The sequence below is a fragment of the Mytilus galloprovincialis genome, chromosome 3 (genome assembly GCF_965363235.1).
Source record: "Mytilus galloprovincialis chromosome 3, xbMytGall1.hap1.1, whole genome shotgun sequence".
Lineage (NCBI taxonomy): Eukaryota > Metazoa > Mollusca > Bivalvia > Mytilida > Mytilidae > Mytilus > Mytilus galloprovincialis.
Genome location: NC_134840.1, coordinates 5,778,106 through 5,895,816, shown reverse-complemented (window position 1 = coordinate 5,895,816; position 117,711 = coordinate 5,778,106). Strand labels below are relative to the sequence as shown.

At 31.4% G+C, this 117,711-nt stretch overlaps 2 protein-coding genes across 3 annotated transcripts; both read right to left on the bottom strand.

Annotated features, from left to right (window-relative positions):
- Positions 1-8,548: 8,548 nt before the first annotated feature.
- Positions 8,549-66,498, bottom strand: LOC143067035 (tyrosine-protein kinase RYK-like). 2 transcript variants are annotated; one of them, XM_076239972.1, is made up of 14 exons: positions 66,299-66,498; positions 25,220-25,353; positions 23,394-23,493; positions 22,322-22,456; positions 20,550-20,666; positions 19,710-19,866; positions 18,873-18,967; positions 18,001-18,123; positions 17,355-17,447; positions 16,807-17,009; positions 15,938-16,047; positions 15,332-15,491; positions 11,830-11,966; positions 8,549-8,845 (listed from the first exon to the last, which is right to left on the bottom strand). In XM_076239972.1, the coding sequence occupies exons 1-14, from the start codon at positions 66,408-66,410 to the stop codon at positions 8,734-8,736; spliced, it is 1,788 nt and encodes a 595-aa protein (XP_076096087.1). In that variant the 5' UTR covers positions 66,411-66,498; the 3' UTR covers positions 8,549-8,733. The 2 variants fall into 2 exon arrangements, with proteins under 2 accessions (XP_076096087.1, XP_076096086.1); XM_076239971.1 differs by having other exon boundaries at positions 19,704-19,866; positions 66,299-66,497.
- Positions 66,499-74,739: 8,241 nt separating this feature from the next.
- LOC143067034 (uncharacterized) lies at positions 74,740-115,551 on the bottom strand. Its single transcript, XM_076239970.1, has 6 exons — positions 115,383-115,551; positions 88,851-89,986; positions 87,491-87,568; positions 78,992-79,054; positions 77,893-78,005; positions 74,740-75,130 (listed from the first exon to the last, which is right to left on the bottom strand). The coding sequence occupies exons 2-6, from the start codon at positions 89,971-89,973 to the stop codon at positions 74,933-74,935; spliced, it is 1,575 nt and encodes a 524-aa protein (XP_076096085.1). The 5' UTR covers positions 89,974-89,986; positions 115,383-115,551; the 3' UTR covers positions 74,740-74,932.
- Between the last annotated feature and the right edge of the window lie 2,160 nt (positions 115,552-117,711).

The following is a 117,711-nucleotide window of genomic DNA, read 5'->3' as shown; positions in this document are numbered from 1 at the left end:
TGGTCTCATTAAAATGCTCAATCATAGTTTATAGTTGTCACATTGTAATGCTCAATCATAGTCTATAGTGGTCACATTGTAATGTTCAATCATAGTCTATTGTGGTCTCATTAAGATGCTCAATCATAGTTTATAGTTGTCACATTATAATGCTCAATCATAGTCTAAAGTGGTCACATTGAAATGTTCAATCATAGTCTATTGTGGTCTCATTAAAATGGTCAATCATAGTTTATAGTTGTCACATTGTAATGCTCAATCTTAGTTTATAGGGGTCGCATTAAAATGGTCAATCATAGTCTATAATGGCCACATTGTAATGCTCAATCGTAGTTTATAGTGGTCACATTGACATGCTCAATCAGTCTTCAATGGCTACATTGAAATGCTCAATCATAGTTTATAGTTGTCATATTGAAATGCTCAATCATAGTCTATAGTGGCCACATTAAAATGCTCAATCATAGTCTATAGTGTCACATTCAGATGCTCAATCATAGTCTATATTGTGTCACATTCAGATGGTCAATCATAGTCTAGTGTCACATTCAGATGCTCAATCATAGTCTATAGTGGCCACATTCAGATGCTCATTCATAGTCTATAGTATAAAATTGAGAAAGGAAATGGGGAATGTGTCAAAGAGACAACAACCCAACCATAGAAAAACAACAGCAGAAGGTCACCAACAGGTCTTCAATGTAGCGAGAAATTCCGGCACCCGGAGACGTCCTTCAGCTGGCCCCTAAACAAATATATACTAGTTCAGTGATAATGAACGCCATATTGATTTCCACAATTTCTTTGCTGCTCACAAGGAAGCTATTAAACAAAGAGTTCCAAATGGTGAAGTTGAAATCATCCCTTCGTAAATTTTACGGACGCCATCACGAGTTGGTTGACCGTTATGGAATAACCGTTTCACAAATGATATCGGATATGTTCCTTACGTCGTAACTACAATCCCCTTCCCTTTCATGAATTTGACCTACCGAGAAATCAGTTTAATGTAAACAATAATATCTTGAGATATTGATGGAAAGGATATGTGCAGACATGGCTTTTATCAATGAATATACTTATCTCTTGAAATAAGTTTCTGTCACACATGTAGTACAATACATTTGAACTTGCATACATTTGTTTTTTCAGCGATAACAAACCTTTAAGGTCAATATGAATATTGAATTAGCAGTATTTCATGTCATTCAGCAGCAAACAGACAACTACCACATTGGCATGCATAAGTACAACACCTGTTATCTAATCTACAAAAATAAACTGTCTCTTTCTGATAAATTTATTTATTTAATACTGCAAGTACAATGATATTATAAAACAAAACATAGTTAGTATACGAAGCTTCATGACACTTTTATAAAACTATAAATCAACACACTGCTCCAAAGCCTTGTGAAACAAAATGTCATTCAGCACAGATATCAATGAAAACACTTTCAAAATGTCATACATCTATTTAAATAAAAATTAAATCCACAGGACAGAAATCATGATTATCACATATTTGTTAAAACTTTCTGCAGTTTAAACTGTTTTGCATACGTCAGACCAACAAAAATGGCCACGTCATATTTTGATAGACGTTGGACCACATGATTGATTACATGTAATTTTGCCCTATTAAAAAGAAGAACACTATTTAGTTATGACCCCACTTCTGTTATCTGTATATGATGTTATGTCTCTGATCTATGTGTTTCTGCATCATGGCGGAACAGGAAGAAAGTACAAAATGGGTGTTTACAGATTCAGATCATTATGCCAAATTATTTATTAGGAAATAGTGTAACTATTTACATTTACAGAAACTCTGTTATAATTTTATTAAAAGATTTTAGAACTTTCTCGTTTTTTTCATTGTGTTTAAAATCAATTTCTCAAACAAATGTCATCCTAGATACACACAAATAAATGATAAATAAATAAAACTCCTGACTTATCTACCCTGTTATTATCACTTGATTGCTATTTACCCTCGGGCTAAAGTCCTCTGGCATAAACCAAGATCTAGGGATAATAAAACAGCAGATATTTAAAAAGTCAGGTATCAATCTTTTATTATCTCTGCTGATATAACATTAAATGAAAAGGATAGAAATAAGTGACCAACCACAGTCAATATTCAAAGTACAAAACTAAACATAATATAAAAATGTATTTCACAAACCAGATTAGCACATACTGTGGATTCAGTATTATTTGTTGGATACCAATTTTCGTGGGTTTTGTTGATACAGGTTAACCACGAATTCAAATGGTTAACGAATAGCATATTCTCAATAGGCTTTGTGTGTAGAGATTGAGGGCAAAACCATGAAATCATATATCCAAGAAAATGCAGGTTTTAAAGCAATCCACGAAAATTGATACCCACGAAAAATAACTGAATCCACATTACACTGGAATCAAATTAATATTTAATACCCTCTTACATCAATCTTAGATTTTACAGTGCCAATGAAACATTTCTAATAACTAATACAGGCAACAGCAAATACAAGTACGTATATCCCAAAGAGATGTCCAAACAATATCACACTGATTGTTTAATGTTCAAATGTTCAATAATTTATCCTAAGACTGATAAAATAAATGAAGATAAAAATTTACATATCTGCTGGTCCATATAGTTGACAACTTTCACGTTCTCATCTTTTCACAACTCAAAACAATCATGATTTCTTTTATTTGAAGTAAGTATATAAAGAATTGAATACTTCTTAGAATCATATACAATTTTATTGATAAAATTGAGTCCTACATATCAGGACCCTTGTCTAAGTATAAAAATTCATTATAATCGAATTTTCTAGCACTCATTGTTTCTTAGTAGCAGTCATATCAACTTTAGTAGGATATCACAAATGTTTGACTTTATATATAGGTCTCCTTATACAATAATATTGTGGTGAAAGTAGAAAATTATGTAAGACAAATATTTTAAGTCTAGTCTTAATTTCAAGAGATAATTTGTTTTACAGTTCTAGTCTTAGACACCTTTCTGGTGATAAAATTACAAATAGTATACTAATTGGTTTTCACATTTATTTTTGTACGTACGAACTGTCAAATTTTAATAATTTCACACCTTTGTATGTATGTATGTATGTACTGGTAGATTCCTACGATATTTGGAGCACCCTTCAAGAGCACCTTCTTATTAGTGAACCAATAAAATTAAACCAAACAATTGAAGTTTATTTTTAAACAATATTAAACAGTTTACAAGAAGAATATTTTCTGATAGACTTAGACCCTTTCATCTTAGATGATACACATAAACAATTTATATTTCATATTTAGTACAAACTAGAGGCTCTAATCTAAAGAGCCTGTGTCGCTCACCTTGGTCTATGTGAATATTAAAGGAAGCAGATGGATTCATGACAAAATTGTGTTTTGGTGATGGTGATGTGTTTGTACATCTAACTTTACTGAACATTCTTGCTATCTCTATCTATAATGAACTTGGCCCATTAGTTTCAGTGGAAAATGTTAGTAAAAAATTTACAAATTTTATGAAAATTGTTAAAAATTGACTATAAAGAACAATTACTCCTAAGGGGGTCAGGTCAATTGACCATTTCGATCATGTTGACTTATTTGTAAATCTTACTTTGCTGAACATTATTGTTGTTTACAGTTTATCTCTATCAATAATAATATTCAAGATAATGACCAAAAACAGCAAAATTTCCTTAAAACTAACAATTCAGGGTCAGCAACCCAACAACGGGTTGTCCGATTCATCTAAAAATTTCAGAGCAGATAAATGTTGACCTGATAAACAATTTTACCCCATGTCAGATTTGCTCTAAATGCTTTGGGTTTTGAGTTATAAGCCAAAAACTGCATTTTACCCCATGTTCTATTTTTAGCCATGGCAGCCATCTTGGTTTGACAGCCGGGTCACCGGACACATTTTCAAACTACTAACCCAAAAGATGATTGTGGCCAAGTTTGGATTAATTTAACCCAGTAGTTTCAGAGGAGAAGATTTTTGTAAAATATTATTAAGATTTACGAAAAATGGTTAAAAATTGACTATAAAGGGCAATAACTCCTTAAGGGGTCAACTGACCATTTTGGTCATGTTGACTTTTTTGTAGATCTTACTTTGCTGAATATTATTGCTATTTACAGTTTACATTGTATCTCTATCTATAATTATATTCAAGATAATAACCAAAAACGGTGAAATTTCCTTAAAATGACCAATTTTGGGGCAGCAACCCAACAACGGGTTGTCTGATTCATCTGAAAATTTCAGGGCAGATAGATCTTGACCTGATAAACAATTTTACCCCATGTCAGATTTGCTCTAAATGCTTTGGTTACAGAGATATGAGCCAAAATCTACATTTTACCCCTATGTTCTATTTTTAGCCTTGTCGGCCATCTTGGTTAGTTGGCCGGGTCACGCCACACATTTTTAAAACTAGATATCCCAATGATGATTTTGGTCAAGTTTGGTTAAATTTGGCCCAGTAGTTTCATAGAAGAAGATTTTTGTAAAAGTTAACGACGACGGACGACGACGAAGCCGGACGCAAAGTGATGGGAAAAGCTCACTTGGCCCTTCGGGCCAGGTGAGCTAAAAAGTAGACAAAAATCAAACTGAAATTTATATCATGTAACACTAAAATATGTTTATACTTTGTCACTGTTTAGTTTAACACTAAGAATTTGAACTGTTAATGCAAACAATTTGGTGAATGTATTTAATTACATGTATTATGTAAGATAAAACTATCAATTTTAACTAAGAGTGAATGGTAGACATCTAATATCACTATTGTTGTTGTTGAACACAGGACAGGAATGTGAGATGAAATTTTAAGTTATTGCAATTATAACCCTGTTGCATTTTTTGGCATAATAAAAACATCTCAATAATTTCTGATCTTACATTACTTATACAATATTATTTTAAACAATCTTATTGTTTATAATATTGTTTTAAAATTTCCATGATCTTGTACGTCTTTTTTTCATAATTAATCTTCATCTCATACAAAAAGTATAAACAGTTATCTTTCCTAATCTATGAATTTCCAACTTACAAACTAGAGGCTCTAAAGAGCCTGTGTCGCTCACCTTGGTCTATGTGAATATTAAACAATGGACACAGATGGATTCATGACAAAATTGTGTTTTGGTGATGGTGATGTGTTTGTAGATCTTACTTTACTAAACATTCTTGCTGCTTACAATTATCTCTATCTATAACAGTACTTTCTGTGGAAAATGTTATTGAAAATCTTCAAATTTTAAGAAAATCGTTAAAAATTGACTATGAAGGGCAATAACTCCTTAGGGGGTCAATTGACTATTTTGGTCATAGTGACTTATTTTCAGTTCTTACTTTGCTGTACATTATTCCTGTTTACAGTTTATCTCTATCTATAATAATATTCAAGATAACAAAAAAACAGCAAAATTTCCTCAAAATTACCAATTCAGGGGCAGAAACCTAACAACCGATTATCTGATTCATCTGAAAATTCCAGGGCAGATAGATCGTGACCTGATCAACAATTTTACTTCCTGTCAGATTTGCTCTTAATGCTTTGGTTTTTGAGTTATAAGCCAAAAAATGCATTTTACCCCCATGTTCTATTTTTAGCCATGGCGGCCATCTTGGTTTGTTGGCCGAGTTACCGGACACATTTTTTTAACTAGATACCCCACTGATGATTATGGCTAAGTTTGGTTAAATTTGGCCCAGTAGTTTCAGAGGAGAAGATTTTTCTAAAAGATTACTAAGATTTACGAAAAATGGTTAAAAATTGACTATAAAGGGCAATAACTCCTAAAGTGGTCAACTGACCATTTTGGTCATGATGACTTATTTGTAAATCTTACTTTGCTGAACATTATTGCTGTTTACAGTTTATCTCTATCTATAATAATATTCAAGATAATAACCAAAAACAGCAAAATTTCCTTAAAATTACCATTTCAGGGGCAGTAACCCAACAACGGAATGTCTGATTCATCTGAAAATTTCAGGGCAGATAGATCTTGACCTGATGAACAATTTTACCCCATGTCAGATTTGCTCTAAATGCTTTGGTTTTTGAGTTATAAGCCAAAAACTGCATTTTACCCCTATGTTCTATTTTTAGCCATGGCGGCCATCTTGGTTGGTTGGCCAGGTCACCGGACACATTTTTTAAACTAGATACCCCAATGATGATTGTGGCCAAGTTTGGTTTAATTTGGCCCAGTAGTTTCAGAGGAGAAGATTTTTCTAAAAGATAATTAAGATTTACGAAAAATGGTTAAAAATTGACTATAAAGGGCAATAACTCCTAAAGGGGTCAACTGACCATTTGGGTCAGGTTGACTTATTTGTAAATCTTACTTTGCTGAACATTATTGCTGTTTACAGTTTATCTCTATCTATAATAATATTCAAGATAATAACCAAAAACAGTAAAATTTCCTTAAAATTACCAATTCAGGGGCAGCAACCCAACAACGGGTTGTCCGATTCATCTGAAAATTTCAGGGCAGATAGATCTTGACCTGATGAACAATTTTACCCCATGTCAGATTTGCTCTAAATGCTTTGGTTTTTGAGTTATAAGCCAAAAACTGCATTTTACCCCTATGTTCTATTTTTAGCCATGGCGGCCATCTTGGTTGGTTGACCGGGTCACCAGACACATTTTTTAAACTAGATACCCCAATGATGATTGTGGCCAAGTTTGGTTAAATTTGGCCCAGTAGTTTCAGAGGAGAAGATTTTTGTAAAAGTTAACGACGCCAGACGACGGACGACAGACGACGGACGACGGACGCCGGACGCCAAGTGCTGAGAAAAGCTCACTTGGCCCTTTGGGCCAGGTGAGCTAATAAAAGAGGATAAACAACACAATCTTTACTCCATTAAAGCGTGTCTTTCAATAAACAAATAATTGGTTACTATCACATGAAATGAACATTTCAATTCAATATATGGCACAAATGATATGAAAAAAAATGTAAATAATATATATAAACAAACTTTTATGTAATTATGATTAATAAAAAATATACACATGAACTTTTTCTACAATGATATCTAATTTGGCACAAACAACAAATTATACAAACACATTTTAATTTCCATGGCAAACAACTTTCTCCAATCTGAATCAGTTAAAGCTTAATAATCTGCAGGAATTTTTAAATTGAGTACAAAGTAAGTAGACATTTTACCACCATGTAACAAATATACCCGCCCTTAATTTTAATGTTTTACACTATTATGTCACCCCTAATCATTGTATAACTGAGATTTAAATAAAAATAAATAATTATTTTGTTGTTCATACTATTTCATGCTAAACATTCAAAAGCTAAAAGGCTGTAAAATTATCTCAGAGAAAGTGATGAATTATAAAATTTAAGAAATACTTAGAATTGAAAACAAGTTACTGAAATGCTATAAATTGTGATTTGAAATAAAAACTGCCCTCTGATTGCCAATACATTTATCTATGGAACAGCCGTCATATTCTCAATACATGTATCTATGGAACAGCCGTCATATTCTCAATACATTTATCTATGGAACAGCCGTCATATTCTCAATACATTTATCTATGGAACAGCCGTCATATTCTCAATACATTTATCTATGGAACAGCCGTCATATTCTCAATACATGTATCTATGGAACAGCCGTCATATTCTGTAATTCATACTCCTGATGATACATTACAAAAAGTATATAAAAAACAAAAATCTTTAAATTAAGTAGTTGAAATCTCTTAAATCCACATATCTTTTTCAATTTAAAATATAAAAATCTATATACAGCAGCTATGTAATAACAATATTGCATTAGCCCATTGCCATTCTGGAACCTATCTGACAAATATTTTGAAACTTATAAAATTAAGTTATTACATTAAAGTTATTCATGAATGTTGTTGAAAAATATAAAATAAACCATGATTTTTAGGACTTATTTAAAGAATAATACAAAGTTGACAGATGTACGATATTGAACTCTTTGTAAGCAATTTTGTTTTTGCAAGACATTCAAGACACAAGGAACATTTATTAGTCATTTTCCTTATATCACTATTTTTCTATACAACTGCTCTTTGTATCTCTGGTCTGGTTTATGGTTATTGCCTTCATGTTGACCTGCCCCCTTATTACCTTTATTGTAATTACACATTTGTTTATATAAAAATGTATTGTACTGATATCAAGTATGTGTATCCTTCTTAGGAAGTAGTATATATGATCCATAATATACAATACAATTATCCATTGTAATATAGACTGGGTAACGTAACATCTAGCTAAACTACCTGTCTTACACATTTCCTGAGCATAAAACAAACCAACTTCTCTTGTAAAACACATTTTTACAAGTTATCAAAGACATGATGAACATATATTAGAGATTATGAGACAGGGTATTGTCTGATCGTTGTTGATTATTATTATAATTCTATTTCATAGTCTTTGGCATTGTGAGTAAAATACTCTTGTCAAATACCCTCAATCATTACTGATGTGTGGGATATAGTTAGTATAAATACAGGATTTCACAAATTGATAATATTTGTCACTCTTACTTTCCTCCTTCACATATACTTTTTCTTTCAATACGATTTTGCTGATCTGGAAGTCTGTTTGAACATTTCAGAATATTGTTTAGTGTCTCCGATCAGAATGATGTTACACAGCAACACACAGTTGTTTACATCAGACATATCTCCCGAGTGCAGTATAGAAGTCTTGTAAACAAATAAGTAACTGTGAAAACTTTGGTCTGTCATCAGGGTTAGTATTCCAACAATAAGATAGCACAGTGAATCTAAAACAAAAGATGTAAATTTCATTATCACTATTTCTCAAGAAATTTTACAATTGATCTTACTGACTGTAAATTTCCTTTCTCAGGACAGTAGAGTGATATGAAAAATAATCGAAAGAAACTAAGGTGCATGTGATGTTGTCATAGCAATAGACAGATTATCATTGGTCATTTCAATTCGATTGCTTATCTCACTTTCGCTGTACCGGCTCAAGCGAAAAAAATCAATCTTGTTCAGATGACCAACAATAATCTATAATTATCTTCCTTATTTGAAAATTTCTATTTCCTTGTTGCACTTATTCCAGTGTGGATAAGAATATATAAATTAATTCCAATATGAAAATACAAATGTATCAAAACCAATTTCAGTTTGTTGCAAAAGTGAATTACAAAACATGAATATGAAAATTTTATCTAAAAACCTAATTTATTTATTTTCATGGAGTTTAAATCTTATTTAATTTTAGGGCGAAATCTGTGTTGGTGAAGATTCATATTATCTTGTCCCTGATGGTGATCATCTTCAAAAATGAAATTAAGTTTAAGCAAATTTTTGTGATTTTCTCTTAATTGTAAAACTATCATTATAACTTTAAAACAACAAGATAGTTGATTGATACATTTTAGTTTTTATAACATACAGTGGCAAATATTACTAGCATATTCCGGACCGAAAAAAATTAGCATACCGGTAAATCAATAATATAGGGTTATTGCATGAATATTGGGGAATATTGTCCCAAGTAGAATTTTATATTGCACGAGCTTGCGAGTGCGATATATGTTCTACGAGGGACAATATTCCCCAATATTCATGCAATAACCCTTTTATTGTATAGCAATATAATATTTGAAAGTAAAAATCGGTTTAAACTAAGATTTTATCATTGATGATGTCATGAATTTTGAAGATTTATTGCACTTGTGCAATATTAGAATTTATTGCATGCTAACTTTTGGTTACTTTCTGTTTGAAATATTATATTGCTTTACAATAATATAAGTTCTGCAAAATGAATTCAATAGAAAGAAAGGATTAAATTTTGGAATTCTACTGAAAAAGTAGTATGTTGTTCAGGGAAAGAAACTTTCTAGCATCACATCATCTAAAAAAAAAGTAAAGATTCCACAGAACCCAGTGTCTCGCCTACTTTTGCTGTTAATGGCAGGCTCAACAAAAATGAGGAGAAAAAATCAATAAAAATATTCCTCTCAATACTATCTTTTGATTGTAAGAAGCTTCTGTCCAAGTTTGGTAAAAATCCAGGATAGTTTATAAATCTAATAAATGTTTTAAAATCTTTCACTGCAGATTGTATGTAACATTAACTTTATAGGTAAAATATGATAAACAGGTACAAAAATTTAACAAAATTTCCTTCTAGCTAGATACTAGCTTTGATCATAAACAAGCTTCAGTCCAAGTTTGGTACAAATCCAGGTAAGTGTAAAAAACTTTTTAAAAATTTTAAAAACTTTTAACCAGAGAGTGAATGTATTGTATCCTATAAGTAAAATACAGAAAAAAATGGATTTCCTTTTTTCAAAATTTACTTCTGGATACCATCTTATGATCATAAACAAGCTTCTGTCCAAGTTTGGTAAAAATACAGGATAGTTTAAGAAAGTTATCAAAATTTTAAAAACTTTAACCACAGAGTGATTGTAATGTTTCTGGGCAGAAAAACTAAGTCCATTCATAAATAATTACATTAGATGTATGTTTCATTATAATATGTTATTCTGATTGGCGAACTGCACATCACGTGATATTCCATAAGCAATTGCATTACACAATAAAACTTATCATTCATGATAACACAAGGTCCCACAATAAAATGCACAGGTGAATTAAATGAAAATTGATAAAAATCGTGTTTTCATGAGCCTAGCTAAAAAATTTAATTATAAGTATTGAATTTGCCCTTAAAGTTGGTCATCAGGTGCAAAAAGCGACAATTTTGACGATTTTTCGTCCTTTCTCTTGACCCCGAAGACCCAGGGATGCTGGTAAAGGTATCCAGCTGTAGCTTGCATGTAGAGTGGACACTAATAAACAAATTGACCCCAACAGTTGTTAGGTGGTAGTGAATCTGATTGTCGTTCAGCAGTCTACAGAAGGTCATTTGGACCAAAAATACGGAATTTCACGGATTTTTGACTTCAAATGGACCTGAAACCATACAGTTGTTTCTTATGTGTATTTCAATAATAATAACGATCAGTAGTTATATGGCCATGGGTTTGCAATATTTTTGCAAGTTTTATGCCTCTGAACTTCCTGTGTAAGACACAGATGTGAAGCCCACCCCTCCAGAAAACCGAGTTTCAGCCGATTTCAATTTTCCAAGTCCGTATTTGTGCTCAAAATGCTACTTATACATGAGAAACATGAATATGGATAGCCTTAGGTTAACGGAACATACATAACTTTTAAAATAAGTATCATGAAGTCGACTTCAAAAAGTATGAAATGCCATTGGAGCCAAATAACGGTGGTCTGGGTACACCCGTCATATGACGGTCACAGCATGGTAAGGGTTAAATAAAATACGGAAAAAATGGATTTTTTTTTTTAAACAAATTTACTTCTGGATACTATCTTATGATCATAACAAGCTTCTGTCTAAGTTTGGTACAAATCCAGGATAGTTTAAGAAAGTTATTAAAATTTCAAAAACTTTCACCACAGAGTGAATATTTGTGGAATGTAGGATCGCTATGTCTCGCTTTTTTAACTTAAGTCAAAGGCTCGACAAAAACCTTAGTAATTTAATTATATTTTTAACATTTTTCCCTAAGCATGGGTCTTACTATGGATTGAGAGACGTCAAGCTTTTAACATTTTTTTATACCAGCCAATTTTTGGATTCAGAGCAAGATGAGAGCATATTTCATGACTTGGTCACATTCTTTAAAATTCAGGCAATATTCAGGAGCATAAGGAAGCAAATTTGCTTATTTGTAAAACAAAAACTTACAGTTCATCAGGACAGTTCATAGGTTGGGCTATTCTGTATCCTTCCCGTAAATAACCAGCCATTTCAAATGGATCTATTTCTGCATAAGGTATCTGACCTAAAGTTAGCATTTCCCATACTGTAACAGCAAATGACCACTAGAAACATAAAATAAATGTATTATATATACAATACGGCTAGAACTAAGACCACTAAAAACATAAAATAAATACAATGTATCATAAAATAATAAACCAAAAGACAACAAAAAACATTACAGAAAATTATAAACCTAAAACTAGAAATATTTCAATTAAAATATTAAAAACCAATTGTTCAGAGAACCATTGATGGTCTTTCCACCACATACAACATATTTTGATGTGAAAATATTAAAAATTCAGTTGATATGTCAGTTCCTTTGACTTTATGATGTCTAAATATGAATTTGGAGCAAAGGTCAAAATCTAGAACGTCCAATTAACCTATGACCTTGACCTCAATTTCAAGGTCATAGACTAAGGATCTCAAACCTAAAGACACTAGTTCCTTAATATGTATGGTTCATGAGTAATATCACTTTACGCATAATTCTAAACATAAGAGGGGCGAAAACTCCCATTTATTGTCTATGCACCATTTCAACCAAAATTTATAAGTTACGACATGTCGCAACTAACAATTTAGTAAAAATAATTTGTCGATAAGTTATGTGGCTTTTGAAAATAAGTGAAAATAAGCCAAAATCAAAATTTATAATATGACCTTGACCTTTGACCTTGACCTTATTTTCATTTTTTTGGACCAAGGATCTCAAATCAAAAGACCCTAGGTCTCTATCACTTATGGTTTACCAGTTAGAAATGCATATTCTTATATCAAACATAAAAGGGGGATAACTCTCATATGGAATATATATACGGCTTCGGTCAAAATAAAACAGAACATCCTGAGGATATAACGAGCAATTTGGAAAAATAAGTTTGTCGGTTTCTTATACGGTTGCGAAGCCTTAGAGATAACAAGGAAAACAGTGTTCGGGGAGATAACTCTTATTTGGGAAAGTATTCGGTTAAGCAGAGTTGGTTTCAAAAGCGTATAAACTGTTCGATATCATATTCCAAAAATCTAAGCGACATCTTGCGAAACAAAAAAACAGCGAAGGAAAAAAGTTAGGCGGAAGAAAAAAAAAAAAAAAAAATAATAATAATAATTAAAAACCAATTGTTCAGAGAACAATTGAAGGTCTTTCCACCAGTAAATATCTATTTTGATATTAGAATATTAAAAATCAGTCTAAAATGTCAGTTCCTATGGCTTTATGATGTAAAGATATGAATTTTAAGCAAAGGTCATAATCTAGAACGTCAAATTTACCTATGACCTTGACCTCAATTTCAAGGTCACAAACTGAGGATCTCAAATCAAAAGACCCTAGGTCTCTAATATGTATGGTTAATAAGTTATATCACTTTACGCATAATTTTAGATATGATCGGGGCTAAAACACTCAGTCATTGTCTACGCACCCTTTCAACCAAAATTATTAAGTTACGACATGTCGCAACTAACAATTTAGTAAAAATAATTTGTCGATATCTTATAAGGTTAATGAAAATGAGTGAAAATAAGCCAAAATCAAAATTTAGAATATGACCTTGACCTTTGACCTTGAACTAATTTTCATTTTTTTGGACCAAGGATCTCAAATCAAAAGACCCTAGGTCTCTAATATGTATGGTTAATAAGTTATATCACTTTACGCATAATTTTAGATATGATAGGGGCTAAAACTCCCATTTATTGACTACGCACCCTTTCAACCAAAATTATTAAGTTACGACATGTCGCAACTAACAATTTAGTAAAAATAATTTGTCGATATCTTATAAGGTTAATGAAAATGAGTGAAAATAAGCCAAAATCAAAATTTAGAATATGACCTTGACCTTTGACCTTGACCTAATTTTCATTTTTTTGGACCAAGGATCTCAAATCAAAAGACCCTAGGTCTCTATCACTTATGGTTTTCCAGTTTAAAATACATTTCAAAATTTCAAATACAAAAGGGGAAATAACTCTCATATGGAATCTCGATACGGCTTCGGTCAAAATAAAACAGAACATCCTTAGGATATAACGAGCAATTTGGAAAAATAAATTTGTCGGTTTCTTATACGGTTGCGAAGCCTTAGCGATAACAAGAAAAACAGTGTTCAGGGAGATAACTCTTATATGGGAAAGTATTCGGTTAAGCAGAGTTGGTTTCAAAAGCGTATAAACTCTTCGATATCATATTCCAAATATCAAATCGACATCTTGCGAAACAAAAAAACAGCGAAGAAAAAAATTAGGCGGAAGAAAAAAAAAAAAAAAAATAATAATCAGAAGAAAACCAATAGGTCTTTCCACGGAAAAGTGGAAAGACCTAATAATCAGAAGAAATCCAATAGGTCTTTCCACGGAAAAGTGGAAAGACCTAATAACATGCCACAACAAAGAAATATGTATCTCAAAACTTAAATTCGACCAATGAAACAAGAAAATGAGGTGACCAATGAAACAAGAAAATGAGGTGACCAATGAAACATGAAAATGAGGTGACCAATGAAACATGAAAATGAGATGACCAATGAAACAAGAAAATGAGGTGACCAATGAAACAAGAAAATGAGGTGACCAATGAAACATGAAAATGAGGTGACCAATGAAACATGAAAATGAGGTGACCAATGAAACAAGAAAATGAGATGACCAATGAAACAAGAAAATGAGGTGACCAATGAAACAAGAAAATGAGGTGACCAATGAAACAAGAAAATGAGGTGACCAATGAAACAAGAAAATGAGGTGACCAATGAAACATGAAAATGAGGTGACCAATGAAACAAGAAAATAAATGAGGTGACCAATGAAACATGAAAATGAGGTGACCAATGAAAAAGAAAATGAGGTGACCAATGAAACAAGAAAATGAGGTGACCAATGAAACAAGAAAATGAGGTGACCAATGAAACAAGAAAATGAGGTGACCAATGTTACATGAAAATGAGGTTATGGTCAGTAGAGCTTGATTTGAAGGAGGCTAAACTATCAATGATTCTTGTACCAAATTAAATTAATATATAAAATGTTTAGCAAGTCTTGCTTGTTAAATTTTAAAATTCAACTGTCTTGATGAAGAAATGATGTATCACACTTGATGCAGAGGTTAAATCTATATTTGTTTTATTTTCATGTACAGTGAAACTTGTCAGATAAAAAAGTGTTCAGGTTACAGAAGTTAAATCACAAACATATATTTATTTAATATTATTGAATTTGATTTTTTAAGCCTAGATAGAACAAGACTTGTATTCTTTCTCATCACCACAAATACATATGAATGGATCATACCACATCACTAGGAAATGAAAAAATATACATTGTATTTCTCTAATATAATAGAATTTGTTTTTTTGAAGCCTATAACAATCATTGTATATCGTTCTCACCACTACCAATATATTTAAATAGAACATACCACATCACTGGGAAATGAGAATCTCCTTTCAACAATAGCTTCTACTGCTAACCACTTAACAGGTCTGTTTTCATTGTCTCCCAGACAGTTATATTCTGAGGGGAACAAATCTCTTGCTAAAGCATTGTCTGTTATCTTTATAACACAATCACCATCAATCCTATAAATATACAATATTTGTTAATAATGGAGAATATTTGAAGATAGTATGTTGAATAAAAGATCAAAAGATGGAGTAAGAGTACAACAGGGGAGATAAATCTACATTAATTGGAATCAAATATTTCTTAATATTATATTTACATATCCCCTGTACATTGATTTACCTCTCAGTCAAATTTTAACATTTTACATTTCTCAAACTGCTATGAAAGTACCATGATATTTCTTTTTTTTTTGTGTTTATTTTTAGATATACCTCAAATATGGATATCAAGAGAATTCCAACATATTTATAATTCCAGTGAACAGATAAACAATGTCATTAATCTTCCATAACTCAAAATAGATGTTTTTATGGGCAAAAGTGTCAACTAATTATATTGTATTTCAAAAGTCAGAAAAACTGAAGATATAACTATTTGTAATTTTGATTACGTAACTTACACACAATTTCTAGCTGCTATATCTTTATGAATGATTCTTTTTCTGTGAAGGAACTGAATGCCTTTAATTATCTGTAATGCCATGAACACTATTTGCTGCGTTGACATAGGCTACAATATAAGATAAATAACAGTTTCATTACAAACTTATTCAACATAACATTTGAGTCTTAGTTTTTTCTGCCTAAAGGGACATTATAATCTACACTGTTTGGCCTTTGAAATTGCAAAACTACTAAAATACTTCACAAAGCATGTCTATTTTATGATAAACCTGTATCACTTAAAAAGGAATGATTTCAATTGTGATGTTTGTGTGTCATTAAATATTTTTATACCATAAATTTTCACTAAAATTAGCAAAAGCATTATCCAACAAGATATTCGACTGACATCAACATCTTTGAGGGAGATAAGTGGCTAAACCTCTTTTTTTTTGCAAGATTTTGTTCAACATTTTAATAGAATGTCTTGTATAAAATTTTCCTTTCCAGCAAGATGTTTAAATGCCTAGAGCAATTATTGAAGATAATAATAGAGCAATATCTTAACAAATGTACTGATACTTGCTGGACTTTTGTCCTCTGATTTCACAAGCTAAATTTATAACAGATTTAGATTTTCAAATGTAAGAGGAAAAACAGCAATTCTTAAAACTAAATGAAATATTTTGGTTATAGTAATAAATTTTGAATGGGAAGCATTTATTTACATCAATACTCTCAGAAACATAATGTTAACATAACAAACAAGGGAGCATACTGTCAGTTGAGGTCACTGGTATATCATACATTTAAATGCAGTTAATAAAATATTCACGAGGACAGCAGCAAAATGTTGACTTAAAAAAACTTAATTATTTTTACTTACACAATGTGAACCAGTATCTGAGACTCTGCACTGAAGTAAGAACTTTTTGAGGTTGCCCACCGTGGTATTTGGATAAATGATGTAAGGTAGAAGTCCATCTCCAATACATGAACCTATTACTGGGTAAATATTGGTGTTTACTTGGCTCTTCATCATACAGCTCTCAGATAAAAATAATTGTACTTGGTCTTCCCGAGCTTGATCTGAAATTGATAAATATTCTAACTTTCTATGATCACAATAAATGGGGAAAAGTGCTTGAAAAATACTAAAACAAAATTTTTAATGTGATAACATGTTAAATTCTTTTTACCATTCCATGTCATGGTTACACTATTTGGTGTCTAAGATACAGAATTTCAACATTAAATTCAATCTGATAACGATCACTTTAAAACAAGTCTCTTACTGTCTAATAAATAAACTTTAAACTTTTAAAAAGAATGGTGTATTTTAAACTTCTTCTAATGAATATTTTTCATCCAAACAAAGATTACTTTTAGCCATTTTTATTTCTGGTTTGGATTGTTTTATATTAATGTTCCTACCAGTGACAGTTTTTACAATAATTTCTTGATCTACAGGGAACTGGTTCTGGTCATCACTTAATAATATTCCTTCGTATATCCTTCCAAATGTTCCTGAAATTAAATCAATATTTATAAATCTATTAAGCTCATTTTCAACATTTTATTGGCAGTTATTTTTCAATTTTTATTTTCAGCAGGTGAGATTCATTTCTTTCTTTCTTTAAAAGTGTTAAATATATCTTTCCATTAACTTTTTTTAACTAAATATGCATTAATTATTTTTGCAAAACAAAGACCAGTTTATATGTCCCAATAAGTGGCAATCAGGATTTTGCTTTAAGGCATGAGCTCTTCCTTTCATCTCTGAAGATCTTTCTGTCAAAATGAAGAACAATAATAAAAGCATTGTTACTTTAAATATGTTACTTTATTTTGTGACATTGTCTCATCAACCCAATATCCATTCTTTTTCATTCTACAGTTCCTACATATTATTAAACTTTATCTACTAAATAAAAAGATATAGTAATTTCCATTAGCTTGATGTGTTTGAGTTTTTTGATTTTGCCATTTGGTAAGGGAATTTCCATTTTTAATTTTCCTTTGGCATCTTTGTTATTTTACTTTTTCCATTGACATTATTTGTCTTTCCTAAAAGTTTTACCTTCCAATAAAACTTCTTTTAATGAGATTCTTTCTCTGCCAATAGCAATTTCATTTAAAACTTCAGCCGGCTCAGGGGGACATAACTCTGGTATTGGTGAGGGTCCACAGGAAAAATTTCTTACTGAAATACATATAAATTCATAATTGTAAAATATATTGAATTCATGGTTTAATAATAAAAAAATATTCTACAATTGAATCATGCATGATCTTATGATTTCTTGAAAGAAATGTGTCTTAGGAAACACAATCTATTACAAAATTGAACTTCTAAGTTTTATCCCTGTTTTTCAATTACGAATTTGGTAACTTTTTTGGTTAGGGTTTATGGTAAAAATGAAAATTGAAAAAAAAAATTATTTTCACAGAATGTTTGGTTTCCATTAATGTTGAGTCAAAAGTTTGGTTCATTTCAATAACTATTGAAAAAGTTTTATGTATAGACATTAAAGGAGTTTCTGTTTGTTTGTTTTGCTTGTTGTTTAGTATAGAAAATGGTATTTGATAATGTTGAAAATAGATGTAGACTTACTCCAAGGCTAACCTAAGTAATCAGATGTAAACAATTTTTACAGTTCAGAGACAAAATTCAAGGGACATAACTATGAGATGGTAACTGTTGCAACAGTCAAAATTAGACCTTGGCCTGCATTTATCAGTATTTAGAAGTTTAAAGTTTTACAAAGTTTTAAAGTATTTTTAAAAACCTAACCCAATTTTTCTGTTTGTGCTTCTCTTGCCCTTTTTTGAAAGTTGGGTGACAGTCTTTAAATCAAAACTAGGTTTTTATTATACCATTGAGCATTGTGTTCAATTTAATAAAGGTTTGCAGATGGACAATGTAGTGACAATCACTTGTTAATGACTCACTTGAACCTTTAATGCTATTGTCCATAGGAGTTTCTGGTCTGATAAATGACTGGCTCTGTTGCTTGGTTAATGCTTGAGAACTGCTGTTGGTATCACTAAAAAATATTATTTAACAATTAAGGTGACAATAATATATATTATAATGAGTTTAACAATAAGAGCAGTTACTTCATTACTACTATGGAATAGAATTGACTTAAATAAGAATGGAAAGTAGAAAATATATAACCATTCAATTTTTAACTTGAAAAATCCTTGCCCTGTAAAGAATGAATATGAAGAAACAGTCTGATTGTATTGTTTAACAAGCATTTTGAGAGTTTAGTTATTACACCATCAGCTAATGGCCACAGTATATCAAATATAAACATTTATTACTATATTTTGTAAGTGTGAGGGACATTAAAGGATAAAACACTCTCTTCTTTTAAAAAGTTTAGTCATGTGTAAACAGAGTCAATAAACACACAAACTTATAAGAAAATCAAAAGGGTTGTTAGTCTTAAGCTTGTAGGTAAACAGTACAGTTTACACTGCAAAAACATATGTAATCCTTATGATTCTTAACCCAAAAGACAGATATTGTTTTTCTTTCAATTATTACTTTCTTAGAACCCTAGGACTCCATTCATGGTACATGTATAGCTTATTTTAAAAAAGAAAATTTCATAAGAAAGTAATGCACCCCCTTTTTTGAAAGGACTAAAGGAATACCTTATACAAGGTTTTAAAGGTACAAAGACTTGAGCAGACAAACTAATACTTTATGCACCTCTCCTTTTTGAAAGGTTTTACAAAGTATTAACGTTACAAAGGCTTGATAAGACATACTAATACTTTATTCTTTCGTTATATCCCCTGGATGAGTTCTTCTGTGTATTGAGGTAATAAACTGCTACAGCTAATGCAATGAGGAGGATTACACCACAAGCACATCCAACAGCTATATAGAACACATGGGTTGACATGGCGGTTTCTTTGGACGGTGGCTGATCTGTAAAAACATATAAATCCCATTTATTATACACAACATTTTATGTACTGTTGATTCATAAGTGGGTACTAATTTTCATGGAAAGAGAAAAACTGACACTTTTGTGGATATCTAATTACGTGCTTTTGCCATAGTCTGCATTGAAGCCAATGGAAAATTTACAATTTCGTTGAACATTTAATTTCCTAGTTCACCTGTACCCACGAATTATAATGAATCCACAGTACCAGCTGAATTAAAAGAACAGATGTCAATTTTCTAAAACCTTTTTTATATAACGTACCTATATATTCATAAATAATAATAAGATAATACAAGTTTGTTTTTAACATAATGTTTTTCAGTATCAATACTATCAATCCAGAATTTTCCTTGCTAACAATTTGAATTCATGTGAGATACATTTAATAAGGCCCTGCTACAATAAGAAGAAATACATAAACATAAGAAACTACATATATCATAAAAATTACATATGTTTCAGTTTATACGTCTTGCTTACTGGACTTTTTAGTTTCGTAATATTTCATACTGACAGTACTTGTAATGTTTGTTTCAGTAAGAACTGTTTCTTAGCCTGAACATTATATTTTACCTCAAGAATTAGAATATATTGTAAACATTATGTAAAAGTTTGATTGGGTAGGTACATATTTCTCTCTAGTCTGTATATTTTACTTTACCTAGAGTATTAGACATGCCCTTGTGGACTGCATGTGAAATGTTTGGTGGGGTAGGGAAAACTTTTGGAGTATCAACTTGTACACTGCCTTCATCTAGGAACGACTGTTGAACTTTGTCTGAAAATAATTTTTAGAATATTATTATGATTATTAAAATTATCATATATTTTAACCAGGTGCTCCGCAGGCCGCAGCTTTATACGACCACAGAGGTTGAACCCTGAACAGTTCGGGCAAGTATGGACACAACATTCAACCTTGATACAGCTCGGAATTTGGGTTTTGATCAAATTTTTGACATAATATTAGTTTTTGACACAAAACAAATGTCAAGATCTTACAAATCTATTGTGCAATATTGTGCAATTAAAGATTTCTTCTTCAAACTTTTAAAAGATTTGGAATTTGAGAAATTTTGAAAAATAATTGAAAACTACTTCCACCCCCCTTTTTTTTGCAATTAGTCCAAAACCTGACATTTTTTTATACATAATTTACAAGTAGTGTTATCTGAAGATGCCCAACGTTGTATGTAAATGATTTTGAATTACCTCCCTTACACTGCTTTTAAATTGTTTAAATTCTCCATTGACCAGAAAAACCTAGTTTTTCTCCTTTTTTGGCCCTTTTGCCCCTTATTCCAAAATATTTTGAGCAATAACCCCCCAAAGTCAATACTAACCATCCCTTCATGGTATGGAAACTTGTGGTATAATTTCAGAGAGATTCATACACTTTAACACAAGTTATTGTTTGAAAACTACAAAAATGCTTATTTTGGGCCCCATTTTTTGGCCCCTTATTCCTAACATTTTGGGACCATAGCCCCCATAATCAATCCCAACTTTTCTTTAGTGGTATTGAATCTTCTGGTAAAAATTTATAGAGATCCATTCACTAAAACAAAAGTTATTGTCTGGAATTATTGACAACATGATACCATTATATGACGCAAAGAATTTTTTAATTAATTAATTCTTGCCATACAAAAAAGGTCAGGAAAACTATTTAAGCTACCTTATTCTGGATTTCAAATCATTACTTTAAAAAAAACTAATAAACAGATAAATCCTCTTAAAATGTGTATAAATTATTATGATTCATTTCCTCTGCACTGCCTGCACACTTCAGTATTTATTATTTCTACATCATTAATTAAATCGTGTAAACCAAAGTTGACCAAAACAACTTAAAAGCTGTCAATAATAGAATACACCTAATGCTTTTCCCACAGATTTATAATTAAGATAACCTGTAAAAAAAAAAGAAGATAGTTAACGATTTCACCACTGCCATTTAATTAAGATACCCGTCTTATCCCATACCGATGTAATCAGTGATGTCAACATTAGACGCTCGGTTTCCAAACTTAAATCTGACATCAGGCTTTGACAGCTGATGGACAAAACATGTCGTTAATTTATCTAACATTCAAGTTAAGAATACATGCAGTTTAAAAGATGCATGTAAAAATAAATAAAATGCAACTTTTATATCATAGTTGTTGAAGATTTCTATCTTTTTGATAGGCATAATATAGTATTGTTTCTCAAATTATTTTGCTTTTTCAGTTTTGTCATATTGATTGGAGTAAATCAATAAAATATAAACCTTTTTTTGTATAAAATTCCTAACAACAATAATTGATGAATTGGTTCTAAAATTCTATTCAGGTCCTGATGAATAATATAGAGCAGAATTGAGTCTATAATGCTACATGATTTCTTTTTATTTGTACAGTATTGAGTATTCATTTTTAAATAATATTTTACCTTTTAAACACATTTTTCTTCTGACTAAATTTAAGACAGTAAGATTTGATGCTGAGAAGATGCTGATATTCAGCTGCATGTTGACTATAACCTCTCCACTAATCTTTCCTGTACATGGAAATTCTACCTTGAAAACTGGAAATAACAGAAGAAATAATTTATAGTAAGTTTTGCACTCAATCGGTAGTATTGCATAGAATATAAAATTCCAAATAAGCAACAGGGATTTATAAAATAGTATCAAAGAGTATAAAAAGCTATGTTAGAAAAAAAGAAAAAAAAAGTGACCATAGGACAACATGCCCCTCTCACTCAATATCATTTCTATATTCAGTGAACTATGAAATCTGGGTGAAAATCATAATATTGCATATATATTACAGTTCACTCATGAAAGAAATTGTTCTTCTTTGACGTAGGCATAAACAAGGAAACACAAACATACTTTATTCTAATTTATGTTTAGTTATGTTTTTATTTTTTTCCCCTGAATTTTCATAGATATCTAACAGTTATAAACAATAAACTGGTTAATTAGTGCAGTTTTAACCTACATATATGACATAAGAACTGTCTCTAAGTTTGAAGTGTATAATAACGTATAATTGCCACAATCATAGACATGCTTCAACAGCAATTAATACCAAGTATTTACACAAATGAGGAAAGTTTGTTTATTACATTCCTCAGCTTTGTCAACATTTTTGTACAAGCCAAATCTTGTCAAGGTTAAGAATCCTGTAAAAAAATTATATTTTTTAAGCTTTCCACTATGTTTTAATAAACAAAATCTCCATAACTGAAAGAAAAGAAAGTATTCAAATAAAAACAAACAATGGGTAGTAGTCTATAAATGTAACTGACACAGCAGAACAAATTCAAAACATATCTAGACAATTATAATATAATTTGTCATACAATGCATATAAATTAGATATTTGGGATATAGTTTTCAACAAGAAAACGACCCAACAACACCAATAACTAAGTCATCAAGAGGTCAACACACAGTAACACCCCTACTAGACATAAATTTGTTTTAGCTATCAAACTGCTTCCATACATGACTTACCAGATAATGTGTTAGGTACATAGCCATCACTTGTGATGTTAGCTCTTGGCTGGGACATGGCTCTTGAATTAGACACATTAAATCTCAAGCTAAACAGCATCTAAAAAACATACAACAAATATATATAATAAATATAATTTAGATTATTAAGGCATTCTCCAATTGGAAAATGCTTAATTAGTTATCAAAGGTACCAGGATTATAATTTAGTTGACGTGCGTTTCGTCTACATAAGACTCATCAGTGACGCTCATATCAAAATATTTATAAAACCAAACAAGTACAAAGTTGAAGAGCATTGAGGATTAAAATTCCAAAAAGTTGTGCCAAAAACTGCTAAGGTAATCTTAGGCCTGGGATAAGAAAATCCTTAGTTTTTCGAAAAATTCAAAGTTTTGTAAACAGAAAATTTATAAAAATGAACACATTATTGATATTCATGTCAACACTGAAGTGTTGACTACTGAGCTGGTGATACCCTCAGGGACAAAACTTCAACCAGCAGTAGCATCGACCCAGTGATGTAAATAGTTATCAAAGGTACCAGGATTATAATTTACTTGACGCGCGTTTCGTCTACATAACACTCATCAGTGATGCTCATATCAAAATATTTATAAAGCCAAACAAGTACAAGGTTGAAGAGCATTGAGAATCCAAAATTCAAAAAAGTAGTGCCAAATATGGCTAAGGTAATCTATGCCTGGGATAAGAAAATCTTTAGTTTTTTGAAAAAATTCAAAGTTTTGTAAAACAGAAAATTTATAAAAATGACCACATTATTGATATTCATGTCAACACCTAAGTGTTGACTACTGGGCTGGTGATACCCTTGGGGACGATACGTCCACCAGCAGTGACATAGACCAAACTTGTCTATTAATTTAAGGTATTTGCAATCATGAGATCGCCATAAATGCAAAACCCCTTTTAAGAACATATAAACAGTAAGACAGGGATTTTCCAACTCCAGCCTTTTTTATGATATGGTGAAAAGAGCTAAGAATCTAAAACTACTTATTTCTATTACTTACAAAGATTCAGCTATATAACTTATATCATAAGATAGGCATAGCATGAAGCTAAAACCATAATAAAAATTTTGCAATTGTCTAATTAACAAAACTTGGTATACACAAACTTGGTCAAACTTGCTAAAAGGTTAAATTTCAAAATAATCAAACTGTTTGTTACAAAATTATATGCACATAGCACCTCATTATATCAAAGTTAAGCTGGCTGACATAAGAGAAATATACTTTCATGAGATTTCTATTGCAAATGGGCATTATTAGGTCAAGTGAATGTCAACCTCATCAAAACTCTCTGTGATCTGAAAACATTCATTATAGAATCCAATGTGCCATGTAATTTGGATTTTTTTTGGTAGCATTTGCTCAAACTACTTCTTCAATAAAGGAAACAGTAGTATACCACTGTTCAAAATTCATTATTCAATAGAGAAAAAACAAATCCAGGTTACAAACTAAAATTGATAAAAACGTATCAAATATAAGAGAACTACGACACAACAGAGACACAACACCGAAATGTAACACACACAGAAACGTACTATAATGTAACAATGGCCATTTTTCTGACTTGGTACAGGGTATTTTATGAAAAAATGGTGGGTTGAACATGTTTTTACATCTAAATATATAAATCAAACGTTTCTATATTTAGATGTAAAAACATCCTCATAACACTAACAAAAGCAATTAAATTTTGTGCCAAATTTTTAAAATCATTTACGATTATTCTGAGCAAATCCTTAACCAAGTTCAATAAAAGATGCATTTATTTGCAAACTTTAAAATACTCACGGCTGGAGTCTGACGTAAGCTCTGCCATGTGAAGTAAATTTCTTTAACATCGTAGTTGATTGGCATTTCAAATGACAGCGCATAATTATTGATAATTCCATTTCTCACGTAATAAAGTTCCGAGGATTTAATACCTGAAATAAAAAAACAAAACATATTTAGAAATATGGAATTTAGCAATCAATATATAGATAAAACCAGATGCTCCGCAGGGCGCAGCTTTATACGACCGCAGAGGTTGAACCCTGAACGGTTGGGGCAAGTATGGACACAACATTCAAGCTGGATTCAGCTCTAAATTTGGATTGTGATTAAATAGTTGACACAGCATAGGTTTCTGACACATAATGAATGTGGTCTAATGAACTTAAAATTTTTTTTGCCTTTGAGCAATTCACTATGCTGTTGAATATTAATCCTCTCAAAAAAATGTTTGAAGAAATTTTCTTTTTATTTATGAAATCTGAAATGAAAAAAATTTTTTTTTTCACATCCCCCTTTCCCTTATTCCAAAACTGATCTCAATTCAAATTTCTAATGGAGTTTGCAACAATAACTACTCATTTAAATACATAGACAATAGACAATAGACAACATTTTATTCGCACAAACACATTTACATTAAATGGTTATGGCATACAAAATTAAGACAATAAACTGACAATAGTTAAATTGATTATAATTATATTAGAGTGACAGTGGTATTCACAGCGAAGAAGAAAAATTAAAATGTAAAAAAAGTGCTTGTTATCACTGAATGGTAAAGATTGTTTTAATTTATCAGTTGGTAGTAAAAGTGAATATACATTGTATATTGTATAAAGCAATGATTTAAGTTGATTCAACTACTATTCTGGACAAAGAAAGATAACTCCAATTGAAAATATGAAAATTTCTTTCCATTGCACAATATTGTGCAATTAGATATTTCTTGCTATTGCGCAATACTGTGCAATTGAAAATATTTGCTATTGCACAATACTGTGCAATTGAAGATTTCTTGCTATTGTGCAATACTGTGCAATTGAAAATTTCTTGCTATTGCACAATACTGTGCAATTGAAGATTTCTTGCTATTGCTGAATACTGTCCAATTGAAAATTTCTTGCTATTGCACAATACTTAATATAATAATTTTGGATCCTGATTTGGACCAACTTGAAAACTAGGCCCATAATCAAAAATCTAAGTACATAAAATTGAGAATGGAAATGGGGAATGTGCCAAAGAGACAACAACCCGACCATAGAAAAAAACAACAGCAGAAGGTCACCAACAGATCTTCAATGTAGCGAGAAATTCCCGCACCCGGAGGCGTCCTTCAGCTGGCCCCTAAACAAATATATACTAGTTCATTGATAATGAACGCCATACTAATTTCCAAATTGTACACAAGAAACTAAAATTAAAATAATACAAGACTAACAAAGGCCAGAGGCTCCTGACTTGGCACAGGCGCAAAAATGCGGCGGGGTTAAACATGTTTGTGAGATCTCAACCCTCCCCCTATACCTCTAGCCAATGTAGAAAAGTAAACACATAACAATACGCACATTAAAATTCAGTCCAAGAGAAGTCCGAGTCTGATGTCAGAAGATGTAACCAAAGAAAATAAACAAAATGACAATAATACATAAATAACAACAGACTACTAGCAGTTAACTGACATGCCAACTCCAGACTTCAATTAAACTGACTGAAAGATTATGATTTCATCATATGAACATCAGGCACAATCCTTCCCGTTAGGGGTTTAGTATCATACCATCATAACATATATGAGAAGAACATAACCCATGTCATGCCAACAACTGGTTTTTGAATAAATGTGTTTAGTTCCGATGCAAAGACCCTATAAGTGAATCAATATTAACGCCAAAATATGCAATCTTTAATGACCTGACAACAGTATCGTAACTATATCCCTTCTTAATAAGTCTATTCAAAGGTTTTGTTAGTTTTTGAGGTGAATACTGACACCTTTGTGCTTTATAAAGAATATTTCCATAAAAAATTGGATGTGAAATACCTGAACGTATAAGAAGTCTGCATGTTGAGCTATATTTACGAATGATGTCCTTATACCGATGATAAAATTTAGTAAATGTTTTGACTAGTTTGTGATATCGAAAACCCTGGTGTAATAATTTTTCAGTAATACATAAATTTCTCTCGTTAAAATCTAAAACATTGTTACATACACGAGCGAATCGTACAAGTTGAGATATATAAACACCGTAAGATGGTGACAAGGGAATGTCACCATCTAAAAATGGATAATTAACGATAGGAAATGAAAAATCATCTCTTTTATCATAAATTTTAGTATTCAGCTTTCTGTTAGTGATATAGATATCAAGATCGAGGAAAGGACAGTGGTCATTGTTAGTATTAGCTTTATTTAAAGTAAGTTCAGCAGGATAAATTTCTTTAATATACATACTGAAGTCGTCATTATTGAGAGCCAAAATATCATCCAAATATTTAAAAGTATTATTAAATTTGTTTATCAGATGTTGTTTTGATGGGTCTTTGCTTATTTTTGTCATAAATTGTAACTCAAGTTTAGATTCAGCATATCAAAGAAGCCCAAGGATTCATTTTTTGTTAAAATCAAACTAAGTTTAATTTTGGACCCTTTGGACCTTAATGTAGACCAATTTTAAAACGGGACCAAAAACTAAGAATCTACATACACAGTTAGATTGGGCATGTCAAGGAACCCCAATTATTCAATTTTTGATGAAATCAAACAAAGTTTAATTTTGGACCCTTTGGGCCCCTTATTCCTAAACTGTTGGGACCAAAACTTCCAAAATCAATCCCAACCTTCCTTTTATGGTCATAAACCTTGTGTTTAAATTTCATAGATTTCTATTTACTTATACTAAAGTTATGGTGCGAAAACCAAGAAAAATGCTTATTTGGGCCCCTTTTTGGCCCCTGATTCCTAAACTGTTCGGACCTCAACTCCCAAAATCAATCCCAACCTTCCTTTTGTGGTCATAAACCTTGTGTTTAAATTTCATTGATTTCTATTTACTTATACTAAAGTTATTGTGCGAAAACCAAGAATAATGCTTATTTGGGCCCTTTTTTGGTCCCTAATTCCTAAACTGTTGAAACCAAAACTCCCAAAATCAATCCCAACCTTCCTTTTGTGGTCATAAACCTTGTGTCAAAATTTCATAGATTTCTATTTACTTTAACTAAAGTTATAGTGCGAAAACCAAGAAAATGCTTATTTGGGCCCTTTTTGGCCCCTAATTCCTAAAATGTTGGGACCAAAACTTCCAAAATCAATCCCAACCTTCCTTTTGTGGTAATAAACCTTGTCTTAAAATTTCATAGATTTCTATTCACATTTACTAAAGTTAGAGGGCAAAAACTAAAAGTATTCAGACGACGACGACGACGCAGACGACGCCAACATCATACCAATATATGACCAATTTTTGCGGTCGTATAAAAAAATACATACCAAGAGAAAACTTCTATCAAGATAATCAATGTTTTGACTCCCGAAATCACATCAAGGCTTTAGTTTAACACAAGAGATGAAAGACAGAAAAATATAATAAAATAAAAAATAAATGGGAGAATGTGATCATAGGACATATATGATGTCCCCACTTGCACATAACCTTATAAAGGAACACAACTGAAGAACGGTAAAAGTGACACTACCCAAACTTGTTTTTGATCAGAGTTTTGTGGTAATAAGCATTGTGTTTAAGTTTCATAACATTTTGTTGAGGCAAACTTAAGTTAGAGAATGGAAACAAAAAATTCAACAATTATTTCCTTTTGTAAAGGGCATATCTCTAAAGCGGCTAAAGGTAAGACAAGGGAAACAAAAACTATATCTCTAAAGCGGCTAAAGGTAAGACAAGGGAAACAAAAACTATCCTTTAAATCCAACAACTGAGGGTGTACAGAGGGGATAAAGAAGATTTTTTGTTCCAATTAAGGACCCTTGATGGACCAGCATGATTTGTATACACACAAATCAATACACTATGATATGTCACACAAAAAAACACATTATTTTACATCGAAATAAATTATTAAATTTAATTTGATTGGTGAGCTAGATAGGGTATGTGAACATACTCTGTGATCAAAATTTAAGATCACATTGGTTATTCATGTTGAAATCAGGAATTACAAAAAGGAGAAATCATTTCTTAAATAGCACAGTCAAAATGTTTCTTGAGTCCAGTATTCATTAGACAATATAGTTCTTCCAAATAACATATCAGAGTTATCCCCATTTGTTCATTTTCCTTATGTACCTTTAAACTTCTGTCTTTAATTATTTAACAATAGATGGAGAGACTGAAGTACTTATATAAGCCACTCCATAACACATTATTTAGGGCAATTATTATGTTGACATGTTATAACAGTTACATAATACTAAACCTTTTGACCCTATTTATACTAAATCTAATTAGCTATGACATTTTTATAAACAGTCATATAATTACAAAACAGGTTTTTTGCTATCATCTGGGACAAATAATTATTTGCTTCTATGATGCACAGTACACACACTGTTGAAACAATATGGATACAGTTAGTGTCAATTGTCAATTATCCAGAATTGTTTGTATCTTCATCAAAACTCATCAAAATGTGCAATAAACACAAGTATGAATACATATTAGTATACACAATTACACACTGTACTAGCATACGCCATAACACTATAATGACACATTAATATTCATAGATTATGACACAATGATTATGCATAAATTATGACACAATTATATGTATTAATCATGACACACTGATATGCATATACTATGTACATACTGGTAGTGTGTCATTGTGAAAGTACATCAGTGTTTCATCAAAGCATGATAGTTAATGCATATCAATGTGTCATAGTTAGTGCATATTAGTGACAGGGTGTCTTAGTGAATGCATATTAGTGACTGTGTGTCTTAGTGAATGCATATCAGTGTGTCATAGTGTATGCATATCAGTGTGTCATAGTGTATGTGTTTCAGTGCATCATAGTCTTTGCATAACAATATGTCATATGCATACACTATAATATATTGACCAAAACTTATTTGAGGCAGATTTTGATTTAACTTTTACTGTTTAATTCATTATTGTGTCCACTTTTTATGTTCATTATGAACTATTTCTATATGTCATTACTGAGAATATAACAATCTGAATGTAAATATTGTCATTGCTCCCTATACCTGCTATTTTTACCCATTATTTTGTTTTTATTCAACAATACATATTTATATTAAATTTTCATTTATTAAAAAGAATATAAATTAAACAAATATTGAAAGAAACTGCAGATATAGATTTTAAAATATTTTTATTTTAATTGGACAAAATATAATTTAAACAGAATTTAGAAAATAGTGTTTGTATGAAATGTATAGCAGAATTTTCAAGTGGCAATTTCAAATTATTTTTCAAAAGATGCAAAGAGATAATAGTATTCTGCCATTGAATATGTAAGGGACATATAATTTGAAGACTTAGCATTACCATGATTTCTTCTATAAATTTTTGACATTTATATCATTCCTGGCAATTCAAAGGTAACCACAAATTTGATTTAGTATAGAATTTTTTTTATGACTTTCATAGAAGTAAGATACCTCAAAGAATCAAAAGTATTTTCTGCATAGAAGTGACATATATATGAATGTTACCCAGTGTAACAGATCGATACAGGTGTACAAACATACAGATATATCTACATAAAAAGAAATATTTTCAGCATATGAAAATTAAAATTTGACATGATTGAACCCTGGGGTACGGCCACCATGTTTTGAATTATAATTATCTAAAGGCAGCATACTTCAGTGCACTTAGCCTAATATACATTAAAGAAATATAAAACAGCAAAGAAAACATTTTCAAAAAGAAACATAATTATCTTAATTGCTACGCAATAGGTCTGAGTAATGATCTATTATCTGAAAAGCTGACATAATGAAATACTTGGTTCTATGTAGGAAGCTTACAATACAGTTTTTGTCAACAAGAAAAGATTCCATATTTAATATTGTTATTTTATATATTGTTTAAGATAAAAGAGAAAGCATGCCAATAAATCATTTATATATCAGAAATAAAAACGATCATAATTAATGCCAGGCAATTCACCGATTGAAGCTTTAATAAAACCTTAGTGCTATCAAATATATTCGGCATATTTGTCAGGTTTGCCTCCTCTGAAAAGTATTTTTGGTGTCGATTTCATTTATTCCCTCAATTTTATAACCAACAAAAATTCATCCTTTAGTTCTATGCATACCTATACTGCAGGTAATTATAATCATGTTAAGAAATCGGGAATTAATTTGGATTTTCTGTCATTTGCTTTGCTATAGCAAAATAGTAGAATATAAACTAAAATCATTACAAGAGTGCACACACTGAAATGTCTCACCTTCTTTACTAATCATTGATAGTATGTTGATAGTCCAAAATATAAAGCTTTATTACAACTTCCACATAAACTTAACATAAACCAAGAAAACTAAACATTGACCTTTGAACCATGAAAATGAGGTCAAGGTCAGATGAACCATGCTAGTCAGGTATGTACAGCTAACAATTCTCCCATACAACAAATATAGTTGACCTATTGCTTATAGTTTAAGAAAAACAGACCAAAACACAAAAACTTAACACTGAGCAATGAACCATGAAAGTGAGGTCAAGGTCAAATAAAACCTGCGCAACTGACACATAGATCATAAAATATTTCCATACACCAAATAAAGTTGACCTATTGCATATAGTGTTAGAAAAAAACACCAAAACTCAAAAAATTAACTTTGACCACTGAACCATGAAAATGAGGTCAAGGTCAGATTACACCTGCCAGCTAGACATTTACACCTTACAATCATTCCATACACCAAATATAGTAGACCTATTGCATACAGTATAAGAAAAAACAGACCAAAACACAAAAACTTAATTATAACCACTGAACCACAAAAATGAGGTCAAGGTCAGATGAAACCTGCCAGTTGGACATGTACATCTTACAGTGCTTCCATATACCGAATATACTAGACTTATTGCTTATAGTATCTCAGATATGGACTTGACCACCAACACTTAACCTTGTTCACTGATCCATGAAATGAGGTCGAGGTCAAGTGAAAACTGTCTGACAGATATGAGGACCTTGCAAGGTACACACATACCAAATATAGTTATCCTATTACTAAGATATAATAAGAGAGAATTTAACATTACAAAAAATCTTAACTTTTTTTTCAAGTAGTCACTGAACCATGAAAATGAGGTCAAGGACATTGGACATGTGACTGACGGAAACTTCGTAACATGAGGCATCCATATACAAAGTATGAAGCATCCAGGTCTTCCACCTTCTCAAATATAAAGCTTTTAAAAAGTTAGCTAACGCTTCAGCCGCCGCCGGATCACTATCCCTAAATCGAGCTTTCTGCGACAAAAGTCGCAGGCTTGACAAAAACTGGGACAGACATTTCATTTTAAACCAAAACCTTCAAATAAGGCATCATTCAAACAAAAACACTCCAAAGCTGCTTTATTCCATTTTTGACACAGCAAAATGGTAGAGAAAGACGAATAGGCTTTGCTTAACATATTGTGTCCAATAATTATCTAAACTTTAAAATAGTTTTGAATTAGATCTTAGGTTTGTGTAATCTGATAATCATGTGTACTATAAATCATATTGGATTAATTATATTTAAACCGAAAAGTATTTTGACAAACAGATTAAATATTAAATATACAAATACTTTTAAGCTCCTAAGAAACTGATCAAACTCTGGACTTCAAACACATTGAGGTTCTCATGAAAGTCACAAAAATTATTGTTTTTTTGAAAGAAAATTCAGTGTACTTAAAAATTCTAGTTATATAGTTTCAGTTTTGGAGTCTACCAGTTGTGTCAGAAGAAGAAATATAATTTTAATTTTCAATCACAAGCTCACTAACTAAGGCTAAGATATTCAACATGAAGCCGTTTACATCAATAATCCAACGGATTGAACTATTATACAACAGAGAATTAAACAAGACAAAAAGACATTATTAGTTCTGAAGCTGATTTTAAATAGAGCCACTGACAAGATATTTTCATTAACTAAAATTTCACCTTAATTTGTATAAAATTTATATAAAAAATTTAATCAAGACACATATGGACTTTTAATGCAAATTGAAATACATGGTTGAAAACTTTCAAATGTCAGTCATTAGTACAGCACTATCTGGTAGAACAATTTGGACTAGTCTCTGTTCCACAATCTAAAATCAGACAGATTTAAAAGTATAAGCAATCTAACTTGTCTTGAGATCCACAAATGATAGCAAATTAAAATATATTTAGGCATTTTTTACCTTTCTCTAGACCATCATCTCAAAACAAATTTAAAATAATAAATTGACATAAAACTACTGTCTAATTGTAGCTTTAAATGTCTAAGTATTGTATCCTTGTTTGATAGCGGATCTAAAAGACAACAGTAAGTATTTTGGATTTGTTCCGAGACCAAACTTTAATCAGGGATTTAAGTGCAAAATCATTTTGGGCATGGTTTTGAACTCCAGCTGATAATAAAACAGACATAGTTCCTTAATGTCTTAACATTTTACATATTTTTAAGGCTAAGTGCATTGTGTGACCCTTATCAAACCCCAAATAGAACACATGCTTAAAATAATTTCATTAGATATTAGAAAAAGCAGAAGACGTTAAAGCTACCACTGTTTTAAGATTACAGATGTTCATTCCTCAGATAAAAAAGTTAGCAATAATGAATGCTCCTACTTAGAACCAGCAATCAAGCTACATGAAAATATGTATTGTGTCTACCAGTCAAATCACCTACTCCAGGAGCACCCTAACATGAGATCATTCCATCAAAAACAAACGATTAGTCTATCATCTAACTTAATCTTATGTAATCTTGTATTTGTATAATCGAGAAAAAAAAGATCATATGATTATATCCATCTTAATTATAAAGTAAAAAAGGTCTTCTTATTACATTTTGATAAAAATCCAAAGTGAATTGGTATAGAATTGAAACATTTGAACTATTGAAAAACTTTTTTGGCATATGTTGAGCTTTACTGGGTACTGAAGTTAAACCCAATACAAATTAAGTACAAGCATAAATAATATGTAAGGGAGGTAATTCCTATGCACATAATTGTCTCCCTTGGTGTGTTATGAAATTAAGGAGAAATTCCAACAAATAAAATTTCTTTAAAATATGAAAAACATCTCCCCCTTAAGTCTGGGTATTCACGACAATTTTGAAATACAATTAAAAAAAATCTTATCATTCAATTACAAAAATTAACAAATGCAACATTTCTTTGAAAACAATTAAAATCAATTTAAAGAGATACGCTGATAATAAAAACAATTCCTAAACCTACACCCTAAACATTTCGTATTGCAAGGTATCTAAACACATTGTCTTCTATGTGTGTTCAAACATAAAAAAATGTGTAATTGAATAAGTTTCTTTAAAAATCATACAAATAACTCTATACCCTAGACCCGACTAACTACCATTTACCGAAATAAAATATTGATGGAAAACAATGGACATTGATATATAAGTGTACCTCCCAAGTTCAAGAGGGTGTTGTGTTACCACAAATTATGATTCCGTCCAGGATGGGTTGTTAGTCTGTTGATCTACAATGATCATGTGACATACGATATTGTTGAAAATTAATTATAGGGGTGAAAACTATGGAAAAAGATACTATCAACAAATTACAATTTTCTTAAGTTGTGGTTTCCATTTAAGAAGTACATATTTCATGTTGGAAATTGTTTTGAACAATGTGACTTTACTACAAAATGTTGGTCAATTTCAGCATGAATGCCTAAACTAACTCTAAAATTTGTATTTTTCAAATAAGCTTTTCAATTTTAAAGGCTTATAAAAGTAAACTAAACTGTCTTCTTTTTATATGTAGAGGTAAGAATAGTATTCAAAAAGAGAAGGGAAGACACCAAAAACCATAAAAAGTATATAAAAAAAAAAAAAACATTATAAGGAAAAGTTGAATTATTTTCAGCATTGTCATTTATATTTTTAGTTAATTTTAATGTACTTCGAAATTTTTCAGAATTTTGTGTGCAAGACAGTTTTGGAAATGTGAACGTACATATATTTTAATTGAAAAGACTTAAGTGAAGACTGCTGATCATTATAGTTCCAATGCCACAGAAAAATAAATACATGCAGATGACATACATTTTGTATTTGAAACTAGGTAAATATGGACCACATATCAACTGATGAAATGAAAACCTGAATGACAAAACAAATGAAAAATGCACATGGTAAAATATATTGAGTTATCTGATTTATATGTACTTTCACTTTCCTTTATATTTGTCAGTCAGCATGGCCATAAACAAATGCAAAAATTTCTATTAGTGAATGTTGGTACCCATTAGTGCCTCAACTTACGTCACCAGATCGGGGAATATAAAAAAATACTTGAGACAAGGAAATGAAAGCTCTTGATCATGTGGTAATTTAATTAACAGACTATCATATTCATCCTATTTATATTATAAGAAAACTGGTGGGCTAATTAACCATAGTATTCTTAATTAACTTGTTAACAGACAAACTAGAAAACAATACAAAAATTGACATTCTTGCATTCATCAACAAGTATTTTAACAACAGAACCAGTATTATACATATGTGATACATGAAAGGTGTTGAAGTCTAGTCTAGTCATACTGACTGTTTACCACACAAAATGAGCAAAGCATATGATGTAGTGAAAGATTTCCTCCTATTATAAACTTTCTAAGTTACATTGTTATTTTGGCAATGCAGTTAATTAAATGCTTTGAACTTGTGTTTTTGGTTTAAACCAATACATTTTTTCTAGTTGGTTGATTTTTCTTTTCAAAGAAGTAAAAGATACCTTATACTCATATGACTGACTGTTTAAAACAAACTACTAAGCTAACTGCTTAGATCATAGACGATGAATTTCACTTTGAACAAGAGCTCTAACAACCTGACATGTTCTGCTTTACACACTTATTATAGTCAATAAACCTCAGACCTCAAGATATCAGAACATTGCATGTTGTCAGAGCTCTAGCAGGTTGTCAGAGCTCTGGATATCAGAACATTGAAGGTTGTCAGAGCTCTGGATATCAGAACATTTCAGGTTGTTAGAGCTCTGGATATCAGAACATTTCAGGTTGTAAGAGCTATGGGTATCAGAACATTTCAGGCTGTTAGAGCTCTGGATATCAGAACATTTCAGGTTGTTAGAGCTCTGGATATCAGAACATTGCAGGTTGTCAGAGCTCTTGATATCAGAACATTGCAGGTTGTCAGAGCTCTGAATATCAGAACATTGCAGGTTGTCAGAGCTCTTGATATATGAACATTGCAGGTTGTCAGAGCTCTTGATATCAGAACATTTCAGTCTGTCAGAGCTCTTGATATCAGACCATTTCAGGTTGTCAGAGCTCTGGATATCAGAACATTTCAGGTTGTCAGAGCTCTGGATATCAGAACATTGCAGGTTGTCAGAGCTCTTGATATATGAACATTGCAGGTTGTCAGAGCTCTGGATATCAGAACATTGCAGGTTGTCAGATCTCTGGATATATGAACATTGTAGGTTGTCAGAGCTCTGGGTATCAGAATATTGCAGGTTGTCAGAGCTCTGGATATCAGAACATTGTAAATTGTCAGAGCTCTAACTATCAGAACATTGCAGGTTGTCAGAGGTCTGGACATCAGAACATTGAAGGCTGTAAGAGCTCTGGATATATGAAAATTACAGGTTGTCAGAGCTACTGATATCCGAACATTGCAGGTTGTTAGAGCTCTAGATATCAGAACATTGCAGGTTGTCAGAGCTCTGGATATCAGAATATTACAGACTGTCAGAGCTCTTAATACCAGAACACTGCTGGTTGTCAGAGCTCTGGACATCAGAATATTACAGGTTGTCAGAGCTCTGGATATAAGAACATTGCAGGTTTTCAGAGCTCTGGATATCAGAACATTGCAGGTTGTCAGAACTCTTGATATCAGAACGGTTTTCAGAGGTCTAGGTATCAGATCATTGCAGGTTGTTAGAGCTCTGATTATCAGAACATTTCAGGTTATCAGAGCTAAAAAGATTGAAGTTTATTGACTACGATGAACATATGGTTACCAGTTTGTGAACATTCACTGATACAGGTACCCCTGGGATCAAAGTAAAACAATCTTATTCATGTTATCATTCTCTTAATTCACCACACAAAGTATTCTTTTATAAACTTCAACATATTATTTACCCAATATTTAAATAAAATTTGTCATTTTATGATTATAAACTCCCTTTAATTACAAAAGTCAGGCAATGGTTGAAATCAAGTACTTAATGGAGGTTACAAGCCCTTTCTATCAATCATTAACTTGTATTGAAATTCAGTAATTATAGAGGGAATTGTAGAATGACCTTATTTGGGTCAAAAACATTAAGAAGTAATTTGTAATGCTAAGATAGATTCAAACTTTACTTAAGATATGACATTAGGCCTATACAGTTTCAAACTTGTATTTAGTTTTCAGTAATTAAATGAAAGCCTAGTTCTTCCATTTATCTCTTGTATCCTAATTGCTTTTGAACAACTAATGCAAAAACTTGAACATTAAACTTTTTATATCATTAAGTGTTATCTTCTTGTAAAGTATAATTTGCAAAACATAACATTTATTAAAGTGTGACTAAGGAAAAGTACAAAACATGCAATCAGATGTGTGGATCATATTTGCCTCTCTTTAGGCAGATGCACCTCATTCAGAAGTGAACTATTTTGGACATATTGTGCTATTATTGTATTCTTACAGAGTATAAACATGTTTATATAAAACATTGGTGTTTGTTTTCATACATTTTTAGTCATAAACATAATTTTTTTATTGTATACAATATAGTTATACATATTTTTTTTATTGTATACAGTATAGTTATAAATTTTTTATTGTATCCAGTATAGTTATACGGTCATATTTTTTTTAATTGTATACAGTAATAGTTATACATAATTTTTTTATTGTATCCAGTATAGTTATACATAATTTTTTTTATTGTATACAGTATAGTTATACATAATTTTTTTATTGTATCCAGTATAGTTATACGGTCATATTTTTTTTAATTGTATACAGTAATAGTTATACATAATTTTTTTATTGTATCCAGTATAGTTATACATAATTTTTTTTATTGTATACAGTATAGTTATACATAATTTTTTTATTGTATCCAGTATAGTTATACGGTCATATTTTTTTTAATTGTATACAGTAATAGTTATACATAATTTTTTTATTGTATCCAGTATAGTTATACATAAATTTTTTTATTGTATACAGTATAGTTATACATAATTTTTTTTATTGTATCCAGTATAGTTATACATAATTTTTTTATTGTATCCAGTATAGTTATACGGTCATATTTTTTTTAATTGTATACAGTAATAGTTATACATAATTTTTTTATTGTATCCAGTATAGTTATACATTAATTTTTTTATTGTATACAGTATAGTTATACATAAATTTTTTAAATTGTATCCAGTATATTTATACATAATTTTTTTATTGTATCCAGTATAGTTATACGGTCATATTTTTTCAATTGTATCCAGTCATAGTTATACATAATTTTTTTATTGTATACAGTATAGTTATACATAATTTTTTTATTGTATACAGTATATTATACATAATTTTTTTATTGCATCCAGTATAGTTATACGGTCATATGTTTTTTAATTGTTTACAGTAATAGTTATACATAATTTTTTAATTGTATCCAGTATAGTTATACATAAATATTTTATTGTATACAGTATATTATACATAATTTTTTTTATTGTATCCAGTATAGTTATACGGTCATATTTTTTAAATTGTATCCAGTATAGTTATACATAATTTTTTTATTGTATCCAGTATAGTTATACATAAATATTTTATTGTATACAGTATAGTTATACATAATTTTTTTATTGTAAACAGTATAGTTATACATAATTTTTTTTATTAATTTTTTTTATTGTATCCAGTATAGTTATACATAAATTTTTTATTGTATCCAGTATAGTTATACATAATTTTTTTATTGTATCCAGTATAGTTATACGGTCATATTTTTTTAATTGTATCTAGTATAGTTATACATAAATATTTTATTGTATACAGTATAGTTATACATAATTTTTTTATTGTATACAGTATAGTTATACATAATTTTTTTATTGTATCCAGTATAGTTATACATAATTTTTTTATTGTATCCAGTATAGTTATACGGTCATATTTTTTTAATTGTATCCAGTATAGTTATACATAAATATTTTATTGTATACAGTATAGTTATACATAATTTTTTTATTGTATACAGTATAGTTATACATAATTTTTTTTATTGTATCCAGTATAGTTATACATAAAATTTTTATTGTATCCAGTATAGTTATACATAATTTTTTTATTGTATCCAGTATAGTTTTACATATTTTTTTTTATTGCATATAGTATAGTTTTTCATATGATCAAGCAACTTTGTAAGAAATTTGCTAACTTTTATCTAGATGTTTTATACTAACCAAGTATAGCATACTAATGTGTTGTGTAAACCTTCAGAATGTTTTATACTAACCAAGTATAGCATACTAATGTGTTGTGTAAACCTTCAGACCAAGTATAGCATACTAATGTGTTGTGTAAACCTTCAGACCAAGTATAGCATACTAATGTGTTGTGTAAACCTTCAGAATGTTTTATACTAACCAAGTATAGCATACTTATGTGTTGTGTAAACCTTCAGACCAAGTATAGCATACTAATGTGTTGTGTAAACCTTCAGACCAAGTATAGCATACTAATGTGTTGTTTAAACCTTCAGACCAAGTATAGCATACTAATGTGTTGTGTAAACCATCAGACCAAGTATAGCATACTTATGTGTTGTGTGAACCTTCAGACCAAGTATAGCATACTAATGTATTGTGTAAACCATCAGACCAAGTATAGCATACTAATGTGTTGTGTAAACCTTCAGAAGGTTATCTAGTACTGTGGGTTCATTCAGTTTTTTGCCTAGAACCATCTTTCTTGGATTGATAAAAGTTTTGTTTTTTCTTGGAAAAATTTCAGGTTTTGATAAAGTCTGCATACATGGTATACAAGCCTACAGAAAATTTGTATTTGTTGAAAATTCCAATTCGTGGATTACCTATACCTAAATGTCCCACATAAATGTCCCACATAAATGTCCCACATAAATATTGGTATCCAAAGAATAATAATCCACAGTAATGTTTTAATCAATGTATGTAAACTTTTTAATTAATTGGTCTTCCATCTCCAATAGATTAATGCCTGTAGATCCATCCCTATACTGATATAACATGAAACAACTGGAGATTCTGGATTAAGAATAGTATAGATCATTAGGTGTTGCCCTTCACAAAGGCAGATGATGACAGATGCTATCGTCAAGGAAATCGGAATAATGTATAATGCCAATGGTGTTATCTCCCTCTAGTGAAATAAACATGATACATATTGTAAAGGTCAGATTTCAATATGAACTGTGACACTATTAATCTGTATGGAGGTTACCATCAATGACTATAGATCTTAATATATTGTTAAATTAACATAAATTATACTGTAACAGCAAAGATTGATCATGCTATAAATAAAAAAATCTTTGCTATTATTAGTCTTATTAGTTGGACAACTAATGCCAGTATTTGTAGACAGACGGTCAGTTGTTTTACCCGACTAATTATTTTGGAAGAGTTTTGGAAACTTTTTTTTAATCTTTCCTAATAAGCACATTCTTTTATATTTTTTGTACTTATATTCTGTGAGGAAAATAAAATTACTGGAAACCACACCAAGTTTACGTTTCACAGCTATGGAGTTGTAAAATCACAATTCATTCAGTACAAGCTTCTGTGAGACCAGAGATCAGAGAAGTGTTTATTCTATTTCTTTTACTATCCATCCATTTAACCAAAATGAAAACATTTAAGAGAAATAAGAAAATATGTTATCAGAACACAAACAGGAGATGGCATTTCTTACAATGATAAAACCTTCTGCATTGTAAACAGCCAAACACCTGACTAATGAATCCTGATTTATAGCTAGATATACTGACATATGGTTTTTGTATCTAACTATAAAATAATAGAAATTTAACATCAATTCATATGAAACGATCAGCAGGTTTCTTTTTAAAAATGTGGATGAAAAAATAATCTTAAATGAAATCAAAGGATACACAGAAGTCAGCCTATACTTCAGCATTTCAAAATTATTTTTATCAACTTGGTTTAAGTTTAGAGATTATGCAAAACTTACTTTAATGAATTTCTGATTTAAATTACTTCCATTTTGTGAAATAATAAAAATTTTCAAAATACCTAAAAAATCAATAGCTTATGGTCCTGAGTATATATTTGTTAGGACATTTTGAGGAGGTAATATCATACAAACAATCAAAAGGGGATGTGAACAGTGCTGTTATTCTATTTTTTTTTCATTTTGCATATATTAGTATTGTTGATATAGCCTCAACCTCTCTGGATGTAAATGTAAAATTGAGAAAGGAAATGGGGAATGTGTCAAAGCGACAACAACCCGACTATAGAGCAGACAACAGCCGTAGGCCACCAATGGGACTTCAATGTAGCGAGAAACTCCCGTACCCGTAGACGTCCTTAAGCTGGCCCCTTAAACAATATGTATACTAGTACAGTGATAATGGACGTCATACTAAACTATTTATTTAATAAATTAGATAAAGCAAGCCAAATGCAAATCTATTATTCCTAAATGTTTTGTACTCTTAAAAGTTACTAAAGTATTTGTTTACAGTAAAAATCTTTTGTTGTACAAAATGCATTTCCAAAAAGTATCATTTTATGTAAAGCGTATGGACAGCACTTTTAGAAAAACCAAAGAAGAAATCATCAAAAACTCCAACAAAGTCATTCATAACAAAACCTGGTGCAAAGTCAACTTGAAAAAACATTTCAATATTTACTATATTACATCCCTGAAAAGCTTAAACTATTCATCATAAGCAATGAAAACTTCACTTAAACATTCTTTCCAAAAGTCATAAATGCCAAAGCAATTAATGCAGGAATCAACTATTGCTAGTACTTATAGTGACAGAGGAAACCTTCAAGTTGTACATGAATTTTAACTTAACAGCATTGAAAATTACATCTGCATCTAAAAACTCTTTATTATACAGAAAATTGGACTGACATATTTGAATGACAGGATTTTGCTGCAACTAAATAAATATGAACTATAAAGAAGAGTAACAAACAATCCAATGAATATTGAACCAGAAGCTATGACTAGGAACAAAGTACTGTCTTAATTACGGTACTTAGAGGTAACTAACATCTCAACTGCATCTGTTTGGGTGATGGTTATTAAAAACCAATATTCTTCACCAATCTTATCGAAACCTATTATTTTGAATTATGCAAACATAAGTCAAGAGTTGCTAAGAATGTTTCTATAGCAAACTGTATACTGCAATATTGTACATCGTAAATGACCTAAAAAAATTATCTAAGAAATAACACAGATGATAATACAAATGTATACGAAAAGGGGAACTGAAATAGATATGCCAAAGAGACAACAACCAAACAAGAGAAAAACACAAAATAAAATTTTGTATAAAGGAAGGTATCATATACAATGGAAAAGTAAGAAAATATCATTGATAGACAAACACAAGGAAACTAGACGATACTTTGTAGGTCAAACCAGGTCAATGACAAAAAAAACTTATTACTTCTTTGTTACCAGTAGTAGTAATATTTCATAGAGAAACGTTAACTAAAATGCATCAAATAAAATTAACAACAGAGATTTTTTTTTTTTTTTTTGAGCATATGGTAGAATTAGTTATTTAAGGATGTATTCTTCTGACTTTTCAGTCTCGTTCAGTCTCGTTGAAATCTCGTTCTTGAATTATTTCCAAATCATGTGATACAAGTGAAAAATATCAATAAATTTTAAACTTTTTATAATCAAACATAACTCTTTGAAAAAATTGTGTATTTACAACAAACGGTTTTTGAGTAATACAGTTTTCAAATTTTACGACCAATCAAGTCAGTATTTTTAGCCAAAATTTTGAGAAAATGGGTGAGGGATACAAAAAATGATTTTACAAGAATCATGTACATCCCATATCATTTTGGTCTTTTCAAATTTCTTAGATATGTATTTTTTCAATTATTTATAACAAAAAAGTTGAAATAATATGTGTTATTTTCTTTAAACTGCAAAAAATCACAAAAATAGAAAATTGACAGCATGGTAAATTTTACACAAAAAAGTGTCAAAATATGATAAAACTTTCTTATATTAACACCTACCTATAGTTTTTTTAAGTAAAATTTATTCAGATTGGTCCACTTCATCTTTATAGAAAGTATGAAAAAAAGTTTAATTGTGGAACTGTGATTTTTTTCACGATTATAGCCCAAAAATAGGTAAAAATCGATGAAAAATGGGAAAATCATCAAAATTGGGCATTTTCAAAGGGCCGTAGCGAAAAAAGAAGTGCACCACCATATGATTTTTTCTTCACCAATTATTTTGTTACAGTCGTATAAACCCAAAAATCAGGTTAAGAAAAAAAGTTTAATTCTAGAAATTTTTGGCTCCTCAGAGGTGTACATCCTTAAATTGTAAAGTTTATATTTTCATAAGCCTTACACTATAGTGAAAACTGTGATGACTAACTATTGATTAAATCACTGTCAGAAAATATTGTCCCCTATGGAATGAAAGTTTCATTAAAAAACCATATTTAAACAAGAAGATCCTGTGCAGGATTATTTAGAGATCTCCTACAAGATGGCTTTATGATCATCTGACAATGTAAAGAATTTTCACATAGTTTTGTCAATAAACCCTCTCTTCAACTAATGCCCAACAAAATAAACATACTTCTGATATCGCTCAATTTGAAAGGACAAAACGTGTCAGTTTTAAGTCTCATTTATAAATGTGTCAATATTTCAACATTTATCTAACAATTTTTAATTTAAAATCACTGTCACAGTACTGAGATAATAGTCATTCACCATATTATTAATAGCTAGAAAAACGATTTTTATTTTTAAAATGAAAGTATTTAAGTTAGAGATTGAGGAATTAGAACCTAAGAACCGTTTGACATTTTTACCAAGTGCTTTTAAGATTTTATATAAAGTTGCTCTTAATATTTTAAAGTGGTATATGCAGAAAGCTGGAGAATAAATATCCTATATTTCTACATTGTGTACATAATTTAGACTCTGATTGCGAGTTGTCTCATTGAATTATACACACCACATCTTAATAATGGAAAGCTGACATAGACTTATGTATGTCTTATTATCATTTCAAATACATTGTCCTGGGAACACAGTTATCCGCCTTTAATTTTCGTTATCTACAAATATAGTCCTTAGTGTAGACATTGTAACAAAAAAAAATTCATACACCAAAAAAGACTTTCCAAATTTATTATTGATTTATATTTTATGCAAAGTATGATAGATTAGGAAGGAAGGTGATTTTTTAATTTGCATTTAGTGTCTTAAGATATGCACTACGAATTAAATATCTTTTCAAGCAACATAATGTTAATCCATTTGCAATTATGACTCAAACACATCTTCTCAAAGTCCATTACCCTTTCAATACATTATTAAATTTCTACACTTTTCTGTATATTACAAAAAATTGAAGAAAAAAAAATATTTTTCTAATTTTCAATCCTTTACAACTCACTAATGTAATGAAATCAGAATTTGGTTCCAGTTAACATGATATTAAGAGTCCTTTATTACATTTTGCATGTTAGTCATAATGCGGCTGCTTGTTTTGTTATAAGCTTGTACAAAACAATTTAAGAATCGAAAATAAAATGGATTAAACACCAGAAAAATGACTGTAGCAATTGATGCAGGTTCACTTTCCACTGTGAATGCCACTCATTCTGAACTAAACTAATATTTTATTCATAATTAAATCAACCAAAACTGAACATTATAAGGTCCTGTTGAGGCAACTCTGCTTGATTCATCTTCATCATTCAGATGTTTGCATTGGGTGTATTAAATTTGGTTATCAATCAAGAGTGACAATGCTTCAACTCCACAGTTACCATAGCAATGTAAAACATTGGTAAATTTAATTTCCTTGCTAGTTTTCTGATAAAGGAGACTGATTAAGTCGCTTCTTTCCAAATCTGGACATTAATATAAATTCATGAGATCAATTCAGGGGGTAAAAATCAATCATAATTATTATATCATCAAATTATTTCTAGAATTATCAAGTATGGAAGGGGATAATTCTATTTCTGGAAAGTAAATCAGAAGATCCTTGACCTTTGATTCAATGGTGAGGAAAAAACTTCTGTCAAGATCAATTGTATGAGTGCTTCATTAGGTTGAAAAAAAAAGATAGTTTTTCTGAAAAAAATCTTCAAAAATGCATTGAGAATCTGTTCCAAAAGCTCATAAAATAAAAAAAACAAGAGTGTCGCCTTCTTTACTAATCATTGATAATATATTGATAGTCCTAAATGTAAAGCTTTATTACACTGTCATGTAAATTTAACATTAATCAAGAAAACTAAACATTGACCAATGAACCATAAAAATGAGGTAGGGCAGATGAACCATGCCAGGCAGACATGTACAGCTAACAATTCTTCAATACAACAAATATAGTTGACCTTTTGCTTATAGTTTAAGAAAAACAGACCAAACAAGAATGTGTCCTCAGTACACGAATGCCCCACTCGCACTATGATTTTCTATGTTCAGTGGACCGTGAAATTGGGGTAAAATCTCTAATTTGGCATTAAAATTAGAAAGATCATATCATAGGGAACATGTGTACCAAGTTTGAAGTCGATTGGACTTCAACTTCATCAAAAACTACCTCGACCAAAAACTTTAACCTGAAGCGGGACAGACGGACGGACGAACGAACGAACGAACGAATGGACGAACGAACGAACGGACGCACAGACCAGAAAACATAATGCCCCTCTACTATCGTAGGTGGGGCATAAAAACAAAAACTTAACACTGTTCAATGAACCATGAAAATGAGGTCAAGGTCAAATAAAACCTGAGCGACTGACATAAAGATCATAAAATATTTCCATACACCAAATATAGTTGACCTATGGCATATAGTATTAAAAAAAAAGACCAAAACTCAAAAACTTAACTTTGACCACTGAACCATGAAAATGAGGTTAAGGTCAGATGACACCTGCCAACTAGACATGTACACCTTAAAATCATTCCATATACCAAATATAGTAGACGTATTGCATACAGGATCAGAAAAACAGACCAAAACGCAAAATTTAACACGGATCAATGAACCGTGAAAATGAGGTCAAGGTCAAATAAAACCTGCACGACTGATATATAGATCATGAAATATTTCCATACACCAAATACAGTTGAACTATTGCATATAGTATTAGAAAAAAAGACCAAAACTCAAAACTTAACTATAACCACTGAACCATGAAAATGGGGTCAAGGTCAGATGACACCTGCCAGTTGGACATGTACACCTTACAGTCCTTCCATACATCGAATATACTAGACCTATTGCTTATAGTATCCAAGATATGGACTCCGGGTGCGGGAATTTCTCGCTACATTGAAGACCTGTTGGTGACCCTCTGCTGTTGTTTTTTATTTGGGCGGGTTGTTGTCTCTTTGACACATTCCCCATTTCCATTCTCAATTTTACTTGACCACCAAAACTTAACCTTGTTCACTGATCCATGAAATGAGGTCGAGGTCTAGTGAAAACTGTCTGACGGGCATGAGGACCTTGCAAGGTACGCACATACCAAATATAGTAATACTATTACTTATACTAAGAGAGAATTTAACATTACAAAAAATCTTAACTTTTTTTTCAAGTAGTCACTGAACCATGAAAAGAGGTCAAGGACATTGGACATGTGACTGACGCAAACTTCGTAACATGAGGCATCTATATACAAAGTATGAAGCATCCAGGTCTTCCACATTCTAAAATATAAAGCTTTTAAGAAGTTAGCTAACGGCGCTGCCGCCGTAGCCGCTACCGCCGGATCACTATCCCTATGTCAAGCTTTCTGTGACAAAAGTCGCAGGTTTGACAAAAATGAAAAAATCTCCATCTAGGTCCAGAAAATCAAATATAACAATTTCTCCCTTTTTCACCATAAGCAATTATAATGGAGAGTAGCCAAGTTATATTACTGAATTTGTTGTTTTATCAGATTAATATATGGATTCATTTGAATGCAGTCATTTTATTACATATAAAAAGTTTACATTTTCAAACTAAAATCAATGTATTGTTCTACAGACACACATGTATTATTGTGGAGGTAGAAAAACATTTATAACTGATAAAATCATGGTAATATTATATAATATTATTTACTGATCATATCACAGTCATCAGAACGAGCAGTACAAAACGTGGGTAAAAGATGGTTAATATTTACTCCTCAAAACAGTTAATGTGTCATTCTTTGTGTTATACTATGTTAGGCTTTGTCCATTAATAAAATAAATGTAAATTAATAAAGATTAAAAAGGGGAGATAACTTTTTATAAACAGACTAAAAAAGTTTATTTCAATTTTGCGGTAAACTAGTTTTATTTAATATATGCTATAGAATAATGTACAAAAATCTCCTTTACTTTCATCTTATCATTTAATAAGAGTATCAATTATGACTTATGTTTTATGTATTTAAATTTTTTTGAAGAGCACCTCAATCTTTTAACTCATTTAAATCACCTAACTACTTAAACAGACACACAAAAACATACCAACAGTTTTATTCAATGGGAAAAGTGTAGAAAATGTTGACATGTGAGATGGCGTGGAAGTGTCAGTAGGATAAAAAAGATGTTCCATGATGAAGAATACCTCCTCGTCATTACAAACGCACCATGTGTTTAACGAATAAGTTAAGTGAAGCGAAGAGTGCTCCGATTAACCCAGACCTGATATTCCATGTTTACCTAAACTACTATGTATAAGTGTTGTAAGACATGAAATTCTCCCCTTCATCAATGAACTCAATATTTTATTTATATAAAAGCAGTTTTCCTCACACATTTATTCAACAATAATTTCATCACTTTGATAAAGTATTCAAGTTAAAAATTCATTGTCAATTTTATGTTTATAAATAGATAATAATTTGACCAGAAATGTTAATTTTTCAGAAAGTAAATCTAAAATACATGCCAACAAAATTACTTGTAAATTCTTTGAGGTAAGAAAAATAATGAGATGAGGTCAATACACCATAAACAAAGCCCCCCTCCTTAACAAAAATGAAACAAAATAAAAATAAAAAAAATAAAAAAAATATCAATGATATAGTCTTTTACAATAATCAAAATGTCTATTTTGATGTTGCTCAGTTTAAAAAGTTGAGAATAAACTTCATAGAGACTAGAAGATAAAGAAAATCTAAGATCTGCCACAGAATTGTTGAAGTTGTTTAACATTTATAAAATCTAATAATGTGTCATCCATGTGCACAAATGCCAATGCATACACGTACGAAATGATTTATTTGAAAAGCTTCATAACTTAATCAACTGATTTAAGAGCTATATTTAATGTTTACAATAATAATTCATTCAAAATAATACAATCTATCCAGGTGCAACCAAAAAAAACTAAATTTTCTAAACTCATCAGGGATATAAAAAAAGAAATATAATGGACATGTTTTGATTCTATGAAATCTTAAAATCTCATAATAATACCACAATATTAAACATTTTTGTATCTCTAAGACCTTTTTTGTAGGAGATTTGTGTAATTAAAACTTTTATCAACCCTCTGAATTCAAAAACATCTATTTTCACTTAAAATGATAACTAATTTATAACTTAACTGACAGGAATTATGAAAAGATGTTTGCACAACTGATTGAGATTTCTGATTTTGAGAGTCTAATTTTAAATCATTTTTAGAAGATAGCATGCATAAATATTTGATTGAAATCAGGGATTTACAATTGAAACTACTCAAGTTTTTACATAAATATTGCAAAATAGTTGTGTAAACAGGCTTTAACCAGACATTATAACAGACATGCTGAGTGTCCTTAACAGTTTTATCTTACTTCTTTTTCTATTCCTTCTTCCCCTTATTTTAAATTTGGTATTTTAAAATTCAGTTCTTTTTATTAAATTCTGTGATAGCAAAGTTAAGTATGAGTTGCCAGTTCTACTTTTATATAAGTAAATATATATAAGAATAAATTGTTATTTGGATGAAGAGTTGTCTCATTGCCACTCACACCACATCTTCCTATATCTAAATATACTAAAAATTGTATTTTTACATAATTTGACAAAAATAAAAAGTATCTAGTCTTATAGAGTAACAGGGATAAAGGGGGGTTCCAACTACATGCCCCATTCAAATGCAGTGATCGTCCAAAAAAGGGGGGGTTCCAACCCCAGGAACCCACCCACCTGGATCGGCGCCTGATGCTGATACAGTAGCTACATCAATACTGATACAGTAGCTAAGACTAGCAGGGATACAGTAGCTAGCCTAACAGGGATAAAGTAGCTGGGTTAACAGGAATGACTTATGAAGAAAAGAATTCAGTAATGGTCATAACCCCAAATTTGGCAATCTGATTGGTCCCAATGCAACAATGTAATGTCAGTTTACCATTCTTCATCTTCTATTTCATCATTTATGTTTAGCTTTCCTAGATAAATTCTTTCTAAGACTCCCCTTTAATTGGCCCCTTCGTTATGATCCCCATTGTCTACCCAGTATAACTGCACATTGTATGCCTGGCTTAAGAAATTATGGGTTATGGGAAATCATTACTGTATTGGAAAGCATTTAATCTTCATTTCACAAGATGTCAAATAAAATATTAATAGATTGTGTATCAATTTTTTCAATATAGCCAGACTTAAATGATTTAGATTTTACAGAAAACACCACTTATTTTCCCAATTACAGGTGATATTTAATGGAATCCCTGGTGTATAAATCCATGTGATACATATTCTGAGTTTACAACTTAAAATTTGCAGGTGTAATTCCTCCAGAGTTAAACAATAGCCGTCAATGAAAAAATCATTGGATTGCAAACGATACGCAGATTAAACTTTTGAAAGCATGGCGGGTGATCCCCATGAAGGCAATAGAATTCTACGGAGTTAACTGGGTACATTTAACAACATGTCATTGTATTGATAACACAGAACATGTTTAACTAATAACAGTTGTAGGGTATAATACATAGCAATTACTGCTTACACGTACTCGCCCAAATCGTTGACATATCGTCAATAGGTCATAAGCTTTAGTCATTAAAACAAGTTTACATGGACAAATACTCATCTGAGTTGGTGTACCCACATGCTAAATATGCCAAATATGAATTAAACTTATTGACTAGGACAAGACTTGACCATTGTTGACAAGAGAAGAAAAAGACCATGAAGAGCATCCTGTAGAAAATATTAAAGCATTTGTCCCTATGGGTATATACTTGTTTCTAATGGATTTAAGGGTTTAAGTCGTTTCCAACTGATTAAAGGGTATAGAATGTTTGTTCCAACAAGAACATCCATTATGTAGAATGTTTTTAAAAATTTCAAGATGAAGAACAAATGTATGTTGGCAAGACAACTGTCCTACAGAGTTCAATCGACATGGAGTTAAGCCGAGTTATAAGTCACTGAACATCCTACAACATACAGAATAAGAATAAGAATAAGAATAAGAATATTTTATTATTCAAATCAAGGGCCCTTGATGGGCAGCATAACATGTACACATAGAACAATACATCATGATTTGTAACAGAAAAACATTTTTATATAATAAAAGGAAACATTAAGAAAGTTCAGATAGGTGTTATTATCTTCATTCTATAAAAATCAAATACATTTAGTTCCAGGCAGGATGAGAACCATAAAATCACAAGAGTGCACACGCTGAAATGTCTCGCCTTCTTTACTAATCATTGATATTATGTTGATAGACCTAAATATAAAGCTTTATTACAACTGTCACATAAACTCAACATTAACCAAGAAAACGAAACATGGATCAATGAACCATGAAAATGAGGTCAAGGTCAGATGAACCATGCCAGGCAGACATGTACAGCTAACAATTCTTCAATACAACAAATATAGTTGACTTATTGCTTATAAATTAAGAAAAACAGACCAAAACACAAACACTTAACACTTAGCAATGGACCGTGAAAATGAGGTCAAGGTCAAATAAAACCTGCGTAACAGACATATAGATCATAAAATATTTCCATACACCAAATATAGTTGACCTAATGCATAACGTATTAGAAAAATAGACCAAAACTCAAAAACTTAACTTTGACCACTGAACCATGAAAATGAGGTCAAGGTCAGATGACACCTGTCAGCTAGACATGTACACCTTACAATCATTCCATACACCAAATATAGTAGACCTATTGCATATAGTATAAGAAAAACAGACCAAAACATAAAAACTTAACTATAACCACTGAACCATGAAAATGAGGTCAAGGTCAGATGACACCTGCCAGTTGGACATGTACACCTTACAGTCCTTCCATACACCGAATATACTAGACCTATTGCTTATAGTATCTGAGATATGGACTTGACCACCAAAACTTAACCTTGTTCACGGATCCATGAAATGAGGTCGAGGTCAAGTGAAAATTGTCTGACGGGCATGAGGACCTTGCAAGGTACGCACATACCAAATATAGTTATCCAATTACTTATAATAAGAGAGAATTTAACATTACAAAAAATATTAACTTTTTTTTCAAGTAGTCACTGAACCATGAAAATGAGGTCAAGGACATAAGATATGTGACTGACGGAAAGTTCGTAACATGAGGCATCTATATACACAGTATGAAGCATCCAGGTCTTCTACCTTCTAAAATATAAAGCTTTTAAGAAGTTAGCTAACGCCGCCGCCGTAGCCGCCGTAGCCCTCGGATCACTATCCCTATGTCGAGCTTTCTGCAACAAAAGTTGCAGGCTCGACAATTACAATTATCATTGTTATTACATACATTAATTAACATTTCGTCTAACTTCTAGACATGTAATAATATAGCTCCCTAAATATTTAAGTATAGACAAATTTTCATTAGTAAATAACCAAACAAATTTTGCCTCATTTGAAAGATGTATAAAATTAGGACAAATACAGTTTATCTCCTCGAAAAATATCTCCCTATCATTTTTGTATGCTGGACACGTAGCCAGGGGGGTTTTGGGGGTTTATACAAATTCCCCCTTGAAAACAAATAAGCACTGTTAAAGTCAATGTTCTGTTTAAATTGTGACTTTTAAAGTTGAGTTCTCGAGTCCAAATAACACCCCCTTGGAAAGCAAAACCCATACTGCATATAGTCAATTATAAAAGGCTGAACAAAATGTTAAACAATTTTGCTAAAAAATAACAGCTTTATTTGTGATTGTTAAACTATGGATGCTTTTGATGGTCTATACAATTATTTAAAAATCTACATAAAAATATACTTTCTTCATCCTATAAATAATATAGACAAAACTTGACTTGAAACTAAAGTACTAAACTTTATCATACTTCAGTACAATACTGACTTTCTCCTAATGCTGTATCTGTTAAGGTTCCAAGATGTCTTCAGCATAGACAAGATAATAGCTGTTAACTTTATACCACTAATGTAAAATATATCTTATTGGAGGAAAAGAGCCTAAATTAGTGGCTAATTATCATATTAGTTTCCAAATGTCCTATAATTCATGTCAAAGGTTTCTGTAATTTTATAATTTTTCTCTCTCAAGGAAACTGTGAAAGATCATCTACCAAAATAAGTAGCCCATAATTAGACTTTTATTGCAGAATAATGACAACAATTTTTATAAATCTTCAATACATTCTATTCAACCTAATTATCTGTACCTTTTGCTTGAGATAACTTATTTTATGATCATATTTCCATTTTTTTCTTTTTATACAAAAATGTCCTAGTATGTAGTAAAACATATATATGTTTTCTTATCCCACTTTAGAGATTGTCAATTTTCCAAGTATTCAATAGCTTGTAAACCTGTCCTTGTTTCACAACAGGTCATCTGACATGACATCAGATTTGTTAAATAAACTATTAATTTCAGTCAGTCACTTTCTTCTTTAAAAATCACTAAATTTTTCATTCTCATGTTGAACAAATTTATCACTTAAATTGTCAATTAAATAAATGATATATACAAGAAAATATGATAATATCGCTGGTAATCAGGTAATGTTTTCTAAAAAGTTATATAAAACCAATTTAGTATTTGCAAAATGACATATGTATCTCAATACTATAGAAAAAGTCAAAATAGAAAAAAATATAGAAAAGTTATATAATCATTAGTAAGACACAAAAATGCCATGCTTAAGAGGGGTAATTATTTATTTAATCACACTACCACCCTAAAATGTACCAGATTAAAGTTATATCACCAAACACCTGTGTATTACCTGCCATAAGGATAGGGAAAAAACTGTAAAATATCTTGTCAAAAGATACTTGTTCAAGATCATGCATCTTATATAAAAGATTGCATCTACTCTATAAAACTTATTTCATTTCAAGATCTGTATCTTGTCAAGTTTCTTATGCTTTAAAATGATATAGAATAGCTACCATTTAATATGCAAATGTAAGCTTCTTTTATCTCTGTAATGCAATTCAGAATATAAATTGAGTATCAAATTTTAAAAGTTTGTAAAAAAAAAAACGGTCAAAAATAATTTGGTATTAAATTAACTCCCTTTGTTAGAATCCTTTTCATTGGTTTTTCTATGTCAAGACTTTGTTCAAGTTACTGTCTATAAAAAATATTTATTGCATATGAAAATTATTTCACGTTAGATCTTCACCTAATAAATAATTATGAAATAATTTTACATGCATAAAAACTTGTCCCTGAAGTGCAGTAAAACATGATACTGACTTGAGAGTTAACACCTGTCTTTTCATAATTAAAAATTTAGGGAATCTGTCATACAAGTTTAGTGAAGTTTATAAAATAATTACATAATATAAATCCATGTTTTAGCATGTGCAACAAGGATCCATTCTTACTTTGTCCTTTTATAAGGTTACAAAAAATTGTGAAATAAACCTGGTTTTATAGCTAGCTAAACATTGTACTATACTCATATAGAATTCCATCATGAAATTAGCACTGTAAAATTTTATGGAAATTTGAGCAATATCAGCTTGTGAATTTGTCAAAGAAATTGCTTTGTTTTTAAAAGTTGATTTGATTTTTTTTAATTTTTGGTGTTTTAACACCACTTTTAGGCACTGCATTTTGGCTATTTCATGGCTGCCAGTTTTTTATTAATGGAGGAAGCGGGAGTGCCAAGAGAAAACCACAACCTTCGATAGGAAAACTGACAATCCCTGACAATCCTAGTCAATTAAGATTGGAGTCGAGTGTACCCCCATGAGCAGGGTTCGAACTCACCTCAGTGTTAACTGGCTAGTGATTACAGTAGTAGCAACTTTGAACACTCTGCCCAGTAACCCTATCTTACTATGTAATAAAGAATCTAAAATTCTACATCAGTAAAATAGCTCACTAGAGACGACATCATTTGATTTTATTCTTACAAAATTAAATAATGCTAAAGAGTCTGCAAATTTTATTTTTGTTTTTGTTCCAGGGTTAGAATTTTTGCTGATCAGATTGATGTTAAACACTGAAATGGACCTGATGGCTAATAGATTTAGATCCATTTTCTGATAATTGCCCAAAAGATATATCAGGTTTAAAATTCAACACTTATTTTACATTATATAAAGATTTACAAAAAGATATCACATGATATATAGTTAGGTGTTTTCATATCCAATGATACATTTCTTTACATGTTATTCAAGGCCTACAGTGTGTCTGAAGAATTTATTGTTTAAATGAGAAAAATCTGTACTCTTAGAGCATGAATGGACATTGTCCTATTCTGTCTTCTAAATGAGGACCACTTCAAGAGCCTCAATTGTAACCAAAAAACTGTCTTCTCCAATGATAAAACGGACGATCAATTTTCAAAACTTTTGTTGTATATTTTTCCATTTCAGAATCAAATCACTAACATGCATGATGCTATATTTGCTAGAATGGTAAAGCTAAATACTATGATTTCAGCTGTAGCTATATTTTTCCAATTCATTTAGTTTGAGATAAGCTGATTTTTTTTACTTGTAAATATACTAGCTATCAATTTTAAATCAAGTCAATCAAAATTATAATTTCCTCTTATTGATCTCTCAATGTGTCTTTTCTATTAACTGTTTTCTGAGGTTATCAGGTTTAAAATTTGTAAAGTAAATATTTATTGGAAGGTTTAATTACATAAACAAGCTCTAAGACAGACTTTGTATGTTTGGGCTTATAAACTAACAATACATGTCAGAAATTTGGTTTATCTTTTCAAACAAAATGGTATATTGATGTAAAGGATTACAAAGCTATCCAAACTTTGAGATGATTGAAATGAACACTTTACATATTGTATGATTGTAAACTCTGGTACTGACAGGTTAATTATAGTGCTGATAATCAAAGTCCAATACATTTTTCATGTAGCACTCAACTTAACATGTTAAAATAATACTTATTAAGGAGGGGTGTGATATGGACTTTATGTTCTCATGAGTTATACTACTAAGGGGTGTGATATGGACATTATGTTCTCACATGAGGGAGTGTGATATCAACACATTATGTATTCGCACATGAGTTATACTACTAAGGGGATGTGATATGGACATTATGTTCTCACATGAGTTATACTACTAAGAGAGTGTGATATAAACATCATGTTCCCACATAGTTATACTACTAAGGGGGTGTGATATGGACATCATGTTCTCACATGAGTTATACTACTAAGGGGTGTGCTATGGACATTATGTTCTCACATGAGTTATACTACTAAGGGGTGTGCTATAGACATCATGTTCTCACATGAGTTATACTACTAAGGGGACGTGATATGGACATCATGTTCTCACATGAGTTATACTACTAAGGGGTGTGCTATGGACATAATGTTCTCACATGAGTTATACTACTAAGGGGTGTGCTATGGACATAATGTTCCCATGAGTTATACTACTAAGAGGGTGTGATATGGACATCATGTTCTCACATGAGTTATACTACTTAGAGGGTGTGGTAGGGACATCATGTTCTCACATGAGTTATACTAAGAGGGTGTGATATGCACCTCATGTTCTCACATGAGTTATACTACTAAGAGGGTGTGATATGCACCTCATGTTCTCACATGAGTTATACTTCTAAGAGGGTGTGATATGGACATCATGTTCTCAAATGAGTTATATTACTAAGGAGGTGTGATATGGACATCATGTTTTCACATGAGTTATACTACTAAAGGGTGTGCTATGGACATTATGTTCTCACATGAGTTATACTAAGGGGGTTATATGGACATGATGTTCTCACATGAGTTATACTACTAAAGGTGGTGTGATATGGACATTATGTTCTCATGAGTTATATTACTCAGGGGTGTGATATTGACATTATATTCTTACATAATATGTTACACTACTACGGGGGTTTGGTAAGAGGTTATGTTCGCACATGAGTTATAATACTAAGGGGTGTGATACATTGTATCGACATCATGTTCTCACATGAGTTATACTACTAAATGGGTGTGATATGGATGTTATGTTATCATATAATATGTTACACTACTAAGGGGGGTTTGGTAAGAGGTTATGTTCGCACATGAACTAAAGGGTGTGATACATTGTATTGACATCATGTTCTCACATGAGTTTTACTACTATTACTACTAAGGGGGTGCTGGAACAACCTTGACTAGCTGTCAGGACTTCCAACAGTTGGTCGTAAGTTTAGCAGATGCATGATTAAACTAATCACCAGGTAACCCTGTCTAATGTGTTATGTGTTGAGGAGTCACCCAGCCTCTGTTGTGGAAGATGACTGCTTTCAGAGACAATGAATATCAAACAAAACATAACTTGCCAACAAGTGACATACAAATAATCCTTTATAAAAATATTCCCCCAAAAAAACATACATCTAGATTAATTTATTCATTTTTAGTCAGTAACAATGTGTTTGACTAATAATTTTTATAATTGTACTTGTAGCTGCATGCCCTCATAAATCCTCAAATATATACATTAAGTTAGATCTATATCTTCAGTGTATACACATGTTCTAGAAGTGGACTAGAAACTGAAGAAATTTACACAGAATACTGCTAAAAATTGATTAAGTTTCAAATTTTTCCTGTGAAGAAAAAGAGGTTAAGGGTTTATGTCAGTAAGGCAACAAACCAACATCTGAGAGAATCAACAGATGGATATCTAAAGGCCAACTTACAGTCTAAGTAATATACATTTAAAAAGTGGCAGTTATTGATATTTCAATTGGTAAATAGCATTCATTATTAGCAATCCACCTAAAAAAAGTAAAAAAAGGAGAATTTCTATCAAATGAATATATGATAGCCTTTATTGAAAATGCAAATCCATCTTATAACCAGTGCTAACCACAGCCTTATCAAAAATCCTTGGGATACCACGCTTACAACAGCAATATACAAAAATCCTGGGGAGAACACAGGTCTTTAAAAACAGACAACCTATCTTACAGGTCGGTGCCCCCGAATGCTGAGTAACATTATCTACTTTACCTCAATGAAACACACAAATATCAGGAAAGAAAGTCAAACCTTACAAATTTTGGCAGATTTGTTCTACTATCGCTGACTATGTACAGTAATATAACAAAAACAAGTTGCTTTCTTTAAAAAAAGAAAAGCAATACATGAACCTAAGACCGCTGACTGCCGGGTTACCAAAAGATTGTTGGTGAATTTGTGTTTGCTTTTGAATTGAAATAATTGACTGTGCAAAGAAGAAGCCAGTTGAAAGTATATATTTACAGCTTCTATCTGAATAGCTATTTTAAAGCTCGACTATTATATTTATCACTTGGGAATGCACATATTTTTTTTTTTCGATTATAACCCTTTGGCAATCCGACTAACCAGATGACTTATGCAAATTGCACAAACCTATCGCAATATTTTATGCACTCAGTTTGCTTTATAATCTGGAATTCAGGATGCATTTATTTTATCTATCATATCCAACTCGTATTTGAAGCTGTCTTTACTCATGTTAGATGTTGTATGCGGTGAAACCTGTGGCATGCAATTGATTGGGACCTCTTATGAAGAGACTTATTTTGGTCTCATAAAACATCTCAAACTTTAAGGATTTCCTGATTTTACTTAAATCAATTCAAACATTCTACAGGGAAACTTAGTTTTGCCGAAGAATTTCTTAATTCTGAAGTTTATAAACCTGTGCACACTTTAAAAAAAATATATAAAAAGGTATGTAGATATAAAAAGATACCAGAATTAAAATGATGTACGCCAGACACGAGTTAAGTCTACAAAAAAAGCATCAGTGACGCTCGAATGAAAAAAGTTAAAAGGCTAAATACATTACAAAGTTAAGGAATCTATTCCCTGGGTAGACAATCCTTAGCTTTTCGAAAAGGTCAAAGTTTATAATAGGACAGTGACTCAAAAAAGAAACAAAAGAGAAACAATTCGAGGTTAGAATACCGTTAGTAATGATCGTGCTTGAAAGTCATATGTAAAGCTCTTTCTGCCGTGTCCTGAATTTAGATAACAAAAACGAAAATAAGCTTTCACGAGTGAATTTAATAGTATTGCATGCAAGTAGTATTTTAGCGCACAAAATAGTAAATAGAAAGCTCAGGAAAAGAATACACATTTGCGTCATCACATATCTTAATCTAATAGTTGAATTCGAATGTCAAACGGCCTACACTAAATGTTTTGACTCAGGATTCATTGACATTTTATCCGGAATTTGTGAGAACGCAAACCGATAGTGTGCTTTTGAAATGTGATCTATAATGTGAATGAATCAAGACGTGTAGGATAGTTGGTCAACACAATGAATACAATTCAAAACCGTACCATAGTACAAATATGTAGATGCTATAAGGTTAAACTATTAAAACAAACAAACAAAAATTGAATTAAAATTTTATAATAAAATAACGATCCAGTCAGTAATTTTTTTTTTTCAAATTCTTTTGAATATATATAATATCAATAAACACGAACGTCAAGTATTTACGGATGGACATTTTATTTATCGAATGAATCTTCTTTTAAATTCTAACATTCCACTATGTGAATATATTACTATACAAAATATAAGCAAAGACTTCTAAATCCATACTAAAACAGTATAAAATAATCAACATTATGGTTGTAATTAAATTTTATTGTGATTATTGTAAATTATTTTTGCGGTTGTTGTGAGCTGCAAGGATTTAAAATCATGCTTTATGAATTGAAAACACACAAGTATTTTTGTTCACGACCGTTTAAAATTTAAATATTTAATAAATTTATTTTACTTTCCGTTTTATGGATATATTATAATACAAAAAAATAAATAATAATTACTCATAAAACCCGGCTAAATACTAAAATGGAATGAAATAATTAACGTAGAAATATAATGATTATTGTTTATAAACATTTTTTGTAGGATGCAAGAATTTATTTGGATTTAATTTTTATGTTTTCTTTACAAATGAATATTTAAAAATACCAAAGCAGAGTATCTTGTCATATAAAATACTTATTTCTTAATTGAAACTCTGAAAATATTCTGATTTCAATCATTGTTAGTTTCTTTAGAAACATAAATAAAGTATTATATATTTTTTATATATTTCTTTGATTCCGATTGAATTAAATTCTTTTGATAAGAATATTATCTTTCTGTTTTCCGATCTAAAATTAACATTTTAAACAGAATGTTCTATCCCGTAAGTCTATGATGAAATACACAGTATCCCGTGGTTAAATCTTCAAACATAATTTGTTTACATGTTATTGAGACATCAGACAATACAACGTTATAATTGACCCAGATACACACAGTGTACAGTGGTCGTTTTAAAACAAATATAATTGCGTCATCAAGGGACCATATCAAAGACGTAGATAACAACCTGTGAAGACCTATATAGATGACCGAAAACTTTCGAGACATTCCGAGAATTTTATTCTGACTTCCGGCCGAGAGATATCGAGTGGCCCATAGACACATCCAAAACTCGCCAATATATAAGCATGAACCCCCAGAAATAAAAGTTGACTATATAGCATGATACAGTTTTACCATTAAATCACATATATATATATTATATATATATATATATATATATATCTTTAAGTAAATGGATAATTGCAGAAAACAGAGCAAGGACAATGCAATCTAAAACATGTTTGTAATACAAATACCATATGTTTCCAAAAATAAAAACAAAATTGTCTACATATGATAGCTTCTCCAATGATCCCAAATATATCAATTATGATGTACATCTTTATTGAATGAAGTTAAATTCCCAAGCAAGTGCAAATTGTAATGGTTGGCATGCAAAGAATAAATTTACAGCATGTAGGAAAACAGCTTAAATTTGTGTTATACAGCAAACTTTTATGAGCTGAAACATGCTGCCAATAAATTTTATCTCTTATTACATAAAATTTTACAAATAACAGCAGAAAAATGAGAATATAAGGTTCATTTTCTTTCAGTGAATCAATTCCATTGCAATTTACATCATTCCAGTATGAATATTTAGTAATAACCATGGCATGCCTTGTAATAAACTATTCATGTCATTCTCATAAATCCACCTGGCCCTCTACACTACAAATTCAGGACAAAAACTGAGTTAAAGAACAAACTAAAGGGACCTCCATGTAAAAAGGTGGAAGCTCATTTCTCAACAAAAAAAATCATATGGTAGGTTCTCAGTGAAATACAGTTAAAGTTCAGCAGCTGAAGAGGGGAAAGCAAATTATTATTGGCAAAGACATGACTATAAAATAAGTCAAGTTTCTAAAGTACTAAAAGTATTTAACAGCCTTCTTAACTTTACTCAAAAGAGTTATTTATACATTAAGTCTTTTTTAACAATCACTAGAATTGTTTTACTTACAATGTATATATACATATATATGTCTGTATTTTTTGTTGTCTTACATAAATGTATCTATACAGAATTTAGTGGTTTTTTTATGTAAGAATCATTGTATGTTTTTTCAAGTCTCCTTAATCCATCAGGAAATACAATTCAAAGTAAAAACACAATCAAAGAGCAGATTGCTCTGAGGGATATGATTGCCATTGTTTTCATTGACACATGTATACATGTAGCTGGATAATATTATTTTCAAAACTAATTCAACTGCACATGTAAAATGTAATTTACGTAATCTGAATAGTTACATAATACTAATAGCCAATCCCGGATACAAGTGTATGAACAATGTATTTAGGCCTTTTGTGTTTTATTTTTGTACTATCAATTCCAAGTTTACTTTCCACAAGTCACTGAGACTCAGAGTCAGAAAAGTATTTCACTTCGTATCTTATCACCTATATTCCTACGTTAATTCTAAGAGGAACCCATTCCTAACTCTTTGAATATTTAATTTCCTTTGGGTCAGTGGTCATGACTCCTTTCCGTACACATTCCTCGGTTTAAATTGCGATCGTTTTCAAGATAATATGAAGATAATCGACAGAACAAGTTAATTTTTCTCAACTATTTTGATCTCTCAGAATTGACAGAAGTTACTTCCGGAAGGGAGACAACTCGAAACGATAATATAGAAGACTCCATTTCGCCTGAAGGGGTGTTGTAGTAATACTTCTACGATGTGAACTACATTTATTTTAATTTAAATGATGCATATGATTTAAAATTATGCAACAACAATAACCCTTAATAGCAGACATACATATAAAGGATCCCATGAGTTTTAAATTAAACAATAGAGTGGGGAACCCAGAGCAACCATTCAATCTAATACCCCTTGAAGAAGTCAAGAAAACTATACGCATGCGCATAATTACCTAAACAAACCCTGGAGCAAGAAGGTATATTTAATGTTAATTAAACGACATATTTCTCTATGGAAGAACAATATCAAATATAAGTTTCATAACGGTGACATATAAGAACCAGATGCTCCGCAGGGCGCAGCTTTATACGACCACAGATGTTGAACCCTGAACGGTTGAGGCAAGTATGGACACAACATTCAAGCTGGATTCATCTCTAAATTTGGATTGTGTTTAAATAGTTGACACAGCATAGGTTTCTGACACATTATGAATGTGGTCTAATGAACTTAAAAAATTTTTTTTGCCTTTGAGCAATTCACTATGCTGTTGAATATTAATCCTCTCAAAAAAATGTTTGAAGAAATTTTATTTTTTTTATGAAATCTGAAATGAGAAAAATTGAATTTTATAGCTATAAGGTTCACAAGTTATTGCACACAAAAAGTGCCATCTTTCAATCTGTCAAGGACCAGAACTCCTGAACAGTATTTAAGCAAAAATCATCAATTAATATTTTTGAACTTGACCTCCATTTATCATCATTTAAAACATTATTTAAATTTATTTCATCAATTTAATAACTGGTATTTCCTTGTATTAATTCACCAATGCCTTGCTGGTGATAGAAACTTACATTTATCTTGTTAAATATGTTTTGCCTGAGGTGGCAGGTACCAGTTCTAGTGTATATCAGAACATGGATTCCTTGCCAATTTTTTTTCAATATTTAAGTTATGAAACAAATGATTGCTTCATATGGACTGAAAAAAACACCAGATGTATGTGTTCATTTTTGGTTATAGTAGTCAGTACTAATTTAGTACATGTAAGTGGTTGCATCACAGGCACTTGTCTCAAAAAAATTTTTGTTGACGAATATATATGCTATGTAAAAGTATTAAATGACTGAATAAATAGTCAACGATTAATCTAACAGGGAGATGGATCATGTTATGATACTGTACACTACAAAATATAATATATTACAAGTCAAAAAGGGTACAACATTGCCATATAATAACTATAAAATGAACAAATATTAGATATTTTTGATAACAGATATCCTTCTTCAATAATAGCACGATGTCAAATGAATCATGTCAATATATTCAAACTGAGACACTATCAAAATCATGAAATTTATACAATTTAAGCGAACATCACAGACGCTGGTACAATTTTAAAAGTTCCAAACAAGGCGCAATGACTACAAAGATATGCCAAAATAAAAATAGTTATTTGCGATGTGAACTGACACAACTCTAAACTTCCAAAGGTGGTGGCAGTTGAGATGTTACAACTATTCCATAGATAGCAGTCCTTAAATAAAAAAAACCAAAAATGCCTCAACTGATCCAAGTTGGTATAATATTTCAAATTTGACAACGGTAGGGCAATTGCAACAGAAACTACATATTTAAGCCTGCCAAACAAATAGCAGTTTAATAAGTAAAATTTTATTTATCAAAAGTTGGGATTTTTTTCAGAGATAAATGCCTGCAGTTTGCAGCAATTTGCAGATACAGATTGTGGTTTTTCTTCTTAGATTAGACCAGTCAGAAGTCAAAATCTGGATCACCTAAATTGTTCAGATTTGTTTTAACAAAAAAAATCTTCAGATTTTTAAACAAGGTTACATAGTTGCTGATCAGGCATTAATTCATTGAATTTCAATAATCTCTTTTAATTTACTGACATTAGCAGGAGTCTGCAGACAAGGGTCTGATTTGTATGAGGTTTAACATTGTTTGCCTTATTGGCAATACATTTATAAGTTTAAAACTGCATGCTGGACAGAGGGCTAAATTGCAGGCTCTTTTCTGTATTCATTTTTATATATCTCAAGATTCACATAAGCATACATCTTAGTTCCCAGAAACATCCTAAAATCCTAAATTTAATTTGTCTTTTTGCATGAACAAACGTGTATGTTAAAAGGATTTTCAGAAATTTAAATCATAAATTAGTGAAATTTTGAAGATTTATAAAAATATAACTTGTTTTGCCGCCTGAACAAAAATATGTGCATGACAATCTACACAAAAAGTGTAAAAAAAAACATGTGCAGATATAAAATATTAGAAACTATACAACAATTCTTTAGATCATAAACATGTATATCAAAATCATTGGAATGGAAGGTATTTAGTCATGAGGACCTGGATAAATAAAACACAGGTGCAAAAATAAAAAATAAAAAAATGTTCATGTTAACAAAAGTAACTTTGGTTTTCTTTCAATCCTCCCACACACAAACCACAGTCACTTGTCTCTGAAAACAATAACCTGTATACCTTAATGTTATACAAAGGGATATAGGTAATTTTTTCAGATACAAGTGCTGGTGCCACACACACTAAATTTTATGATGAAGATTTAACAGAAATTTACAAGCACTTAGACAATATGTAGTCATAATAACTTATGTTTTAAATTATGAGGTACTTGTATGAAGATTGGCTAATTGTTAGCAGGAAATTCTAAACTCATTTTACTTTAATAATCCCAACAGGAAACTTTTGAATTTTGGCCAACATAAAGATGTTAATATGCATTTTGGATAGAGCTTTTTTTTTTTAGAAAAATCTCTAATTTGAGGTAAATAATCATTACAATAGTAAAGGTATAGTACTGTATTGACCTGTCCAACCTTTATGTTATATCCAACATATAAACCAACTGTTTTAAAAAAAAAAAAAGGAAGTCTATGTACATGTGTATTACAAAGTTTTATAAAATTTTGAGTTTAAATGCTAGAATATTTCTATTCTATGAATATTTTGCAAAATTCTAAAACCAAAGAAAGAAAAAATATATCATTGAATGCAAATAGAAAAGCTTCCGTTTTAGCAAATGACAAGAACAAAGATTCCAAAGCAAAATGAGGCAATGTTTTATGTGGCTTTTACAATAAAGGTTATAATTCAATTAGACAATTCACAACTTTCAAGAATATGCACATGTATATGTAAATGTACATGTATTAATTTCTTTTTAATTTTGTAACATTCCCACTTTGAGATGCATGATGGGAAAATTTTAATTAAAAGCGCAACCGATCAATTAAATATTTGACCCATTAATATGGTATTAAGTTATAGCAGCATCTAGATCAATCCTTATAATTTTTTTTATCCGAGATACATGTAAACCTGTGTGTAACAAAAAAAGAAATCTTAGAATATTACAGCTACAAATTCTAATATGTACAAAAATACATTGTTTTAAAGTCTAAACAAACATATACAGTTAAATAAGTAATTTCATTTTAATATAATTTTGTTTCATAAAAATAAACTTACATTACATGTCATGCATTTTTTTAATCTTTTTTAGGTAATAGAAATATTCAATTGTGAACAAAATAAGTTGAAAAAATTATATGATTCCTTACTTAGTTAATTCTTATTTTTTATTTTCTCTAGGATTTGTAAAGTCACTATCCAAATCCTTATTATTATTATTAATATCATTATTACAAATGTATAATTAGCCTTTTTAACAATGTTTAAAGTTATCAAAAATAACATATTTTAATTATCTTCCTTAACTTTTTCTTTTTGAAACACTTTTTTAAAATTTTGCAATCAAAATATCACAACAATCTATTGTTCTATATATCTCTTAAATTAAAATAAGCCACTAAAGCTATAACTAAGATTACTATAACACAGTAATGACAGTGTTAAGGCTAGAATTACATTTTTATGTTTTGACAAAATGTACTTCTTTTTTTGTTTTAAGTGAAACATTTTATTAAATATTCTTTTCAAAAACAATGCAAAGTAACCTTGAAGAAATCAGTGTATCATCCATGCTGTGTAGCAGACAATAAACAAATGTGTATTGCAAGAAACTACAAAGTAAACAACTCACCCAATAACCGCAATGTCTCTTTCGGGTCCAGAAATAAATTCAAATGTGAATTTGTCTTAGGTAAGAATCCTAACACTAAAGAAATTGTAAGAATAATCGTAAACGGTGACATTGTGTTGAAATCTCAACTTATTCTGACATGATCTGTTGTGTATTGACATTTTCTAGCTGACTAACTAAATTTAGAACTGTGTGACGGAACGGCATTGAAACATCCGCCAATCGCAGGTGCTTGGTAATTTGGTATAGCATTTTTCTAACAAAAAGGTTTAGTTTAATATTTTTTGAAGACGCGAGGAAGTCAATGAAAAGAAATGTTTTGTGTTTCTCTTTGAATTGACTTATAATTGAATCAGAGTAAACCTTTAACCTATGATTAACTTTTTTATTTTTGTTGAATTGAACGATTATAAATTTCAAATCAAGTTACGAGTTCAATGTGAGATTATTACAAAGCACTTAATAATAAATAATAAATAATAGCAAAATATTAAATTACTAATTAAATCTTTATATATACTACCCCACCCCTTTACAAAAAAAAAAAAAAAAAAAAAAAAAAAAAAAAAAACCACTTTAATTTTCAGAACGAAAACAAACAAGAAAGACAACCAATTCTCATCGTGTAACTTATAGACTATTAAACTGGATCTGGTAAATGGCATTGGATATTTAGATGAATATGTCAAATGACTAGACTCAGTCTAGTAGAGTTTAAAAATAATTTTCCATATGTGCACCCGTCGAATTGCTTATGAAAGAACAGACCAGGTGATAGGTCTAATTCGCTTGGTCACTTTCAGAGAAAAGATGACTCGATTTAATATGGTTACGACAATGGAAACATATCGGTCTGCTAACTCATGATGGCCTTCGTAACATTTAAGAGTTGCAATAAAACCAAGAATAATGATTGTGGAAAAAGCAAAATACAAACATTATTGTTCATATAAAGCAGTAGAACGTTCATATTTGTGTTGAGATTTTGTTATACCATTCAAAAAGCAGTAAATAATTTCAATTATACATGACGTTCGTTCATACATAATAGAGAATAGAGAGGATACTTGGTAATAGGAAATACCAAAAAGTGAAAAGTGCATACGACTACCCCTGCTGTAGACGGGTATAATAAACTAGATTTGTCTGTTCTGTTGGTGATGCCTGCACAAACAAACGACTGCCTCTGCTGTAATCGGGTATAATTAACCAGATTTGTCTTCTCTGTTAGTGATGCCTGCACAAACAAACTATTAGCTTCAGCATTAGTAATGCACCAGATTTTTTATGTTCTGCTAGTTTTGCCTGCACAAACAAACTATTAGCTCTGCTGTAATCGGGTATAATTAACTAGTTGTATCTGTTCTGTACGGTCTAGTTGTGAAACTTAAAACACGATATTTGCAAAATATACCTGAAGAACTTGACATCGAGACTTTTATTACTGAAAGACTTCTATAAATGAATGTACGTGATTACTTGCCTTGGGTCCGGGTTTCTCCAGTCAGGCCAGCTGAGAGAGCAGTAGACGCAAGATTACGTTTTATCATATCTAGGATATAGTCAGTTTCTATACATAAACTCTTTTGTGTATTTAATTTGTTGTTGTAACTAAAATTTGATTTCTCTTGCAATTGCTTATGCAGTTAAGTTATTTCTTGCCTACAATGGTTAACTAAGGTACTTGGGTTACTGGCCCAATTAACGTTTACTCAAAATACTTTATTCTTTCCATTTTATCATCTTCAACCTAAAAAGAATTGGAATAATGATTTTATAGATATCATTACACAAAGCTTGAAGTATTAAATATGTGCACAGATGAGACAAGAGAGGCAACTCAAAAAGAAAAAAAAAGAACAAAAAGTGTTTAAACTTGACGAGTCATTTATTCCAAGAAAGGCCTGTAATAGTTAACTAGATACTCTCATTGGAAAAAGAAGCAGCTATCTTTCGCACACTTTTGTTTCACTGATATGTTTGATCTAGATCCAAAGAAACGAGATGCTATACAGAATTCGATGAGATCTGATTTCACGGATTTCTGGAGATTTAATCTATTTTGAAATTACCAATATTGGAAACCCACTTAGAACTAACAGGGACGGAATTGGAATAAAAAGATGCGAACAAGTTTTGTTGTTTTACACAGATATATGATATATAGTTTTATCAACATAAGAGTAAGTCAGAGCAAATTAAATACTGATCAATGGAGATCACAGGCACCTGTCTCTGAGATTGTTACCTATATTATTTGATATAATAGTGCTATATGAAAAGTCTACAGGTAATATTTTTTTTTTTCGGAGACAAAGGCCTGTGATTTGAGACTCCACAAATTATCATTAGAAAAAAAAGGGGGGGAGCGAAAGGTTGTCATTTTAGCTGTGTATTTAACATAGCCATAAAGCGCGAGAATATGGCTAGACCAGATTCACTCCACCATATTTTCTTAAAATGTCCTGTACCAAGTCAAGAATATGGCAGTTGTTATGTAATAGTTCGTTTCTTTGTATGTTACATTGTCGTTTGTTTTTTGTTGCACTTCAGTATTTCTGTTGTTTCGTCGTTTTCCTCTTATAGTTGATTTGTTCCACTCGGTTAAGTTTAACCCTGATTTGTTTTCTCTCAATCGATTTGTGACTTTTGAACAGCGGTATACTACTGTTGTCTTTATTTGATATCATTTTGAAATAAATGTCAGATTAAGAATAAATGCTGAGAACAAGTCTTTAACAAAGTTGAGAGTATAAATAGTCCATTCTTACATAAATGTATCATTATTGTTTTAATGGTTCTCTCTATTTTTCTTATAATAATAGCAAACAAACAAAAAAACCCAGCTCCAATAAAAATGGTTAAAAATGGCAATAAAGAATCTAAGGTGTTGGTTAACACTTTAAGTTTTCGCAACTTATTTGTTTTTAGATCTTATCTTCCAGATCAGTTTAGAAGGACACATTTTTACATTTTTGTTAAATTCTTTTAAAGATTATAGCCATTTTAATTCTTTAAGATTATAGCCATAAGTCAAACTGGATTAAATCGATATATGAAGTCCTAAAATGAGTCGACTAGAATTTTCTTTCATTTCCAATTACTTGTAGATCTTCTATTACTGATATAACTGTTTAGGTGTATGTATCCTCTCTCTTTCGAATACAGTCTTCGCCAAGCACTAGGGCAATTGGTAAAAGTAGTTTATGTACAAAAAATCCTACAAGATAAACAGAAGATTGTGTCCCTGTTGTGAAAGTTGTGGACGTGTCTAGCTAATTAGTTCTTTTGGCTCTAATGTCAAAGTATATTTGTTCCACCTAACGGAAGTTTTAATGGAAACTTTTATTCCGTTAGGAACATATACTGTAATATTTAATTTTCCTTTTGGAACTTATATTATGAAGGAACTTCTATTCCGTGACATGGACACAAAAAAAAAAACTACAGTTCAACTGTCTGACATCATCTAGGAAGGTAATTTACACCAAAGATAAGCTGTTCCATATCTGTTTACAATCTTAGAAGAAGGAGTGGCCTGTATGTTGGTGTTCTGGAATACTGGACCATGAATCGTGTGTTAGTTATGTCCTCTTAATATAATATTGATGACACTGTTGTATTTGTTTGGCTTTTTAACTATTTTGATCTGAGCGTCACTGATGAGTCTTATGTAGACGAAACGCGCGTCTGGTGTATAAAATTATAATCCTGGTACTTTTGATAACTATTGTAGTTTTCAAGATTATGGCAAAAATGCGAAAATGAACAAAATCGCATTGTGGAATCACATGACTGTGTTTGAAAAAAAAACAAACCAATATTAGAGTTATTGCTGATGATACCCACGTGGACTGATAGTTCACAAGGTATCCGATGAGGTCTACAAATAAGTTGAAAAAAAAATGTCATTCAAATCCTTAAATGAATTATTTGCATTTTTGGTAAAGATTGAATGAAATGCAATCAAAACCCTGTAGACTGACTTGATATCTTTATATCTTCCAAGGATGAGCACTACTTTTGAGATACACAATCTGTAAAGCATTGCTCATATTATTCTAAACATCCTATCCATGAACATTTTCCAGAATTGTATAACTGAAATATATGCTTAGATATTCAAGTCATAAAATGATGTTATACATGTCATGAAAATAACATAACTTGTGCAAGGTGCATGAATCTGTTATCTGTTCTAAATATATTTGAAAAGTAATCTTTGAAATTGGAGTTATATTTCATTGTCCATACTTAGAGTCAACTACATCCAATGTTTTATATAAAGAAAAGTATAAGTTTACTTCACACTGATAAATTAAAGCCATATTTACTCTTCAGTGCTAGCATGCGGTTTGATTATACATTTTTCTGGGGCGGTTTGTTTTTGCAATAATCTTCAGAAATGTAATAAAAAAAGGGAAAACTGTATACACAGCAAAAATAACAATTGAAAAATAACGACAAATGAATTGATTGTTTGATTTGTTCACACTTTGTCGTCAATTTAATTGAAATTTATGTGACTGCCGTACATTTGAGAGGTTTAGCTTGCTATAAAATCCAAGGTTTAATCCCCCATTTTCTACACTAGGAAATGTCTTTACCAAGCCAGAAATATGACAGTTGTTATCCATTCGTTTGATGTGTTTTAGCTTTTGATTTTGCCATTATATAAAGGAATTTCTGATTTGAATTTTCCTTGGACTTCGGTATTTTTGTTATTTAGTTTTGTTTTTTTTTTCTTCGTAAAATTAAAAAGTATTAAGATATCTTTTTTGTTCAATATTTAATTAACTTATCAGTTAAATACTTATCGGTCCACATCTAACAATAACAAAATTTCCTACTATCAATTTTTATTCAACTTTTTGTTCGTTTCTTCAAGTTTCTTTCCATTTTAATTATATTGTTCATTTCAAAAGAGGTTGTTTTCTCCATAAATTTATTTATCTTTTTTATTCTCATTACTTCCTATAGCATAGATCAGAAGTTTCTCTGAGAAAAAATGGTTTCACCATATATCTGATTGAATTTTGACAAACGTGACCATTCTTACTAAATGTACACTAAGGATGGCTGCCATTGTTGTTAATGAAAGTCTCCAGTTTACCAAGACATTATAGGGTTTAACCAATAATTCCATTGTTACTTTTTAGTTGTCTCCCATGCATTATCTGTGCACACTCAGTACCATAAACTGGTCTTGAGTCATACATAAAAACCCATCATTGCAATTATGTTTTTAAGAATTAAGACCTGTATTCGCTGTCTTAGATTTGTAAATATCAATGAAGTCGTCTGATCTGTCCCGAGTGTGTTCATTTCCGGATTGTGACATTTAGATTGAATGCGAATTCACATGGCCGAATGATGCATTCAAAGTAGTAGACGCTTACACTGTCGAAACTCCAGTATTTCATCTTTTTAGAGTGTATGGTGTATAAAGTCAGCAAACACGCTGAATAGTTATCAAAAGTACCAGGATTAGAATTTAGTACGTCAGACGCGCGTTTCGTCTACACAAGACTCATCAGTGACGTTCATATCAAAATATTTATAAAGCCAAACGAGTACAAAGTTGAAGAGCATTGAGGTTCCAAAATTCCAAAAAGTTGTGCCAAATACGGCTATGGTAATCTATGCCTGGGATAAGAAAATCCTTAGTTTTTTTGAAAAATTCAAAGTTTTGTAAACAGGAAATTTATAAAAAACTGACCACATTATTGATATGCATGTCAACACCGCAGTATTGACTACTGGGCTGGTGATACCCTCGACGATATTTGTAAGTGTCGAAAATTAATTCAACCAACGACTAATGCGATAAAAGGTTATTGAAATCACATTCTTTTTGGAAACATATTTTCAAGGAGTTTCTAATTTTGAAACTTTGTCGATACCAGTGCTGGTGGATGAATACTCACCGACCGACCATAACGGATAGAACCAGCATGATTGGTATAATGTTGCTGATCTATTTAATTAATTGCTGAGTTATCTTAAGTGGAACATAGTCCTGTTATTCAGCATCCACACATAGTTGAGCCTATACAGAATGTCTTAGACTTCGGGACCGTTAAAGGTAAACATTCTACCATGATATTGGTGCATAGACGTACTTTTACAGGCTCTTGAAAGAGAAATAGTATGAGCCTATGCAGGATATAAGATTGTATAACTTAAAAAATGGTATTGTAGTTGCCATAATTACATTTTAAAGTTCAAGTGATTTACAGAGTCTCAGAATTGATGATGAATCAGTGACAATTTAAATAATAAAGGTATAACTTCCGTCAGAAATCACTCTTCAAAACAAATTAACAGATAACCTTTTGGAAAAATGATTGGTTTATAGTTTTTTCACCTGTAGAATAATTAATCGATCCAAAATGACTATTTCAGTAGTCAGCACTTCGGTGTTCACATAAATATCAATTACATAGATATAGGAAGAAGTGGTATGAGTGCCAATGAGACAACTCTCCATCCAAATAACAATTTATAGAAGTATTATAGGTCAAGGTATGGCCTTCATCACGCCTTCATTTTAATAAATTTGCTGTTTGCAAAAGTATAATTTTTTCGAAATACTAAGGATTTTTTTTACCCCAGATATAGATAACTTTACCCGTATTTTATGTAGCCATTCGAAGCACCTGAGATCACCCCTTGTTTTTTGGTGGGGTTCGTGTTGCTTATTCTTTAGTTTTCTATGTTGTGTCATGTGTACTATTGTTTGTAACAAAGTATTAGATTTTAACGAGAGAATTTTTGTATTACTGAAAAATTATTACACCAGGGTTTTCGATATCACAAACTAGTCAAAACATTTACTAAATTTTATCATCGGTATAAGGAAATAGTTCGTAAATATAACTCAACATGCAGACATCTTATACGTTCACGTATTTCACATCCAATCTTTTATGGTAATATTCTTTACAAAGCACAAAAATGTCAGTATTCACCTCAAAAGCTTACAAAACCTTTAAACAGACTTATTAAGAATGCATATTTTGGCTCCAATATTGATTCACTTATAGGGTCTTTGCATCGGAACTAAACACATTTATTTAAAAAAAAAAAACAGTTTTTGGCATGACACGGGTTATGTTCTTCTCATATATTTTATGAAAGTATGATACTAAACCACTAACGGAAGGGATTAGGCCTGATATTCATATGATGAAGACATAATCTTTCAATCAGTTTAATTGAGGTCTGGAGCTGGCATGTCAGCTAACTGCTAGTAGTCTGTTGTTATTTATGTATTATTGTCATTTTGTTTATTTTCTTTTGTTACATCTTTTGAAACATATTTTATGACGTATACTATTGTATATTCACAGTATGAGACCATAGTAACCGTTTCTTTTGTTGTTTTTTTTCTTGAAACTGTGCACCAGGGAAATATATTGACTCTGTTTCTTTGTATTACAGTATAATTTGACTTTAACGCATCTTCGAAGGAATTGCTCAACCAATTCATAAATTTTTCATGACCTAAAACAGGGAATGTTTATCTATATTCCTGTCCAAAACTCGAATTGAATATGGATGAAAATAAATCCAGTGAAATGACACAGCTACTTTTTTACCATCAGTTTTGATAATATCTTGATATGCACTGGTGCGAATCGCAGGTATGTTTTTTTACCTGACAAAATATGTTTTAATCAAAATAAATGAAAAAGCAGCGAACGAACTCTATCTACAGACATCAAACGTTCATAATCTCTTTATTCAGAAAAACACATTGGTAACAAAGCATACAAATACTAGACTATAGCTATTGGTCAAATATAAAATCTATCTCTAGTTTGTGTATTTGCTTTGCTGTGAAGACAAAAAGACGTATGATTGAAATGCATAATTATTTTCCAATTTAATTTTGTTTGACGTTTTAGTTGAACTTTCATGATGATGTCTAAATAATTCCTACTATAAATATTTTGATTTTACGGAGAGTTATCTGTCTTTGGTTACAGAATTAAATACTAAAAGTAACTTAGTCATAGAGTTCAAACGAATACTGCGTATATTTTTTTTCTTTTTACAAAAAAACGTTATTATTTTTGCAGATAGCAGAAAACACACAATGTTACTTACCACAACATATATCTTTATAAGCAAACCATTGAAGTTTATTTAGAGGTATTAGGACGTAGCATCATGCTTTGTGAAATAGGCATTTATTGTTATACACTTTTCAATTTTCAAGTTTTAACTTGATTTAAAAAATATCGTTGCAGTCAGATTGGGTCAAATAGTGTTCATCAGAACCTGTACCAAATATTTAAAGATATATTTGTGTTTTTTTGTGTTTAAAAAAAAATGTGTTTTAGATCATGTTTTTTTAAATGCCAACTTTGAATGCCATCTTTAAAGCTTCTGCTTATGGAATGTAATTTGGGGAATAAAATTAATGAGAGGAAAGGTTGTACACTTAAAGTTGTATGTATACAGTATGTATATACACTGTCAATAATATAGGAAATTTGAAATAAGTTTGGACATTTTGCCTTTCATGTTAACCCTGCATTTTATGCCAATTAACTTTTCATTCATTATCATGTATATCACATCACACATATTTATCATCAAGTGTGCAATAATCACTAATGATAAATACTATTCACCAACGATGTATTTTTTAACGCATGCAGCATCACATTGTTCAATGAAACTGTTGGTGAATTTGTGGTCTTGTTTGATAAACCACAAGAACTCTGCGCCGGACTGTATACAATGACTGGTTCTACATCTCTCCACTGTTTCTGATCGGAATCCAGTATCACAGTCTTGTTGAGTTAATCCTACAGTTTCACCCTAGGAAATAAACATTTTTGTTTATAAAGCAACATTATACTTGTAATACATATCATTCCAAATATCTTTCACATTTTTTCCTGCCTACCTTTTATAGCTATCTATATGGTATGAATTTTGCTCAACTCATTCCTGAAGGCCGTACGGTGATCATTGACATGTTTTTCCTTTGGACGTGAAGGTTAGTTTTTAAATTGGCAATTATGTCACATCTTCTTATTCTTTTTTTCTTTTTTATTTTCTCTGCATATTAAACTAGGCTTACCGACAAAAGCTCAGAAACAGGTAAGAACAAAACAACAAATTAGAAGAAGTAATGTAAAAAAAAATATTTGATTAACATGATTTAGGTAGTCTTTCGAATCATACGCACGACTGTATAAAAAAATAAAATCAAATCATATAAAATTAGATATGCTACAAAACGATAACATTAAACGTTCAGATCGTAAGTCAGAAATACGTTCTTAATCGTTGTCGTCTTCCTTAGTTAAAAGCTTTCTCTGTTAAGAACGCAAATTTTTATGATAGCATTATCATGTGAACGATAATTTTCAATGACGATGTTTGTAGGAATGACTTATAAAACTTTTAAATTGGCTAGAAATAACAAACATCGGTACCATGAATACGATGAATCAAGTTGCACAATAAAAATGGCTTTTCAACTTTTTCGAAATCATTTCCGTATTTAGAAAATGGTGGTTTGAACCTGATTTTATAGCTAGGCAAACATCCCACTGTAAGACAGTCTCATAATAGTTATCAAAAGTACCAGGATTATAATTTAGTACGTCAGACGCGCGTTTCGTCTACATTAGACTCATCAGTGACGCTCATATCAAAATAGTTATAAAGCCAAACAATACAAAGTTCCAAAAAGGTTGTGCCAAATACGGCTAAAGTAATCTATACTTGGGATAAGAAAATCCTTAGTTTTTCGAAAAGTTCAAAGTTTTGTATCAGGAAATTTATAAAATTATGATCATATAATTGATATTCATGTCAACACCGAAGTGCTGACTACTGGGCTGGTGATACCCTCGGGGACGAAACGTCCACCAGCAGTGGCATCGAACCAGTGGTGTAAATAGTTATCAACAGTACTAGGATTATAATTTAGTACGCCAGACGCGCGTTTCGTCTACATAAGACTCATCAGTGACGCTCATCTCAAAATAGTTATAAAGCCAAACAATACAAAGTTGAAGAGCATAGAGGATCCAAAATTCCAAAACAGTTGTGCCAAATACGGCTAAGGTAATCTAAAACTCCATTACATTGATGATCATTGATCACATATGTGAACAAAACAAACAGACATAATAAACCGACAACGCCATGTCAAAAAAATAAGACCAACAGGTACACATGCAAGAGTAACTCGACCCTCACCAGCCCACCCCCCACCCCCCCCCCCGCCCAAAAAAAAAAAAGAAGCAAAGCACAATAATGCAAGGACGGGATGAATAATAATGTGGAAAACCTTTAATCGATTGTCACATGATCATCAAATGTATTGAAAGTCAATTTATCGAACGTTATAACGTGTTACACAATATGATAAAATTAGGCAAATCTTCTGATAAACACATCGCTTCATCCGTAATACTGTATCAGGAAGTTAAATATTCACGATTATCCATTTAATAAATGGTCTAATGGAAATGTCATCTTTAAAGGTCGAATAAACAAAGATGTAAACTTCTAATTAAAGTTCATCGGAAGGTACCAAGACATTGTTCAGAAATATTCCGTACCAACTTCACAAATAATACACGACTGTCTTGAAGACAAGTATAAATTCTGGGTACTGACGTTGTTGATCATCTTAATAAAAATATCACGAAAAACAGACTAAACAGTTAAAGTAAACGTCCCATAGTTTACTTTAACAGTTCAGTCTGTTTTTTCGTGATATCCGTTTGACGTGACTTTGTACTTAAACATCTTGTAATTGAGTTATTGTTCCATGATAATTTTTGTCTTTCATTTTTGATAATGTAATGTACTATATGCCTTTTTGAGCTTCTTTGTTACATATTTTTTTGTCTTTATAATGAAGATTATATAACACAATATTAACTGCTGTACCCCTATTTTTAACATTTTTTCCTATTATGTCTGTTTGTTTTGTTCGCACATCGTTGTCAATATCATGGAATTAACGACTGTCATACAAGTGAGAGGTTTAGCTAGCTATAAAACCAGGTTTAATTCACCATTTTTCGAATGCCTATACGAAGTCAGGAATATGACACTTGTTGTTCATTTGTGTGATGTGTTTGAGCTTTGGATTTTGCCATTTGATTAGAGACTTTACGATTTGAATTTTCCTCGGGGGTCAGTATTTTGTGATTTTACTTTTATGTGTTAATGCAAATCAAAAGCTCTATCACATCTAACGAATGAAAAACAACTGTTATATTCCTGACGTGATTAAACCTAGTTTTATAGCTAGCTAAACCTCTGACTTGAATTACAGTCGCAATAAATTCCATTAAATCAACAATTATAAGTGAGCAAAAGCAAACAGACATATATAATATATAAAAAACGTCAAGAATTGGGGTACAGCAGTAAACACTGTAATATGATCTTAATCGCTGTCAAACAAATGACTGTTTCAAAAAAAAAGAAATACAAAATGGCATATAGACAAAGTACAAAGCGAAAATGAACAAGACGCCATTTAGATCAAAATCTAGGGAATGCTGAACAATACTTGCCTTTCTGCAATACTATGTTATTAGTTTACTTACACAGATATAACAAACTTCATGTCTGTTACACAAATCTCTTGCTTCATCGTCAATATCGAGTAAAGAAGCAACCTCACAGTTTGAGGTTAAAAGGTCAAGCTGTGGACAGATATCTACAAAAATAAATCTTTGCTAAAATTATCACAAACACAAAACAGCGTATAATATTTTACACTAGTTTCTTAAAAGGTACAGTATAGAAAAAAGACATGAATGAATATACAGTGTAATATTTCCTAAGTCCCCCCTCCCCCCACAAAAAAACCCCAAAACAACACCAACAACATTAAAAGACACTATGATTTAACATACTAAATAAGAATTTATCATTTCTATCGATCATCCCGCTGGGAGGTCGTCAAGAACACAGTATTATTTTATTCAGGGGGTTAACTCGATACACGCAAATTTTTTCAAAGAACAATATTTCCTCAAAAAGTAAAGTTGATATAGTCGATTACTTCAAATAAGCTTTAACAGTTTCTTTAGATGAAAACAGTTGTGTGAAGTTGAAGTTATACACACAGAAACGAGTTATCGAATATCCCATAAAAGAGAGGCAAAGAATACCAAAAGGACATTCAAACGTATACAGTCGAAAATAAACTGACAACGCCATGGCCAAAAAGGAAAAGAGGACAAAAACGCAAATAACAGTACACAATACAACAAAGAAAACCAAACACTGAGCAACATCAACCCCACCAAAACTGATCTCAGGTGCTTTGGAAGGGTTAACAGATCATGCTCCACAATGATACCCGTCATGTTGCTCATGTAAGATGATATGTCTAAGTCGGTCAAAGATGGTAGTTACGACACAAGGAACAGATCTGCTATCATCTGTGAAACGGATATTCCAAAACAGTCAACCAACTCGTCCGTAAAGTATAAATATACGTCCCTCAAATATATATTTAACACTTTACACATACTGCATACAGACATGTTTCTTGTACTTGTTTAACAAATGATTCACTAACAAAACTGTTTGCCTTTGTAAATAAACAATTGCCGTATGAGATTGTCTTTTATTGGTAGAATGATAATGGTCCCAACACACATGCGTTCTTTCTTCGATTTGTAAAATATATCTTACCCTCTGTGGTCGGGATGACTGGAACAGGCATGTTTCCGGGAACAATGTTTTCATCTTCAACATCTGAAATGCAAACAGAATCGTGCATTTAGAAGATAAAAATATATAAGTTGTCATATAGGAAGGCTGAGATAAAGAGACATGGTCACACTAACATTTCCGTCAGTAGTTTGCATGTGTCCAAACTGTTATGTTGAATCCACAAATAATCAGCTAATTCCGAACGGTATATGGAAATTAATATAATAAAAAAACTAGAGGCTCTAAAGAGCCTGTGTCGATCACCTTGGTCTATGTGCATATTAAACAAAGAACACAGATGGATTCATGACAAAATTGTGCTTTAGTGATGTTGATGTGTTTGTAGATATTACTTTACTGAACACTCTTACTGTTAACAATACATCTATCTATAATGCACTTTGCCCAGTAGTTAGAGATAAAAACGTTTTATGAAAATATACCCAAATTTACAAAATTTATGAAAATTATTAAAAATTGTCTATAAAGGACAATAACTCCTTAAAGGGTCAATTGACCATTTTGCTCATCATTATTTGTAGGTCTTACTTTGCTGTACATTATTGTTGTTTACAGTTTATCTCTATCTATAATAAACTCATCATAGATACCATGGCTAAATTTTATATATACGCCAGACGCGCGTTTCGTCTACAAAAGACTCATCAGCGACGTTTCGTCTACAAAAGACTCATCAGTGACGCTCGAATCCAAGAAAGTTAAATAGGCCAAATAAAGTGCGAAGTTGAAGAGCATTGAGGACCAAATTCCTAAAAGTGTTGCCAAATACAGCTAAGGTAATCTATGTCTGATAATATTCAAGCTACTAACCAAAAACAGCAAAATCTCCCTAAAATTACCAATTCAGGGGCAGCAACCCAACAACCAGTTGTCCAATTCATTTGAAAATTTCAGGGCAGATAGATCTTAACTTGATTATCTATTTGACCCCGTGTCAGATTTGCTCTGAATGCTTTGATTTCAGAGTTATAAGCCAAAATCTACATTTTACCCATATGTTCTATTTTTAGCCATGGAGGCCATCTTGGATGGCTGGCCGGGTCACCTGACACATTTTCAAATAGATAACTCCAATGATGATTGTGGTCAAGTTTGGTTAAATTCGGCCTTGTAGTTTCAGAGGAGAAGAGTTTTGTAAAAGAATACAAAAATGAAAAAAAAAATGGTAAAATTGACTATAAAGAGCAATAACTCCTTAAGGGGTCGACTGACCATTTTGGTCATGTTGAATTATTTGTAGATCTTACTTTGCTGAACATTATTGGTTATAAAAAGTTGATCTCTATCTATAATAATATTCAAGATAATGACCAAAAGCGGCAAAATTTCCTTAAAATTACCAATTCAGGGGCAGCAACCGAACAACCGGTTGTCAGATTCATCTGAAAATTTCAGGGCAGATAGATCTTGACTTGATAAACAATTTTACCTCTGTCAGATTTGCTCTAAATGCTTTGGTTTCAGAGTTATAAGCCAAAATCTACATTTTACCTCGTATGTTCTATTTTTAGCCATGGCGGTCGTCTTGGATGGCTGGCCGGATCATCGGACATATTTTTTAAACTAGATACCCCAATGATGATTGTGGCCAAGTTTGGTTAAATTTGGCCTAGTAATTTCAGAGGACGCCAAGTGATGAGAAAAGCTCACTTAGCCCTTTGGGCCAGGTGAGCTAAACTAGAGGCTCTAAAGAGCCTGTGTCGCTCACCTTGGTCTATGTGAATATTAAACAAAGGAAGCAGATGGATTCATGACAAAACTGTGTTTTGGTGATGGTGATGTGTTTGTACATCTTACTTTACTGAACATTCTTGCTGCTTACAATTATTTCTATCCATTATAATGAACTTGGCCCAGTAGTTTCAGTGGAAAATGTTAGTAAAAATTTACAAATTTTATGAAAATTGTTAAAAATTGACTTTAAAGGACAATAACTCCTTAGGGGGTAAATTTTGGTCATGTTGACTTAATTTTAGGTCTTACTTTGCTATACATTATTGCTGTTTACAGTTTATCTCTATCTATAAAAATATTCAAGATAATAACAAAAAACGGCAAAATTTCCTTAAAATTACCAATTCAGGGGCAGCAACGTAACAACCAGTTGTCCGATCCATCTCAAAATTTCAGGGAAGATAGATCTTGACCTGATAAACAATTTTACCCATTGTCAGATTTGCTCTAAATGCTTTGGTTTTTGAGTTATAAGCCAAAAACTGCATTTTACCCCTATGTTCTATCTTTAGCCATGGCGGCCATCTTGGTTGGTTGGCCGGGTTACCGGACACATTTTTTAAACAAGATACCCCAATAATGATTGTGGCCAAGTTTGGTTTAATTTGGCTTAGTAGTTTCAGAGGAGAAGATTTTTTGTAAAAGATTACTAAGATTTACGAAAAATGGTTAAAAATTGACTATAAAGGGCAATAACTCCTAAAGGGGTCAACTGACCATTTCGGTCATGTTGACTTATTTGTAAATCTTACTTTGCTCAACATTATTGCAGTTTACAGTTTATCTCTATCTATAATAATATTCAAGATAATAACGAAAAACAGCAAAATTTCCTTAAAATTACCAATTCAGGGGCAGCAACCCAACAACAGGTTGTCCAATTCATCCGAAAATTTCAGGGCAGATAGATCTTGACCTGATAAACAATTTTACCTATTGTCAGATTTGCTCTAAATGCTTTGGTTTTTGAGTTATAAGCCAAAAACTGCATTTTACCCCTATGTTCTATTTTTAGCCATGGCGGCCATCTTGGTTAGTTGGCCGAGTCACCGGACACATTTTTAAAAATAGATATCCCAATAATGATTGTGGCCAAGTTTGGTTTAATTTGGCCCAGTAGTTTCAGAGGAGAAGATTTTTGTAAAAGTTAACAGACGACGACGACGAGGACGACGACGGACGACGGACGCAAAGTGATGAGAAAAGCTCACTTGGCCCTTTGTGCCAGGTGAGCTATAAAAGGAAGAATAATAAACCAATATTTTATTCTAGTTAAAGATTTTCAGAGCCTCTCTAATTCAAATCAAAGTATATTCTTGTATTTTCATTGTCAGAAGTCAATAATTGTGACTAACCCCATAATATTCAAGTTGATGAATATTAACTAGAGGCTCTAAAGAGCCTGTGTCGCTCACTTTGGTCTATGTGAATATTAAACAAAGGAAGCAGATGGATTCATGACAAAATTGTGTTTTGATGATGGTGATGTGTTTGTACGTCTTACTTTACTGAACATTCTTGCTGCTTACAGTTATCTCTATCTATAATGAACTTGACCCGGTAGTTTCAGTGGAAAATGTAAGTAAAAATTTACAAATTTTATAAAAATTGTTAAAAATTGACTATAAAGGACAATAACTCCTTAGGGGGTCAATTGAACATTTCAGTCATGTTGACTTATTTGTAATAATCTTACTTTGCTAAACATTATTGCTGTTTAAAGTTTATCTCTATCTATAATAATATTCAAGATAATAACCCAAAACAGTAAAATTTCCTTAAAATTACCAATTTAGGGGCAGCAACCCAACAACGGGTTGTCCGATTCATCTGAAAATTTCAGGGCAGATAGATTTTGACCTGATAAACAATTTTACCCATGTCAGATTTGCTCTAAATGATTTGGTTTTTGAGTTATAAGCCAAAAACTGCATTTTACCCCTATGTTCTATTTTTAGCCATGGCGGCCATCTTGGTTGGATGGCCGGGTCACCGGACACATTTTTTAAACTAGATACCCCAAAGATGATTGTGGCCAAGTTTGCATTAATTTTGCCCAGTAGTTTCAGAGGAGAAGATTTTTGTAAAAGATTACTAAGATTTACGAAAAATGGTTAAAAATTGACTATAAAGGGCAATAACTCCTAAAGGGGTCAACTGACCATTTCGGTCATGTTGACTTATTTGTAAATCTTACTTTGCTGAACATTATTGCTGCTTACAGTTTATCTCTATCTATAATAATATTCAAGATAATAACCAAAAACAGCAAAAATTCCTTAAAATTACCAATTCAGGGGCAGCAACCCATCAACGGGTTGTCGAATTCATCTGAAAATTTGAGGGCAGATAGATCTTGACCTGATAAACAATTTTATCCCGTCAAATTTGCTCTAAATGCTTTGGTTTTTGAGTTATAACCCAAAAACTGAAGAAGATTTTTGTAAAAGTTAACGACGACGGACGACAGACGACGGACGACGGACGCCAAGTGATGAGAAAAGCTCACTTTTTGGTGAGAAAAGCTCACTTTTTAGCTCACCTGGCCCAAAGGGCCAGGTGAGCTAAAAAGTACAATCATTAAAATATTGAACGCCGATAAAATTTCAAATCGGAAAGTCACCTATCAAATGGCCAAATCAAAAGCTGAAACACAGCAATGAAATGGATAACAACTGTCATATTCCTGACTTGGTACAGGCATTTTCTTGAGTTGAAAATGGTCGATTAAACCTGATTTCATAGCTAGAAGAGGGAGAAAGACACCAGAGGGACATTCGAACTCATGGATCGAAAATTAACTGACAACTTCATGGCTAAATAAGAAAAAGACAAACAGACAAACAATGGTACACAAGACACTACATAGAAATCACAAGACTAAGCAACACGAACTCCACCAAAAAGTGGGGGTGAACTTATTTGCTCCGGAAGGGTAAACAGATCCTGCTCCACAATTGTCAACTGTCGTGTTTCTCATGTTATTACAAACCCTCAAATAGTCTAATTCGGTAGGTCTCATTCGAGAAGGGAACGGGATTGTAGTAATGACATTGGAAACATATTCGATATCATCTGTGATATGGATATTCCGTAACAGTCAACCAACTCGTGATGGCGTCCGTAAAATTTTCGAAGGGTTAATTTCACCATTCGGAACTCTTGGTTAAATAGTTTTCTTGTCAGCAGCAACCCTCTATCAAGGAAATCATGATAGGAAATACAAGCCCGAGAATATCGTTTTAATTCGGAGATTTATACTTCGTAAGATAGCGGTGCTAGTATGTTGCTACATAGAGTTGGAAAGTTCACAATTGGGGAGCTAAACCTCTCCCTTGAATGACACTCTTTTAAAATTCCATTATATTGACAACGATGTGTGAACAAAACAACCAGACATAATAGCCAACAATGTCAAAATAATTGATACAGCAGTCAATATTGCGTTATCATCTTGACTGTCCCTTTGGTATTTTTCGTCCCTCTTTTAATCTCTATGAAAAAAAAAATGAAACAAAGAAGCACAAAATGCATATAGACAAAGCACATTAGCACAAATGACAAGAAAACAAAAAAATATCATGGCACAGTAACACAATAACAGGATGTGTAAGTACCCAGCCACGACATTTATCAAAGAAACACAAAAGGCATATAGACAAAGCACATCATCAACATGACAAATGAATATCCTAAAAAAAGAGTTAACAATGAAAATGTTATATTCAAAATATTAATCCCGACTTAAAGCAATTGAAGGATATGTGTATAGTGAATGTGAATGAACAATTAAAACATACAAGAAAACAAAAATATTTAGTGCAGCTTATAAAATATTTTATTTTTTGTTCGGAATTACCTTCAGCACGAACGATCAACAACAAAAATTGTATAAAAAAACTAAAAAAGTGAGAAGCTATATGACCAAAGGGTGCGTGAATAGATTAACATTAGCAATCGGAGATATGCCATCAAATGACTGAGGCACTTAAATATTTTGAAACTTAGAAAGTCTTATCACTAAACTTTTGTCTCTAATAAAGTCTCAAATCTGTTTCAGTTTCAATTGCCCACAATCCATGGACATTTTCTACCTCTCGAATGATGCATTCTATATAGCTTAAAACTACATTCAGTATAAAAACAAGTGGTACATATTGTTTCATGGTCTATTGGTTAAAGATAGCAAACTTCTCGCACACGTTAGTTATTATAGGATTAACCGCCTGTTAAAAGCTTCAGCACGAACGATCAACAACAAAAATTGTATAAAAAAACTAAAAAAGTGAGAAGCTATATGACCAAAGGGTGCGTGAATAGATTAACATTAGCAATCGGAGATATGCCATCAAATGACTGAGGCACTTAAATATTTTGAAACTGAGAAAGTCTTATCACTAAACTTTTGTCTCTAATAAAGTCTCAAATCTGTTTCAGTTTCAATTGCCCACAATCCATGGACATTTTCTACCTCTCGAACGATGCATTCTATATAGCTTAAAACTACATTCAGTATAAAAACAAGTGGTACATATTGTTTCATGGTCTATTGGTTAAAGATAGCAAACTTCTCGCACACGTTAGTTATTATAGGATTAACCGCCTGTTAAAAGGAATATATTAGTGTATAAACTTGGCCTAGTCACTCCTACTGGTCCAGTTTATACACCTACAAATTCTTTAATAAAACCGTTTAATCCTTACATTTCTTTAAAATGGAGATAAGAACATTTTATATTTCCGACTTCTTTCACACGTAAATTGTATATTTGTGCCATTGAATAGGCCTGTAGAATGAATATGTTTTTTTGTTAATGCATAAAACAAGTTTGCACACGCTGAAATGTCTAGCCTTCTTTACTAATCATTGTTATTATGTTGATAATCCTTTATAACAACGGTCACCTAAACTTAACATTAACCAAGAAAACTTAACACTGACCAATGAACCAAGAAAATGAGGTCAAGGTCAGATAAACCCTGCCAGGCAAACATGTACAGCTAACAATTCAACATACAACAAATATAGTAGACCTATTGCTTATAGTTGTTTAAGAAAAACAGACCAAAACACAAAAACTTGTGGACTTGACCACCAAAACTTAACCTTGTTCACTGATTCATGAAATGAGATCGAGGTCAAGTTAAACTGTCTGACGGGGATGAGGACCTTGCACAGAAGCTTCGTAACATGAGGCATCTATATAAAAAGTATGAAGCATCCAGGTCTTCCAACTTCTAAAATATAAAGCTTTTGAGAAGTTAGCTTACGCCGCCGCCGGATTACTATCCCTATGTCGAGCTTTCCGTGATAAAAGTCGCGGGCTCGACTTAAAACCGTACTCCATGAAATTTGCTTTAGTATCTTATTATCATTCAAATGAATGTATTGTGTTAATTATATAACTGAACGATGAACGCCAAATGAAAATTAATATTTTAACGTCGCCCCTGTTTGTGTTATTTTTTCGCCATCTTGTTTGAATTGGTTTTAGAAAGTAGTTCGGTTAACGTCGTCTATCGTAATACAAATAACGTCAATAATTGAATCATTTAAAAAATTATTGAGGTCATAAGAAACCTCAAATCAAAAAAATAATGCATAGGTTTTTTTTATAACTAAATGGATAGTTTTCATTATAAAACTTACGTACACATACTTTTTTCTGAAGAAAATTCTTTAATTTATTCATATTTAGAAGAAGCTTACTATATTTTAATTGCTTCCTTCCAGGAAGCAATTCCCCCGACATATTTTCCGTATGCAAAGTGACCCCAGTGTGACCCATCTCGTAAAAATCCGGTGATCACAATACGCATGGATGTCCATAAAATAAACTATTATCCGAATTTACATGTTAAACACGTGCTCAATTTCCATGCTTTTTGTTGATTTTTTGTCGATTGTTGACAAACAGGTGACAATCGTTAAACTTCGGCGTCAAAACACGAACTTTAATTACCTGCCATATTTTCACAACAACACTGACCGATTGAAAAAAAAAATAACGATTAAACGAAATTTACACGAAAAATATACGATAAATTCGTGAACAGAAGACTGAGTTTATGATGTTTGTATGCATTGGTTCAAGAATTGGAAGAACATTATTGTTCACCGGTCACTCGTTTCTTATGACTTTAAGCGCATGTAAGAACCAAACAAACATTTACAGGAAAGTCGTGTCACAAATATAAACATCGTGGTTTACTATTTAGTGTGTGTGTGCATGTAGCTCGCTCACTGTATTTTCGGGTCCAAAAACTATACAAAAATGAACAAATTATATTTTTCAAGAAAACAAGAAGAAGGGCACTTTTTCCGTTACTACAAAAAAAGTTTTTAATTTTAATTCACCTCATCTTTAAAAAAGATATAAATAGAAGCCTTAAGTTAACCTTTTACATTTCAGTAAAACGTAAGATCAAATACGGTTCCTCATCGCACCTTGTCCTTTGTCTGAAATATGGATATATGTGCTGGTTAGTTAGTGCTATTGGTACTACAGGAACTGACGGTACCGAACCAGCAGTTTTAATAAATTGACATCGATAAATGTTGAAAACCTTCATTCGGTAAGCTTGGAACCCAAACGGGCGTCAACATAAAATTGGCATACATAGTTCAATAGAAATCATGTACTGTCAACAATGCTTAGGTTAGTTATATATTTTCAAATTACTGAAAAACTTTCATCCAACATTTTAATATATGATTCCTACCATTTTCATTTTCGTCTTCAACATCATATCTTTGTCTGTATTGCTTCACAAAGTCCTCTAACTTCTGCTGAGCATCTCCTGTGAACAATTCAATAATACAGGTCAACATCCTGTGAAAGTATTCATTAAAATGTCTCGGATTGTAATCGAATTGTCGTTTCCTTTATTTACGCTGGGATAAAACATATTGATACAGAGCAAGTTAAAATTGCAAAATTAGGAATTCAATCGTTTTAGCGTTAATGAATGAATTGCTCTATAATCAAAAGTGTATTTATAAAATTATACATTCTTGCTAGCCTACTTAATAAACATACGAAGATGTAATATAAATCAAATTGTGTATCAGGGCAGAGACACAAATATGACAATATATTCTTTTTAAAGTGGGTTAGGCAACTCGAATCCTGAAGAAAATGACCATAAAAAACAACCCTCAATCGACAAAAATGAAGAAAAAAAAACTTTGATTTTGAAAGATTTATAAATTTCAAATCGTGTTCTTAAAGAAGTACTCATAGTATGGTTAATGACAATTAAACTGAGTCGTTTTCAGTATCGAGTTATCAACTAAGAAAAAATGACCATATTATTGCTTCGACAATTGCAGCATATATATTTTGATACTAGTATTCAGTACGGCCAATTAAGTCTGTCAATTTTACCTGCTTGAATGTTGATACAAAAAAGTTTTTTTTAAATGGTTAGAGTATGAAAATCAAATACACCACTTTTAAATGATTCTATTATTTGCAAGATAATATTTCAAAAAGCAATTCACATCTCTATATGAATAGTAAAAAGAAATAAACCTTGCAATTAAGTACAAAACGATTGATTTTGTTAAGTCTAATCTCACAACAGCATAACTATTGTTTGAAGAAATATAAGAAATGATGTCTATATTATTTGGTATTGAGACATATGAATGTTTAGTCAGTTAAGTTGTATGTCTGTGATGTATGTTTACATTGTTTTGAGAGTTGGATCAAAATAAATGTCACGTCAACCTATTATGTACATCGTGTAAATAAAACGCAACTATAAACAACTGTCATACAAATGGGAGCCTAAGCTAGCTATAAATAAGGTCGTACCCACAATCTTCTTCGAAAAATGTCCGTAAAAAGCGAGGAGTATGGCAGTTATTTTCACTTGTTCTGTTGGTTTATTGCGTTTGATTTTGTTAGTTTTATCAGTGGACTTTGACTTTGAGTCCGAGTTCAGTATTTCTATTTTGATATTTTACCATACATAAAGTTATAACGAAACAATTCCTTACAACCATTTCCAAGTTTACAATTTAGACCCTATTCATTTTAGCCATGTCTATATACTTATTTTAACTTAATTTGAATACCTTGTTCTTGGCCAGGAACAGGTTCATCATACCACACACCTAGGTTGTCTTCAAAAGGCGGCTGACTACGTTTTTCAGTAACTTCTTGAACTGGTTCCTCTTCGTCTTCCTCTGAGCCTTCAGTTGCTTCTTTAATGGCTTGAAGGGTCTCTTCTATGTCGAGAGCTTTCTGAATATCCCCGTATTCATCTTCAAGATATGGTTCAGCTTTTCCTAGTTGAGCTAGTGTAGCTGCTTTCAAAGCAGATGCTAAATAGTCATTCTCTTTGTCTTCAAGATATTCTACAAGCTGTAGTTTAGCAACCTTTCCACGTAGTTCTTGTACTTCCTGGACAAGATTTAAAAGCATTTCATCTTTTGTCTCTTCTTCTTTTTCTGAGTTGTTATCTCGCTTTGCCATACGTTTTTTCTTTTTTTGTAAAGAATTGCCTTGGTTATTATTAACGTATTCTTGACTAATTGATCCGACGTTTGCGTTCCCCCGACCGTTTTGTTGTTTCTGAGTTTTTGTGTCTTTAAAGACATCTTTCAGCTCGTCAGGTGAAACCGGTTCTGGTGTATTTCCTTTGCTTTTGTCATCTACTGACGATTTTGTATTATCAGTGGGAACTTTTGCTGCTTCAGATAAGAGTTCATCCATTTGTTGTTGTGAAATTTTATCACTTTTCTTATCAGATTTTGAATCTGAGCGTTCAACTTTATCCTTTGCGTCATTTTCATCAATCTCATCAAACATCTCTTTAATTTCCTCAATTGTTGGTGTTTCCGTTTCACTTGACTGATCTTGTGTATTAGTATTATCGGTGCCATCTCTATATTGGTCTTGATATGAATTGAGGATTTTAGCAAGTTGATACTGATCTGCTAAATCTTCCTTTTCAACATCCTCTTCGTTATATCCACCTGGAACATATTCATCATAAGGCAAATACTGACTTGCTAAATCTCCATACAGTGTTCGTATATTAGAATCATCAATCCGTCTCCGTTTTCTTCTCAACACTTCTAAAGCATTATCTAAATCTGAATTTGACTTTGTGTGTCGTTTTTGAACAGAAAATGATTGACTCTGTCTAAATTGTAGGAATGTAAGAATAACCGGTAATAACAAAAATTCTCTCATTCTGGCAAATTACCTACAATTAGTAAAATAAAACCATTAGAAATGCAAACAAATACAAAATACAGATTTAATCTGATAAAATGCAAGGTGTAACCATATTGGTCATCATTTTTAATTTTGGATATTTTTGTTTTACCACCATTTTTCAGTTTTGTGTGCATGGAACGTGTTTGAAGCGTAATGAATTAAACAGGTTTTTAAAACCATTGTGTCAATGTCACTTCTGATGGACGATTCGTCCCTGAGAGTTTCACTAGCCTATTAGTAAGTGATCATGTCCTGACAATAAATATTAACGATGCAGTTTCTACAATCAAAGCTAGATTTGCACAACTTTTTGAAATTGTAATTATGTGCACTTCAACATTATAAAGTATTTTGACCAACTAACTATTTAAATATGAACATCACATATGATTCTTTTGCATTCAAAACACGCGTCTGACGTATTGAATTATAAGCCTGGTATCTTTGACGAGTTTTAAAACTCTAAACATACGACATGTTCTGGCATATCTATTTGTATTTCAGGTTTAACTGAATTAAATACATCTAATTGATAAAAGGAGATGATGAATATCCGTCGAAGAGACAATAGCAAAATTACAAAAATAACTAAAAGATATTTATATAGTTGTAATTTTGAAAACATAATCAGTTTTGTTTCACACAATCTATTTAGAAATGAGAAGGTAATAATAAATATTACTGTGTAATGAACTTTGTTTAAAATGTTAAACGTGGCGGTTCCTTTTTTGTTTTATCTTTACAACAAAAGAGGAAACCTGATTTGAAACTTGTCAAAATACTTAGAACGGAGAATAACTATCAAATTCCATATTTCACTTATATTAATTGTAAATTACGTAATTAAAAAAGATTTGCACAAGCTTTTGCAAAGATGAGCTCCAGGAATGAAATTGTCTTTACAAAAATATATATATATATTGCACAAATGTGTTAACTATGAATAAATTTGGTACATTGTCAAATTTTGTATTTACAAGGTGTTAATTGAGTCCTACTTGGAGAAATTACAAACACTGAAGTATAGTCAATAGATTTATCTCTACACTAAAAGCAGGTTATTGCTGGCACTGTTAAATATGGATTGAACATAGATTATATGCAACATAAAAATCTGACCATATCATTCTATAACAAACTGTTGTCTCCTATAGTCAAAATATTGAATCAATCGAATATGCATATGTTAACTGTCCTTCTTTTAGTATACTTATTTTCTATTGACTAGGGTTTATGTTGTGCAATTGACACGTTTGATTAATTGAATGATGTCTTGTCACAGTTCAGATTAATAACTAAGAACTACACGGACAAACACCGCAGTATGAAGATCAATCACAGGAACTTGGTACCGATCACAGCAGATGTTTTCAACAGAAATCCAAATAGCTTAGTGTGATATTGATTCTGTCTTAATTAAACACTGAATTCATTTCAGACTACAAGCTAATAGTATAAATCAATTTGTTATAGATAAGCTTTAATAGCAGACAATAAGCTTCCAAACAAGCATATTAATGTATATTTACTGAACATCTGTATAAAAGTTTGATGCATAATTTATATCTTTAACATTCATTCTGTACAATATAAACAAAACTATCCTTGATTTGAAATTTCCATGCATTGCATGATATTTTAAGAATAACTCATAGACTTAGATCAAATAGGACAGAAAATTTATTTCAAATACAATGTTAACAACCATCTTTTCAAATAAAGGCAACAGTAGTATAGGTGGCACAGTAGTATTTCTTTCCGGAATTTATCTCTTTTGTTCACCCTACTTAGGTCAATGTATCTTAACAGTGTGATTGGACAAAAAATATAGTACCAACTGAACATACCTTCCCAAACTGAGGGACTAATCAGGTGTAGAAAAATTATGAAATAATTTTTCATACAGGTAAAAATATTTTTTTTGAAAATTGTTTAAAATTTGTTTATTCACTGCACGATAAAAGACCTAAATGCAATAGTGGCCTAAGGTTTTAAATGTTAAAAAGATGATAAGTAAAAGGTCATAATACACAAATTCATTTTTGGCAGTGTTTTAAAGTGGTGTAAATCCTTAAAATGCAACCATTATCTCTTATGGGTCAGGAAATACTACCGTACCACCTTTCAAAAGTCATAAATCGATTGAGAGAAAACAAATCCGGGTAACAAATTAAAACCGAGGGAAACACATCAACTATAAGAGGAAAACAACGAACAGATGTGCAACAAAAAATGAACGATAATGCATCATACATAGAAACGAACTATAAGATAATAACTGCCATATTCCTGACTTGGTACAGTACATTTTTGAGTTGAACCTAGTTTTGTGGCTACCCAAACCTCGCACAAAAATATCTGAAACACTTAACCACTATTTTTTTCCGAAATTCCGGCATTATAATACAAAAAAATGCCAGAGCTATCACCGTATAGTTCTATTTAATAATAGTGGAAGAGCGCAAGACTGTCTTATCAAGCATATTTATCTTTATATTTTTATTTAAAGAGGACAATGACAGACTTATACGACGATAAAGTGTCTTTTAAAATTTGTGCTTTTGGATCTTTGTACCATTGTTGTATACCAAATCACCTCCTTTTATTCAAACATGGATGACATTTTTTTTTATTTCATACCGACTTTGTTAAATTAATGACTGCCTGGGATGATGGAAATCGAAGATGAAACAAATTCCCTTAATACACTAGACGAGACTAAAAGCAAACAAACCCGAGCTTTGTTCTTAATCTCAAATTGTTGTTTCCTGACTTTAGTAACCATGTATTAGTTGTCCTTCAATCGGGGATGTTCATGATTTTATTGATTACAGAATAAGTTCGCCATCTTATATTTTTTGCTTTATAATCAAAATTTCATTTTTTATTTAATGCATGTGAAGGTTAAGATTAAAGCACCCTTTTCCCACCAACTTTGCTAGGTTAACAGGGTATTCTAAAAAAGAAATGTATTAACATAGCCTACTGTTTTTAAAAAAGTGATTGGAAAACTTGATATATTTGTATGGTAAATTGAGTAAAATAAGGATTTGATATAATCAATCACGTTATTGTTTTGCACAAACTTCTCTTCATTCTTAACCATGTTAATATCCTATAATCATTAAAACCAAGAAATGCGACACATTTTAAACTAATTTCCGCTATTATTGTGTTTTGAAAATTGAAAATCTTTATAGACAACAAATTAAATTGATCTTGTATTATTTAATACACTATATCATATTGATTTAGTCCGAATTTCTAATAGATGTAAAGATACCTTTTAACAAATATATGCGAGGAAAAACGACTATAAAAAAGGCATGGATACCGGCTCCGTCAAATGAACATATTTGTGATAAGCTGTGAAACAAAAATTCCATGACAGTCGAACAAAATACTGATTGCGTCCGTAAAACTTATAATGAATACTAAAACTAAGGTTGAATGGTCGAAGCAAACGATTCTGCACTTTTGTGCAATTACCACAATAACCTGCCCACAATTTGGTATTTCTGTCTCTTTATGTCATATAAATGTCGATAACAGTGAGGTTATAAGGTAAGCCATCATATAGATGGGATTGGTCGCCAAATCAGTGGGTTTTATTATTCATAATGGATACATTTGATTTTTTTGTGCAAACATAAAACTCGCCATTGTACCAAACATGGAATTGGCAAAACAATAGAAATCAATAGTTTAATCATCAAACATGGTCATAATAAAACAATACCATATTATTGATATGAAAAGAAATGGGATTAATAAGAAATGATATAACATGCGTCCTACGTCATGACCACGTCATTGCAACAAAGGTCAAAGTTCATTTGATCAATAGGATTGATAATCTCATAATCCCATCATGTATATCTTAAATAATGAAGGGCAAATAATAATCTAAATTAATTTTTCAATGTTTTCACTTTCAGGTATGAAGCATGAGATGTTTGATAAAAGAATATTACGTACTTCGTCGTATGAATAACATCTAATGAAAAATTTCATATAAGACACAAACCAAACAACACAAGTAAGAAAAATATACTGGAAGACTATTATTGCTATATTTTCTACAGTATTTGATGGAAGAAACAATTTTTTTAAGAAATCATCCCCAAAATTTTCAAATTACAATATAATCAGATGATGGATATCTGTATATATTACTCTTAGCCAATGATATAGTCAAAACATAACCGTTAAAATAAACAATTACAAAATTTGCGCTGATTTTGAAGAAAGAAAAACTGTATCATCAAGGTATTTCTATGGAAAACGATAACTGTATTAAGCGTGGAAGTTTCTCATTTCATACAAATGCTGCTCTAAAGAATGTACTCGCATTTAATGTATAAAATGACCATTGGTTACTGAGAATGAAAATATCATTTCATAAGTTGCATGTATCTGTAGAGTTTTCTCAGCTTATAGTTAACCTTCATCAAAGCCGAATATTTTAAAGCCAAATAGGTATAAGAACCGAAAGAGTTGACGAGCTGTATGAACAAAAATTACATATAAAATGATAACCAAATTCATACAATGTCAACATTGAATGAAAGAGTTGAAAACTTAGTTGTTCAATAATTTATAAATTTATAAGCAGACAATTTAAGAACGGTTTATAGTTAATCATGTCAGCAGAGGCGGATTTAGGGTGGGCCCAGGGGGCCCGGGCCCCCCCTTTTTGGGAAAAATTTTGGTTGCTTATATAGGGATTCATTGAAGCGTGACTGGAGCGGGCCCCCTCTTAGGTCAGTCAGTGGGCCCCCACTTATGAAAATTTCTGGATCCGCCACTGGTCAGTACCGAAGTGATGACTACTGAGCTGAAATTACATTTTATAAATTTATACATCTGATTACTGCAACCGAGTTAAACAAGTTATATTGAAAAGTAAACACTAGAGGCTGAACAATTCTTCTCGCCTTAAAGTAAGTTGTACGCATACATAAGTTTTTGATTTCTGGGTGTCGAATATAATTAGTTATCAAAGGTACCTGGCTTATTATTTGATAAGCTAGACGCGTATTTCGTCTACATAAGACTCACCAGTGACGCTGAGATCAAAATAGTTAAAAAGCCAAACAAGTTTAAAAGTTAATTTCAATATAGGTCTTGTTAGACTTTTATAAAAAGAAAAAAAAGAAATTTTTGAGAAAACAGAAAATACCCGTATGAAACCCTGAATCTTTCCAACGAAGAACGGTGTCACTTTACTAACAGACGTTATGTTTTCATAGAACCTAGTTGATCAAGTGTCAGGAGTCGTAGTATTCAATCGTTGTTGATGGTTACGCCTTCGGTTCAAATCCAACTAAGAGAACTATATAAATTTGCAAATACAAAACATTTTACACTCAATCCTAATGGATGTATAGGACATTCCCTGTCAGTATAATGTAACACGATTTCCACCCTAACTTCCTTGGTATAGCACCCTCGATAACACAAAGACACACATTTAAATTTGGGTGAGGTAAATATAAGATTGTATCAATATATATAATACAGCTGTGTTGTTCAGTTTAGAACTTATTCCCATTTATATGGATAAAATGTGTTTGGATGTGACTTCATCACCTGGGATACTATCCAGTTAGAGATATCTTAAACAGTAAATGGGATATGTAAAAAACTTTTGATACATTTTTGGCTCATGAAAATCTAAAGATATATAAAAATATATGAAATATTATTCAGTGGACGTTAGCTGTATTTGGAAAAAACATTTAGGATTTTTTTGCTCCTCAATGCTTTTCAAATCGTTCTTTAATTGACCTTTTTAACATTTTTTTATTCGGGAGTCACTGATGAGTCTATTGAAGACGAAACGCGCGTTTGGTGCAATATAAAATTTCAATCCTGTTCAATCGAAGATGAGTTTATTTTCAAATATAAAAAAGAAGATGTGGTATGATTGTCAATGAGACAACTCTCCACAAGAGACCAAAATGACACAGAAATTAACATTTATAGGTCATCGTACGGCCTTCAACAATGATCAAAGCCCAAAGCAGGTTTGCACTTAAATAGAAAGTGCACAAAATCCATGAAAAGCGTTTTAAAATTTGTAATAAAATAATAAAATCTTTAAAACCAATGCATAGATTTTCTTTTAAATTAATATGTTGTCGGTAAATGAATTTCCGCTTTAATCAAGTAAAATAATTGTTTCTGTTGATGGTGAAGTCCCATCCAAGCACTTTAATTGATCTTTCATATAATTAGAAATAAGGTCTAAACTGAACAGATAACTGTAAGGAGATATAACGTTTCATTTGTTTTTCAAAAAATAGAAAATTAACGCATTTATGTTTTCGATTTATCGTTCGAAGTTGAATATACCGCAGCCTTAAGCCAAATTTAGTAAATAAATCTTTGATATATGACCCTTTACTGTAATATAACTTTAACCAAAGGTTAAAGGTGTGACATCACAACCTGCAGAACATGCACTTGAGCTTTATCAATTATAACCGGGCTTTGAATAATGTCACATGCTATCCATACCACACACACATGCTCTGAAGAAGTAAGGAAGTTATGTAATTCAGGAAATATTCGGCTAATTGTATCGTAAATCTTCTTACTTAAATGGAAAGCCAAGAAAAATCAACACGTTGGAGTATTAAATTGATCTCTACCAGACCAGACACCGTCTATCTTCGTGCATACATAACACCATCACTATTTTCTTTGCTTTGATCAAAGCATTAACACCTACTGAATCTATTTAGCATTGTCTCACGGGAAATTTGTTCACCGCAACATTACATCAATGTGGGACGTGTCTGTTTAATTTTTGCATTTTCAAAGAATTTCTATTTTAACTTATTCTATTAATATTTCACTCTTAAACATCTTTTTTGCCTGTCCTCTGTTTGTAACTTTTATCACGTTTTAGGGTAATGAAAGTCCTTGGTAAAAGTGAGATATTCAAAAGGAGTTCCTTTTCTTTTTGTAGATATTTCTTGCATTAATATGAATGAATTTAAAAACATAATGGTCAACATCATCATAAACATGTAGAATGTGGGCAGTATATGGAGGGAATTAAAGAAATCTAAAACTGCATGCCACTTTATCATTAACAAACCAAAAGTATCATTATAAATCATTCGGAGCGGAAAGTTCAAAACGGAAAGTCCCTATTCAAATGGCAAAATCAAAGGATAAAACACATCAAACGAATGGACAACAACTGTCATATTCCTAATAATAATTCCATAATAACACATTGTTTCAGTAAAAAAATCCAAATTAAAAAAAAAAAAAAACAAACAATAAAGTATTCGCCAAACGCCTATGATTTTTGTCAGGTTATTTGGTAAGTTAAAAAGCGTAACGCGCATTAACTGCCAGATTTAATCCACCATTTTCTACATTAAGGAAATGCATGCACAGAGTCATAAATATGATAGTTGTTTCCCTTTTGTTTGAGCTTTTGTGTTTGCCATTTGATACCGTTATAAATTTTCCTTGTATGTATAAACCTGGAGTAAATAGAAACTTCTCAATATGCCAAATTCTCAATGATCTGGGTATTTTTCTTCAACTACACAAAAACAATAGATTGGGTTATCAATTGATCAGGTAAGAGTACCCAGGGTAATTTCTCACGAGACCTGTTAACTATGCTCTATAATAACCCACCAGACTCTCTTTCGTCAGAGCAGTTCACGAGTAGAATACACCACATATTATGTTTGCGGTGGACACAGAAAGTCTTCAACAAAGCTTTTGTATCATTTACCTTATTTAGATTTGAATCAAGATGAAATATACTTAGAAAGATCCATAGTTCAATAATTTCGAAGTAAGAATTTTATGGCTTATATTCTTTAAAATGATTATAAGGAAGATAAATACAATGGCATAATCTGCTTGTTAAATTTAAACAGATTATTTTTTAAATTTGAAAGTTTATGTCTCGTGCATACAATTAAGTCACGAACAAACATGTGCCGTGCGCACACATTACGTTACGAAAGAGAAAAACAAATCAAATTACGTAATTTTCAATAGTTATCATTAGAACTTCATCATCTCTCTGTGTCATATCATTCCGTAATCTTCTATTCCTTAATCATAAATAAATGGAGATTTAACATGCAATTCTGTCATATATATCAAATATTGATGTTTTATTGTGTCGAAGTGCTAAGTAGCATTACTCCCATGAGAATTATGCGCTAACATCTTTAGAGGTCAATCAAATTGATTTTTCTAATCTTTGGATTCAGCATGCCCTTTTCCGTTGTTGAATTTTAAAGTCATCAATTTCTCTAATGACAATTGTTTAATTCAGATAGGAAACTTTTCTACTAATACTTAAGAAGGTGGACTCATTCTACGACAAAGTCGGAATCGTCGAGACTCTTTTTTCAGGAAGCAGGAAGCAATTACATCTTTAAACAAAATTTGAGTCGTCGAGACTCTTAGTTTCTTAGAAGGCAAGCTATCACACGTATGAATCGTCCGTACTGTTAGATGATCAGAAAAGAACTCAACCACATTTCATACCAAGATTTGAATCGTCGAAACTCAGACAACAAAACATGAAAGAACCAGTACATTTATTTCGAACAGTGGAATACAAAACAATACGTAAATAGGGATAAAGACGTACAACTAAAACAATTCATGAGATTTGAGACATTTACACATGAAGCAGATTTACACAAACGAATCTGTACTCGAACTGTGGAAGATAAAGAGATACATTAAAAGCCTCAATAGAAATAAAACCAGACAACAACATTTGACGACAATAGCTACACATAAACATATTACACAGTAATGCGTATCAGTGATGCTCGACCGCATCCCTCTGCATCTCTAAGAGGGCAGACAAAACCATACATTAAAAGGCACAATAGAAAAATAGAAAAAATAATCAGTAAACAGCATTTGACGTTATTTGTAAACATAAATATAGAGTTAAACGTATCAGTAGGTACTCAACAGAACACAACAAGGAAGACAAAAAATACGATAAAAGACATAATTGAAAAAAGAAACCAAAAACCAATTTGTGACGAGATTCGCTACACATGAACATATTATAGAGTTAAACGTATCAGTAGGTACTCAACAGCACACAACTAAGAAGACAAAATATACGATAAAAGACATAATTGAAAAAAAGAAACCAAAAACCAATACATGACGAGATTCGCTACACATGAGCATATTATAGAGTTAAATGTACCAGTAAGTCCTCAACAATACACCATCTTCAACTCGAACGAGGAAGACAAAAAACGTTAAAATGCATTACAGAAAAATGAAATCAGAATATAACATATGACGAGATTCGTTATAAATTGAGAATGGAAATGGGGAATGTGTCAAATAGACAACAACCCGACCAAAGGTCAGAAAATATTTTACAGAGTTAAAAGTATCAGTAAGTACTAAATAGCACACAATATTCAATGCGAAAGGGAAGAAAAATCATACGTTAAAAGGCATAAAATAAATTAAAATAAGAAAACCAGGATTATAATTTAGTACACCAGACACGCGTTTCGTCTACACAAGACTCATCAGTGACGCTCATATCAAAATATTTATAAAGCCAAATAAATACGAAGTTGAAGAGCATTGAGGATCCAAAATTCCAAAAAGTTGTGCCAAATACGGCTAAGGTAATCTATGTCTGGGATAAAAAAATCCTTAGTTTTTCGAAAAATTCAAAGTTTTGTAAAACAGGAAATTTATAAAATTCGCTACACATGAACATGTTACAGATCTAGAGATACACGTTTAAGTTAGAACTCAACAGAGCCGGATCATACGAAACTTTAAAAGTCATACAAAAACCTGACCAATTCTCTTTAACTTCCTAAATTGTGTTGGTCTTGTATAATGAGCACAAATCCATAGCTATGCATCTCACAGAGTGACAATAAAAAGCAATGTTTAGTTATTCTTTAGTCGATACGATTGTTTCACATTCAGTACAGTCATAATAAAACCATTGTCATAAAACTTGATAAAATGTTACTTGTATACACAATAACGCATAAAAGATAGGAACAAGTAAGTAATATAACAGAATGCTCATGGTTACAATTTATTATGGGCTTTCAGCTTTATTTTAATAACAGAAATATTCGAAAATTCGCTGAACACATCAACTGAACAGTAAAGAAACGTTTTAGATATTTTTTTCACATTTCCTGTGCGAACTACTTTGCAGAAAGAAGAAAAGAAAGTCGAAAAATTACAAGTTGGAAATTTGACATTTGTGACCAAGAATGTCGTGAAGAAAGGCGGTTTTGAGTTTGTTTCCTTTTGTTTTGTTTTTTTGCTCCTGTTTTATCTTTCATCATCCAAGTTTAATAAGACTGACAAGCAGAAAGCAATAATTGATTTCACGTTCATTACTTCTTACTGGTTGTTTGCCTGAGACCATTGAGTCGAACGATTAAAGCTTGTCTGAATGTTAATCAGAACTGAGTATCAATACTAAAATGTAAATGTCAAATGCATTTATTCCTCGGAACGTCAAGATGTAATATAAAAAAAAACAAATGTGTTCTGAATTTGCAATATTGACCTCATTGTGGTAATAGCAAGAAAAGGGTTTACCTAAACCAATTTCCAGAATATTTTTATTTCATGTATGAACCATATGTATCTTGATTAAGCCAAAGTGATAAAAGACTTTGCCGTATCTTAAACTTTTTTATTTGTAGAATTTCAACGACAGAATCTTACTGAAAGAAAACTGCATTTGTTACGTCATATGAAACGGGATTCTTGTAATTGTAATGTTAAGAAAATAATTTGACCCGTATAATAACAAAAAAAAAAAAAAAAAAAAAAAAAAACACAATAAAAAGAAAACCATTCACTTGAACAGGTAGCTTTATTGAATGGTTGACCTTTCAGTAGGTCTCACCAGACTATTTCGTTTTTATATATAAAATGCATATGAGTTACTCAAAACGCATAAATCTCAAAACATTTCGGGTTCGTGATTTGTACTTTCTTTCCTTTTTCTCTCGATGCTTGAAACGAAAGTAAAATGAAGTAACTGTTATCTCCACCAATTTTACAATTATACCCACAGTAGAAAACAATAGCTTAAATGTGCTTAAAAACTCAGTTTAAATGCTATTGACGTCATTGTCAAAATATAAGTATGAAGACAGCAATTACTGTCGAACAAAAACGACTTTAATAGTTTCCATTCGAAGTCCGTAAAAAATTTTAAACGACAGCAATGAATGTTGTTCCGAATTCGCTTTTACTATCAAAATCAAATTGGTAAAGAATCAAAGAAAGTTGTCATAAAGTGTTTACCGTGTAATCAGATTAGTAGACCAATACATATTGCAATTTATTGCTCTCGAAATTGACACACTTCCCACATGAAGACAGGGAGTACATTAGGAGTACTCTACTTTATAAACGGTATGTGTAGAGTAAAAAGTAAATCACAAAAATACGGAGTTAAAATCAAAATGGAAAGTTCCTAATCAAATGGCAAAATCAAACATTATTTTAACGATTAAAAAAGAAAGAAGTCAAACACATATACTCAATTATTGAGATACTGAAAATAAACCTCACTAAAAAAGATTTTCTGCGTAGCTATAATTCATTGTCATTGATCATTGTTTCTCATTCACACCTACGTCCTGTCAGATTGTCTACAAAATTGGTATACCACAAAAAGTTCTAAGAGTTATATTTAACATTTAACATACACTTTGAAGCCAGCATAAGACTTAACCAACATTAGGCCTTAAAACTCCGTTTGATGACAGTTCAGAATGGTACTTTGAAGTAAAGTTTTAACGTACTGACACTTGTCTTTTATTGGAGTCTTGATACGAACTGACAATTGTCTTTTATTGGAGTCTTGTTACGTACTGACACTTGTCTTTTATTGGAGTCTTGATAGGAACTGACAATTGTCTTTTATTGGAGTCTTGTTACGTACTGACACTTGTCTTTTATTGGAGTCTTGATACGATCTGACAGTTGTCTTTTATTGGAGTCTTGTTACGTACTGACACTTGTCTTTTATTGGAGTCTTGATACGAACTGACAGTTGTCTTTTATTGGAGTCTTGTTACGTACTGACACTTGTCTTTTATTGGAGTCTTGATACGAACTGACAGTTGTCTTGTATTGGAGTCTTGTTACGTACTGACACTTGTCTTTTATTGGAGTCTTGATACGAACTGACAGTTGTCTTGTATTGGAGTCTTGTTACATACTGACACTTGTCTTTCATTAGAGTCTTGTTACGCTTGCTTTGTTGTTTATGTAATCTATATTATGGTGATTTTAAAATAGACAACGCCATTTATAGTCTATATGGTGATGTTGAATAAAGGCAACAGTAGTATACCGCTGTTTAAAACTAATAAATCCATGGACAAAAACAAAACCGGAGTAACAAACTAAAACTGAGGGAAACGCATTAAATATAAGAGGAGAACAACGCCACAACATTAAAATGTAACACACACACACACGGACTAAGCATTAGACAAAATCCTATGAGAAAAACAAATATAACATCAAAACTAAATACATGAATTTGGGATAGATAAGTACCGGGACACGTCTTATCTCTCAAACATAAGAGAAAACAAACAACACAAATAGACAACACGATTTATATTTATATATGGTAATGTTGAAATACACCACTCTTTTTTCTAGTTAACTTAGCTTTTCAGCAAATAAGAAAGTGCTTTTTATTTAATATAAGGTTAATATCAGTGTTGTATTGGAAATCAATACGTTTCTTAATCAACACAAAAATTAATTCTTATAAGAGTGAATAAAATGACACGTGATTTATACGTCAGTAGGACAGAAACATAACGACACAAAACATATCGATAGTTGCATATTTTTACGTTCATATTAGAATAAGTATTTTATGAGGAAGACACCAAATTCAAGTCTAGAAATTAAAAGTTTCTAATAAATATATAATCTTCCAGAGACTTCATTTACGAATGTGTTTCTGATTTCCAGTTGAGATAATAAAATAAAACGTTTCTCTAATTTGGGATTCTTGTACTTTCAGAGTTGGATAGATACAAATTTACAATAAATATATAAAGAAAACGAATTTTTACATTCAAATAAAACTAATCATGGTATCAGAAAAAAAACTTGCTTTAAAACGAAGCAATTTCACCGCTTCATTTGAAGCATATATCTATTCCATTATGCTTTCTTTTAACTAACTTTAAATATCAGACAAAATTCTTGACACATATTATTTGTGAACATATTGCATATGTACACACAATGTATGTCTGTTTTGTTCACTCATCATAGTCAATATAATTGAATTTGAAGCGACTATCATACAAGTGAGAGGTAAAGCTAGCTATACAATCAGGTTTAATCAATCATTTACTACATAAGAAAATGCCTATACCAAGTCAGGAATATAATAATTGTTATCCATTCGTTTGATGTGATTGAATTTTTAATTTTGCCATTTGATTACATAGTTTCCGTTTTGAAGTGATTTTACTTTTCCCTTAATTTTCTTAGGTCATAAAAATCATTTTTAAAAGTAAAAGTTGTTTAAATTTTGAAAGGTTTTGCATATCATGCTAAGGGAAGTTAGAAATATCATATATTATACTGATGGCAGCAAGATATCAGAAATGGAAACAAAGATAAAGACAACTACCTTCGCCTGACTTTAGGGATTGGAGATGAGGTAAGATCTTGACTAAAACATCACAGTAAAGATAAAAAGTCACGGGAAATATTACAAAGGTATTTTTATTACATTATATGTTAATTACTTATATAGCTATTTTGAAAATTTCGTGTTAATTGCAGATTTTACAGTGTTTTTGTTTTAAAAATATATTCGCTGTCTCTCGACAAGGAACAATTTAGAGCTTAAAAAATGGACGAACAAGTGAAACTGCGAGCTACTGCTCACTGATGATACCCCCGCCGCAAGTGGATAATATTAATAGTGTAAAAATATGCAAGTGTTCGGTAAACAGGAAGTTGTCGAGTGATGAATCTGAAAACGCATCACACGGTATAGCTGACTTATATAAATCCTGAAACCAAATTTCAGAAATCCTTGTATTGTAGTTCCTGAGAAAAATGTGACGAAAATTTTTAACTTGGTTATCATGTGTAAAATCAGACAAGTGTTCGATAAACAGGAAGTTGTCAAGTGATGAATCTGAAAACGCATCACACGGTATAGCTGACTTATATAAATCCTGAAACCAAATTTCAGAAATCCTTGTATTGTAGTTCCTGAGAAAAATGTGACGAAAATTTTCAACTTGGCTATCATGTGTAAAATCAAACAAGTGTTCGGTAAACAGGAAGTTGTCGAGTGATGAATCTGAAAACGCATCACACGGTATAGCTGACTTATATAAATGTTGATACCAAATTACAGAAAGGGTGGATGTGTAGTTCCTGAGAAAAATGTGACGAAAGTTTCATGGGACGGACTGACTGACTGACGGACTGACGGACGGACGGACTGACGGACGGACTGACAGACAGAGGTAAAACAGTATACCCCCCTTTTTTAAAGCGGGGGTATAAAGATACCAGAGGCTTAAAATGAAAAGGACAAACAGACAAACAATAGTACACATGACACAACATTGAAAACTAAAGAATAAACAACACGAACCCCACCAAAAACTAGGGGTGATCTCAGGTGCTTCGGACGAGTAAGCAGATTCTCCTCCACATGTGGCACCTGATGTGTTGCTTAAGATAAGATAAAGATAAGATAAAGATAATTTTATTAACCAATCATGGTGCCCAAAATTTGAGCTATACAATCAAATGAATTACAAAATAAAGCACAGAAAATGATTAGAATGATTAAAGTACAATTAAACAAAAAAAACCACATGAATACACATTTACACTAATTAACCTGATATAAACCAAGTTATTGACAAAACATAGTTGTTATGGGTGCCACTGTGACCTGGAGAAATTACATAAATCTTTAGGATAGTTCTAGGTCTATGGGAGACAACTCCTGATCAATTTTAATTTTTATATATATATATATTTTTTCTTCTATTTTTTTTTTTTTTTTTAAACAACAATATTTTCTATAATTTTCTTTCGTTCTTCAAAAAGGGAGTGCAATAAATTAGATAAGTTTGAAGTAACAAACAAATCTTCAGATGAAAGAATCCAAACAAATTTCATTTCATCAGATAATCTTGAAAAATTTTTGAATTTAGAATTTAAATTAGATAGATGTTGAGATCTAGTATCTTTTAGAACAGGACATTTTAAAAGAAAATGTAGTTCGTCTTCAACTGCGTTCTTACATAGCTTGCACTTTCTGTCTTCAGCTTTAATTCCAATATACCTCCCTCTTTCTATTTCAAGATCATGACAGCTAGTTCTAAATCTTGTGATTATTTGCCTGTCTTTTTTTGAATTCATTTTTAAATATGGTTCGAACATAAAAATATTTTTAAATTTTCTGTAAGTTCTTAATTTATTGCCAGATTGTAAATTAGTACACTTCCCAGAATTGCTTTCTAAACTCGCTAACCAGCTTTCTTTAAATTTAATAGTTAAAGATGTTTTTACTTTTTTTAGAATATGGTTTTGTTTAAAGTTTGACTGGTTAACAAATAGATATTCTAAGTCTAGAAATTTAAATATATGTTTAATGCTTCCTATCCAAGATTCCTGGTTATGTTTGTCCATAGAATGAGATAGATTTATGGCTTCCCTTAGAATAATATTTGAAGGTTCAATATCTTTCATAAGATGGATCCAATATTTTACCATATTCATTATTACATAATACAGTGTAGGGAGTGAACCTAGTTCTCCTCTACATGCCATATTTGATGTTTTTATATTAACTCCAAGTGAAAATTTACAAAGCTTAGTATGAATTTTCTCTAGTACAAGATAATCAGTTTCTTTTGATATAAAGTTATCCAAATGTATTTGTTTCTTATGTGGTATATAACCCCAAATTTCAGATCCATACAACAAGATTGGTCGGATTGTATGGTTATAGATGTGTAATAAAGTACTAGGTTTTGGGCTTTCCACTGAAAAGGTCTTCCTTAATTTGAAATATGCTTTCATTCCTTTGTTATAAAGTTCTTTCTTTGCTATTTGGAAACTCCCAGACGATGAAAAATTTATACCTAAGTATGTGTAGTTCTGTACACATTCTAAAGTCTGGTTTCCTAATGATATTTTAATATTTTTAAGTCTTCCTGATTTGTTAAATACAAGAACCTTGGTCTTTTTTATGTTAACTGTCATTTTATAATCAACTGTAAATTTATTTAATTTGTTAACACAATTTTGAAGTCCTTGCTCTGATGATGATAAAAGAACTACATCATCAGCTTATGTTATAACAAATCCGGTAAGTAGTCTAATTCGGTAGGTCACATTCATGAAAGGGAAGGAGATTGTAGTTACGACGTAAGGAACATATCCGATATCATTTGTGAAACGGTTATTCCATAACGGTCAACCAACTCGTGATGGCGTCCGTAAAATTTACCAAGAGATGATTTCAACTTCACCATTTGGAACTCTTGACTTTATAGCTTCCTTGTAAGCTTAATATAGTGTGCAGACACATAACCATTGTTGATTAAGTGTTAAACTTACCCCCAGATGACTATCAATTATTTACCTTACATCCAAAATGTGTAAATTAAGATTGATTTCAAAACGAAGATCTAATAACAACAGACAAAACAAAATGGAGGGAAAAATAACGTCAAAAATTGATACGATTTCAGAATATGAACGAGTATTGTGAATAGTCGACTCACTCCATGTTTTTTAGAAAGTACACTCGATCGCAAACTTTCCTTATATTTCGATTCCGCGATTATCATCTTCGCCACTGAATCTTATTATGTCGTAAATCGACATTAAATTATCGGTATCTCAAAAATCCGATTTTGGTACCTTTCGTTATATAAGGTTATTTTTCACAGACAGGTACTTATTGACTTCACGTTTACATATCTATTTTTACATTTCATGTTTCCCTAGTTTTAATCGATTTCTTCTTGACAATTTTATGACTTTAATGATTCTGATTATCAAATTTATTACATTTCGCTTTCTATCGACATAAAACCTCCATTTACGATTATACCATACTTCAATAAACACTAGCTGTTTGTGTAAACATGAGTCTTCATATCAAAGACCCTATAAAAAACAACATATGCAGTATGGTGGGAGTTTAATTTTTGCGCACTCCTCTTTCTTGTAATTTGGTTAATAATTGAACTATAATTTACTTAGAAACTTGTAAACAACTTATATCCCTTCACACTTGTTTGATTATTCTGGGTTGTTTGGTCCTATTGATTTGATTGCAATCACGTGACGGCAATCCTACATAATAATGACTAGACAGTGTTGTCTGTGATTAATCTGTTCGGATTAATAAAAAATAACCAATAACAGATAAAAAAAAACTATTAAAAATCTTACAGACGTCAGTGAGTTATTTTAAGGGTGGATACTTACTTCAATGGCTTTAACGCCTATACTTTCTGTTTTATTTTATTGTGACAGTTGAGTATAAATAAATTCGCTTCCCATTTTAAAGCACATTCATGTAGTCATATATTCAAGAAAATAAAAAAACAGTTAAAGCTGAACATATTTTATATTTATAGATCATTTATGTATCGTCTAAATATTTTACCGAAATTTACCTGTTTTGTGTATATACATTTGACGTGACTCTGTACTTATACTTCCCTTCATTGTGTTATTGTGTTATGGTAAAATTTTGTACTCCAGTCTTACATTTTTGCCAATGTGTTTTGTCTATTATTTGTCTATTTGACTTTTTGTGGGGTTTTTTTGTATTACATATGACTTATGGCTCTGTACTCGTACATCTTGTCATTTATGTTGTTGTGTTGCGGTGGGGTTTGTATTCGTGTCTTTCGTTTTTGTTAATGTGCTTTGTCCGTATGTCTTATTGTGTTTCTTTTTTTACATATGACGTTGCTCTGTACTTGTACATCCTGTCATTATGTTAATAATGCTATGTTGTTTTTTTTTTTTGTATTCTTGTCGTTCATTTTTGCTTCTGTCATCTGTCTGCATGTATTTTTGTGTTTCTTTGTTACATATTTGTATAATTTTATAGTGATTAAGATTATAGCACAATGTTGACTGTGGTACCCCTAATATTGACATTTTTACCGATTATTTCTGTTTTTTTTTTTGTTCACAGATATTGTCAATATAATAGAATTTATGCGACTGTCATACAGATGAGAGGTTTAGCTAGCTTTATAACCAGGTCTAATTCACCATTTTCTACATACGAAAATGCCTGTACCAAGTGAGGAATATGACAATTGTTACCCATTCGTTTGATGTGTTCGAACGTTTGATTTGGCCATTTACCTAGGGACTTTCCGTTTTGAATTTTCCTCGGAGTTTAGTATTTTTGTAATTTTACTTTGATGTGTTTATGCGCCATTTATAGTCATTATGTTTTCGTTCTGTGCGTCCATTCGTTCTTTCGTTCGCCTGATCCGCTTCAGGTTATAGTTTTTGGTTATCGTTTTTGGTCAAGGTAGTTTTTGATGAAGTTGAAGTCCAATCATCTTGAAACTTAGTACACATATTCCCTATGATATTCTTTCTAATATAAATGCCAAATAAGAGTTTTCACCCCAATTTCACGGTCCACTGAACATAGAAAATAATAGTGCGAATGGGGCATCCGTGTTCAGCATATTTTTGTTGAATCTTACTTTTACTAAGAAGTCTATTTTGGTGATATCAATTTGACTTAGATCAGTAATTATACATCCCGTCATTATGTTATTATGCTATGATAAATATTTGTATTATTGTCTTTAATCTTTGCTTATGTGCTTTGTCTGTATGCTTTTTTGTGTTTCTTTGTGACATATTTGTTTATTTTATAGTGATTAAGATTATAATACAATGTTGACTGTTGTACCCCCACATATATTTTGACATTTTCACCTCTTATTTGTTTGTTTTGTTCACACATTGTTGTCAATATAATGGACTTTTATGCGACTGTCATACGGGTGAGAGGTTTGGCTAGCTATGAAACCAGGTTTAAGCCAGGTACCTTTGATAACTAATTAATCCCCCATTTTCTACATAAGAAATTGGCTGTACCAAGTTAGGAATATGGCAGTTGTCATCAATTTGTTTAATGTGTTTGAGCTTATCACATTTGAAGTTTAAAAAGGCAATAATACATAAAAATGGGAGTTATTTTTTTTTCAAAAGCTGCCAGTGTATGTATAAAAATAATGAGAAGTGCTATGATTTCCAAGAGACCTACAATATGCACAAAAATAATTAACATACGATAGAAAGTATTAGCTGATCCAGAAAGCTGGTTCAACTGATACTTTAGTGTTGACCGCATTTGGTTTATTCAAATTTGTGTTTCTGTTAATTCTGTTCCTTATGTGACCTCCATCAAGCTACACATATGTGTAAGAAAACGTCAAACCGAATCTGTCCAGACTTCATAAATTGCACAAATCCGTAGCATTAATCGTAAATCCACATACAAACTATTATATATATATCTGCATTTGTGGGAAGTTTAAAAAGAGGGAGAATATATCAACGGCGTAATACATTTTTTTTCAGTACTGAATGACATTTGATTCTTATTTGTAGAGCAGATTTTGAATTTGTGTTTTGAGCTAGCAATTTCTACAGATATTCTTTCTGCGATGCTTAATATCTAAAACTGATTATCTTTTATTTATGTCATAAAAAATAACTGCAGGATAAAAGTAGCAGTATGTATTACAATGATTTTTATTCTTTGACAGTAGCCGAAGAAAATGTGTAATTATTTATTCTAGCTTCACAAAGTGAACTTTGACATTTATAAATATCTTTTTTTTTATCACGTATGAAGTAATCAGAAACCTTCCCATCACCAGAATTATGTTTGATAAGGTCAAATTCATCTGTATTTCACAGATATGGTATATGTGGTTCGTACAAAGACCACTAATAGGAAATACGACTCGAGGGAGCAGCGACAAACTGTAATTTAAATACAAATTAGGTCTATTGGATCTGAATGATTTTACACAAGTAATCTTCTTACATATACCAAACAGAATATACCAGGATATTCATTATTTGGTGTTGTGTAAGTTAACACATAGGTGATTATAATCAATCCTAATAGTTACTTCAATATAAACATCTATACTGATAACACCAGTAACGACATAGGTTCTAATTTACAATGCAATGCCATCCTGATCCTAAACGGGATTCGTTATTCCAGTAAGTCGCACTCGTTAATATTGTTTTTTGAAAAGAGACTTGTTGAAAACAGGGAGTTCCTTGTAATATACACTTATACAATATTAGATATCCCCTTGTATTCAAAATTCAAGGAGGCTAGTTTAAAAAAATATATGAGAAACTATTTCATTAGACAGCAATCCATTCAACAATAAAACCAGGAATACATTCAGATATAAGCCCTAAGTCCTCAATAGCACATTAAATTCAAATATACTTCAATTGAGATAAAAAAAAAATCCTTCTTAAATTTTTTAAAAGGGCCATTATTTTAGAAAACTAATTAGACCTTAACGCCGTAGTGTTCTTTTTTCAATCTATAATTATTTTAATGGAAAAGAAAGAATGCGGTTTATAATCTTATGACACAAAGTCCGCGCACGTACAACAAAGCATTTATTGTTTCTATTCATCGGAGAATCAAAACGAGGCCTTCAACACAGAGTAAAGGAACAAACCTCACTGCCAGGTCTAGAGTCCCATAGCCTTGACTGGAATTCCTAGTTTTTCAAAGTTAGGCATTGAAGCACACAGATGCGGCGTGATATCGACTCAGACAATAACTGGCACAGAAATATAATACTGTCATTGACAATCTCATTGAAAATCAGACACGATACAAATATTTCAACAACCCAGTTGCACATCAAGATAATTGTTAAAGATAACTTAGCAGTAAATGATATGTGGGTAGATACTAAGGGAGGACTGCATTACAAACTAATTAACCCCAACAAAACCGTAGTTCTAAAATCGATATAAATATATATATAAGGACTAAAGATTAAGTCTGCTTGGATTAACTAATGATTATTTCCATATATAACATTATATGTATAATGTCTTATTGATTGACCAAATTGAAAGTAATATAAGATAGCTAAATCGTCATTATATAGTTCAAATATGTCTACTAACAAAAAGATTTTTTTTATTACCTTGAATGAAAAGTGAATAGCTTACAACAATTATTCTCACCGGCAACTCAAAATGTAAAAGTGACATGTCGGAAAGGAATGATCCGAATGTCCTACAGGGAATAATCTGAAAGGACTGACAGGGTATAATCCGAAAGGACTGACAGGGTAAAATAATGACAGGACACAATCCGAAAAGACTGACAGAGTATGATCCGGAAGGACTGACAGGGTAAAATAATAACAGAGTATAATCCAAAAAGACTGACAGAGTATGATCCGAAAGGACTGACAGGGTAAAATCCGAAAGGACTGATAGGGTATAATCCGAAAGGACTGATAGGGTATGATCCACTAGGACTGACAGGGTATAATTCACTAGGCCTGACATGTGTTCAAAATGTGTTCAGCAGGACTGATCCGAATGTCTGACAGAGTATTATCCGATATGACTGACAGGATATTATCCAATAGGACTAACATTGTATTATTCGAAAGGACTGACAAGGTATAATTCAAAAGGAATGGCAAGGTATAATCCGACAGGACTTACATGGTTTAATCTGATATGACTGACAGGATTTAATTCAATAATCAGAAAGGACTAAGAGATAAAATTAAAAATGACTGACAGAGTATAATTTGAAAGGATTGGCAGAGTATAATCCGAAAGTACTGAAATGGTAAAATTCAAAAGTACTGAGTATGAACAAAACTGACCGGGTATAAACCGAAGTATTGACGATGTGTAATCAATCATTTTGCTATTTTAACTCAATCCAAAGTGTTAACATATCAATTCTTGGAAAAATAAAATTTGGTAACATAAGATTGTGTTTAATCAGAATATTCACAAATTAAAAAAAAAAAAAAAAAAAAAAAAAAAAAAAAAAAAAAAAAAAAAAAAACACTAAGTTTATCTGTTCTAAAATTTGTTTTTAATTAGTTGCAGAAGAATATACTGATAGATGCTGCTATACAAATTATTGCATGGCCGATACATAAGATAAAAAAATAACATGTTTAAGCTTCACTGACAACATTTAGCATTTCAAAATGTATATTAATTATCGTATATTATAAAGGATTTTTTTATAAGGTTTAACTTCTCTTTAGGTTTTTGATCCAGGCAGTGGATGACTCTTTATACGACGAGAAAATGTCATCACTGCTCGGGTTTTCCATGTACATTAGTGACGGATCAATATTGTGATCGATAAAACTATGTCTAAATCAGTTAATGGTAAATTTATGTCGTAACGGCACCATGTAATACATACAAAATATACCTCTTGCTATAATTAATATCGTTTTCCGATTCAGACTGAATATGTAGTTATCAATTCTAAATTGCAATGGCACTTCACTTTTGTTCATGGTGAAAATAAATTACCCTATCTGCCAGTTCTTTGAAGCTTCATAGATCGAAATGACGATATCTTTCAAAATGAGAGCTATTTGATATTAGCTATAAATGTTTCAGTATTTGCATCATAAGTGGTCTGTTCTTCGTATTATTGACCATGTATTATTCATACACGAAATAAATTTTTGTTTTTGTGATATTGATGTCACCTGAAAGTTTTCCATCAATAGAAAAGAAAGAGAATTTAAATAGATAAAATATAGAACTTATTGTTAACTGTTATTGGAAATGTTAAAAGCCAATAACAATCCTATGCTATATAGATAAGACATAGTGGCTTTCAGAACTTTCATGGTTTAAAGGAATGCTAATGTGAAGCTAGTATGAATAATGTATAAGGTTTGTTGTGTTTTTTGCCGATTCATCGACTGAAACTGTACAGCAAAATCCTTCTATGTAACTTCACTGGCTACTATGAATACAAAGAAGTACTGAGGAAAATGTTCATAAAATCATTTCTGACAGAATTATTAGGTTTTAAAATTTGTTATGACTATGACACATTCAAGACCTGCAATGTTTTAGACACTATTGATTTTGAATTGGAACTCACGAACTCAAATCGAGACCAAGCGGTTACCAGATAAATATACTTCAATTGGCTTAAAATTTTAAAACAAAGGACTAGTTTGAATTGGTACACATATAGAAACTCATGTATTTGATTAACCAAAGGCAATGAAAATTTGCCAAAAAAGGAAAATTCTTTAATCCTGAAATAAGCAATTTTGATCTTACATACTCTACACACAATATCAGCTACTTCCCAATTCAGGAGCCCCTGGCTTAGGTTTATTTATATGTTTCTGAGTTAAGTGCGACGTTCATTTTCGCTTAACTAGTACAAACAGGGGCCAGTGATATAGCCTGCGTCCGGGTGCGGGATTTCCTCTTCATGTTGAAGACCCAATGGTGGCCTTCAGCTGTTTTCTGCTATTTGGCCGGGTTGTGGTCTCTTTGATACAATCCCCGTTTTCATTCTCATTTTTTGTTTCACTAAAAACAAATTGAGTCAAATTCATGCTCAATTAAAGAAATCAAATGTACTCTTTGACTCTATGAAGAAACAACTATCGAAAGCGGGGCATAACAATAAGTGAATTCAGCCAACAAATACCTGTACTCACAGATTAAAAACTCTCATCTACGAATTAAAATAAACTCTAATAGACCTGATATCATGCTTAACCATGCTAAAACATAATACGCTGGTGTAAATCAAATACAAAAAAGATCCTATGAGTTTGGACTCAGATTACTACTTTGTTCTAAAAAATATAGCTAAAATTATAAATTGCATTTAGCATTAAATACATGCTACATAAAACTGTAGTTCATGTAATTGGTTTGACGTCAAGCACACCAGCAGAGCAGAGGAACAGTGTTTAGAAATACGAATAAGCAATTTAAAGTACAATGACATTTTCTAAATCATACTTTAGTTTTTTTTTTAATTCAGCTATAAAACGAATATCAACTTTAATAGAACATACGGTTATTTATTTAATTCACTGATTTTGGTGTTTCATATTAATGTTTTTTGCTAAAATTGGTATTCTTTCCTACACAAAAGACTTGCGCTATCCAATCTTTTACATTATGTAAATTTCTTCAGTTAATGGCAGATATATTCAGCACACACACAGTCACCATGAATAATGATGTAGATGTGATGTACAGGTACTCAACGTTCTGACCAAAAACAGTTGACTTCGAAAAATCGATTTAAATTTAAAAGTAAGGATCATATTTGAAGGTTGTATATTAAACCCCCCCCCCCCCCAAAAAAAACCAACAACATGCAAAGAAAGAGACAATAAGAACATACTCCATACATAGGTAATTGATACTAACATGGTCATATATTTTAAATAGAATTGAGAATGGAAATGGGGAATATGTCAAAGACTCAATCACCCTACCAAAGAGCAAACAACAGTCGAATACCACCAATGAGTTTTCATCGCAGTAAGAAAATCCCGCACCCGGAGGTGGGCCTCAGCTGGCCCCTAAATATATATTAGTTCAGTGAAAATAAAGAATTTCAAACATTGTATATGTGTTTGTTTCCCAATACTTTGTGCTTTTGATTTGGAAGTGTCCACGCGTGCATGTTTCACCTTTCCTTTGTCATTGAAGTAGTATAATGTGATATATCTTGCTTAACTATGACGTTGAACCGCGAATACAGGACATGATTTTATTGGTAATTGTGAAGTAAAATGACATATAGTTTGTCATACGTACTTTTTACTCCGTCATACCTAATAATGACATCATGTAAGGCGTCATCACACAATAAATAATGCTTTTCGTTACTTTCAGGCTAAACTGTACATATTTTTCTAGACTTACAACAAAAATTTAAGATTTATCAAATCTTTGGACTAAAACGGATCTAACAACCTCTATTCTACAAATTTACTTTAAGTTTCACTATTTTTATGTTTTTCATTTTTTTTTCACATTACAGTCCCATTTGGTATATTAATACGAAAACAAATACATTAATTATATATCTATTAAATCATACATATAAAAAATAAATTGTTGTATGGTTGTAAAAACCATTAAACATTTTGTGTAAAAATTTAGACGTAATAAGTGGAATAAATATATACAATGGAAACCATATTGAAACAACACAAAAGACAACACTTTCATTTAGGCATAACAAAACGACTTACCTTTTAGTAAATATCCACTCTGAAGAAAATAAACTAAAACCTTAAATGTTCTGTCTATCTGCCAATCGCGACAGAAAGTACAGAATAGTACGTCCGTTGTTTACAAGGACACATGAATCAAAGATAATTCAAAACCCCCATCTACAATTCCATTTTTCTGCAAACCCTCACAGACGATCGATCTGATTTTAACCAATCACATTTGAGCTTTTCATCAGTATTGATTGATGTGAAAATAATTGTCTGTATCGAGAGAGTACAGAGACCATATAGCGAAGATTTCCTATTGATCAGGTCCTTAATGCGTTACAGGTACGAACAGTTAATCAAGAGAATACATCGATTTCAATTACACCTAAGCGCAATTAATATTTGAAATATATATACTTGGGTTTTGGAAAGCAACAATAAATCTAATGTGACATGAGTCTAAGGGCTTTATTCTCAACAAGATAATGGGGTTCTAACCTTCCTTTAGTGGAATTAACCAAGAGTTTCTGTATCGGAACATTTGCCTTTGAAAATGAAGTATAAACTGACAGACATGTTTTTGTGTTCGTTTTTAAGAATGACTTCTTTTACATTGGGGTTTGATACTTTATTATATTTAAGAATGAGAACAAGTTATGATATGAAAGTAGAAAATACAGAAACGTATCTATAATTGGGTATGCATAAGTATAACTTTCACTGAGAATAAATGTGTATCAGATACTCTCATAAATAGTATTGGAAAACATATCAGTGCAGGGAGATCCGTTTTTAGTTGGTTCACAACATGCATTACATTTTCCCAAAAAAATACTTTCTCCCCATGCACAATTATCTTACGTCCGGATTCTGAAAGTCACATTGCCAGCCATAGATAACTAAGATATCATTGAGGTTAAAAAAATATAGGCATCTTGAGCATCGTCATCGTACACCAGGTCCGCTATATTCATTATTTTACTTTGCAGAAAATATCTGATGTTAACGTTTGACGCCGAAAGCGACACTTTGACACAAACCGGTCAAAATAAGAGAGAAGATTCCAAGGAACAATAAACTCAAAAACTTTTCATTAGGGTACAATGATGTAAATATAAAAAAAGAAGATGTGATACGATTGCCAATGACACAACTGTCCACAAGAGACCAAAATGAGAAAACTAACGGCCTAATTTATGTACAAAAAATGAACGAAAAACAAACATGTAACACAAACGACAACCACTTGTAACTCTGTATGTTACTTGGGAATTTCAACAAAAGATAAAGAACTGGTTCTTCCATCACTGTATTGGATACCTAAACTACATAAGTGTCCTTACAAACAACGGAATATTGCTGGGTCTTCCAAGTGCTCCACGAAACCTCTTTCTAAATTATTTTAACATTTATTTTATCAGCAATAAAAGATGGGCTTATTGCGAAACTACATATTCTAGAGGTGGCGTGAATCAGATGTGGATACTTAATAATTCCAAAGATCTTTTAGAGTACATACAATCTAACTCTCTTTCATCTTGTAATAGTATTAAAACATTTGACTTTTCTACACTTTACACAAGTATTTCCCGTTCCAAACTAAAAGACAAATTGAAAGAGTTGGTATTGCTTTGTTTCATAAAAAAGAATGGCCAATGAGATACAAGTATCTTGTCTTAGGGAGGGATAAATCCTACTTTGTAAAGGATCACTCTGATTCTAACAAAAAATTCTCTGAAACTGACATTATCAAGATGCTTGATTGACAACATATTTGTTACGTTCGGAGGACGTGTTTTTCAATAGACTGTCGGCATTCCAATGGGAACAAATTGTGCCCTCTTCTTGCCGACTTGTTTATTTATTATTATGAGGCTGACTTCATACAGGAACTCCTTAGGAAGAAAGATAAGAAGTTAGCGATATCCTTTAACTCTACTTTCCGCTATATAGATGATGTTCTTTAACTAAAATAATTCAAAATTTGGTAACTATGTGGAACGCATCTATCCCATTGAACTAGAGATAAAGGATACTACAGATACAGTTCAGTCGGCCTCATATCTTGACTTACATATAGAAATTGACAATGAAGTTCGGTTGAAAACAACAAAAGAGCTGATTTCAGCTTTCCAATTGTGAACTTTCCATTTATAAGTAGCAACATTCCAGCAGCACCTGCATACGGGGTAAATATCTCCCATTTGATACGATATTCCCGTGCTTGCATTTCCTATCATGATTTTCTTTATAGAAGTTTGCTACTCACAAGGAAGCTATTAAACCAAGAGTTCCAAATGGTGAAGTTGAAATCATCCCTTCGTAAATTTTACGGACGTCATCACGAGTTGGTTGACTG

Coding starts and splice junctions, on each gene's coding strand:
- LOC143067035 (XM_076239971.1), bottom strand. CDS start 66,410: ATGTCACCGTTTACGATTATTCTTACAATTTCTTTAGTGTTAGGATTC. Junction 23,494..25,219: donor GCTTACGTCAGACTCCAGCC/GTGAGTATTTTA, acceptor TATGTTTTTTAG/ATGCTGTTTAGCTTGAGATT. Junction 17,448..18,000: donor AAAAGAAGTTTTATTGGAAG/GTAAAACTTTTA, acceptor ATTTAATTTCAG/GAACATTTGGAAGGATATAC.
- LOC143067034 (XM_076239970.1), bottom strand. CDS start 89,973: ATGAGAGAATTTTTGTTATTACCGGTTATTCTTACATTCCTACAATTT. Junction 78,006..78,991: donor AGTCATCCCGACCACAGAGG/GTAAGATATATT, acceptor TTATTTTTGTAG/ATATCTGTCCACAGCTTGAC. Junction 75,131..77,892: donor ATGAAGTTTGTTATATCTGT/GTAAGTAAACTA, acceptor TTTATTTCCTAG/GGTGAAACTGTAGGATTAAC.